Below are 122,391 nucleotides of genomic sequence, written 5' to 3'. Positions count from 1 at the left end.
GACAGTCGATAACTGCTAGTAATGTTCTCGGCTTCTCTGCCTATGTGCCTTGCAACATTATGTATCTGGCCCTGGCTTTGTTAATCCACTGTCTTGCACAGTGAGGAAAAAGTTAATTGTCTGTCTTAAAGGAAGATCTGAGTCAGATTTTAAGCTGTAAGTCTTTACCTGTTTGAGGTGAAGGGAAGATAGTGGCTTTTTCAGTGTCCTTCTGGCACACCCTGGGTCAAGCCCACATAAGGAACAGCCATGGAGACCCTGACATACGTGTTTTACTTCAAGGAGAAAAAAATTAATAACAGTAATTTGTAATTAGCAAGGCTGAGCTGATAACACCTGGCAGTAGCCTTTATTTTTGACTGAATACTGTATGTTCACATTGACTTTCTGCTAGAGGTGAATGACATGAACTTGATAGAAGCTGCATGTAAGCTTGGCCCAAATGTGCTAAAATAGCAGAGCCTATTGTTTCCTCTACAAAGGCTTTTTTTTGCAGGCTTCGATCCATATATTGGGAGTTCTTGCAGGGTCTTGTTTCTTCTCTATCGGCTGGTAGTAACCTGGTGGATGCTTGGGGGCATGCCCCCCTCCCTAAGCTTTATCTGCCAGCTGGAAGGACTTGGTAAGTGCTCAGACCTTGAGCCCCTTGAGAGGTGGTTCTGTCTGTGGAAAGGTACGAGGCTGTAAGGTGTCTGCAGCAGGTGGGGTGCTGCAGCCTGGGGGTTGTGGTTTTTCCAGATGGATCAAGGTGACAAGGTCAGAAGGGAATGAACAAAACAGTCCTTGCCAAATAGTGGTTAAACTGGAAATAAACTTTACAGCTTCCCAAAGTAGTGTCATATACTGTTGTATGATGGGACATGCTAACAAAAATTGGAATTTCTAGTTTGAAAAGCTCAAGCATTTAATGTGTGTTTACACCAGTATCGTTAAACATAATGATTCCCTGTGCAAGCCTTCTGCTAGGAGACTGTATCTGTGAAACCTCAGGTGTTAAAGGAAAAATACAGGTGAAACTGCTTGGTGGCAGTTTCTGAATGCTGCCAAGTTCATGCCAAAGTTCACCAAAGTACGGTCTGAGGAGGGAGGCAGAGCGTTCTGTATGGCTTCTGCCTCCAGGATAGATGGATCATTCCTCATCTCAAGTAAGTAGTGACTGTCCTCTCCAGTGGTACGGTTCCTTCGGTTATCTCTTGTCACGTGGAAGGCTGAAAGCGAGCGGGGTGCCAAAGATAAACTCCATGACACCCTTAGGTGCGCGGAGGCACAGCCATGCAGTTTGCAAGGGGGAGGTGAGAGCAATGGGGAGGGCTGACTTTGGAGAAGGCGCTTACCAGAGTGTGGGGCTGGGGGGGTGCGAGGAGGGAAGTCCTGCACCAGGAGGCCCACTGAGGAGGTGCGGGGCTGCGTAAGGAAGGCAGGCAGACCAAAAAGGCCATATCTTCTGGTTGCAGAAGGATACATGTGGGAGTAGAGCCTTTAAGGCAATGGAGGCGTGTTTGCATGTAATGCCAAAAAAATGACAAGAAGCTTCCGTAGGATTAGAGGAGGAATAACCAGGGATTTTATCTTTGCTTAGTGCATGTCCACTGCAGCTATAGCTATAGTTTTGTAGGTTTTTGCATGCAAAGTGATTAGCTTCAGCAAAAGACAGTTTTATTCATTTTCGGTTAAATTTCTTTTTCAGCACAGGATAGATCTACTTAGAAATATCCTGTATTGCTCAACTCCTATGACAAAAGAGGTCTGTTGGTCTGTTAGATTGGGAAAACTCTTGGATTAAAAACCCCAGCAACCAGCTCTTCAGGGGATACGCTTCCACACAGCCTGGGCTGAGGGGGCCTTTGCAGCCCTTTCCCGGGGGAGGAAAAACGCAGCTACTGTAAAACCACCCCAGCGCGGCTGCCAAAAGCTGCTGGCGTAGCATCGGTGAGCGGAGGGGTGGCCCGGTACCAGCCGCTGGAGTGCCGGCTTGGCCCGGGGAGCTGCCGGGAGCCGCGGGTGCCCGGGGGGCTGTGCTTGCCTCCACCTCAGGGCCCGGCGCTGGTGCCTTCGTCTCTCCTCGTTTTCATGGAAACTCGAAGCTTCACGTTACTTTCTTGCCTTCTGCTTTAAAACTGTCTTTTTTTAGTTCAGTGGTCATTGTGGGTAGGAAGAGCACAGACTGAGAACACAAGTCTGCTTTCCTTATGAAACTGAGAGAAGTTACTTTCTTGCAAGGAGGAGCCACCTTTTTTTTTCTAGTCCACCATGAGGAGAATTATCACTTTATTTAATCCTCCCATTTTTAAGTGATGTGGAGCATTTCACTGGCATTAAGTATTATCCCTGTTCTGTGATCCCACAGTAAGTCTCTTGCTTCCTTGTGATCATAACTTTTTCATGGGAAGACTGCTTTCCCAAGGAGAAAACATGCAACTTACTCTGGGTTGTGGGGGAGGAAGGTTAAGTCTTTGTTTTCTTTTTTGAGAGGAGCCGCATTAGGTATGTCAGCCCTCCCTAATGTTAGCAAACCAGTTTGCTTCTGAAGAGATCATTAACTGAGCCTTCTGCTTTGCTTGGACTTGCAGGGTAATCTGCGTGGCTGTAGTATGGCTTAGAGTTTCTTCACACGTGGGATCCTTGGGCCGTAAAGCCCTGCTGGGGTTTTCCATCGGCTGAGGGTTTGGCAGCCCTTGGCTGTGCCCCGCTCCCTTTGCAGGGCCGCCCCCGAGCCCCCCAGGAGCGCCGAGGCGTGGCAGGCCGCGGCCGCGGGCGGCTGGGTTCGCTCCGGCTTGGGGCTGCGCAGCGCGTGAGTTCCGAGCAAAACAAGCCGAGGCCGTAGGTTTCTCTTCTAATGCTGCGGATCTGGACGCCTGTAAAAGCTGGAGACTGACCCAGGAAAGTGAGTCTCAGGCAGAGTATTATTAAACACTGGGTGACTTGACTGTAGGCTAGAAGCAGTGTGTGACTTCTTTCCATCACTAAACCCTCCTGGCTTTTGAACTGAAGTGAGATGAGATTGCAAAAGGCTTTTTTTTTTTTTAATTGATGCTGTAGTAGTGAGTGCAGGTGGAGCAGCAACCCTCCTCTCTGCCAGTCCCCCTCTTTCACCTCTCCCTTCCCCTGGGGTGCTGCTGTGGCACAATAAATTGAAATAACACTGTTGTGACATACTGTGTACTACCAAGGTTCTTCAGCATAGGTTCTTCAGCATAACTTAAAATTATTTTGTCAGCGTAGCCCTGACAAGGGAAGTGGCAGGTATGTGCAGGCTTTGTTCTTGCGGAGCACTTTGTGAGTCAGCCTGTGCCTATGCACCCGTGACACCAGCAAAGCGCCTTTTGCATGGGTCTGGAAACCTCTGCTTGGGTTTGGCTCTTTCTGCATTGTGTATCACTTCATCTTTTTCCCAGCTAAAACCCTGCAGCTCCTCTTTGAGGCAGGCTTGGGAGTCAGGTGCCTGCCATACAAGAAATGCTGGTTTTTCTGGCCTAGCTGGCCTCTCCATTTTCTTCACTGATACCTGAGCCCTTCAGCACTGCAGCTGGGATCCTTTCTGCTGCGAAGCTAGAAGGGATGTACCTTCCCTTAAACCCTTGCTTAGCTCCATCCTCTTTGTCCTCTGTGAACCTTCAAAGCTCTCCCTGTTTTCTTGGCAGAGCAAGCCTAGGAGGCTGGAGAGGACAGCGATGGGTGGCAAAGCTGTGCCTGGCTTTGGAGATGTGCGCTCCCATAGGGGGGAGGAAGGGCTTTCGGGCTCCCCGTGGGGAGAATGTGGGGCTGGGGGAGCTGGGCTTGGTGTCGAAGGAGTATACCCACGGGTGCTTTCTGTGGGAATGTCTTCCCTCTTCTCACTGAAGACTGACATTAGTAAACACTTTCCAGTATCTTGGAGGTGAATCAAGAATGTTGTTCCTTTCTAGAAGGAACTTCTTATCAGAGATAAGGCTTTTTTTTTCCTTTTCATGCATGCTTTGCCTAACCAGAGCTCCCAACTTTCTAAGCTTATTGCTTACTCTTAAGTTTAAATTTTTAATGTCTGCTGCAATGTGTGGTATTTCTGTCCTCATCTTACTTTTGTAGAGCTTTTTTGTTAGTTAAATTGTCTTCAAAGGAGAGAAGGAAGAGCTGAGAAGCACACTCTCTCCAGCTCTCTGGTTTGTCCTAGTTTTTGGGGGTTTTTTTTGCATGCAAGATGACCCTAGGTTTTTCTTTTTAAAGGAGGGAGAATTCAGTGTGTTCAAAGCAAACTTAGCATATGCAATTTGCAAACTTACCAGCATGCAATTCCCTCTTTCTTGCAAGACTGTTCTGATGCCTTCTACCAGATGCTTCATCCAGAAGCTAACTTACACACACAATGACTTGCTGCAAATGGACACTGATGTTAAGAGGAACCTGGAGACACACAGGCAGGGGTAATAACAAAATAAAACTAAATATTATCTAAAACTTGACTGCATTGTTCCAGATCAGCACACAGCAATGTTGCTATTTCAGCAGCCTGTATTTTCCTCTTCCTGTCAGTGCAGTAACTTACTGGACTGATGTTATCCTGTTTAGAAAAAGTGCTCTTTCTTGCAAAACTCTGTACTGTGGTACACTGACCTCTTAGCAGTCTGTTTAATATGCTAGAACTTTCAGATGGCCTTACAAGGTGCTTTTTCTTGTGGTACACTTGTCCTTCAATGTGAAGGTGTAAGATCACTAAGCCACACAATGCCATTGCAGTCACCCAGAATAGAACAGTGGGTGGAGGGGTCAGTGGAAATACTGATGCTTGGCACTTCAGTAAGCCTTGGGTATTTTCAGAAAAGAACAAGTATGGCATTGTTCTCATATGGCATTGTAGCTTAATATGTAAACTCATCTGTTGACGAGATGCCTCATGTCAGGAACTAAGTTTGTTCTTGTTTTGGTATCCCCATCCTTTTATGCTGTTTGTCACCGCCTTTTTAAATAACAGAGCTGCATCCTGTGTTTATCTCACTAACCGTGAGTCTATTAATTGGTATTATTTAACCAGGCTTACTTCTTCTTACAGCTTGCAGGGACAGCAGTTCTTGCAATTGGACTATGGCTTCGGTTTGATTCGCAGACCAAAAGCATCTTTGAACTGGAATCCAACAACACTACTTTTTACACAGGTAAGCTAGGAGATGGCTGGGGGTGATAGATCATGCTTCTGCACCCTCTTTCCCTGACTGCTTAGAAACCTTCCTCTTCCTCAAAGACTAAAGACAAAACTGCCTCTGTGGGGCAGAGAGCAGCTTCCCCTGGCTGGTGTGGGGCCAGCCTCCGTTGTGAGCTCCTGTGCAGACAGCAGCAGTGTCATGCCAGCAGTTTCTTGGCTTTTTATACTTTTTGTACATCATTTTGTCTTTTTCCCAGCTTAAACCCTGCAGTTCCTCTTTGGGCGCTGTTGGGTAAGCGTCTTGTAATCCCAGGGGCTCCTGGTAGACACAGAGGATGTCTCTTCCCGATGTTTCTCACAATATGAGTCAGCAAAGTTTCACTCTAAATAAGTAGTTGTTGATGTCATCTGTGACTAATTTTTTTGTTCCAAAGTGATTACCCAAAACCACAGCTCTATCCCCTCATCTCTCCGAAGGGGCGTATGTACTATTGTCTAACCCTTATAGCCCTATGTAGGCTAACTTATACTCTGTACTGGAAAGGTTGCACAAATATCTTGGTCTACATGAGCAACTATTACAGGCAACGTAGATCAATGCAGCTTTAGGCCAGGTGGAAGTTATTTCTCAATATAGTCTTTTTTGTAAGATTACCAATTAGGGGACGAAACGACATGTTTTCAGTTTGTTATTCTAATGTTGTAGGAGTTCTGAACTGAACAGGATTTTTATCCTAACTAAGATTTTGATCTCTGCAGTCACTTTCAGGCTTGGGCAGAGGAACATATGCTTCTGTCATCTGTAGGTGCTCAAACTCTTTTTGAAACCAGGTAGCTGAGTTTGAAGACCTCTGACAACTGGGAACAAAGCAAATTCAAATATGCACTTCTCTTACCTACATGTCTGTCATCTTTCATCTGGACAATCCTTATACCTACATTTCACATCACTGTAGCACCTGGATTTGCTGTCTCCTGTATGACATTGCTTGTTAGCTATCCCCAGCGTGTGGTTGGCCTTTCTCTTGCCAAGGACAGCAGCTCTTCTGCTGAGCTACTCGATCTGTCACAACACCCAAAATGGCCTCTAAAGGGTCAGTAAAGACTGTGTAAGGCACACGGGGAGGTGCAACTTAGGTTGCAGCCTTGTAATACCAGTGTAGCCTGTGCCTACAGGGACTACTGTTGGGAATGATGAGTTAGGCTTGTTAGAGACCATAGTTGGGTCTGTGACTTCAGGAAGAGGCCCAGGCATACAGACAGCTTATCTGTGAGAAAGTTTGTATTTCACCCTTGATATGCTGGCATGGGTAGCAAACTGGGTGGTTCTTGCAGCTGCCAGGAAGATTTCCAGATGCTTTTAACTGGACCTTGGAAAGGGAACGGAAATCTAAACTTGGCCATTGAGCTGAATATTTAACGAAGTCTTATTTTGGTTAGTCTAAAACAACTCTTCAGCCCCCTAAACATAAAAGTTTCATGATGTGATACTTAAGCTACTGTCTGAATGCAGCCAGTGAAACCTACTTGAAATCTCTGTAGGTTAAACTGAGTTTTAAAAAGAAATTTAATAGGAATTCCTGTGTAACATGTTTCTGGGAGTAGTAACTGACTGTAGTTTCCAATAGGAAATTGAAAGAATCTGTCAGCTTGCACCTAGTAACAAGCAAGTTACTTCAGAAGCTTTCTATACTACTGAAATAAGAGGATCTGATGAACTTTTTTTTCAAAATGGAAAAACTTTAATCTGGGGTAAAAATCTTGGTGCCAGCACTTCCTGTTGATAAGAAATGTCATGCTTAATCACTTACATATGCTTAATCATGTAGATATTTTGGCAGCTAATCTTACTGGTTTGCATCTAGACAATATCATTTGCAAATGCTTATATATGGCTGACTTTAAATAGTATTGATTGGGCTTCTGAAGGCCAGAACTGTATTTTTGTATCTATTGATAGAAATGTCATACTAATTTGAAATGCTTTGTACTGATTCTTTGTCTCATGTTTCACCACCCTGATAATATTTTCTTGCTACCCTTTGGGAGTTCTTTACTTGCTACATCTTGCTGCTCTCAGCAGCTAGTAGCAGCTGTAATGCTTAAGCTGGCAGTTCTCAAGCTTAGGAGAAGAGGATTAGGCATAAATGGGGTTTCTTAGCCCAGAAATATTTGCCCTCTATGTTCCAACACTTTCTACCGAAATTCTGGGCAGAATGGTCTACAGGCTCAGCCACTTGATACAGTTTGAAGAAGTATCTGCTTCTGCAAAAGCAGAAAATGCTGAGTTTCTTGTAGTTAGAGAGGCTGTCAAGTTAGGCAGCTGAAGTATAGACTTGTACCACCATGACTAGTAGAATAATTCAGTGTTTCTTGATGGAAGAGCGGTGTAGGAAAGCATTTAAAGCCGTATGACAGGTTATTATGATGCCTTTTAATACCCATTCTCCTAGAGGTAGCAGGCTTCAAGGATTCTTAGATGTTGATAAATCAGCAGCTCCAGCTGTCTAACTGCAACAGACTCTTCATCTGTTGATAACTCTGGCTCTGAGCCAGTTTTAAAATGTGTCCTACAGTTTGTCTTAGATGGCTTATCTTGCCTGTTTTCTAAAACTTGTAGAACTGCAGTAGTGGTAAACATTGTTATAAGTTGAAATTTTTATTTATCAATACATTTCCCCACAAGTTTTTAGAGGGGTTTGCTTGCACAGCGCTCTTTTTCTTTGAAACACCTCAGTAAAGAATCTTAAACCTTGGCAAAAAGCTATACATGCTATTTGTAGAGCAGCTAACTTCATACCTTGCTGCTGAGGTCTCAACTAGCCTATTACATGTGTCTTGTTTTTTCCTCCCTAGGAGTTTACATTCTTATTGGAGCTGGTGCACTTATGATGCTGGTTGGTTTCTTGGGATGTTGTGGTGCATTGCAGGAATCTCAATGTATGCTTGGCCTGGTAAGTGTTCAGAGTAGTGTTAAAGCTTTAGCAGCATGATGAGAAAGGAAGAAAAATGGTACTGTGCAGTTAAAGGGCAGCAGATGTGGATTGTTTTGGCTCCACAATTTTTAAACTCATTTAACACATCATGTAGCTTCCATTTCTGGCCCTGAATCCAAATGTCATGTTCTGTGTGAATACAGGATGACTCCAGGAGTTAGTGACATATTCAGATACTAAAGTATTGAGGCTGGGAGCATGTGTGAACACAGAACTAAAATGTTGATAAGAGTAATGCTATTTATTAAACAGTTTGTCCTGAACTGAAGACTGTGCAGTCTTTAATCTTTGAGACCAGAACTGTGTGGTATTTGATCCTTGAAACAACAAGCCTCTACTGTTCTTAACCACAGGATGAGCTCTTCTACTTATCAACTGCTCTGCAAGCCAATTATTGGAGAGCAACCTCATTGTTTTCAAACTCAAGGGGCCAGTAGAGCTTACTTGGATTCATGCACATCTGTACACTTGTGGAACTACTCATCTAAATAACCATAAGACTTAGTTAATAAGGCTACTACTATAGCTGGTAAAAGAACAATTCCCCTTCTGTGTTATGGAAGAAGTTAATTTAATGTATTTCTTGCAAAATGATGCCTCTAGCCCTTTGTTGTAATTCTGAACATCTCTCTAAAGTGCCTTTAAATGGCAGTGGTGCTTTGGACCTGGTAGTCAAACACAGAGATGACATTTATTTCTATTTTACGTGATACACAGCAGAGAAGTGACCATTAGCTCTCTAGGAGCTGGTGGCAAGCTAGGTATTAAGTAATGACTTCTAAAGCAATAGGAGTGACAAACAAGAAAAAAGAATTGCTGTCAGCTGTTGTGGTGTGCCTGAGTGACCTGAGCAACTTCAAAGTCTGAGTTAACAGATGGTAGGTTTTAATTAACACTGATCAAAAAGGAGGACTTCTGCTTGGAAAACACTGCCAGGCTTTCTGACACTCCTGGGAAGAAGTGCTGACCCAGTGCAGTGTGTTCTTTCTTAGTCTTACCAGTGTTTCAGAACTCCAACTGGAATCTGGTTGAGTGACAGTTACCACAAGGCTGGATGCTGGGTACTGGACAAGCTTGTGGTATATATGTGTGATGCTTTTTTGTGGTGCTATGGTCTTAATTAATGATGTGGTCTGTCTTTTCTAGTTCTTCCTCTTCCTTTTCGTAATTTTTGCCCTTGAAATTGCTGCTGCAATCTGGGGATTTGCAAATAAAGAAAAGGTAGGTTGCTCTTAAAAACTGGCAGGGTGGTGGGATGCTGGAACGAACAGGTTGCCCAGTGAAGCTGTGGATGTCCCATCATAGGAAATGTTCAAAGTCTGGTTGGATGGGGCTTTGAGCAACCTGGTCTAGTTGAGATATCCCTGCCCATGGCATGAGGGTTGAACTAGATGATCTTTAAAGGTCCCTTCCCACACAAACCACTCTGTGAGTCTGGCTACGCTCACAGCAGGCTAGCAGTCTGCCAAAATCTTTACCAGTACTAGTCAAATCCTGATTACCCAGGGAATTTGCAGGAGAGGAAGATGATGCATTCTAGGAAAACAATACCAGAAATTAAGCTCTAATATTTAAAAATGAGACTGTAGCAGAGAGGTCAGAATCCAAGATGCTGTTGCATGCTAGAGGTGCCCTGCAAGCAGTACCTGGCTGAGCTGTGGAGCAAAGCAGGCCATCAGTGAAGCTTTACCATTTCTGGATATGAGCTGGGTCAGCTACAGGCTGAATGTTTCTGCATCTAAAACATGACTAATCTGGCCTGTCCCCTCACAAGTAGTCAGGATTCTGTCTTGTTTCAAAATAAGGTGCTTGGTGACCAGGGTTGCTTTTCTACTTGTATTATACAACAGGGGAATATAGCAACTTCTGAGGTACAGAAATGAATAGGGAATAGTTTTGTAACTGGTGGGCAAAGACTTGATTCTCTTACTCCTAGAAGCTCAGAGCTTTGGCAGGGAAACTGAATCTTATCTGTTTAGGTGTGGCTTTTAAGGTGAGTGTATCAGTTAGCATTTTTTACCCAGAACAGGTGAGCCTGTCCACCCTCTTTCTACATATCAGAAGGAAGGGTATTGTATCTTACAGAATTATTGCCTGACTGACTGTATGGAAAACAAGTTTTCCATATAGTAAAAGAGGAATACACCACAACTCTCTGCTATCCTGTAGGTTATTGAAGAGTTAAAGGACTTCTACATGGAAACATATGGAAAGAGATCTCAAGCAGCTGCCAGAGAGACCCTGAAGGCATTTCAGTTAGCTGTAAGTATGTGGTTATACTTAAACTAGACAGTAATGCAGCTTGTTCACTGTTCTGCATCTCATCTAGTCCCTTGTACAAGTCTAGTACCTTACTAACTAGAAGAAACCAAAGTAGTATTAGTAACAAACTGCAGAGAAGATCTTTCTGTATAGTATCACTGAATTCAGTATGCTTTTTCTAACTCTGAAGTGCATAGAACTAGTTCTTGTTTTCCTAAAGAAACTCGGAAGCAAGCTGGGAAAGCTGGGAAACTCTAGATCTGTGGTATTGATCTTGAGGCACCATAGTATGCATGCCTGCATGTCTGTGAGGAGTTCATCTTTGTGTCTGTAAGGAGTACAAGCTATTACCAAAATTAATGTGTGTATATACTTAATGAGATCTAGCTCTTCCTTTCAGAATCTTGTCTTTTAATGCAATAAAGGCTTTTTAAAATTGTGTATATAGCAGTCACATTGTCAGGACTTCTAAGCAAACTTGCATAAGGTCTGTAATAAAACCTAATGTAATCTATTCCTCCTTTTTACCAAATACTGAGCAAAAATAAGGATTATTTAACCTGGTTTTCTTTTCCTGTTTTGTCTTGTAGCTAGACTGCTGTGGTCTTACAGGCGTTCTTGAGCAGCAATTCATGGACACCTGTCCGAAGAAGACCATGCTCGAGTCACTTTCTACAGTGGTAAAGCATGACTTAATTCACCAACAGCTCTGCCCAATGAGTAGAATGAGGAACATGTTTCTGAATAAACCCTTCCAGTCCATGGGAAGCTCCCATGTTACGCTTACTTAGCAACCTATCTCTATAATCAGTCTGGTTGTGGAAAATCAACATACTGTTACTGTGGAAAGAACAAGCAGGGTCAGCAGGAAATCTGAACTTGCACAGGAAATGTGCAGTCTCTGTGTCACTAGACTCACTGGTTTGTTGGACAGTAAAGCCTAAACTTCACCTAAAAAAATATGCTAGAGAGCTCTGTTCTCCTGGCTGCTCCTGTTGCCAGAGTGCCTTCCTGGTGCTGTGTGGGAGCTGTCACCTCCCCTCGTGGTTAGGGAGAAGTAGAGCAGGAGGTGGGAGCAGCTCTGAAGTTTTAGCAAGGTAAAGGAGAGGGGTGTAATGCATTGGTGGCCTGTTTGAGTATGTCACTGTGAAGCCAATTCTCTGAATAGGATTCCCCTGTTGAAATATTGCTGAGAGGCATCTTGTATAGTTCTTAACTACCCCTTTTCCTCTTACAACTGTCCTGTCTTGCTTCATGCCCCAAGACAGCTTGTATGAGTCTTCCCATAGAAAATAAGGTTCTTATGATGCAGGAATTCAATTAGTAACTTGATTTTTTCATGTTATTTGTGCTCTTACTTTCACTAGAGATAATTTTTGTGCCTTCAAATATCTGACCACGTGAGATTTCAATCTGTATTTAGATTGTATCTTTAGTCATGCCCATACAATCTGCTACGAGTTAGACTATGTGTGAGTAGCTGAGACAGCAAGGAGGTTTTCTTGTTTGCTTTTATTCTGCGAAGTGTGTTCTAGCTTCATCTGTTGACTTCATCTTGTGATGTGTTTATGGCCTAGTCCCAACTGTGGAAAAACAGTAGATAGACTGTAAGATTAAAGGGATGTAATGCTGTGGCTAATCTGTGTGCCTCTAAGAAGCAGTGCTGTACTGATATTCTGATTTAACTGATTAATTCTTGCCAGTATTCCCTTTAGTCTTTGATTCAGTCTTTCCTTCTGGACTGGATAAGGAACAACTAAAGGAAAAGTAGTTTTCAGCAGCTCACTGTAGTCTGCTGCTGGGATGACAGGAGTTGGGATGAGACTTTGACCAGCTACCTGTCTCAAAGATTTTTACCTCTGTAAAAGTTCCTTGTCCTTTCTCTTAGCTACCATGTGACTTTGAGGAAAGGACTGTACTTAAATTTTTCTTGAGTTGCAGTGGTAATTCATTGTCCTGGGAGCTTCACACTGGCACCTCTATAGCCTAGCATGTATGCATGTGGCTCAGGAGATCCTGCCATTCCCATGCACCATGTGTTCCTAAGGTGTCTGCAAAATTACAATAGCAGCTGGAAATATTAAGATGGGCTTTAAATCTATTTTGAGAAGGGCTGAGCAATATAGTAACTTAAATGCTGATGCCATTAGTAACAAGCCAAGTCTGGTACAACTACTGTTAGTCCTGATCTACCTGATCAACTGCAGGTGTTGAGAAGGGGATGCTGCTGTAGCCAAGATGCAATTAAGAGGTTTAGATACTTGAAGAGTATATTTAAACTTCTCCACCAACTTTTGTGTTGGAACATCCCTGGCTCTCTTTGGAGATGTGAAAATAAAGGCCTGTTCAAAGCAGCTTTCACAAGATGAGTCTTCATCTCTAGTGCAAGCAGACTTGGTCAGAGGTGTAGCATCAATTGGCAGACTTGAGCTCAAACAAGCAAGCAGAAACAAACCTTTTGTATGTATGAAATGCTAATGAACAGTTGGTTTCTTTTCAGTCATGCCCTGCTGCCATTGATGATGTCTTCAATTCAAAATTGAATGTGATTGGAGCAGTTGGCCTTGGCATTGCTGTAATAATGGTGAGTTTCCAGGTTATTTAGAAGGTAGCTTTATGGCCAAAGGATAGTTACAGAAGTCTGAACAGTGCCTGTCATGTCAGTCTACAGTCTTATTCCACTAACAAGTACTAGCAGGATCAGGGTGTGTGCTGTGGGGCCCTGAGGCAGTACAGAGGGTGGGGTGTCTTGGATGCCCGTGCTTCTGCTTTGGAATAAGATCTGCCTCCTTGTAGCTTTAGCAGGGGTGAAGCTCTATCAGTAGTGTGTGTATATATATATATATGGCAAAGATGTATTGGTCATGTTGCCAGCCCGTTTCTTAATTCTAATACCTTTTGGCAATCCTTGCTTTTGTTTCCTTTATAACAACTAAAAACTCTGCTAGAGAACTGAAATAACTGCTAGTAAGAAAACTTGCACTTTCTTGTTTGATTTCTGTAGAGGAAAGTATGCAGATGAGCTGGGATGATCAAAGATTTCTTAGGAGATACGGCAGCGGCTTATAGTTGACCTATTTTGAAGTATTGAGTGCAGTGGGGATTCATGAGAATGGACTGAAGTTTGGGGGTGGTGGGGAGGGGCAGGGACATGAACTGCAGAATAAAGTGTTAATGTGGCCTGTGAGCTGGTAAGAGCAGCCCTGCTTGTCCCCATGTTGATAGAAGAATGTGCTTTGGTCCCCTGATTTCTAACGTACTTGCTTCCTTTACAGATTTTCGGCATGATATTCAGTATGGTTCTCTGCTGTGCTATCCGCAAAAACAGAGAAATGGTTTAAGAGCTCAAAACCCAAGACTGCTGCACTATAAAATCTTTGTCATTAACTTTAGCGTTCTGAAAGCATTTCTAAAAAGTTATATATTTGTTACCTTTTTAATGCTTTATTTGGTACTGATGTAGGTTTGCTTTTCATGTTGTAGGTTAATGATAAAAGTATATCTGACTCAAGACAAATATTGTACATAAAATATCTGACTTTCTTGAAACTTAAGTAATTTGGATGTAATTTATGTTGGAGACAATTTGATACTTAATAAAGAGTAAGATGTATTGTATGTTTGTGGGGGAGAAGAGATTTTACTGGGCTTATTAATCATACTATTTTATGCATAGCGTCAAGTTGAACTTGTATAACATGTTAAATTACTAGGGCATTAGTATAAAGCAGGAAATAACCTCTCTGCCAATGCCATATTTGAAGGTAATTCCAAGGAATGGAAAAAACTGTCAGAGCACATTAGGGAAGATAGCGTCATTCCTCCTTTCCTCAGTGCACGTGAACGAAAGCAGTTCTTAATTTTATTCCTAAAATGTTGCTGCTGTAACACTTCTACTCTCATCTTCATACAGGGTGGCAAAGGATGACTGTCATACTGATGATATGCAGGTGGTGGTCCTTGGATTCAACCAGGATGGGCTCTACCCTGGAGCCAGCTGGGCCTTCTTATATCAGCCTGTCTGCTGACATAACTCTGTCCCCTGGCATCTGACATGGCTTTGGTCCCTTGACAAGGCGAATTCCCATAGTGTATGCTCAGGATTTTTCTTTGTGGCTGTCTTTGTACTTTGTGCTTTGTTTCTCCAAAGCCAGCAATCTCAAGGGCTTACGACATGTGCCAAATCTCAGGTTTCCAAGTGGAAAAAAGAAAAGTTGCATGAGAAGTTACTATATAGCTCTGCAGTTGGTGCTTGCAGCAGCAGCTAGAGCTGTGGCTATCCTGTTTCAGTTTAAAAATGGATGTGGGAGGGATCACAGAGATCAGTGTAGAACCCTTAACCTAAAAAAAAATTACCAATTTATCCTGTACTTCTAGTCTAAATGGCTTTTGAAGTGTTTTTCTCTAAAACTTTTTGTTGGGCCTGGCTATGGACTTGGATCCTTAACAGCAAGTTGATGTCTATATTGTGTTGTCTGTATCTGGTGTTCTTCTACTGTAGTATCTCAGCTGTGTTCCTAGCAGCTTCTGGTCTTTGTCGTCTAGGTACTACAAATGTCTCTTAGTCCTTGCTTGTTCCCACCTTTCTCTTATAAGGAGGTTGGTACTTACAGTGAGAAATATGCAGACTTTTGAGGGTCAGACTCTAGCTGTAGCTCTGGGCTGATGCATGAATGTATTTCCTACCTTTGTGTTACGTGTTGTCACTTATCTAAGGGGTTATGCAAACCGCACAGCTCTCCTCTCTAACACATTGCACTATTCTGTGTTAATGAGGCCTTCTTAAAAAAGACTGGATTTCAAAAAAGTCAAATGGTCATCATGCTTTTGTGTTCCTTAGACTGGAATGACTCAAGAAAGGACTTGATCTAATTTTCTTCCTTGGGTATATGAGACACCCTGGAGGGAAAAATCTAATCTTATATGGGAATTTAAGACTTACCATGTCCCTGAGCTCTTGCAAAACTGAGAAGTAGCATTTTTTGTCAGCTGTGCAACTCTGGGCATGAAACTGAACCTGGCACCTGAAAGAGCTGGGGTGAATTGCTGTGAACTGTAATGAAAGTTTAGTGCTGACTTACCTGCCCTTGGTTTTATTGCTTTATGTTGGCGCATGTGTTCAGGTTGCCAACATCCAACATGGCTGTAGTTTGACACTAGCGGTGTTTGTTAACACCCAAGAAAATGCTTGGTTGGGTTGTAACTAGGGTGATGAGGCTCAGCACCTCAGCTCATGAGATGGGTTTGGGTGATGACTACAGAGGAAGCTCTGAAACTGGCATCCAGGTCAACTGAATACGTGGAAGACTGAAGTTTATACCTTCCATTGTTGCTGTCTTCTACAGAAGCTGGATGGGGGTTAGTCTTTACACTGCTGCTGCCTTAACCACAATGTTTACTGCAACACTTCATGCCTCTGCCTTCCCCCTGTATTTTAAGTCCTACAACCCAATCTTTGGCCCTTCTTTTTGAACATCCTATGTGTGTAGGTTGGTGTCTTCCGAGTAATCAATAGATGGGTAAGTCTTTTTACCAGAGAAGAAAGAGCTGCTGTTTATTACTTGAATATTACTTACCTTTTAGCAAGAAAAATATGAACTACAAATGTAAAACCTGGTTGCAGTCATCCGAAGATCTGCAAACTAGCCTGGAATACACACTTCTCAGTAAAGAATATTGATGAATTGCAGGATGAGAGGTTTTACAAGTAGCAGCTATGACCAAATTTCCTGAAGAATTTGGTGCTATGCAATGGCAGCCCTAGAAGTCTGTGTTTGTAGCACTGACTGTCCAAGCAAGGAGCGAGTTCCCATCTTTAAGTTTGGTCAGGATTGTCTTGAGGAAGGTGGAGCAGAATGCAATTTGTGAAGTAATATGTAGAGGCTCAGGTGTGCAAAAGGGATAATAGGTTTTTCTGGGAAGCAGGAATGGGGGGAATTACAATACTGAAGGGGAAACACTGTCCTTGGGACAATGTCAGAGTGATGTGTAATGCTTGTGAAGGGAGGGAGAGTGAAGTGAGTTGGGACACAGCAAAAATCCCTGTTAGGAAGAGGTCTGTCCTGGTTCAGTGGTTCAGTGGGTCAGCAGAGAACCAAGGACTAATGCTTAGAAAAAAATTAGTTGGAAAATATCATCCTAGAAGGGAGATATAATGTCTGTGGGGAGGAGTAGATAGGATGAAGGAAAAATACAAAAGTAAAATACTTCTTTCCTATGCCATCCTAGCTTCAGTAAACAGAAAGGTGTGACCATGTTAAGACCTTAAAGCCAAACTGGAATGTGAGAAACCACTCCAGAAAGGAAAAGGGCTTGAGCAGCTCTATTTCTAAACAGATTTCTTCATTAAACACAGGAACTGCTCATCCTCTGCACTAGACTAGCTTAATGTAGCAATGTTTTGTGGCTGAACATGATGCTCTATGTTGTACATCTGTGGGACCTGCTTGTGGATAGCAAAGAGCTGTAGGAGCAGAGCAGTCCTGGTCTAGATAGTTGCATTGGGATAGTAGAGATAACTGGTAATGGGATTAAGTCCTATGTTAGGCACTAACATAAAATTCTGCCTGTGATGCTGTTAAATGGATAATGTGCAAAGACTGTATGAGCTGATGCAACGCAGGTGGCAGAGCATGGGTTGCTGCTGGGTTTTGGCTTATGTGGGTGGGGAAATACTGATGGGCTCTGCGCAGTATTGCTCTGAGGCTGCTGCCAGCCATGCCCTGTGTCTGCTGCTGTGAGGAAAACAAGGGAAGATAAAGCCAAACCGCTGAAGGATGTGGCTATTTATATGTTGTAAGCGAGCCAAGGACAGTGGGGGAAAAATAATCCAGTGCATACAGAATATGGGAGTTTGTACCAGGTAATAGCATATCTGCTGTTGCAAGATTAAGAAAATAAATGTTTGACTAAGGGCAAGGACTATACGAAGTCCTGAGGAAGGCTGGATTTGGCAATCTGCGAGGTAATTATACCAGAAGAAAGATTTTTTTTAGACTTACTTTAGCAAATCAGAGCTAACTTACCTTGAGAATGGAGATAGTCTCAAGCTAGCTGTGTGGTCATCAAGTGTCAGAAGGTGTACCAAGGCAGGGAGAGCCTGGTTTTCCACAGGGACAGGGTTTATTGCTGGAAAATAGCTTCCTCTACAGTGGAGCTAGGAAAGTCTTCTATGGTATAGTGTATTGTCATATAACAGGAATCCTAGCACACCAGCACTGTAATTGTGTACAAGGAAAAAATGACAGCTGGTCCATGAAATGTGGAAAGGGTGTGGGATGTGGGAAGAAGCTGGCAATAGTGGAAGGAAAGGTGTGAGCCTAACATGTTTGGGGGTGGGGAATAAATCCTATTCTCTCAGACACATTAAAAATTTAAACTCATCATACTACCTTCTGACTATGTTTCAGCAGTTAATAGGCTTACTCATAAAGGGTGTAGAGCAGATGTATTTCCAGAAGGGGAGGATGTAATTACCTGCAGGGTAACTTGGAAAAGAGCTCCTAAAGGAACTGCTCCAGTACATAGAGAAGCCTGGATTTATTTTGACAGGTTATCCCAGTCAGGACTATACTTCACCCCATCCACTCCTTGGGAGAAAAGAATATGAAGTGTTTGCAGACAGTTTTTAGGAACCACCTGTATGTCTCCACTATTCTTGTTTTTCAGCTGAATATGAGAGTCCATCAAATTTTGCAGGAGCTGGGCTCAAATATTGCTCTGGCAGAGTTTAAAAAAAAAAATAAGTGGGGACTAAAATCCCAGTGATAAATGTGAGTCATGCTGTTTCCATGGGGGATGTGCTGTGAAGTTCAAGTTGAGCCCTGCCCTGTTTTCTTACAAGCTCTGAATGCTGGTGCTGGCAAGCCTCCAGCTGTAGGCAGTGATAGGAGCAATGCAGAGGCTCTTTCTAAGTACTGCAGCACCTTGGGTGGTTTTGTGGGGTTTTTTTTTCCCTCCAGTTTTCTTTATTTTTCACTTGTCAGCCTACTGCTGGCAGGAGGCTGATAACATGGAGGCAGGCGAGGGTCTGAGCACCCTCGTGCTGCGAAGCAGCGTGAAGAGCCAAGCGTCTCGCAGTGGAGTCAGCAAGTTCCCGTGCTGCCCCTGTGGGGCCGGGCTCCATGAGGGACAGACGCTCTGTGGGGCCGGGGGATGCCGCCCCTGGGTGAGAGTTGCGGCTTGGATGAAGGAACCCGAGCACAAGCGCTGGCTCAGTGCAGCCCAAGCTGGGTTTTGTTGTGTTTCTATGTTTAGAGGGTGGTTTATGGCCATGGCCACTGTGTAATTACCATGATTATAAAAGAGCCACCTCTTCAGTTTCTGCCTGTTGGCAGCTCTGAGGAAATGACCTAATTTGAACTGCCAGCACTGAGGACCTTGAACCCTATCAAAAGTCACTTTTAAATGAACCTAGAAACATCTAGACAGTTGCCAGACTTTGCTGGCAATCATAAAAACAGGTTAGTGAGATTTTTCCACTGCTGGACACAGGCTTCCACATGTGTGGCTCCTACAAAATGAATCCACAAGGCAGCCATTCATGGCATGTTGAATGCTTCTCTTCTCTAGCTGCCTATTTGATGTTCAATAGATATTCAGGCTGTGGCTGAGAAGTGACCTTTTATCCCTCCTTAATGCTGGTGTTTCATCCCTAACTTGCCACGCACTGGACTACTGCCCTTCTGCTCTGTCTGGCCAGTGAAATCCCTCCCTCTGAAACACGAAGGTGGCAGGTCCTGCGGGACAAAAGGAGTTTGTGTCTGAAGGTGCTGCTCCGTGGCTCTGCACGAGGAGCAAGAGGGTGGAGGAGAGCCGGGGCAGTCGCACTGCAGGATAAGTTTTTCAGCTTCGCGCCGGTGCAGCCTGGTGCAAGCTGCACCTTTGGCTTACGCTGGCACTGCTGCCGCTTGTGGAAAGAGGGGGGGAGTGCTCGGCAGCCCTTTCCAAACCCACAGTCTCATCTCAGCCTGAGGTTTGTAATTAAAAGAACATCTTTAAATATCCTTGATCCTCCTCTCTTGCTGGGATTTCTTGGTCCCGCTCCTGGCCTGAGTGCACGGTTATCCTCGCAGCGGAGATGCAGGGCAGAGTGAGGTCCCAGGACGGAGGCAGGGCACCCCAAAATTTCAAATTGCATCCCACCATCAGCAATGCAGCAGGGGCAGAGGAGAGATGGGGACAGTGTTCAGCAAGTCATGATTCACGACTTGGTCTACTCGCAGGCTATTCAGGGCAGAGTGTAAATGCAGATGTGTTAAGAGCGGCAGTGGGTGTTCAATAAAGTTACTGTGTTCCCTCTTCTTCTCCGGGACTAGCCCCTCCTTTGCAGTTCTCTGTGACTTTATTCTGTGTGAGAGTGAAGACAGAAATCTTTATTTACTGTTCAGGATGCCGGCGGGGTCCCTCTCTGTTTTCAGACGGAGCCCGGTCCCACAAAGCCAGGCAGCCGCCTTGCGTTCTTGATTGCTCCGCGGTGCTGTGGCTGTCTTCGCCCGGCCTGTGCAGAGGGAGGGGAGAGAAGTCCATGTTAGTCGCTACCATGTGCCTTTCATTGACTGGCTTTGCAAATTCGCAAAAAAAAAAAAGGCAAATTTGCAAAAATGTTTGTATCACAAGGGTGAGCAGGGACCTACCTCCTGTTTCACCAGACAAGGTGAAAAACCCAGCTGCCCTTCCGTGTCCAGTCACACTTACCGCAGCCATTGTTGTACCTCTTTTAGATGAGGCACTACTTTATTTACAGTGTGAGTTCTCGGGGCAGCTTCTCTTCCCCCTTTACAGTACCAAGAGACAGCCCCCCCAGGAGCTTCTGCTCTTACAGGGTGGCTGCGTTGTAGCATGGGAACACCGCGATTTGTAGACCCTCAACCATTAACATCACCAAACCGCCAACTAAAGAAAATTATTTTCGCTACATTTTTACTTCTACTTTCCTTCTTTTTACAGTTTTCCTAGAAGCCATGTAAGCATTCAGCTTTCACACGTGTCAGAGAAAGGGACTTTTTCCCCTCTCTCACATAGTCTGTGGCTGCAGCCTTTGTCCTCCACGCTGAGCTGAAGGTTTTTGCATGGTGTGCACACACCAGAAATGCTCTTGAAAAGAAACCAGTGTGGCAAATACGGTGTAAGTAGATGGAAGAGGGAAGACTGAGTCAAGTCCTACCCTCCTGATCATGCTTTAATGGCAAGTGTGTGAGGGGAATGATTGAGGCCTTTCCTTGTAGAAGCAGAAAGGGTGACACACTGCATGCTTTACTTTTTAGACCAAAGGCTGTAAAAATCTCTGTGATATGAGGACAGTAAAGCTTAAAGAGAATTAGGATCATAGAATCACAGACTAGTTCAATTTGGAAGGGACCTCCGGTGGTCCAACCTCCTGTTCAAAGCAGGGTCAGCTGTGAGGTCAGACTGGGTTACTCAGGGCTTCACTTAACCTGATCTTGAAAACCTCCAGAGATGGAAACTCTGCAGTCTCTTAGGGTAACCTGGTCCACTGCTTGGCTGGTGTCCTGATGAGAAAGCTTTTTCTCTGGAGTTTGAACTTCTTTTGTTTCAACCTATGCCTTTGTCTTGCCATGCACCACGGTGAGGAGCCTAGCTCTGTCTTTTTGGTCATCTCACAGATACTGGAAGGCTGCCATTAGCTTCCCACCAAAGTTTCCTCCAGGTCTATCAAGCCCTGTAACCCCAGCATCTTCTCACAGGTCACTTGCTCCATTCAGCCTGCTGACCATCTTGGTTGTCCTCCACTAAGCTCACTCCAGTTTGTCACTGCCTTTCTGATATAAAGGGGGGGGCAAAACTGGACACGATGTTTTGGATGCAGTCCAACAAGTGCTGAGAAGCTGGAGGTAATCAACTCCCTTGATCCACTGGCCCTAGGATGCTGTTGGCCTTCATCATTGCTGGGGTACACTCCCTGCTCATATTCAGCTTGCTGTCCAGACAGCCCCCACCCCAGCTCCCCCAAGGGCCTTTCAGTAGAGCTGCTCCCCAGCCTGGCAGTCCCCAACCTGTACTGTTGCCATGGGGTTATTTCTTCCCAGATGCAGGACTTTTTGCAATAACCTGTGTTGAATTTCATAAGGTCTGTGTTGGCCCGTTCCTCCAGCCTGTCTAGCCCTCTGGATGACAGCCCTGCTCTCAGCATATTGATCAGTCCCCCCACAAATGTGAGGAGAGTGCACTCCATTACCTCCTTGAGATTATTGAAGAAGATGTTAAACAGGACAGTTCCCTGCAGACACTTTCAGTGCCCCACTTATTGTTGGCCTCCTTTAAAATGAATGTCCCTTTTTGCACACCTGGAAACTTGTCCTGGTTTGTTTTTCTGGTGGGCTACCTGTAAGTCCATTTCTGACAGAAGCAAGTACACTAAATGTAGGGAAAATGCCTCACCACCATTTTGGGAAAATCTTCAAGACTTATCTTCCACATGGGGCAGTTGCCTGAAAAAAGTCATCACAGCCATGGCTTTTGTTTTGCTGCTTTACAGGAAGAGTCTATGCCCTTTGGCTCTCCATTTGAAGACGCTGACCCGTTAGGAGCCAAGGTTAGAAGAACTATACCGATGAAAAACAATATGCAGTTTCTTTGGTACTTTATGGATTTGTGAAGGACAGTGTGTCCATGCTCAAGGATGTTATCATGGAAAAAGAAAGAAAACTGAAGGTGGAAATGGGGCAGAAAGCTGAGCAACCAGTAAACATGCCTCTTGGCAAGTTGTTCTTGTCAAGGACTGCTAATTTCACACGCCAAGGTCCACTAGAAAGAGTAAGCTTCTCCTCATGGTGACGGCCAGCTTGGCTCCACCCTTGACTTGGCACTGCAATGAGTAAAAGCTGATTTTTGCTGCCATCAATTCCCTTTCCTGAGCCTGTCGGCATATCTTGCAAGCTGCTTCCTCTGCTTCTGCAGCCATGTGGACGCAAGTGCCCACATCCTTTCCCAGAACAGCGAGCCCCTTGCTTACTGCTGACGGCATCTCGTTACACCACAAGAGGTGCTCTCCTCCCTCTGACTTGCTGGCAAAGGTCCCATCTTACTCCCAGGGAAGATTTATATTTAGGAGTTTAGTTTTCCCTTCTGTAAGCGTTTTGTTTTACAATGCGTGTCACATTTATCTGTAAAATTAGCCCTGCAGCTGGCACTAGCTATTCCTCCATGCTTTTCGTGATCGGACCCTGTTTATCAGCACCTTATCGTTGCCAGAGTTCAAGTGTCTGGGCTAAAACTTTCTGTGCTGCCTGCCTCAAGCTGAATGGGGTTTTTGTACGTACTGAAGTATCAGCAAATGGAGTTCAGTTATTGCCAACAATGAGCTTAGAGGAAAAACTGTTGTTCTGCCAATGTTTTAAAGAAACATATATCTAGCAACTGTTTAACTGAAGTACAGCCTGTGTTTTGGAGGCAGTGCCTGAGTTGTGGACAGCTTCTGCTTTTTGTTAGAAATGTGCCTATGGCTTTTTAGAAAGGAGAAGAGCACCAAAGTGTAAGCCTCTGGGAGAGACCTTCATCTGTATAGTCCTGCTAGACCTGGAGCTGAAGCCACCAAAGGACTCGGGCACCTAAGCATGTGCCTAGGACTAACAGTGCAAAGCTCAAAAGCTTCGCCTACACTTCGCCCCACATGCATCTAAAACCTGTAGATAGTCATCAGGCTTTTCCTGGGAACAAGAGCTGTGCCTTAATGCAAACCAAATTTTCTCAGCCTGGTCAGAGCTGTGTTGGGTGGCTCTCGCCTCGGGCTGCCCCAGGAGGAGATGGCCTCACCTGCCTCCCTGGGAAGGTCTCTTCTGTGTGGGAAGGCCTCTCCTAGGCGCTTACGGACGTCTGTGGTGCACCTGGAGGATGGCACACGGTGTAAATGCTCCAGAGGCAATTTTTCTCAAGGACACAGCAGGAGGAAGGGCCCTTTCATACAACAGACTCCCCTGGGAGCCCGGGGAATGCAAGCCACCATCATCCATGCCCCTCGCTCTAGATGAGTGCCCAAACTACTTCTCCGTGTTCCATCGGTTGCGCGCTGGGTGGAGGGAACCAGCCTTTCTCAGCCCTCTGGAGGTTCAGGTTCGCCCAGGCCCATGGCACACCTCTGCCATCCCCTTCGTGCCGGGGGAACACACGCTCTTCTGGAGGGAAACCCTGATGAGCTAAAACCTGAAAGCATCAGACCTGGCACAGCCCAACTGTAGGCTGCCACAAAGGTTACTGAAACACGTCCTGAGGTACCGGTCTTGCAGACGTGCCTGCGAACAGCCCTCTGCTCAGATTTGCTGCCTCTGGCAGAACAACACCCTGCGAATTTGCTGGTTTCATTCAGATTCACCTGGTCTTTTCCCCCGCCACCCCCAGGCTTTGCCATGAAACGTAAACAGAATGTACCTAGCGAGACTTAAAGCAAGGCTTGTCCTTAGGAGGAGTGTGGGAACACAAGGCTGCAAGTGAAGGAAACTCAAAAGGCAATCCTAGTCCGTGGTTAACCTGCCTTAACCTCCCCCAGCGCTCCCAGCCTCTCCTGGGTGGGAGTCACCCGGTGCCCAGGCATTGCCCTAACCCGGGGTGCCTCGTTCTGGGGTCCTTCGGAGCTAGGGCCACCAAGGGAGACGGGCTTCTTGGACCCTTACAGGTATCCCAAGTGCCCAACTATTCATCTCAAGAGGAGCATCTGCTGTGTAAAACCTACTGATCTGGTTTTGGCTGCCCTGGTAGGCAGCCTGGAAGTTTTATCTCTGGTCAGCCCTCTCGGTTAACTGCTTCATGTTAATTCTTTCAGCCTGATACTAAATACTCCACGGCAGACTTCACACAGCCCTGTTGTAAAACTCGCTGTCTTGGGTGTGTTGCCAAGTTCCTGTAGAACCTGCACATGACACAACAGCGCAATGTGCCGGATGATGCAGAAACATCTTGCAGCTACGAGAGCAGGTTTTCTCATGCCCACGCCTTCATTGCTGTTCTGGTGTTGCAAACATGCCGGGCAGCTTGATGCTCAGCGAGACGCATGACTTTGCAGCTCGGTGGTTGTGGCACTTCCTGGAGCTGGGAGAAGAGAGACGAGCAGTTCTAAGAGCATTCATGCATTTTACACAATCCCTTCTTTTATACAGAAATATTAAGCACAGCTAGGCATCTGCATCCCCAGGATAGTACAGGGAGGGTTATGCTCCTCCCTTTGGGACCTTTTGGATTTTCCTTGTTTTGTTTCAGCAGAAAAATGAAAAATCCCAGAGTAGCCAGTGGCCTCTTCCCTCGTGCCAGTCCTCACGTCTGCCCGGCAATGACGGAGCTGGAGGCGCTTCTCCAAAATCCTGTGGGAGGGCCCCAGCCACTCTAACCCTAAGCGGATGAGTAGGGGCTGAGGGCACCCCATGCTCCTTCCACTCCCCTTTCTGGCATCGTTTTAAAATAAAGCAATAAGCCATTCCCCCCTGTTTGCTGGAAGCTTCCCTCAGGTGTCCGGTGCTGCAGCCTGGAGCAGGATGGCGGTGGTGCGGAGAACAAGGCCAGACTTCCATCAGGGGAAATGAAGCCGAGGAGCGGGGCTGGGAAAGCAAGGGAAGGGAGAAAAGAGTAGGGATGGAGGAAAGGGTCAGCACTGGAAACAGTGGGGCTGGCAAATGCAGAGAATAGGTATAAGGATAAAGATGAGCGAGAACAATTGTGGGGAGTGACGGGAATAGGTGATATCTGGGAGAAAATGTAATGGCCTGGGGATACAGGACATCAGACTAAAAGGTACAAAGGGCTATTCTAGCTTGAAACACTGGTACTACAAAAGGGTCTATCAATCAGCTGTCTCAAGCTCAAATGATGAAATCAAAGACTCCAACCTTCTGACGATTATGATGTGGCAGTATGGCGCCGCACCGTGAACTGTAGCTTTTCCCATTTATTTAACAAAGCAAACAAAAAACCCCAAAAACCAAACAACCAAAAGCAGAGAATAAATGACATTAAGACTGCAATCTTGGGTGATGCTAGTATGAAGAGCATGGAGGAAACCTCTCATTCATGTACGCACGCATTGCGATATAGATCTGCAAGATCTTTGCTTCCCTTTTGGCAAGAGATCGAAGGTGCTAATGAACAAATCAAGGAACTCAAGGAAGAGAAAGAACGATCTTGTGATGAAATAACATTGATGTTGTCCTGCTTCAGGCCCAAAGTGGTATGGGGCAAGTCACACAGCTGGGCTCTTCTTGTATTCTTTACTTTCTGCATTTACTAGGTAAAGCACTTCTAGTTTTGCTGGGGTGCTGGGCCCACATGGCAACAGCTGAAGTCTGTAAGAGCCATGGACTACGACACGTTGCACCTCCTGAAGAATTATGTCTCTGTTATCTCAGTCCACGGCCAGTACCTATGTCTGAACTTAAATATTTTTGTGCCTGAGCTCCCAAGCTGCAAAGCGAGGATGTAGAAGAGAATTGTAATCGTGCCTCCTCTTTCCTGCAGGGTGTTAGGCGAAGATTTTCATGTTTGTGGGACACTGACAAACAATACTCTTGAGCATCATCAAAATGCCACATGGAAATTATTAACTACTCAGTGAGGAATTAAGTTTATGTGAAGTAAATATGGCCTGAGGCACACACTGGCTGAAAAAAACTAAAATAAATCCAAATTACTACCTACATACTCACTGGCTGAGACAGAGGGTCTGAGCTAAAAATAGTCTCTAATTACAAGATCACATATGCATAGGTACAAAACAGGCTGAATAAAAGTCGCACCTTCATAGCAGCATTTCCTAATTTTTGAATGCTCAGCTTTATTAACCGAAATAATTTTCTGCATTTTTTTGAGGTGAAACATTTACGCTCCTTAAATGCTGTTATATCCTCTAGAAACTGACTGTGCAAGACCCTGTTACTGCTGCCTGTCACTGGCTGCACATCTGCTACACTCTGTGTAAAGTCGCTTGAGTTGAGTTGTGTTTTCCGCCTGCCAGCTTGGTTTCAAGCAGGATATTTCTCATTTTGTACCCAATTGCCAGGAAAAAAGTCCTAGAGAATTCCACGCGTGCCTGTGCACCCTCTCCAGATAGCAGCTCCTTTTTATGTTAGTGAAACTATGTTGTGGCTAATTTTGTGTAAAGACCTTTGAGGGCAAAAGGTCCTCCTGAACCAGGAACTTAATTTAGCTGATGTATGTGTGGGCTCAGAGCGCCTCGCTCACTTTCCCCTGGCTAGGTTGGGTTTTGCAGATCCAGTAAGTTAAACAGAAACAATTCTTATTTTAGTATTTTATTCCGCAGCATCACATTTATAGAGTTGATTTTCAGAGCAGAACAGGGAGTTCCCTTTCCTCCTCCTCCTTTTTTGGGGTTTTTGTTTGTTTGTTTGTTTTGGGGGTTTTTTGTTTGTTTGTTTGTTTTGGGTTTTTTTTTTCCCCTCTGCTTGCAGTCCCTCAGCCTGAGCAGGACGGAGGGAGGGCATTGGTCTAGACCGTGTCCACCACACTTATTTACCACGAGCTTTGCCCGCGGGCGGAGTCTTGCCCACGAACCCGCTCAGGCTCCAGAGCAAACGCTCCTAAAACCAGCGTTCGCTAAAGCCAAGCCTGCTGAATGGGCCATCGCCAAAAACCGCAAAAGGATGCTTTAAATCCCCGTCGGATTTGGCGACCTCTCTCCTCCTGGTTTTCGCAGATGTGACCACTTTCCTCCCAAAATGCCAGCGGTACTGCTTGAGACCCTCCTCTTTAAAACAGCCGCGCGTCCTCTAGCCGCGGAACTGTGTTGCGGTGCCTGCCGGCTGCCTGCCCCGTCCACCCGAGGGGGTTTCTCATCGCACTCCCAACTTCCAGCCGCGCTGACCGAGCCGCTCTTGCCACGGGTCGCAGCGGGGCGTGCCCGCGCAGCCTGACACGACCCCGGGGGGTCCCGCCAGGCTTCCCCCCTGCCCACGCAGCCTCCTGCCACGTGTGGATCAGGCAGCGCTGTCTCCCCTCCCGCTGCCTCTTTCGTGTCTCGTCCCACTTCACCCCCTCTTTCCCACCTTTATTCGTCCGCTTTGTAGTCACAGGAGAGAGAAATCCATATTCCTGCAAGCCTTACTCACTCGTGCCCCCACGCAGGGGCTCTCCGGCGGGAGCAGCTCGGCACCAGCGGGCAAGCCTCCCCTATAGGGCGGCGGGGAGATGGGGATTCCCTTTCCATTTCCTCCTATTGTGTAGGTAGAGGTCAAAACAGTGTTTTAAATCGGTGGAATGACTCAGTAAAAGCACCTCTGGCAGGATGGGGAGCCGGGGGGGGGGGTGGGAGAAAAAAAAAGGGGGAAAAGGCAATGACTTTTGCTTGGTGACACGTTGGCGGCTATTCAGGCGTCGGTACACAAAAGGCTTTTCTTCCTGAGCCAGTAACTAAATGAATCAGCGGAGGGCATGCCTCCAGATGCGCCGGGCAGCGTTTCTCCAGAGACCCGTCTCGCCCCTGCTCCGCGGGCGGGGAGGGGGGCCCGTATTCCTCTGCCGCTGCAGGAACATGACACAAACAGGAAGGTGCTTTCCAAAATGGAAGGATGCTGTAAAAATAAACCATGACTTTTCTGCAGGGAACAGCGGACAGAAATTATGGGAAATAATATCTTACGGGACAGCCTTTGTTGCTGCGATCGGAGCGAGTGTAAACAACCCCGCCAGCAAAACAACAGGCGGCCGCCGCGCGTGGGACGGCGGGTAGCGGCGGCCTGCAGCGTCGCCGCGCCCCAGCTCGCACGCGCGCAGCCCCGCGCCGCCGCCGCCGCCGCCGGCGCGAGCTGCCGGCTGCCCCAGAGCACTTCCGCTGCGCTGGGCTCCCCCGGGCGGCCCCGGTGGGTGGAGCCGCGGGCCTGGGGGCGCAGCTCCCCGTGAGGGCCCCGGCAGCACCCCGGGGACGTGCTCCAGCCAGCCCACCAGCCCAACGGTGCGGCACACAGCCCGGACTCGGGGTGGGGTCCGCCGCTCAGTAAGGGTCTCCGAGTGACCGTTATTTCGGTTCCTTCTTCCCCAACAGAGGCTCAGATTAAGCCGCTGGCTTACGAGAAGGGCTCCCGTGGCACGGGTAGGGTTTCAGGCAGACGGAAGCGCTCCTCAGCGAAACGCGAAGGTGGGCTCAGCGGAGGGGTGTGTAACACCTCCGCGTGCTGATCCCCGCGTGAAAATCCCAAAGAGAGATTAAAAGCGGTGGCTGGCAGCCTCCTGCCCACTGCTTGCCCTTCTGCCAGCGCAGGCTGCCGCGGGGCCGCCGGGTATCCCGAAGCTCACGGGTCACTCAGGGAACGAAAGCTGCAGGGGCACGGTGGGAGGAGGTGCCAGGCAGCAGCGGCGCCGGCAGCAGGGATGTTGCATGGACACAAACACATTTCACAGAATCACAGAATCATTAAGGTTGGAAAAGACATTTAAGATCATCAAGTCCAACCATCAACCCAACACCACCATGCCCAATAAACCATGTCCTGAAGTGCCACGTCTACACACCTCCAGTGATGGTGACTCCACCACCTCCCTGGGCAGCCTGTTCCAAAGCTTGACCACTCTCTCAGTAAAGACATTTTTCTTAATATCCAACCTAAACCTCCCCTGGTGCAACTTGAGGCCATTTCCTCTCGTCCTGTCGCTGGTTACTTGGGAGAAGAGACCAAAACCCACCTCACCACAACCCCCTTTCAGGTAGTTGCAGAGAGCGATAAGGTCTCCCCTCAGCCTCCTCCAGAGTGAACAACCCCAGTTGCCTCAGCCGCTCCTCATAAGACTTGTGCTCCAGAACAGCCCTCACCAGCTTCGTTGTCCTTCTCTGGACACACTCCAGCACCTCAACGTCCATCTTGTAGTGAGGGCCCCAAAACTGAACACAGTATTTGAGGTGCAGCCTCACCAGTGCCAAGTACAGGGGCACAATCACTCCCCAACTCCTGCTGGCCACACGATTTCTGATACAGGCCAGGACGCTGTTGGCCTTCTTGGCCACCTGGGCACACTGCTGGCTCATGTTCAGCTGGCTGTCAGCCAGCACCCCCAGGTCCTTTTCTGCCAGGCAGCTCTCCAGCCACTGCTCCCCAAGCCTGTAGCATTGCATGGGGTTGTTGTGACCCAAGTGCAGGACTCAGCACTTGGCCATGTTAAACCATACAATTGACTTTGGCCCATCGATCCAGCCTGTCCAGATCCCTCTGCAGAGCCTTCCTGCCCTCAGATCAACACTCCCACCCAACTTGGTGCCGTCTGCAAACTTACTGAGGGAGCACTTGATCCCCTCATCCAGGTCAGCTGGAGTTGTTCGTGTGCGCAGGATTCCCATCATTGCCTGCACACAGTCATACAACGTGCCTTTTCACATCTATTTCTCCTCCTCCTCTTTCTTATAATTTTCTCCCCTTGTTGCTCTCTTTTTTCTCTGACCTTCTCCCACCAACGTTTCTGCACTGCTCAGAGATTACAGAAGCTCAAAACAAGAGGCTCTCGCCACCCTCAATCACCACACATCATGATATTTTGATTTTGCGGCATCTTCTGGAGCCACACAAGGTTTCGAGGAAGAGCCTGGGCAGACATGGAGGGTGCCGAGCCTTTGCCGAGTCCCCCGGCAGGCAGGTGTGACCCCAGGCGTGAACACCCAGGGCTGTCCAGCCCGCTGAGCTGTGTGAGGACACAACCTGCTGCCTCTTCGCTGACGTGCCTCGCGCTTGGCGTGCCCAGAGGAAGGCAGGGGAAAAGAAAAAAATAAAAGAAAATAAAAATTAAAAATTAATATAAATTAAGTTTAAAAATTAAAGAAAATAAAAAATAAACCTCCAGCTTCCCCAGGAGGCTGGGTTGAGGAGAAGCAGCCGTGTGATTTCCCTGTTAAAGGTAAGGAGCAAACACCCTTCCCATAGAAGAAAGGGATACCAGTTCCCCTCCCAAAAGCTACACGAAGGCTTCTGCCTCAGCTCTGCCCTTGCAGCCCAGAGCACTGGAGGAGCTGGGGTCCCTCTCTGTCGCAGGACCAGAAGGTGAGGTGGACCCAAGAGGTACACTTTACAGGTAAGACGGGCTGCAGCTTCCTCTCTTGCTCACATTTTGTTCAAAATTCCTGAAAAGCAACCAAAGGAGGAACTTCACCCCCTTGTTCTAGATGCTGTGAAAAATATATAGTAAGCACAGAGGGCACAAGAAGTGTCCCAAGAGGGTGGCATATATGCCTGTATAGAACTGGAACCTCTAAGCTCCTGGCTATTTACAGCTGCCTTGCTGTAAAACTACTTCTCCGCAGTTCATTTCTCCAGCTCCTTCGCGGGCTGCTATCACAACCCTGGTCTCTGTGAAGCTGTTGGCTTCATGTTCAAGATTCACCAACCCTTGTCTGATGGGATCATGCAGATGTGGGCATGTGGGACACACAAGAAGACTAAGCAATGCGTCCCCGAGTCCCTCAGTGTTGGTTCTGATGACTTAACGCTGTGCATCTTATGCTGTGCAGTCTCATCTGGCAGATTTATTATCAGTTCTGAAGGTATGATTATCATGAAGCTAAATGAGGTATCACAGGTGTTTCCGTGCTTGTCAGCATTTAGCTATGAAGATGCATGGCACTATCAGCTAATGGATTTGTTTCTGGTGGGTTTTTTTTTGTTTTTTTTTTTTTTTTAATTTATTGTTCCTATGCTTAGCACAGCTATGTGAAGAAAAATCAATATTTACCATTCAGCAATAGATTATTTTCTCATGCTATTTGTAGCAATCTTTACAATAAGCAATGCAAAAAATACCTTGGGAATTTCAACTGCTAAACTGAGTAAATGCTGATACTTCCTAATGTATCCTGCTTTACAGAAACTAAGAAGCCTGTAAGAAAAGATTTCCCCTTTTGACTAAATCAGAAGAGTTAGTTCATGAGGTTTTATGTGCTCTCACCACATAAAACAGGACTTGTTTGTAGAAAATAATGTCTACTTGCTGGCTAAGGCACATAGGAAAAGGTTAATATACCAAATTTACCTGTTTATACATGAGCTATTTAGAAGGAGCAGAAGGTTAACGATTTGATTATGTTAAGATATGCGATATAGCGGATTGATAGGCGTAGGTGAGTGTGCGGGTGTGTGTACTGTTCAGGTGAACAGCCACGCTTCAGGTAACAGACAAAACCTTACAGTCGCTTTCCTTCTGTGGAAACGTGCTTGCGACAATATCCTCGCTCTCGTTTCCAGTCTTACAACAATGGTACTGAATTAGCCCAATACAAATACACACATCCACAATCTCCTTTTCCACCTTGTAAAACCTCTTCACTAATTAGGGAAAAAAACACAGTAATACTTGATTACACACACGACTATATCCATTTGCACCAAGTCTGGCTTGCTTCAAAATCCTGACGACTTGGCTTGGCACTTCCAGTTAAAATTACAATACGAAGGCAAAACAATTCCTCACTTTGAAAGAGGAGATGGCACAGTCGGAAAGCCACGGCATTTTGGATTTTGATCCTGCCACCCTACAAAGTGAGTCTTCTTGAGACTTACCATGCAAAATAAATCAAATAATACCTAATTAAAGCACACAGGGGCCTAAACCTACAGTGTCCGTGCAACTTGTACCTGATTTTACTAACAGTAAGTTGCAGCAGGGAAAATAGTGCAAGGAGACTGAGGAGCGGTGAGACTCCAAGATATCGGTGCAGTGTGTCTCGCAGGTCTAACAGACGGGCTCACAGAAATACCCAGGACTCGTCGCCTTGGTGGGCGGCCTGGCACATGGTCAAGGGCTTGTCGCTGCTTCTGCCAGTGGCAGCACTGGGCAGAAAAAAAAGTCTGCGGAGTAGTTTGACCTTGGTCTTGCTCCAGCGAAGTCCCTGGAACCACAGAAGGGGTGAATCTGGCCCTCGGTGCACTCTCAAGTACCCACCCTTTCCTCCAGCTGTTAACAGATACGAAAGACATCTCAATTAAAAACTTCAGAGCCCAACTGAACCTGGCAAATTTAAGGTACGAACACGGAAATGAATCAAACTGTTCCACTCAAACCATTCCTGGAGAAGCCTACTTTTTATCTAAAAGCTTGAACACGAAAGATTTTTTTCATTTCAAAAATTTGACTGTGCTTATTCAATCCCAAGCTTTTGGAGATTGTTATCACATAGTACTTGGTGATCCTGAATGTCCAAATGACATTTTTATGAGAAAGGCCACGGGCGGAATATGCCAGCTGCCTGCACGACTGCACCACCAAACAACATCCAAAAGGCCTATTTCTGAAAATAAAAGTTTCTCAAAAAACACCCTACATTCTTTTTTTTCTTAACTGTAAGAGAAGGAGCAGGGAGGGGCAGACAAGCTGGCATTCTGTTGTTGGTTTTGTCCTTTTGATCTCCTGGAAGGGTTGGTTTTGGAACCAGGCAAGATTCATAGCCAGCCCCAGCTAAAAAGAATTCTGCCGCCGTCACCACTACCAGTTTTCAGAGCGCACTTGTAATCGCAATGAAAACTCCTTTTCACACCTCTTGGAAATATTGGTTTAGGCTGTTCAGCTGTGGATGAGTGAAACAAGTGTGAACTAATGCACATTCCCCACCCGTTCTCAGCCTGTTACAGACAGCAATAAACTTTTGCTCTAGGAAATGAAAATTCCAGAATCTGTCCATACAAATCTGTAGATTCGGGATATAAATCTGTCTCCAGCTGTACCGCTTAGTCTTCAGCGGTCCTCAACCACTGCCAGACATAAAACAGTGTTAAGAGACACAGGAGAAAGAAAAAGGAGAGGAGCAGCAGCGTTCAGCTCCCGCCAGACACTCTATGAACAGACTATGGATGAGTTGAAACAAAAGACCTGACAAGGCTTAACTTCACGAGGTACAAGAGGGGCACCCAGATCACTGTAAATATAAAAATTACTCGGGCCTTGCCTGCGTCCAAAAGACCGTGGAAAGACTCAGGGTTAAACACAGGAAGTAGCAAAAGAAATGCACCTCCAGCTTCCTGCAAGGCAGTGGCCTTTCCTCACAAGGACAGGGCCAGAGCCTGACGTACAGTTCAGCCACTCGTGTTATATGTCCCACATCTACAGGGGGTTAAAGCTCAGCTGGGAACCGCGGTTCCGGGGGACCGCAGCCATTTGTTCACATACCAGAGTAAACAACCTCTTCACTCGAGTCCTCTGCTGCTGACAACTGCTTTCAGAGATGTATTTTATCTGTTTCCCAGGCCGACAGTCCCAGGTGGAGGAGGAGCCGAGGCTATCAAGGCAAGATCGCTTGCTCTACTAAACTACTGCTAACGCTGCAGCGTTGTATTCCCACAGTAAGGTTTGAGGAATGCGAGAGAAAAGCCACAGTTATGAAACATCCTATCAATCAAACTGCAACACATCGCAGCAGGGGGCAGATGTGAATGCAAGGCATACCCATGTAAACCATGCACAGTTCCTGTTAACCGAAAGACAGTAGAGAGCTTAAATCCTTTTGAAATAACTGAGCCACCTCAGCAATAAACTGTTGGGTTTAGTCCCAAAGGTGATGACCAAGTATCTCAAGAAAGTGGTACCCACCAAATATTTCTTATCAACTAATTTGTAAAAAATTTTGAACAACACAATCCTCAGGCATTCAAACCCACCTGCAATTCAGAGAGGATGCTAAACCAATTAATAACTGACAGGGATCTGGTTACACTGCTGGCATTTATAGTTACAGTTCTGCTGCCACTTGTTACAGTTTTATACCGAAATTAAAAAAACCCCACAAACCCAAAACGTAATTCAAGGCTAGCAAACACCAAAGCAATGGTGGACTTCCCATGACACTCCTTGGACTATCTGGAGTCCCTAAAATTAGGTGCAGTTGCGGGAGTTTCTCCCCCCATTTTGCATATGCCCTATTCTTCCTGGGCTCTCCTCCCATGTGTTCCAGGATACCAGCCATGCCCTCCAATCCTTGCATGGTCTGGAATTTCCACCTACCCATGGGACTCTGGTGGCTGCATCAGCTCTTTCCTGTCTGTGAGCTCCTCAAGATTATAATTCATTAAGAAGAATAAAGTCAGGAGATTTGCAAAAAACACAGACCAGAAGCTTTTATTGATTGAAATTTCCCTGCTTCTTTCCTCAGCAGGAAAATCATCACAGCAACAAGAAAAAAAGTGTGACACAAAAAAAGAAACAAAAAAGTGCTTCTGTTGCAAATATTATTGTTCTTGTCTCTTTTTGTCTCTTCTTATTTTGCAGAGTTTAAAATGGTAATGTTTCCTCATTGTTTTTTCCTCAGAGTGCAGCATCAGTCATTAGTTTCTTCTTTAATATCTGAAGAAAAAACAGATTCATAAGAAAATGTGATCTTACATCGCACAGAATAACGTGAATTTTTTCAAATGTTTTATATGTCAAAATTAGACACACACCCCCTCAAACAATATTTAAGGCATGGGACACCTTTCAACAAATCTAGAGTAAGGTAATTTTGTTTCCAGAATAAAAGTCTGAAAATGGAAATCCAAACAGGAAGCTCTCCCTTCCCCTTCCCTTCTTCTTGTTCAAGAAGTTCTGCCTTGAAGAGAGGTGTATATGCCTCTGGAAATCTTAGAAATAATCAGTCCTGTGTAGCCATTCAGCTCATAACAGATGACATCTGACAGAGGACAGAACTTTGCCATCTCATTTTATTGACCTATAAGTCCTCATTTCTCAAAACAGCTTAATTTAAGAACTACATATAGGATAATGGGACCCGTCTTGGACAGCAACCCAGAAAAAAAAAAATTCCAGTCCCATTCATTGCACAGCTTTGATCCTGCATTCAGAGGAGCTACTGCTGTCTTGGAACTCTTTCCTTATAGTCTGCTTCTCAAAAAAAAAAATCAGCTGGCCTTTCAGTTACCAACAATAGTCTCTCCTTTCTTGCTGCTACTCTCTACTTCCTCTCTTTGAGCAAGCGATGTCAACTCTGGCTCTGTTTGGTGGTTCTGGTATGAACTCTGGTCTGGTGGTGTGACTCCCTTCTGTTTTTCAGTATGTGGCATGGATCCCAGTGTTGTTCCATTGGGCGCTTGAAGAAAATACGGAGAAGAGGGCAGGCAAGGCGTCTGAGTGTAGGAAATCTGCTCTGTGAAGTACTGTCCTCCTGCTGTGCTAGAAAATGGCATTTGTGAGCGCAACTGATTCGAGAATGGAGCTCCCTGCATGTAGAAATCATTCCAGTGGACAGCCTGATAGGCAGTGATGCCTGCTGAGGAAAAAGCAAGAAAAATAGGACAGAATAATGAAAATGGGGAAAGGAGGATTAAAACCACGTATATATAAAAATGCGTATGTTGTGCTCTTAAGAGAGCATGCTCGGTGCAAATACAGTATTACAGTTATGCCTTAATAGTTACTGCAATAGAGCAGATATCACACACATCCAAAGGTTAACTTTGTTGTTTACATTGCAGTGTATTTATCCAGAACGTAGTTATTAGGAAGAAAAAGTTAAGAAGTTCATAGCATTGTTATAATCTAAAAAACATGATGTCACTTCAGCACAGATCCTGAGTGTATGTAATGATATTAGACACCACCGCACCACCCCTTTTTTTTTTCCCCCTCCACTCCCGTTTTCCAGGTTAGCTCTGCAAAGCATAAGCTGGATATTTAATCTTCACTTTCATTTATTAAAGCTGCAATCCAGGAAGCAGGAATGTTTTTTAATTAGTATCTATAATTCAACTAAACTGCTCGCTTGCTTACATGCTGAAGTAAGAATTATGGGTGTGTCTACACTGACAGATTAGTTCCCTCCCCATTGCACTTCTGGAAGCCCAGGCCCTGGTCGTCCAGACTGTGTAACAGCCATAGGATCCCTTCCTTGAATGGAAGTATGGAATAAGAGACCATCAACGCTGCCTCTGTTCCTTCAACAATCCTCCAACTTTACCAGTCCTAACAAGGCCTGCACCTTTACACAGCCCTTTTTGCTCGCGTGACATGCCCCAAGGCACAGCAACACACACTTCTGGCATCATGCTATAAAAACATTAATTTGGTGTGCTGGGCCACAGCCTTCTCATTACTTATGGCACTTCAAACTGAAAAACCACATAAAATAATAATTATGCCTTACAATCAGAGAAGAGAACCAGGCCAAGTGTGCTAGATAGCACGGGTGCTGCCAACTTGTTTTAGAGAATGTTAGCCATGAACAGTGTGGACATGAGCCAGCTTGCACGCATCAGCCCGTAAGTCGGACTTCTCTCCCTGACAAGGTCCACAGAAACGGTAAAAAACAGGAGCAGCGTCACTGGTCTGAAAACTCTATTCTCTTATGTGATAAGAGCAGAGATGTATTTTTTAGACTGTGAGATTAATTTAACAAACCTGACAGTCCAAAGATATAAACTGCAGCAGTTTATCTTTTGGTTGTATTCGGGCTTGAACAACTTCAAAATATAAATCCCTGACACAAAACAAGACCACCAACAATGCCATTTTTAGCTAGCTACTTTTTAGAAAAGTATGCTTAAGTACTTTAATCTAAGGTGGTGATGTAAATTCATGTCAGAAGAAGAAAAAGAAAGAAGCTATATCCATACTCGGTTGGCCGCCCGTCTCAAACTCTCTTCTTTTGCACTGCCCTAAGGTATGTTAACATTCTTTCAAAATGGTTTCTGCAGAAGCCCAGCAGAGTTAGAAGCCCATTTTTCTTGCTGTCTCCAACTATCCCATTTGCTCTGGCACCTTTTTCCCTTTGCACCCTTGACCCCCACCCACATGTACCGAAGGCATGTTGGTTTGCACAACAGTACGCTCCTGAGAAAGAAAAGTTAGCTCTCCATTCCAGACAAAACCGTTGCACTACCCGACATATTCACAAGGTAGCATTCTGACACGCAGCCTACGGTAGTTACTTTTGATTCAAATTAATGGGGCACTCAGCACTTTTTAAAAAAAGCATATGAGGAAATTAAAAAAAAAGAGGGACAGCATATATATATTTGTGCATGTATATGCACATTCCTTCTGTCACCGTTATCAGTAAAAGCACCGCTCATCCTGAATGTTTCAGCATATTGCTTTGTTTCTCCAGAGGAGCAGGATGCCAAAAGATTTCAGAAATTTACCCGAGTTTCCACTCGGCTGCTGTAACAAGAGCTGTGCCCCCATGTGGTTTTGTATGTAGCCTTGTGTGGCTCCTGCTGCCCCATAGGTTACGGCTCCACTGTTACCAGGTAAGGGGAGGAAAGCTGTATGGGACTCAGTGGGTGGTGTAGGAGTGAGGCGGACACTGGAGAGCACGCTGCTGGCCAGGTGACCTGGCAGATGGTGTAACTGGGAGAGCTGGTGCTGCTGGGGATATTGCGGAAGCTGGTACATTCCACCCTGGCTGCTGTACTGACAGTACGTGGTCTCTAGGTTGCCCGCTGACTCCGGCTGCTCAGGGTAGTTGCAGGAAACTGGTGAACTCAAACTGCAGAGAGCAAGGAGAGAGGCAATTCAGGGATTAGAGACCACAGCTACAGCAACCTGTACAACAAACAGTTGTTACATCTTCCCCTTGACAGCCACTCGAACCTTGATCTGACTCCAACTATTCCTCCCAAACGCCAGGCACAGGACAAAAGCAACAGAAACCACTTGAGCCAAGTGCTTTCACAGCAGTTTTCTCAAACAATGCGCACTTAGTGGGGATTACATTTCCTTCAGTTCTTCCCACTCTCCAAAGCACACTCACTCTCTCAAGGGTTCCTTTTCCACTGTGCTTCTGAACCCCACTTTCACTTGACAGGCATGCAATTCTGAAAGCACTTGGTATCACTTTCCTGATAGCAGGTGCCCTGTCCTACTACACACATTACACACTTTTTCATACTCCATTTAAAGGACATTCTCACTCCCACGTCTAACTTCTCACTTATGCCCCCACCTATTTCCTTGTCCCATATCCCACCTCCACCCTCCCAAGGCTTCTCCTAGGGTTCACTTTTTCTATCTCCCTCAAAGACAGTCTCATCTGTTCCTACCCTGGATTCTGGATGCCGTAAGTGAAGGCCTCCCTGGAGCCATTTTCCTGACTGGACAAGCTGCATTCACTGTTGGGAGTGTCCAGCATCAAGGGAACAATATGACTCTGGGGGTTGAAGGACAGACTGAGAGGTAGGCTGACCCTGCGGATGGGTGGAGGGCTGGGAAGAGTAGGGAAGCACTCCGTTCTGCTGGAACTGAAGTTGAGCTGTGGTAACGCCTTTGTCTGAACTGCTTCACAAGATGCCACCATTCCTGCTACTGAAGAGACTGTGAAGAAAAAGAGAGACTGTCCTAGCATGCTGTCATACCAAAAATGAAAAGGAGCAAGCAGAGGGAATGAAAAGAGTGGCAGAGCAAAAAAGCAAGATGCTGGTGAAAGACTGGAGGTTAACTGATGGGAATAAAAGTAAACAAGTACCAGCATTGCTGCTGGGAAGCAAAAGGGAGTAGTAGCAAGCTCTCTGGAACAGAGGATGATGTTTATTGGTTAAATAACATTACCTTCATGATTTCAGTCTCTGCATACTGGATTTATTCGGCTCTCAAGAAGACAGCAAAATGAAGCAAAGTACTTCCTGGAAACAAGCCAGGAACAGTCCCCCAGCCATCTTCCACCTCTACTGTCCTCTGGGAAGAGTATGCTGCACAGATTACCCTTTTGAAAAATTTAACTGTGGTTTCAAAGAAACAAAAACGTGCCTTTAGAGATCCACTGTCTAGTCCATTTTTTAACCAAATTTTCACTCCTCGTTTGGCCTCTGATGAGTAATGCCAAAATAAAAATTAAAAATGCAGAGATGTCAGCTGTAGGGCCTTGGGAAAAAGAAGCTGGGAGATGGAAAAGGAAACCAACACCATTTGGTGGCTAGAATCTTGTTTGGTGACCTGTCTCCTCAGTCACTGATGGTAAATGAGAGAGGAACAGTTTCCTACAGAACAGCCTCTGTGGAAAGAGGACAATAGGAAATTAAAAGGTCAGAATCATGTATGCTGGCGATCCAGAGTAACAATTGTACACAGAAGTTCAAGAAGCTTGCACATGGTGTGAGAGAACAAGATTATCTTATTATGCCAAATAGCAAATTATTTCTCTCTTGAGAAGTGTAACCGTTGGGTGTGCATGACACAATCTGACATGATTTTTCAAGTCTAGCTAGGCTAAACCAGCACAAGGATGAGGCAGGTATGAGAAAATATCACTGACTGTTCAGGTAAAGTTGGTCTGCTCCCACACACTGTAAAGCATTCAGGGAAAGCTAGTAGCCCAGATAGTTTACAGCTGTACTTCACCCTTGCAGGCACAGAGAGTAACATCAAATGCACTCCACCAGGTGTGAATCAAAGGCCTTAAAAACAAAACCTAAACATAAAGCTGCCACAGCAAGCAGGAGCAACCTTTAGAGAATTTTGGAGTGCATGCCCAGAGAGCTGATAAGGAGATTCCACCTCAACACCTTGCAGCACCGTTTCTCAGATTCCCCAGTGTGCTGTGCAATTGTGTCTATCTTATTGCATCTTCCCACATCAATTTTTTGTCAACTCTCTGCAACTATGGAGAGAGGGAGTCATGATGTTTCAAAGAAAACTTGACTAGCTCTGATTTTGGGGTCATTTAGAAAACTACAGCAATATCTAGGATGGCATCTCTAAAGCATTCACATGCTCAGGCAATTCTCAGTGGTTTATTTTTTTTTCTATTTGAATGTAGTATTTCTCTATGTCAGGCAGCATCTATGATGTACCTGTCACATTCCTGGTTTTTGACACAGCACAGATCTAGTCCCACACAACAAAGCACTAGTCAAGATAACATTTAGTTTCCTCGCAAGTCAAAATGGCTTAGCCAGAAATGAAGCTGAAGATCTCTTATGATTTTTTTTTAAACTTTCATTTGCACTGGTTCTCCTAACCATTCTGTCTCAGACTACAGCAGTTCACACAAACATTATGAAACAGCAGCCATGTGGGGCACAACTTACCTAAAAAACAGTCTATATCCAGATAAAGCTTCAGTTCAATAATGACAGTAGGATTAGCTATTCTGCAGATGGCCTTAGTCTTGCTCAGGATGAATACAAGTAGTCTTAACAACATAGCCCAGGAAATCACTTCTAAACTCACTTTCACACCTACTAAGTTCTGTTTTCTGGAATATTTGCAACACTTAGTACAGGTAATCTTTGCAGATCATGGCAATAGGACCCACCAGCAATGAGATCATGAAGACAGCGTACTTGGCCTCCAAAGAGCTGGTTCAGCCTTTTCTAAAGTTTCCCCTTCTCAGTCCTTTCAAAGGAAGACAATGAGGGTGGTAAAACACTGGCACAGGTTGCCCAGGGAGGTGGTAGAAGCCTCATTCCTGGAAACATTCAAGGTCAGGTTGGACGGAGCTCTGAGCAACCTGATCTGGTTGAAGATGTCCCTGCTCATTGCAGGGGGTTTGGACTAGATGACCTTTAAAGGTCCCTTCCACCCCAAACCATTCTATGATTCTATGACACTGAATTTGTATCTTCTGAATAAAGTTACAAATGCAGTAAGAATAAGCAATTCCCAGAGAAGTAATATCTGCTAAACCTGACACTATATTTACAGAAGATTCCAGCATCTAGTTCAATGATGAATTCTGATCGCTGGCTTGAGATAATACTTACAATTTTGTTGCTCTTCCTGACATTGATGTAGAGAGATAGATAACCTCAGAGGGCTTTCCAGCGAACATGGGAATGTAACAGTAGGACTTTTGTTTATCACTTCTGTTATTTCTGGCCCAGTCTCAGTCCATGAGACAACCTTGGGAATTTCTGGAGAGCAATTTAATAATTCGCAGCTTCAGATCTCTGAACCAGTCCCGGCACTACACCTGTCTTAACTCAAGAATGGCTATTCTAAGTCATCAGCTACACGGCTGTCTTCCCCCTGCTATAGCTGCTTCCTCAACATCCTAGCAGAATTAAGACACTCATTCTTCAATGCAAATAGCTTCCAATGAATGGGGCAGAGTTCTAAATGAACAAAAATGGATGTGTGTGTTTCTGTTGGGATGACTGTGAGTTCAGTCTTTCACCAGTCTTGAAGGAGACCGAGGCCTATTCTAGAGAGGTGTCTGTAAACTTACAAGAGGGCATGGCTTCAACTGTGGTTTCAGCTGTGAAAACATGGTTTCAGCTGCTTTCACTGTTGTTAACAGACCAGATCACGTGCACAAGACTGCTACCTGAGCGGCACCTATCTGCATCGGAGCCCTTCCTCTTGACATCAGCCATACATGCCTTTCTTAGTCAAGCACTTACTATGTTGACTCCAGAAGGCCTTGGCATGAGATGCCTGCAATGATTCAGGCAATAACTATGTAGCTGCTTGTAGACTGTTTGGGAGGCTGGAGACCATGATTATAACTGTTTAACAAGCCCAGTGTTGGGCACAATGCAGCTGATGTTGTTTACAGGCTGGGCAACCAGTGTAACCTCAGATGGTCTACTTGCTAGGGCTGCTTTCTCAAGCATTAAATCAAGAGTTCAGCAAAAGGCTCTATTACCATGAGTCTCTATGTCATACGCTGGCCAATCCAGTTTCTTTTAATGAAACATGCCTGTCTAATTGCAACATTTACTGGAACATTAAGGGCTATCACGAAGCTTTTTGCAGATACATCCTCTTCTTGAAACTATGAGAAAACACATCTCTCTTGTAAATGACATTTTGAAAGTACACAAAATATTCATCAAACTTAGAAGCAACAGCATTCTTCATTTAATGGACTGAAGATCAGTAAACCAACTTCAGCCTAACTGCTTTGCTTTGAAAAGTGTGTAAGTCTGATCCTCTTTTGGATTTTCAGCTGGCCAGAACCTACCACTTGTTTAAGAGGTATGACTCTTGCTTGCCATGTCAGCTACACATCATCAGCTTTAAAGTAATTTGTTCAAAAGCCAGAATCCTGTAAATGTAATCATTAGAACTTGTCACGTATTTACCATTCTTTGACAGATCATGTCTAATCTCATCCAACTGCTCCCAAGACTTCCATTACAATCCCATCTCTGCCATTGAATAATCATCTTGCTATTTGCATAAGAGATACCAACATAGGCTGGGCTCCTGACAAGTGTCTTCAAGACAGCCACATGAAACAAAGTATTTCCTGCAAAAGCACCAGTGGGGCAGGAAAAATCTCCTCCCGCAAGCCAGAGGCATAGAAAGTTACTTTTTATAAAGGGTCAACTCTGAAGAAGACATAAGCCCATGTTTTACATCAATGAACCACAGATATATATGCGTAAGAAATCTCAGACAAACAACAACAACTTCAAATAACTGCAAATGTCAAAAAAACCCTCCATTAATTTCAAGCAAGCTAGCTGTCTGGCAAACGTAGTAAGAAAACTATTCTTAAATCAAAGCAAGCTCAGGATGGAATTTTTGAAGCACAAAAGGCTCCTACGGGAAGTGGTGTGGCAGAAGCTGTAACTGCCAGCAAGGTAGAGTACAAATACAACTTGCAGGCATTTTTAATCAGCTTGTTTGGAGAGCTGTACAAAATGGTAGGGCATAACCCCCCCCCCCCCCCCAAACGAACAGACAGCCAGAACTACTGGCTAGAGCAAGTAAAAATAATGGCCAAGGCGGCACTGACCAGTCTCCAGAGGTGTCAGGTAACAGATCATATTGTTCTCACACCGGTAAAGTCATTTGCTTGTCCTGCTGAAAGTTGTTAAACACACGGCTACCAAGGAAATCACCTGCATAGCCACTCCATTAGGCCAGGCGTCTCTGGGTACAACTGCACCACTGCACACAGGTCACAGATTATTTTGCTGAAACCTGCCATGAGCTGTTTCCACGAGGGCCACTTTTACTAAGCAGTTGGTTTTGCTTTGTATATTGATGACTTTTTTATTCATTTGTTCCTTCCTTTCTTTTGCTTCTGTTACTTTGGATTTTATCCTATACGAGTTTTATCTCCTTAATTTTCCAAGATATTCTAATAAAGAAAACAGGTGGACCCTGGATGGCCCTCTTTGTTAACAATCTTTTTTCCTGAACAAGGAGGCTGAATGAATTCAAAAGTTACATTGCCTTTCATTTTTCTTCTGTTTCATTTTCTGCTTTCATTCTTAAAGAGAAAAGTCTGCCAATGCAACACTAGACAACAAAAAAAAGGCAAGTTTCATTCCCCATGATGGTGTTATCCTGCATTTAGTAAGGCAAAACTGCGACTGAAACTTTTCCTGTGATTGTGCCATGCAGATCACTCTTCTATGAGGACTCTCTATACCTAGTAACAGCCTTTTCCCTCAGAGGGGCACTAACTTAGGTCTCTGCCCAGGCACTGATTTTCCCATGACTTGTAGGAACGTAATTTTTTCAGACTTCCCCCTTCCATCAAATTTTATTAGAGTTAAACAAATTTGGAGGGCAGGGTGGGTTTCATGAACAAAGAGAGTGTGTGGCTCATTATGCAGACCATATTCCTCCCTTCCCTCAGGAAACCAGGTTAAAAACCAATCATCAAATACCACAGTTTGTGTGCATTAGCAAAGCATGCCTCTTTTTCTGCAAAGCAATTTAGAAAAGCGACTTTTTTTCCAAACAGATCTGTATCGGGAAAGTATTTGCCCACCTTAGATGGCACAAATAGATTTCATTACTTCTTGCCCAGCATGATTTAAAGAGAACAAGGGGAAGCTTGTTCCCTCACATAGATGTAGCAGAATGAAGTACATTCTCATCTTCACACATACTTAACACTGAAGATACAGGGGTTTCAGACAAGCGAAGGAAGCATGTGTTTCATAAAATGCAGGCACAGTAAACGCAATAGGTGGCAGTCAGCAGCAAGTTCAAAGGACTCAAGAAGTAAAAACCCAACTATCTTTATCACTCATTTTCTCACATACCCAGTCCATTCTCCGGGACATTCACTTGCCCTTTTTCTTCCTTACACCTTGTACAAAGAAATCAGATGGGACATTTCTTTCCTATCAGAAAGATTACTTGTGTTTTACACGTGGAGAATTGCACCCCAGTGTGCAGATTCCCCAAAAAGAAATTGTTCAACACACACAGATGACAAGATCACATCCCTGAATGAAACTTTATTTCTCTAACAAATATATTCTCTCTTGACTAAATAGCATGCCTGCAGATGTACTTTAGGAACCAGGAAAGTTCTGAATACAAGTGTAAAAATATGAGGATGTTTGGTTTGTTTCTTTTAAATGAATTATTTTGCAAAATCTTGGTCTTTATCTAATTAAATACAGGACTCAACAGACTGCTCCACTTCATCATTCTACGAAGCAGTGACTTCCTCAAACACTTTGACTATTCTGCTGCAAGAAGTAGTGGAAAATCTGGAACTAATTGAATTACAGTCATATTGGTTGAACAGCTCATAGAATTGACTGAAGTAGTCCTTGTCTTGAGTCTATGACAGACATTTAAATTACAGAAGTGCTAAATTACGGTATCAAGAAAGTATCTCAATTAAGTACTTTTAGAATACATAACTATTTATTAATAGTCTAAGCTTATTGAAACAATAGCATAGTTGCTTTCTACAGTGCCAAAATACTTTTAAGGTATCAGCATTATTAAAAATACATTAAAATCTTTGGATCATTATCAGAAAATGACTTGCATGGAACCGCCCTTAATACTGATAACCCTGTATATTTAGAATACAATAGGGGACAGAAATGATGGCACAGAAATTAAATTCAAAAGAATGAAATACACTGGGAAGCAGGAAAATACAACAGTACCACCTGTCAGCACATCTATTGCTTGGGATATCCATCCCTAAGGAGGTGGTGAAGTCCTCATCACTTTGGAAATACTTTCAAGTCATGCCAACTTGGAAACATAAACATATCTAGAAAATGCTTTAGGGAACATTCCTGTCTCTAGGGAATGCTCTGATACTCCACACATGAATACACAGTTGAACAAATCGTCTCTTTTTGGTTGTCATCAATCTTTAAAGTCTAAATGCAGTTCAGGTAGAAAACTGGTCCAACAGCACACCCCACTGACTTTCAACAACACTGCAACAGCAATTAAATTAGGCTGTATACTTAAGAACTCAACTACCCTCACTCCCTCAAGCTCTTGCAAAAAATGGAAAATTGCACTGGCTGGAGAAGTCACACCCTTTGGAGATGTAACAGTATGGAGTACCTGAGGGAGGCTTACACAATGCACTTTCCTCACACAGCTCACTTGACTACAGGTTGCAGCCAGAACATTATAGCCTAAACCAGAATATGGGATGTGTGTATCTGCCATGAAGAGCATAATAACCAGAATAATACTTTCATCATCATTCAGAGAAGCAGTACCAGTGTCAAACAGCTTTTTACAGAAGAATGCCCCAATCATGTATCTTTATGAAGTCATATTCAGCATTCCTTGTTGGCTTGTGCTAGGACTTGAATAAGGACTGCAAATTTGGCTCTAGCGTTAGCACAGAGGCACCACCATGCTGGTACATAGCTGGTAGATACTCGATTAGCAGAGAGCTCTTAAACCTGGTGTCACTTTTTGGACTGATGGTGTAAGGTTCTCACACGACCTTCCCTAACACATTTGGGAACCTACCAGCTAAAGTTGAAATGCAAAATATTTGTGCTGATAGGGGTCTCACCTGAGGAGGAGGGAAGTGGTGCAGGATGTCCACTGAGCAGGCTGGAGTAGTTCCCAGCTGTAGTGTCTACACTCAGCATGGCAGACTGGTCATGAGCAATGTCAGGCAATGGAGGCATGGGCAGAAGAGGTGCCCTGGAGGTATACACAAAGGGTATAAGCATGGACCAGAGGACAAGACATTATGACAAAGTATACACTCTTCTAACCATCCTACAATGGCCAAATCCTAGATCACTTGCAGGTGGAAAGGGAAAGTGCTGGCTTACTTATGAGCACAAAGGAACAGTGCAAGGGATGCGCTTTCAAACAGTATTTGGGGAAGCAGCCCCAGGTCACTAGTGTGTAAAGGACAGGCAGCAGGGACAGTGCAATGAAATCAGTCAGGTGGTCTCCAATCTTTCACTTAAGTTTTCTCTTTTCATTCTGTTTTCTTCACAGGAAGACTCTCGCTCCAGACTGCCATAAATACCTCCCTGTGGAGACTTAATTTCTTCCCTCACCGACTCACTCACTCCCCCTTGAAAGACCATCTATTGTCTTACATAATCCCTTCCCCCACCCCCCAATAAATGTCCCTTGCTCACCTATGAAAGGTGCCAGCTTGTATTTCTTCGAAGTAGCCCATGGCTTTGTAAGACTGATTTAAGCAAGCAGCATTTCCATGGCCAAGTGAAAATCCATGGAAATGGAAAGCAATGGTGGGAGAAGGACTAGAATAAAAGAATTACCAAGTGCACAAAAAGCACCAACGCATTCACAGAAATTAAAAATAAAGGGGCAATTCCACAGACCTTTCTATCTCATCCCTTGCTCTCTACATGACTTCAGCCAGAGCAATTTCAACAGTTTTACTTCAAACTAGTGCTACAGGTTAATGAAAAGCACTTTTAAGTGGGTCCACTACAATTTGCCCAGAAATCTGTGAGGCTGGAGAATACCGAGGACACGCTACCAAGGTCCAACTCAGTGGTCAGCTCTCAGTAGCTTAAATATAAAGAGGAAATGGCAAAGGAAAAGATTTAATGCATTAGGTATCTATTGTGGAGAAATAAGAAAACAGAGTAAGTCCCTCACCCATAACAATCTGACCCAAAGGGGACTGACAGAGCTGATGATGTTGGATATTTTTTGTTGCCTTTCACACTCAACTTCTCTGATTTCCGCCACTTTGCCCTGCGATTCTGAAACCAGACCTGATAAATGGAAAGAAAGGATGCATTCAGAGAGGAAACCATCTGCACATGGGGACACAGGCAATGTATCAGCAATGAATCAGCAATGACTGCCTCCACACATCACCAGGTGAGGCCAGAAGTCTTGCTTCCAGAGAATCTGCAAGGTTCATTGCAAACAGAAAGAGAAAAATAACAACAGAAAGATACCCTCAAATGCCAGTTTTCCTTGTTGCCCATGATCCTGCAGAGAAAAGAGATTAACTCCAATCTCCTTAGCCTCTTTCACCTACCCATTATGTGTCTCATCTCAGGAAATGGGAAGAGATGGAATACGCAACCGCACTCCACTGCCATTTTGGGTAGAGTACTTGGTTGTGCAGTGTCCATCCCTGTAAGCACTCTTCCTTCTCTTGTCACCAGTGGCCGGTGCAGTCTCTATCCCATTACTCATGAGCTCCTCCCTCCTTCCTACCCAAGCTCCTCCACTCTGCCCCAGTCCCTCTCCATCAATTTTCTGCACAGAGCCTACAGTTAGCACTGTTACCGACACAGGCGTTACCATGATACGCTGTGGCGTTACACCAACTATAGCCGCGATCTCCCTCCTCTTCTCGTTGTCAGGGTAGTGGTCTTCCTGGAACATCTTCTCCAACTCCTCTAGCTGCTCTAGAAATGATGCATTGTTCAAAGAGAAAGAGATGGGGCGTATGTGATAAGAAAACAACAAAAAAAAACAAACCAAAAGAAACAAGACAGGGAAAAAACAAAACAGAACATTTTTTACTATACTTAGAAATACATAAACAACAGAAAAGATTTTTTTTTTTTAAGTAAACCACAAAAATAAACAAAAATCTTCTTCCACAGTAAAACAAAGACCATCACTAGCAATGCTTCAAACATGAGGCACTCAGCAACCGCTATTTGAAGAAGTTTTCACACATCTAATAGTGTAGAACGCATTGCAATACCAGTTAGAGCTGTTCAGCACCTCCACACTGTGCCTTCAGTATGTTGAAGGAAACATCAGCACCACTGGCACTACAAGTGTCACTGTCCACCAGTGGATTCCCCGATATCTACCTGCACTATAGAAGGTGCGTGACTTCTTCTTGACTGGTGGTAGAAATTCTGGATTCTCAAGTAACTCTATTTTTCCCTTGGTCCCATCATTGCTACTTCCATATTCCAGAACTGAAGACACCTTGTAGGATTGCTCAGCTGCAGCATTGGCTGAAGTGCATTTGGATGATCGGCGAGTAGCTGGGCCACACACATCCTGCCTGCAGAGGCCTTCAGGGATTCCACTAGATGCTTTCTCAGCGCACATTCCACTTTTGTCATTACTTTTTTTCTTCTTTGTCTCCTTTCCAATCCCATCAGAGTAATAGCTCTCACACTGTTCATGTGACCCTGACTGACCTGTGGGCTCCTGTGCCAATTCAACCACAGCAAGTGGGGGCACAGCCTTCATGTCACTGAGGAAATTTGACATCTGCCCACCCACTGAGGCAAGGTCGAGCTGGCCGTCAAGGGCCGCTGAGTCTTGGCGAGTTGACCCAGTTGCCTGCAGGGTGCAATATCTTCCATCTTTCTCCACATTCTTTACAGAACTGATCCTATCTTCTATTCCCAGGGTATCCTCAACTTCTTCCTTTATACCTGTGCTTTGGAACGCAGATAGCACACTGCTCCCTGTACCATGCCCAGCAACAGCATCAGCATCTACCACAAAGTACTCAGTATTCAGCAATGTGTCCTCCCTCTGGTCCTTGTACTCTAGAAAGAGAAGACAAAAAACACCACACCCCTCACCCCACATGCACATTGTCTAAGCCAGATGTGCCCAGATGGCATGAGAAAAAGGGTATGCCTGAAAAGGAAGTTGCAGTTATGGGAGAAGGAAAACACTACACAACAGTAAAAAGAATTAGGGAGTTCAAAATAAAGACTGTCACCTGGACAGAGTGCTGCTGGGAAAGCAAGAGCAAAGAATGTGATATGGTCAATATGGAGATACTCAAACATCTGAGCTGAGAAAACCCCCATTTTGAGAGTGAAGATGCTTGCAAAAAACAACCAACTGTAAACTACAGGAAGGATTAATTCCAGGCAGAGAGAATAAAGGAAAGGTTGTATATTACAAATACAGTAGTGGGAAAACAGCACTGGGGATAACAAAAGTCCTTGGAATAAGGAACAGAACAAAAATCAGTGACTTATCAAGACACTAAGTGTCACCTTATTAAAACGAGCAAAAGAAAAATACAAGCAAAATTTTGGTCTACTGTGTCAGCAGTGATTATCTGACAAATGATACCACTTTTTGATTTATAGAGGTTTCTGTTTCTATCATACTCAAGCTGACCAAGCAAAAAACCCCAATCGATTGTACAAACTTGTAGCAAATGCCTTAAATTAGTTTTCTGCAGCTTCAGCCACAACACTTACAGATAACAGACTTACAAGATAGGTAATGAAATAGCTGGCTGACGGCAAAAATAAGTGAAGTCTGACCAAGTTTAACAAAAAGCACAAACTGCATTACACTAAGAGAGACTAAATAGTGGAAGACAGGTCAGAAAGAACACAGCAAGAGAAATAATTAAAATAGGCAACAGAATAATAAAGAAGCATTATACTTTCCCTGTTGAGATATACATTTAACCAAGAAAAGCTGCCGATTGTCTTAAAATGTGAGTCTGTGATTTCTGATACTTAAAAAAAAAAAAGGAAAAAAAAAGGTGACTATTTCTTAAGAATAGAAAGTAGAATAATAAAACCAAAACCATTTATCTGTCTGCATCTGGAAAGAGGAAAGTTTGAGCAGACCACTGGCAGCATTTCAGTTGCATATGCCTACAGAGAAATGTGGTTAATTGGGCAGGGGGAAGATCTAACATAATTTCATTTCGCTCTGTCCTAATTTTGATATATATTAGTGCAACGCCAAAATAAACAACTTGCTTTCGGCCTCAATGTTTCTTTCTTTAAGCAATTGTTAATCAAAAAGGAACCCCACAATACCAGTCAGATGGGAGAATCTTCATGGAAGTATGAGGGGATGCCAGGCTGCTTCCAAGACTGCCTAATTTGTCTTTTTACAGGATTAAGAGAACCACATTAGCTGCGGGGAAGAGACAGAAGCAGGAAACTATGCAACTGTAATGATTTGATCTTGTTAAGCAGCAACAGTTTCCACTGCTGTTAAATGAGATGAAATATCCTGATGCGGAGGGTCAAGAACTGAGCGAGGCAGAAGCTGGCTATGTTCTATATAATTCCTTTTTCCACCATCTTCCTTGCTGCCTATGAGCTGGTCTCACTCATTATGTGAAAAAGCTACTATTTTCATGTGTCGCCCATCCTGTCACTCACCTCAAATCAGGAATAGCATCTTCAGCTTAGTGCTTTGATTTGAGAAGGCTTTTTACTTATTTTTACTTTCATGCAAACACCAGTATATGCTTACACCACAAAATACATTTCAAAGTCTTATGCACATATCTTGTATCTGCAGCAGAGAATGAGACTGACACCTGGGAGTTTTAAATCATCTACAGGAATATTCCTCCAATAAAAAGTAGATTGCTGTCTCTATTTCTAAAACATAGGCCTGACAACAGCTTGGGATTGCCAAAGAAAAGACCTGAAATGAAAATAAAGTTTGGAGAGAAAGATAGATCCTCATAGTTACAACCAAGGAGTTGCCAACCCAGTCCTTTCTCCCATCACTCATATGACAAAAGATTAGACTGCACATCACTTTGTCCCACTTTTAGATAAACATACCCTTAAACAGAAGGGATTTTAGCTGACTGGGAACATCATACATGTCTGGAATGCCTGAGCTGCTGAAGGTGCACAAGCAAGAAACAAAAGTCTTCCTTTCCTTCTCAACAACCACCTCCTTAGATGTTTCTTGGAACAAGGTAACCACTTGCGCAGTGACAGCAAGACTTCTAAGGTTGCTTTGAGCATTTGGTACAGAGCAACCTGAATACAGGCACAGGGAGAAACATCGGCTCCGCAGGCCCACCCAGGCAAGCTCGGGCAAGGAGGAGGAAAGCTGGACAGCAGGTGAAGGTGGCAAGTGCCAGCTGCCTAGAAACCCAGAGGCAGCGGGACCCGCTCAGTGCGATACGAGGGGAAGACCACCTGCCCCCAACGCTCGCGCTCACTTGCCAGGTGACACGAGGGCCACGCAGACACCGGGCCGACCAGCAGCCCATTACCCCAAACCTCTCAAGGCACCCCGGGCAAAATGGCGGCTCCCCCCTTTCCCCCCAGGGCCAGGGCACCGCAGGACCACCTGCCCAAGGTGACGAGGGGAGCCAGGGGCTAATGGCTGCCTTCCTTCACCGCCACAGCCCGCACGGCGGACCCGCCGCACAGACAACAGCCTGGAGGAAGCAACAGGGTCGTTATCCTCCACCGGGGCTGCTCATTAGGCTCATTGCCGGGCGCCTCCCCGCCCCGGTCATTAATGAGAGCCGGCGTCCCGGCCCCGCGGTCCGGCCCTTACCCAGCCCTTCGGGCTCCCGCTCTTCCTCCGCGCCCGCCCCGTCCATGCCGGCTCGGCGGAGGCGCGTCCGGCCCAGCCCGGTTAATGCCCCGCCCGGCAGCGAACCCCGCGCGGACCGCGGCCGCCGGCCGGCTCATCAAGGCCACCTGGGCCGCCAGCGACCCTCGGGGGGGCAGCGGGGCCGAGGCTACCTGACCCACCTACCTCAGCCGCCCGGGCAGACGGGCTCCCCGCCAGCCGCTCCCGCAGGTAACGGGGCCGCCGCCCCGGGAGCCCCACGGCGGCGGCGGGGGGCTCGCGCTGCCCGCCCCCTCAGGCGCCCGGGCCGGGGGGGGAGCCATCTTTCGCCGGGCGGGAAGGCGCTTTTCCTCCCCTCGCACGGCGGGTGTGGGGGGACAGAGAGTCGGTCTCCCAGGAGGGGGGAATCTGGCCCCTGCAGGTAGGGGACAGAAATGTTTTTGGCACATCTAGGGCACCATCAAGACCGTAGTTCTTGAGCTCGCCTGAGGAGCGGGCTTAAATATTTACCGCTAATAGCACGCCTCGGAAACCCAGGTGATACGAAATTGGGTTTGTGTAGTATGAATGAGATGAACCTCACTATCTTTCCTTGTGGGCTAGCGGGAAGATGGATTCATTTTTTTATGGGCTCTGGCTGCAGTTGTTTAGTGGTGCTTCTGATCCTCCGTAAACTAGTGGTGTCAAGAAATAAATGGCGTTTCTTGGCTTTTAGGTGCTGTAATTTTGCATCCTTTCTATACTTACAATTCTTAGAAAAAAACAAGGCTCCTAACGCAGCGGTACCAGGCAATTAGACCCCTCACAGCTGTTGTTATCTGCTCAGGTAACGGTTAAAACAGCATTGTGCACTTGCAGGTGACAACACGCGATGAAGGGCAGGAGCAAACCAAGCCTGGCTTTTCCGACTTCTTTCTTCTCGCCTGCGGTTGATGGAGAGACCTGTGCCACAGCTTAAGTCGCGGCGGTTTTGGAAATCAAGTCCTCCGCTCTTGCGTCCTCCAACCCACTGAGTAAAATGCAGCTGGCTCTAAATGTGACTTGCCCGTCGTCTAACAGCGAAGACAGTGCTCGCTTGAAAAATGTGATTTGATTAATTGCGTGCTGCTGCACCAAAACAGAACATCCTTCGTCCTCGTTTTGGTTATTGGCTCGGTGTCCCATTGCTGGTATGGCACCATGCTCCTGCGGTGCATTTCCCCATACGCCTGGTCTTTGTTTCAAGGTTTGCTCAGGCATCGAAGGTCCTGCTTCTGCAGATGCGTTCACCTGAGAGTAGTTTTATTATGTTAAATGAGTGTAACCTGAAACATGTGTGCCAGCATTTTGGAGACAGTATAATTAGTATGACATTGCACCTGGTTCAGTGACCAATTGCAAGACACGCTGGCTGGAATGTTATTGCTGCTAAAATGGCATTTAACTTGTTAGGAGGATTTGGCTGACAAAACACAACTCTGATCTTCAAGGGGATGGGACATTTTCAATATTAGATAAAAGCTCAGAGACAAAAATCACTAACTTCTTTAGAGGTTCCTGTTTCTGAGCAAGGCTGTGTTTCTTTACTGAACTCTGGTCCTAATGTCAGCTTTTTCTAGTATTGTGAAAGGGAGTAAGAACTGTGGAGAATGCTTTCATTTCTTTTCCTTTAGGAGGGACCAACATCAGACTCCAGGGCTGTGCCCCCCCCCCTTTTTTTTTAAAGCCACATATATTTATATATATTTTTAAATAAAAAACATGACAGCAGTCATAACAGTACACTTTTAGACCTAAATGAAGAATTTCTCAGATTCTGAACAGAAGTTGTAAAAACCTATTTCATGCTTTTATTTCATTGCTATTCATATCACAAAAAGAAATGAGTGCAATTGTCGTCTACACGTTGTTTTTAATATTTTTTTTCAGTATAGAGACACTGAGTCTCTTTTGTTGAGATACGCTATGTTATCTGTCTCCAAAGGCTGCTGTGGAAGATGATGGTTTCTTCATGCTTCAATTTACAGACAGCTGTTTAAGATACACTGGCATCTCCTACAGTGTTTGATCTTTGGGGATCTTACTAGAAATGTATAGGGAGTTGGCTGACAAACTACACACTTCTGTTTCTGTTTAATACTGGTTTTCTGGGAAATCAGGATACCTCCATTAAATAATGTAGGGAGAGATCCTGATTCATAAGACTGTAATAGGAGGCAGCAGATACTCTGTACAAACCAAGGAGATCAGTTTTGGATTAATCAAGTTCGAAAGGATTAATCAGTTTGAAAAAGGGTGAAGCAATTCAGTGCAGATTTGTTTATGGATTTTGGTGGCAGGATGGTGCTGGGGCTAAAAATGTAACCAAATAGTGAGAAGTCGAGGCCTATCTGAAATGTAAGAAATCAAAGTAAACCAGTGTAATAAGCAATTATTCTTAGAAGCAGAAGGTGACCTTTAAATGTTCCTAAACATACAAAAACCTGGCAACAGGAAATAGAGGCTGTAGCTATGACAGAAAGAAGTTAACCTTTGATCCAACTCATTAAACACTATAGAAGTGCTGTCAGTGACAGCGGCCTTGAAGTTTCCGATCTCAACAAGAATTTTAACAAGAACATACGAAATTTAACATAGAAACCACCTTGGGAGACTAGTGAACAATATGCCTGCTTGTTTTTGAGAGTGGAAGTTGAAAGCGTGAAGAATTCTTGACTTTTAACATACTTAACAAGATGACTTCTGATTTAGAATGGCATTATCTGTGGCCTGACTCCTCATGACACAAGTAGCAAAGGTGAAGCTGTGTGATAAGGGTATGCCTCAGTCTGCCTGCCTGAGGACCTTACATGGGCACATACTGAATCGCTCCCACAGCAGTGTTCTACATCCCAGTTGAGACAGTGGTGATCCTGACAACTTACATATTGCATAAATTCATGACAGCCTGGGACAAGCAGGTATTTTGGATCTCTGAACATTCATGAGTCTTGTTGAGGACTACAACTCTTCTTATATCACTTATTTTAGTTTGAGGTAAGGCTTTGCTTTTGTTCTTCACTAGGGACCAGCTTCAGTTCTTCTAGGGGGAAAAAAACTGGAGGCAGATTGTAGCCTAGACCATACATTAAAAGACAATTGAATAATTGCATCCTGTCTTACTGGTATAGTGGACTGGAGTCCCATCTTCTGTAGGTCATCCTTTTACCTTACCTTGATATACTGATGACGTACACCACCATGGAAACTGCAGCAACAGTCACTTCAGCATTGGTGATAACGCTCTGAAGAATCTTAGGGTATGGCTGGTAAAGCAAGCTTTCTTCACTGCCTCTGCTAAGTATAGCTATTTGTACTTAATATTCACTTAGAGAGGAGAGTTATATGGAAAAAAAATGAAAAAACTGAATATATACTCAGTAAATATCGAATTGCTTTGAGAAGGAAAGAACAAGGAAAGCAGTAAGTTGTTTATTTTAACTGGAGAAGTGCATGAGTTTATTAGGACTAAAAGCAACTTTTTTTTTATCCAGCTAAAATTATCGATATAAATAGGCTGTAATAAGCTATACTAGATACAACGTAAATGGGAATTAGAGGCAGAATGTTACAGAGACAGAAAGCTGGAGATATGACGATAACTAATTCTTCAAATACATTAAATGCAAGAAGGCTACACATTGCTTTCTTTGGTGTATTCATTCTTATACTCGATCTTGCATTGACTGAACTGAACGCAAACACTTTAACACAGAAACAGTATTTTACAGTTGAAGGCATGTCCTCAAATAGACAAAGGTTCTGCATAAAAGCAGGACTGCATGTAAACTGGACTTAAAACCAGGGAGTTCTAAAAAAGAACAAAGTCCCTGGTACATATTTTGACTTTATCTACAGTGGCTAAATATCTCAGTGTTTTCTGTAAGTGTGCAAAATGGTGCATGCAATACCACATCAGCTATCAGATTAAGAGCAGCAGGAAAGTGCCACTTCATTGCATATGCCTAGTGATGGTTATTTTGTACAGGGCATGTACCAACACATAATAAAAATCGTTGTCAAAAGTCACTGTTCTACTTTGAGTGGGGAGTAAAAAAGAGTAATTTCAGATGGCTTACTGGGACACATATTCAGAAGGGAGGTGACCATTGTGAAACAGATTCTTCAGCTTGATATCTCTTAAGGTGGGGGAAATCATCGCAATGGCTTCTGAAAACTTCACTTAACTCAAGTGGATTTTCTAAGTCTGTCAAGGACTCTTAACAGTATGCTGAGACTGAGTTAGGTTCAGGTACAATGAAATACTTGCCTGTCTAAAAAACAGTAGATTTGCACGATCAAATAGATAAATTGTTCTAAATGGAAATTACACCATCACAATATCAAGAGGATATTCAAATAGAAAACTCTCCTGAACTATATTGTGCTTTGCACTTAGCACCTCCTTCTCAGGAACTCAAAACTCTTAGTATGCTAACACTAGTGAATTTAGCCTCACAACATCCAGTGAGGTAGGTAAGTTTACCCCCATTTCACAGATGGGAAAACTGAGGCAGAATTCTGAAGTGACTTGCCTAAGGTCCTGCAACTTGTCAGAGGCAAAACCAGGAACGTATTTTCAGAAGTCCAGATCCCAGACCTCTGTCTGATTAAAGTCCCTCCCTACTACCACAATGCAAGCAATACATGCAACTTTTTTTTCCTCCTGCTGCTGCTGTAGTCCTGGTGACACAGAGGAAGTGAATTATTTTTCCTGATTGAATTCCTGCTTTCTTTGGCAAAAAGCACCTGGTTCTGTCAAAGTGCTGTATTATGCTCTTTGCAGAGGCATTTCTTCTGAGGCACAACAGAAAAAAAGATGGTTTCCCCATGGCAGGGAGACTGTACACGGGTCCACACAAAGTCTTATTTCTTGCAGAAGACCTGTTGCTTGGCATTCTTCACACGTTGTTCCTCTTTCAGGTTCTTCTGCCGCGCATGTTTGCTGGAGATGAGTTCCACATGTTCTGAGGGGAACCAGCCTCTCTCCCGGTCTGAAAGTTTTACTCCTTCCATCCATCCTATGGGTGTGGGGAAAAGCAGAACATGAGGCAAAGTAGTCAAATGTTTTTTCATTCTTCTTCCCAAAAAGCCCCCTCCAACAAGGCCCTAAAATCAAAGAAAAAGATCCCCTTTTACCTTCCAAATAAAGTGTCTTAATGAAGTGTCTTCACCCTCTCAATCCAACAATCAGGAATGAGAGGGTCCTTCTGAAGCTTGATTGTGTTATTAACATTTTACACTACTAAAATTAACTTCCTACCCATAATTTCTGCTTTTTGTTCTTTCTGCTCACCATCATTGCTGTACTGCATAACCATGATGATATCTGCTTTCTCCAAAGCCAGCTCATCATTTTCCCGAGCCTTGTAAGTCTTTATGCATTGAACTTGTGGTGCATCTAAACAGGAGGAAAGATCAAAATGGTATACTAGAAAGCAACCGTAAACCTCTATGCATCATCCCCAGAGGAGGTAGGGGATAGGGGACTGCCCAAACGCTAAAGAGCAAAGAACTGGAAGGAAGACTGCATGTCTTCTACCTAAGAAGAGGAGTAAAAATAGGTAAAATAACTGGCAGAACCTGGCACTGACGGAAAGCCCATGAGTGTCACCTTTATTTACAAAAAGGCAAATAGTCTGCCTTGGAATCATTCTGGGATCTTCCACCTCACAGTGACTCCAATTCCTCTGAGCCAGCCCACCCCAATTGCTGCAGTAGCAGAGCAGCCTCACCAGGGCATTCCAGGAGGTCCAGTTCTCCTCGCGGAGGAGCCAAAGCAGAGATCCACCTGAGCTTCTCACTGCTGGAAAACATCACCAGATAGGTGTCAGGATTCAGTGCGAGGGATAGCAGTCTGATGATGAGAAGTGGGGGGGGGGGGGGGCGGTGTACAGGTTTGCACACAGGAATCAGGAGGGGTCAGGGAGGGGGTATTTAAGGTAAGCAGATAAAATGGAAGCGGAGAAAGGGGATGGGAAAAGGCAAACACTCCCATTTTTTGAGGCTGACGGTAGGACATAATGTGGTAGTATTGTACAAGCAGCTATGTTGAGAGAGAGGAGCAAGGTGGTACATTAGGGGCTTGTCATGGCAAGAGGATGTTTTTCAAGTCCTCTGCTCAGCAGCTGCATTTGAGCAGCTGAGGGACAACCATCACGCTCCTAAGAGCTGTCTGGCTGTGGTAATGGGATATACTGAGGGTAACCTTGAGCTCTTACTGTGTCTCTGTACGAAACAAAAACTCCACTCTCTTTCCCTGGTAATTCTGAAGTAGAAAGAGACGGAAAACATTTTTGTTTGTTCCATGCAGTTTCATCTCGCACTTCTCCCCACGCACATCTGAGAAAGCAGCATGATCAAACACAACAAAACGTCCACCCCTGCAAGTAAAGAGGAGGAACAAAACAAGTTGTGAGATTTAAGGTGATGAGGGTTACAAAGTGAGTCCATGTCATTTTCTGATGTCAGGAAAGCAAAAAGCTTTTAATGAGTCTTCATCTTCTTCAGGCACCCTAAGCTTTGTTCTTGCTAGAAGTCTTAGAAGGCCAGAGAAGAGGGAGGGGACTTAATGAAAAGGATAGAAATACTAAGCTCTGTCCTGTCAGAATTTTCTTTGATAGCTTACAGCTTAAAAACAAAACCACACATCCTCTCCCAAAATCCCAACACAGCCACCAACCAACAACTCTCTTACTTTCTTGACAAACCAGTGATTTGCACATTCACTAATCTTCATACAGTCCTCTAGGAAGAAATTATTTACCAAGTAAAACTAAAATAAACAGTTCTTATTAAAGTGTTTCACATTATAGAGATGGAGAGGCAGAGTAGAAGTGTTGCACTAGGGACCAGAATATATCTTGTTGTATTATCCTATGTTGTAATTAAGAGTTGGGAATATCAGATTCCACATACTTGCACGATACTCACATAACAGAGTTAGGAGAGTGACTTGACAAATGCTGCCACTTGCTGGCAGGCAGAGGGAAAGGACTCTTTCACCAAAGCACAGACCCAGAAAGAGACAGGTATTTTAGAAGGGGCAGCAAGAATTGTGTTGAAGCACTCACTCCTTCGGCCGAGACAGGAGCAAACAGTCATTAAAAAGATGTAGGTAGATGGGACGGGTGGTGACTTTCCATTTTGGACTCAAGGTGTTGAAGTCCAGTGCTGTCAACTCACCACACTTCACAAGTCGCCTGGACTGTGAGATGAGTGGGAATATCTGCAAGACAGAAATGAACATTCATGTCAAGTGTGTACAAGGAAATAGGTATGCTTGAGTTTTGAATTTGCATTTTTGCCTTTCCCTAGAGGAAGTGCGCTTTCATCTCTCCAGCTGGACAGGAGTAAGTCATGGTAGGAACCTTCAGCCAAAGGCTGACACCAACAATTGGGCAAGAGAAGCACTGATGAAGAGCTGACCTGTGTATGATATTCTGGTTCAACAGTTCAGTGTATACTGGAGAGGACAACAAAAGTAAACACAAGTGACCTTGTAAGGAAAGAGATAAAAGACATTAAGGATAGGGAATGGATGAGCTCACCTTGCACTCAAATTCAATCTTCTGGCTGAGGTAGATCAGCTCTTCAGTGCTCTTCATGCGCTGGACATTTTCATTGCAATCCTTGATGAGCTGCGGAGGAAAACAGACGATGAGTGACATGGGATCAGAACTGCCTGGTGGGATCAGTATTATTCCCAGGAGCCCCTGAAGAGTCAGTGTAAGCAATAATTCCTTGGGCATCTTCCTGCAAATAAAAGTATTTTTCCAGATGAGCATATTGAGCTTCTCCATACCTACAGTGATCATCCTTCTTTCTTAAGAAAAGTATTCTTTAGAAGAAGTCTCTGTCATAAGTATAGTTTTAAACTTAGGGATACTGAGAAGGATACTAGAGACATCTCTTCTTTCAGGTGAGAGAGGTTGAATTGCTGGTCATTTGGAAGTAGATTTTATTAGATGCTCCATTGTAAACACAGGAGGCTGATTAGATAAAACATCAGCCCATTTTTCCACAACCCAGAGCTTGTTGCTAGTGACTGTGAGGACAGGACACAATGAAACAGAAGTACTTCAGCCTGTGAACTGCCTATGTAGCTGCCTGAGGTGATACAGGGCAGCTGCATTAACAGCGTCACAGAGATAACACTGGCTTGAACACAGCTGGAGTCTAAGGATTTCAGTGTATGACATCTTGCTCACCCATCTCAGACTGCAGTGTTTTGGGAGCTGTGCAGCAGGCAGGCGCAGTCCTAAGAGTTTCAAGGAGGCCTGTATCATGTTGAACTGGTCTTTAGGTGGAGATTAGGGGAGGGACTGTAAGAAAGGGAGTGACACTCCAAGATCAAACAATCACTAGACAGAACAGAAGCTAGCCAAGAACAAGTCTAGCTTACGCTTGCTGCTGTACAAATTCCAGATAACAAGTTGTTCCAGAAGACTTTAAATCTTCCCTCTGTATTAAATAGGATAGAGGAAGCAATGCAACAGAGTAGTGTCCTGCCCTGCTTTGTTGTTTTTTTAAGCAATATTTTCTCGTGGGAGCTGGGATAGTAGTTGATCACTAATTAGGGACAAAAGTAAGGAACACAAAGAGGGAATGGTAGTTAGGAGACTGGAAAGAGAGAGTCCTGAAAAAAGTAGTTCGGTACCATTGGTGCAGGTTCAGTTGCATCCCAGCTGGCTCCTACTTTAGTGTTTTCTGCTCACAGCTACCACTGCACATACAGGAGAACCACATGAACACACTCATTTGTTACTGGTGAGGATCAATAAAAAGGACAGGGTCACTTAGGTGCCCTGGAGCTGTTGTGATGCAACATGGCTGTGGAGAATCACAGAACATCCTGAGTTGGAAGGGACCCACAGGGACCACTGAGTTCAACTCTTGACTCCACACAGGACAAACTAGAAGTTAAACCATATATCTAAGAGTATTGTTCAAACACTTCTTGATCACTGTCAGGCTTGGGGCCATCCTGGGGAGCTTGTTCCAGCGCTCGACCATTCTCTCAATGAAGAGCTTTTTTCCTAATACGCAATCTGAACTTCTGCTGATGCAGCTTTAAGCTTGAATCCAGAGAGGAGAGATCAGCACCTCCCGCTCTGCTCCCCCTCATGAGGAAACTGTAGACAGCAATGAGGTCACCCCTCAGTCTCCTCTTCTCTAAGCTGAGCAAACCTAGCATCCTCAGCCACTCCTCGGAAGTCATACCCTTTCACCATCTTTGTTGCCCTCCTTTGGACACATTCTAATATTTTTATATCCTTATGCTGCGAAGCCCAAAACTCCACACAGTACTCCAGGTGAGGCCACACCAATGCTAAGTATAGTGGGACAATCACTTCTTTTGACTGGTTAGCTATGCTGTGCTTAAGGCATCCCAGAATGCAGTCGGCCCTTTTGGCCGCCAGGGCACATAGTTGACTCATATTGAGCATACCATCAACCAAAACTCCCAGATTCCTTTCAGCAGAGCTGCAGAACGGCTTGACAGCCTTACCTTTTCAAGTGCATCGTACGCCTGTGTTGCTTGCACTTCCTCCTCAGAACCCGGTCGAGTTCTCTTCAGGATATTCTGCATGAGAGATGTTTTTCATAATGCAAACAGGGAAAGCTGGACATATGTATCTGGGAGGGGTAGAAGAAACAAGGAGACAGCAAGATGCCAGCCTCAAGGGAAACTAAAACAGTGGTAGGTGATGAGATGTGGAAATAACAAGGCTAGAAATTTGAGATGCAGAGTGTCACTAATAAGCAGCATTGAACAGGGCATCCTGGAAATCTAAATCGTGTTAACTATCATGTACAAGTTACATGGCATAGGAAGCAACCACTAATCCAAGCACAGCCTTATACATAGAATTGTGCTTTGCCTGATACTCCTTTTCTCCTGTTCAAAAAAGTCTCAAATAATAATAATAATAAAAAAATAATTTCACAGAAAGAGCTAAAAATTAATTCATTAGCAACTGGCTAGTTCCCTGTCTAGAAGTCCCCTATTAGTCAACGTTGCAGGCAGGGTAGAGACAGGCTGCCTTGTAGAGGGCAGCCAAGAAACCCTTACTTCATTTTCCTAGCAGGAAGCCAAAAAGGTTCAATAAAATGTAAATCAACATGTTCCGAGAAGACTCCATGAATTATTTATTGAAGCAGTGTTGCAACAAAGTCTTAACTGGTATACAAACTGCATTGCCTCACAGAGACTATCATATCCAATTCCTGGTGCTGGTCTAACGCACAGCAGGCATTTACATGATGACAAATGGGTTTGTTTTCGCAAAGGCATACTCACAATATACGCAACAGTGGCTTCAGAGCCAAACTTATCACAGATACAACATGAAGGGCTGTATGCAGTCCTTCCACTCAGTGCTTGGAGCTAGCATGTATTTATATGACTTTCAGAGCTGAAGAAGGGTCAGCTTGAGGGAAACTATAGGAAAGCAGAGAATCACTACAGTTACCTGTAGGAGGAGTTTGAGTCGAGTGATGCGCTGGAAAGGGAGGATGAGGAAGGATTTAAGTGAGAGGCGCTGGCATACTGGGTCACTTTCCAGTCTCTCCAGGACTTGCTGGAACCCTGCATTTCCATTTCTGTGGGAACGGTAAAGAAAGAAGACATCCAGGCATCAGAGCAAATAAAGTCTTCCTAGTATCAGATTTCAGTGAGTGTTGAAGTACTCCAGTTCCAACAGTCAGGTTTTGTCCCTGAGGCAAGATATCTCAAGAAACTGCATCACTCACCTAAGGAAGAGCAAGTATGGGTTTCTAACAGCTATAGAAGGTCAGTACAACTGTTTTTATAATATCTTTCCACTTTCTGCCACAGCCCTCTGGAATAAAAGCCAGAAGTAACGTCTACATTTCAATTGCCCCCTATCAGTAGGGCATCTTTCACAGAGACAGTGGTGGTTTGTATTCTCACCTTACACGGAACGGTCCAGCTCCAGGGGCTGTATTCAGGGCCTGGAAACAGCTAGTTCCCCTCTCTTGCTACTTCTGAAAGGAGCTGCCTTCCTCACTGATGTCTCTCTTACCCTCTTAGACACAGCCACTGCCATCCAGATTTCCATGTTGGGCAGTAGCAGATAATGGGCCCATGGTAGCAGTGGCCACCAGAATAGCCAATTCCATGTCCTTGAAGAGATGGGGAAGAACGTTGTAGGCCCAGTAGATGTTGCCCTAGACAATATCCTGGAGATCTTTTCTGTATGAAACTGAGCCTTCCCTGAAGGGAATCAATCAACTGCAAGACTAGATCTTTCCCAGTCAGCAGCACCTAGAGACAGTGCCTGAATAGCCTGTTGGGAACAATGTCTTCTCCTGGGATCACTGTAGCTTCACTGGAATTGGGTTGTTACGAAGGAAAGCAGTGCAGATGTGGCAAGGAAGCCTTGCTCAGGACTGGGCCTGTGCCCAGACAATGCTTGGTTGTGCCCCTGGGTACAGAAAAGGAGAGCAAGAGATGTTCCACTCCACCACCCAGAGCAAGTGTTGTTTTCTGGCCCCAGCATTTTTTAAAGTCTCCTGGTGGCCAGTTTAAGCTTACTGACGGCAGACATATTTTTATTAATTACAGAATCACAGAATGGTTGAGGTTGGATGTTTCACTTGAAAATATCACTTTCTGGTTCTTAGTAGTCTGAAAACCACAGACTGAAAACCACTATCCAGGACAGTCATTTTTGCTCTCTTCAGTAGAGAGTAGATAGAGACAATAGTCTGCAACAGAATCAGATATTAATTAGTCTTTCCCTTTCCAATGCTATGGGAGAGGAGCCTGCAGTAGCTGTTCTGCTGTCCCAAATGCCACTGAATTGAAGAAGGTTCCTGCCTATTCTTCTGGGGGTGTAGTGTGAGCGCTGGCCAAAAGCCTGTACCTACTGCATTCCCCATTGTTTGAAAGAATGAATATTCGAGGTGCAGCAAGGAAGTAAGGCAGGGAAGAAGGGTGCAACAAATGAAAAAACTTACAGCAACCGCTGGAAGGTTTGCTCTTGATACGTCTGGTTTGTTACATATGGTAGATACACCCTGCGGAACTCAGGGGCATGTTTCAGAGCCACATCGCACACGTGGAAGGTGAACATGTCCTCCTCAAATTTCTCCTCCAAGTCAAAGAGGAAACTGCAGCGCATGGTTGTGACACCATAAAAGGAGAGGGAAATATCGGTGTTTGTTAGCGAAGCAGGAACATCTCCAGTCCTCTAAAATCCTGACAGCTCACTTATAAGCACAAGACAGCTCTTTACTTCTAGAGAAAGAATAATGCCTGTACAATGACAATCTAGGCCTACATATCAGCAAGGAAGAAGCAGAGGTGAAAGACCTCTGATCTTGAGAGGGCGTACTTCTAAAGGCATGGTCAGGAAACAACTGAAAATTAAGACATCACCATAATAATCCCACTAGCAGAAATGGAAAAGGTAGCAGCAAACCTTACTAGCTTAGCAATATATGTAGGCAAGCCTTGCAGGAGAAAAAGCAGAACAGAATCCTACAACATACAGGATTCCTTGCATGTGGGGTCATGTCTACATTTTATGACTTACGCTCAATTGATTGATATTAGGTTCTGTCAAGCGATGGCTGTAACATACCTTTTTTTTTTTCCCCCCTTTTTTTTCTTTTTTCTTTTTTTTTTTTTTTTTGTCAGGGCTTATGCAGCTGCTTCTTTTGTCTTGTATTTGGCAGCAGCTGCATTTGCTTTGGGCTGAGGTCTAGTTAGTCAACGTTAGTTGTAGTTGAAGCCAACAGGGCATGGCTACAGTAGCATTTTGAACATTTTGATCTGCTCTGTGCACAACTGCGCCATAATACCTGGGACTTAACACCAAGATTTGCATTGTCCTGTCACTTAAAAAGACTAATGTTCCTTTCAGGGCAGCGTTGGTATGCAGTCACAAAGTGCTATGTGTGGGTAATCTACCTTGAAGGTCAGTGAACATGCAGAACAGGAGTGAGAGATGGTATTGATGGAAATGATGGGCTGTGTCTGTGCTTCATGGCACATGTTAGACCCGGGAGTAAAGGGCCTTATCTCACCTGGCACTGACATCGCGTACATCATGAAGGCGGGAGAAAAGCCACTGACGCTCTTGGTTGGTGAGCATTGCCTGGAGCTCTGCTGATCGTTGGAAGTGATCCACTGCCACATTTAAACTGCGTAGGTATGAAGCCTCGGACATTATCAACTCAAACTTTGCCTTGAGAGGTGAAAGAAGGGAGCACAGCATCAGTAGACTACGCAAGTCTGAGGAATCTTACGGAGAAGAGAAAGGAGCAAAGCAAGAGAATCTCCCAGAACGTTAAGTAGTGTGTAATTACAGAAGAGAGGCTTTAAGAATGAAGGGCAAGCATGCCATTAGATATAGTTTGTCTGTCTTTAGAAGACAAACTTGTGGTATGACTTAAAAGAAAAATAGCTACCTGCTCTCATTTTACTTCTTATTCCCCTCAACTCCACTTTCACTAGGTTCCCTGTTTTACATGCTCATGCTCACATAAATATTCCAGCATCCACATCACCCACGTTTTTCTCCTTCATGTTTCCCATGCTGTTGTTTTCAGCTCTTCTCTGGATCTTCCCACCCACTTCTCAGTTCCTCTCATCTTCCTTACTCAGTTTCTCGATGAACCTTTTTGCTGAACCCATACGTCTTCCTGTTTCCTCTCAGTGCTGCAGCTCACAAAGGTCAGTTTGGGAAACTCACACGCTACCACAGGAACTGTGGTTTTATTAGCATCTCTCATCAGCTTATGCATAGGAGAACGCTGGAAATCTATTTTAATATTCTCTTTTGCATTGAACGTGCTCAAAATTCCTTGTTTTCCTCTCATTACAATTTCCCCATGTCTGTTTTCATGAAGTTACTGATGTGGTCCAGAGCCAGTCCTTCACTGCTCCTTTTCTCTACAATTCTTAACTTCAACACTGTACTACTTCACAAGCACTGGTACCTCATCCCCTACTGCTTACATGGGTAGATATGACCTCTGCATTCAATCACCTGCATTCCCACATCAGGTTTTTTTGCTCTCCACTTTAATCACCCTTCTGCGGACTCTTTCTTGACTACAGACCACCCATCTACCTTGTTACATCTGTTCATTACCTCTTGCAGCTTCTGCTCATCACGGGACATATTGAGCAGCATTCTGCTGCCCCGTATCATGGGGATGTCCTGCCAGAGGGACGCATTAGACGAGACTGACAGACGTTGCAAATATGAGTCCTGGGGAGACAGCACTTTCCTCCGTAGCCTTGGGGAGCTTGGGAAACTTGACTCTATATCCTCTGCGAAAGAATCCACTCTCTTCTGGCTTTGAATGGCCTTGTTCAGAACCACATCACTGTACTCCTGATACAGCAGTCTTGCTGTGAAGAGAAGCATATACACTTATACTTTCTACAGCAGCTACTCACTCTCTGCTTCAATATGGAGAAAATTCTTGTCTCAGATTAGGGTAACTGAATACATTAGACCACATGCACCTGCTGTAAGCAAAGCTCATCAGCTGCCTGAGCATACTGCAGGACTTTGGTTTCACTGCCTCCACTGACCACCACTCTGTAATGCCCCTTCCTTGCTACCATGTGGTAGGAGCCAGTCTCCTTCATGCTCACTGCAAGTGTGAGAGATGATGGAGAAGAGGGGTCTGCCACAGCACTTCAGGCAGAAGGTACTTACAGGAGTTGATCAGTTTGGAGTGCCGGCGTTTGAAGTTCTCCATTGCATCTGCAGGTTTCTTCTCTCTGTCAGGGAATAGGGATTTGGAAACAAAGAGCGAATGAAGAGCACAGTGCCAGAGACGACTTATCCAAATCTTAGTAACAGATCTAGCCAGCAAGGACCTCTCTTTCCAACGAGCTCAAGCTCCACATGCTTTACTTAACAAAGTTTGGCTTGATGGAAACACTGTCCTAAAAGGACAAAGGGTTGCAATGGCATCCTCTCCCAAAGGGCATAGACTGGAACATAGGCGTAAGTCATTTTATTACAGTTTTCTAGTCCTTATCGTCATCTTTGGTTCTTCTAGGAACAACGGAGAGCATCAGGTGTCTGTACTACACAGGAATGGGGGCAAATTCTAAGGGGCCTTTGAGAGACTTACCGCAATATAACTGTTTCTGAACTGACCGGTAGTTCCCTGTGTGCCTTGTGAGCTTCTTCCTCTGAAGGAACAGAAGGGGTTTCTGCATGTAAGACAATTAAAAAGTAAGCACATAAGTCAGACTTCAGAGTCGAGCTACAATCCTAATGATACACAAATACCACTTAACTATACCCCACCTAAGTGGTGTGGTGGTCTTGGGTTGGAGTACAGGTGCCCTGCTGATCTTTACTTCTGGGTCAGAAACTTTCTGGTTTTAATAATCCTTGACATTACTTACACTTCACATATGTTACTGAGTCATATTTGCTTTTCATACCAAGAATAAGGCCAACACATTCAAAGATGACAGTAACTCTAAAGCTTCCATCTCCAGTTGCCCAAGCGACGACATGGCCTGTGGGCTGTATTTGATGCTGCCTTTCCCCTTTCAACAACTTGGGCCAGGCACTGCAGGATTAGTGGACGCAAAGTCACCAGTCATATCTGGAAGTCTTTCATGGACACCGAGCCCCAAAAACTCTCAGTGACTTCTGGAGCAGAAATGCTGGACATGTAAAAAAGTCACTCCTGCAAAGAGTCTTGGAAGGGATGCAGCCTGAGAATAAGTGCCGTTACCCAATTTTCATGCTGATATCCTATGTGAGCATTCACAAACTGCTGTTTGAGTCAGCTTCTGTTTATGTAAAATGGAGAAAGTGCATATTTTTCTTTTGTTTTGTGAGCTGTATTAATCTAATTAAATAGGGTGTATATATAAACGGAGTGTGTGTGTGTGTATATATATATATATGGTGGATATATAAAATTCATTGGAAGCAGGAGGAGGAAGTGAGCCCAAAGACTGAGCTGCAAGTATGGGTCAGGGGAAAGACAATACTGTTGCCTTGAATATTTTAAAATTTGGAACCAAGAATTTACAGGTCAAATACATGAACAAATCTTGATTCAAGTGCTGCCAAACCATTTACACCCCTCAACACTCCCCTCCTTTTCCTCTGTGCCAAAAATCCAGCATGTTGTGGAGCTTGGAAAATAAACTAAGTAAGAGCTGAGAAGAAGCAAGTATGTTTAAAGGTCATGCGAGATATAATAAAGAACAGACACGTATCTTGACAGTAAGTACTGTCTGAATGAACTGCATTACAGAAGATGCATGAATTACATCAGTGATTTGGCTTCTATGTAATTTGGGACCTTGGACTTGACAAATTTGCATTCTTATCTGTAATCTCAAATCCTATGTTCTCAAGATCATCTCTTTCAGAAGGTCAAATTGGGACCTAAAGGTGTCAGCTGCAAAATAAAAGGGAGGTAGAAAATAAACAAGGAACTAAAACATGCCATAACATATATGGGCTACTGAGGGGGTGTGCATGTGTTTTCCTTACTGCCTGGAAGGAATGTAAGGATACTTGCTGCTCCAAGTGCAGCAAAATGCAACGGCCATGTGATGGCAGCAGAGATGAAGAGCAGAAGCTCTGAACTGCGCCCCACCAGGAAAACTCATTCCTGCAGGTAGGCCAAAATAGCCCATGTTACTGAGCGAGGGCAACAGACCATTAAACATGGAGAAAGGACAAGAAGAGAAACGGGATGCGAAGTCGAGGGGTGAGGGATCTGTGAAGTGAAATAAGCTCTCTGTTGCAGGTCTTAGTGTGAAATGAGGGGACTGAGCCCGAGAGTGCAGCCCTACTCAGAGAACAAGCAGGATGCACAGGTTACAGGGCAGCAGAGAGGAGCTAAGGGAGAGCTGGGGCAGGGAGCTTGGGGCAGGACAGCAATGGGACTACAGGGCTGGAGTGAGGAGTATTACCAGAAAAGCACAAGAGCAATGACAAGCTCTCATGCCTCTTTATCATGTTGCCTATTTAATTTAATCCTACACTTTTGATATATGCAATAAATCTGGGGGGGAATGGAAGAGATTACTCACCCTGCAAGATGTCTGATGGTACTGACGTCCTCTTCAGGCCCTGCCGGTGCCAGTCCTTGCTTTTTACTCGGCGTTTAATTGGGTTTTCTTGATTGGCTGCCAGCTCCTGTGCAACTACCCTGATCGTTTTTTTGTCTGGCCAACTTGATGATTTTTCTAAGGGTGAATGTCTAGGCATTTCCTCCTTTGGCTGAGCTACCAAGTGGTCTTGTCCTCCTTCCAGCCTTTGCTTGACCCTCCTCTCATCTTCTGTTTTCTCTGTGATTGCCAGTGGGGCTTGGATGTTCTTTGTGTCCACACCAAAGATGCCTGCCTGTTGCTCCCATTGCAGCTGCCCTGAGACCTCCTCTTCTTGGCAGGTCATTCTGGTGGTTGGTGGTGATGGAGGGCTGAGCTGGAGGAAGTGGATTGGATTGGTGAATGCTAACATTGGAAGTGGCTGTGCAGAGTCTCTGCTCTTGGAGTCTGTGGATCTTATCAGGCCTTCCAGTGAGGGCCAAGAAGGCTGGTCAGGTGAGGATTTTCCACATTGGAGATCCATGTGTTGATCCGCTTTTTCAGGGCTGGTGTCAGAGCAGCTAGCCAATGCCTCATTTCCAACAGCAGAAAAGCTTTTGGCCAATAAACTGACCCCTGAGTCATCAGAAGTCTCTGTATCATGGGTACCTGAGTCACAGAGATCCCACTCTCTAATTACTGGAACAAGGTCATCTTTCTCTGCTACATCTTCTCCATCAGAAGCAGAGGCCACAGTGTTAGAATCAGACACAGAGGCAGCAGTCCGGAGAGGATGGCTTATAGTAGGCTGAATGGCTAGTAACTTATTATTATCCATACCACAGCTGAGATGTGGCCTGGGGTAGGGTAGAGGAGCCAGCGGCTGGTAACTTTCAAGGGCTGGAGGTTGAGCAAGGTGATTTGCATTAAGTGCGGGGACCTGAGCTTGACTGGGGCTTTGGACATGGGGAGGAAGATGAGGAAGCTGTTTGGCATCAGGCTCAGACACCAGAGGTAGGCTTGAGTGGGACACAGGGGACAGAGGTTGTTCTTGCTGGTTCACAGCAAGGACCATATCTTCTTCAGAAGGCCAAATTAGGGTGCTCAGGACACTGGAGATTCTGGATCCAGGTTCTTTTTGGTTTAAGCTGCAGTCAGACTGATCAAGTAAAGGCATCTGTTGTGCTTCATGCTTCACATTTGCTCCCGTTTCTTCTCCTTGGATAATGGCACTTTTTTCTGGGGTAGGTTGTTGAATTGCCTCTGGGTGGTTCAGGGGAGTGGAAGTCCTGCCTGGTGTTTGGGGTGGTTCCAGAGGCCCTGCAATGATAGCCACAGTCCTCCTATCCTCAGGAAGGCTCCCGTCAAGAGGAAGGCGGCTCATGTACATTACAGAGAAAGAAGACGGGCCACTAAGGTCTTCATGAAATCCTTCCTCAGAAGTAAGGAGTTCATGGGAAGGGTTGGCCTCCCCAGGATCAGTACTTACAATAGCAGTTTCCCCTGATGTTGGGTCCCGCACTTGTACAGAAGCAGCTTGGTTGGCCGGCTTCTCTACAGAATCTAGCAGTTCATTCAGCTTGGCGCCAGGACAGTCCTCATCAGTCAGAGAGGCTGTTCCACTACCACCCTCTTGCTGTGGTCCAGACATTGAAGCCACAGAGGCGAGCTCTGAGGGTAAAGCTGGAATGAAGTCCTGAAGATCAGTTTTTCCCAAATTTTCTGTAACACAATAAGGATTTATGGGATTAGGTGGCTCCAAGTTCTTGGTACCAGAGGAAGGGTATGCTGGAACAGAAGTCTCCGGGTTCTCTACTCTAGAAGGTACTGCCACCCCTCCACAGAGTGGTGCACCTCTTTTATCAAACTTCTGGACAGCCTTTCCATGCCCATCACTATGCTCATCCTCCCTGCCCAGTCTTGTCCTGTCATCCCAGTCAACTTCTCCAATATCCTGACCACCGATGGAAAAGCGGCCAGAGTCTTCTAGGTCTTCTGCCTGGTCAGAGATATGGCATGTGTGTGGAGGCACCAATGGAGTTTCATCCACTGGGTTCAGGTTATTTGAGGACAGAGGGCTGACAGTGGGTGTCCAACATCCAGAACCTGCTTCTGTGACATGAGCTTTCAGCAGTACATCCTCACCAGGATGCTGACCCTCAGAGACATGTTCCCCAGGAGGAAATGCTGATCCTGTTTGCTCAGCCAAAAAAACATTCTCCAAACCACAGAAATCCACATTATGCCTGGGAACAGAAGATCTCTCTGACCCGAAAGCTGATGATAGAGTCTCCAGTTTGAGCTTTTCCCTCTGCAGTTGATGTTCCTGCTCATTTTGTTCCTTGTTTTTCTGATCTTTGGGCTCCAATGATTTTCTTTCTGGCAGATTCTGCACTTTGCACTCTTTTTTCTCCTCTTCCTGCTGAAGTTCAGACACTGCCTCCTCTTGTGCTGGTTTCTTATGCTGTGAAGTATTCGCTTCATCAATATTTTTAGCAGTATCCTTTACTTGGGAGGCACTCTCGGCTGGAGAGGCAGGTCTGCCTTCTGTTTTTCTGTGATCATCTTCAAGATGAAGGCATTTGGAAGTGGGTGAGTTTTCTTTATGAACCGTTACTGTCCCCTGGTCTTTGGCCATACTGCTAGTCCTTGTTTCACCAGCTGAGATGTTTCCTTCTGCTTGTAGCGAACTTATTTGGCTGTCATCTATTAAGGTGGAAGACAACTGATGGGAAGAGGAAGACCCTCTATTCTCTTCCAAATGTTGGAGTGCTCTTATGCTTTCCTTAGCATCTTCAGATGTGTAAGCCATGTCCTCCACTGATTCCTCTGAGGTAAGCTGCTCATCAGTTGCTAGTGCCATTTTGCTGCTTTGCTTCTGCTCTGCACCAGCATCAACCTCCTGCAAAGAATCCACGGAGACCTTATTCAGAAACGGCTCAGCCTTATAATGTCCCTCTGAAATGGTTTTACACACCAAGAAGCACTTAGGTGTCTCTCTCTGAGAGGAAATGGCATCAGCCAAAGGAGATTTTGGATGCTGGGCTTGAGGGTCTGAGCCATGGAAAGCCAGTTCTGCCTGGCACTGAGGAAACTCAGTGCTGAGGTCCACAGCCTGAAGGATGGCGTTGCCAGGGGCTGGCCCATCCTGGACTGTGCTGAGAGAAGAATAGTCCTGGTTGCTTTCCCGGTCAACCAGCTCTACTTGCTTAAGCTTCAGAGAACAATGCAGTCCACCCTCTTCTAAAAGCATTTCTCCTTCCCATTCTGAGAGTCCCTTTTGAGGCTCTGCATCACCTTGCTCTTGTTCCAGTCCTGCTGGCACTTTTTGCACAGGGTTAGAGGGTCTGCCCAGCATCTCTGCTGCTTCCCCTGGAGCAGAAAGGCAGTCTTTGGGAGTGCTGAGCTCTGCTCCCTTTGCAGAGTCAGGCGGGCTGGTGCTCATTTTGGCTGATGTGTGAGGGGCATGATGTTCTCTTTCGACTGATGCAGAATCCCAGGCTTCCCCAGTGGCACTGCTGGCTTCTGGGGGAGCAGTACCTCCCTCAGTGGTTTCTTCAGACTCCATCAGTGACACATCCTGTTAAAGAAAAATGCATTTTTCTGTTACTACTACAGAATGATACGGTGGATCTAATTGGCTTAAGAGACTTTTAAAAACAGGTACTAATGCAGCTGAGAAAACAAAATAAAACAAAACCAAAAATACGTACTTGGTGATAAGAGTTGGGAAACAAATACCAAGACTGACCGTAGGCAAACACCCAATGTAAGCTTGCAGTATGAGAATAATGACAAAATAAAACTACTAGTGTCTTTTCAGTTTTACATGCAAATCCAGAAAGTTACTTTAGTCAAAGGGCAGAGATGCTGATCTCTCTGTAACAGCAACTGCAACTTATGAAAAGTGTTGGCCATGGCTAGCTACCTCAAACCCAAATGGGGATACCAGAGAACAAGAAAATAAAATCTCCATTAATTTTTTGTGGGGCATGGTGGACAAATACTCATGACCTCTTCTAGCGGCTAGCTGAGTCTTAGAGATCTCTTTGATTTCAACAGGGAAAGGCCTGTACTTTAGAGCTAATGGCTCTCTACAGATCTCTGTGTATGCATGTGCAATACAGGGCCTTATTGCAACTGATCACAGGAATTGATTAACAAGAAATAGGAATGTAAGAATTTGATTAACAGATAACTAGGACATGACACAAGACACGAGATATTTGAAGGCTGTAAACCACGTGGGTTGGGAGGAGCACCTCTGGTGTGTGTGGACGTATCTACAGACTACAAAGAAACTGTATCATCATTTAGACTACCCTTTTAGTTTTAAAAAAAAAAAAAAATCATCTCAGGATTGTTGGACAGTTTCCCAAAGGATATAATGGAATTTCCCATCCATTACTGCATTTGAAGTTCAGACATGACAAAGCACTAGGGAATGTATATTTGGGAAATGTCTGTGAAAAGGATGATAGAATCTGATTCACTGTTTTTATCTTTCTGGCTTCTACCTATCCCACGAGCCACAATCCCTACCTTGTAAGACATGAGAAAGAGACAAACCTTAGTGGCTCCCCTCCCTTTTCTTCTGCTTTTGGGACACTTTCTCTAGTGTTCCAGTCTGTCTTCTCTATTCCTTATCCCCTGCTTATCAGAAACAGCTCATAAATTGCTGCTTTCGGCTGCTTCACATACACTGGGTACCCTTGCAGTCATACCAGAGCTTGTAATTTGGCCTTGAAGGATCTGCTGCAACGTGCAGCCACAGTCAGACTTCTCCCTGAAGAAAACTTCAGCATTCTACTGCTTCATCCTATCTTACAGCTATCGAACTTTCCTGACATGAATTCATAGTCCTGCATCTTTTGGTCAGAGAAACCATTCCACATTTCTTCAGGTAAAAGCCCGCTAGCTGTCTAGCGGCACAAAAGCCCCAAGGTCCAGCTCTGGAGAGTTCACAGAGCTTGGACAAAAATTATTTTTCTTGCTCAAAACAGACAACCAAATCTATACACTTTTTCCTTTCTCTAGCATTCCTAATTTCCTTACAAATTTAAGAACAGCATTTTTTGCAGAGTGTCAACCATTGTTGGGGGTGTGTGCATGTGTAATAATTTCAACTTGGGAGGCTCACAAACAGAGAAAGGAAAGCCTCTCCATGGAAGTAGAAATCTGAGATTAGTGGTGATTTCCTGGTGCTGGAGTGGCTCTACAGTCACAAGTTATTTTTTCTGAGCCCAAACAGAAAACAAAAGTAATGAGGGCATGACTACATCTGGACTAATTGTCCCAGTTAAATCTATGGCCAGGGCACGCCTGACCTGAAAGCTGGGTTAGCTTATATTTTCCCTTATGTCAAGTGAAACAGAACACCTGCTCTGAAAGCAATGCACCCATGCTCTGGAGTTAGAACTGAAGCGTTATATACACCTTAATCATGGGGATTTTCAGCATCTTACAGCTTTTTAAAAAAGGGAAAAAATTTAGTTAACTAATCGAGTTAACTCATCAGTTAACTTTGTTCCTGAATATATTTCTCATGTAATCTTTAATTTTTGTTTATATTAACAATATAATCTTTCTTACAGAACCAGGCCAAAACCATGATTATTCAGCAGTTTGGATTCCCCCCCAAAGTAGTGAGTAGTTGTAAATAGTTATAATTTCAACTAAAAGTATGTTTCAAAGAGATACGCCCACTCAGAAGGTTCCCACAGGGCTTCTGCCATGTCTTACTGCTGTCAGTTAATAGCCAGCTACTTAGGTGCTGCCTAAACCGTCTTTTGGAACTGTTGCACACATGAAGGTACAGGACTGTCAGGAAGAAGCTCCAGCACAGAAACAAGCAAGCTTGGCAGAGCACAGAAAGTAGCAGGGTCATAAACTTATAAGCAGCCACCTTGTCCAAGGCAGGATCAACTATACTTATGTTGACCCTGACAGGTATGTCTATCCCTCCTTTAACAAAGGTTACATGATCACATCGGACCACTCTTGTGCTACACTGCTCTTAGCTCTTCCTGCTACTTAACTTGAGTCTCCCCTGCTACATGACTAGAAAAGTACTGCTTATCACACCTAATACAGTTAGTTTTCAATAACAGGCTCCCTGGGAACAGAGAGACTCTCTAGGGAGATGGGTGGTCTTGTGCACAAGCTGATGGGTAGGAAAGGTTTACTGCTAATCAAGACAGGATGGCCTATAAAGGTCTGAATAGCGAGATCCTCAAGCCCACAGTCTGAGGGGAAGAAGAACTCTTGCTCAGCGTGCTGTTAACAGATGTACACAACAGTGAATTTCTTCTTATATTAAGCTCAGAGACCCAGTTTCCACTTCCCTGGCTATGTTGCAAGGGATTTGGACAGGTGAAAGGACAAGTTTAAAGCTGCATCTGGAGCAGTTCCATAATGCTAGTGGGAGACAGGGTAGAGGGAGGTGCACAGCAGATCAACACTGGAAGCTGCCAAGTGAGATTTGTCTCATCGTATTACTGCCAGGTGTTTTGCACACCTCAGGGAAAGCAAGAAAGACGCTTTGGGAAGTGAAGCGGGAGAAGGGACAGCCAAACTTTCTGCAGAGACAGTGGGGAAGAACTTAATGCATCTAGTCAGGGAAACAGTTAAGCTCGTGCTTGAAGGCTGGTTCACGGTAGTGAAAGATGCAGATGTCTCTGCAATAAGGATTTCACAGAGATGAGAGAGAAAATAATAAAACAAGACTGACCATACCTGTAGCCTTCACATACGGAGGAGCTACACACAAAAGCCCAGTAGTGACTGGAAGAGATTGCCTGTGTTATGTTCCCACTACAGGTCAGCTTGGTGCTCCACCAGAGAAGGGCCCAGGAGACTCCCAGGACCTGGGCGAGTGAAACCAAACTTTCAATTAGCATTTGCAGTCAGGCCGATAACATGACAGACAAGCATACAGTAGCTTATCTGGCAGCTGCCAGCTTCTAGCAGGCTACACAAACTCTCCCAGAAACCTCACCATTACCACTGTTGGGGCTTACTAGTCTTTTCACACCTGTCTGGATCAGATGTTGAGCGTGCCATCTCTCCGTCTGCTCTAAAAGTACTTCTCAAGCCAGATGGTCTGATGGCCCCTGTTTAGATAAAGCTAGCCGTATGCTTCTCCCAGGTGGGCCTGAAAATCCAGGACTTCAGCCCACGTACACGCAGCAGCACAAAGCGGCTACTGCCTAACTCGTAGGTGACTCGGGGTGCACAAACTCACTGCAAGCTGGAACCATGGGAGGCTGCAGCTGGCTGCAAGCCAGCATGAAAACAAAGGGGCAATGCTTGGCTGTACTGCAGCAGGGAGCACAAAATTTGAGAGGGAAAGGGCAAGGAAGATGGCCAGCTAAGCAAAATGGGACAGCAGTGAAAGCAGTAGTGGACAAAGCAATTCCTGCGATGAAGCACGCATCCATCCACAGCTTTCCCAGGTTACAAAAGGCAACGTGAATGTCATACTTCCTTCCAGCGTGGGTTAATTCACCGGGATGGAGATGACAAACGCTTCTGGTTTTAAATAGAAAGTACCTCACCTTCCCTCCCCCTCCTCCTCCAACAAAGAAGAAAGGAGAAATAACAAGTGCTATCAAGCACAGACAAGCCTTTCAGCTAGCCAGGAAACAAGACAACACAGAATTAAGTGGAGCCCCGAGATCCTCCCCCTCCAAAACCGGGGAGAGACCTATCTTTCAGCCTGCCACCTTCCGCCTCCCCACGGGTGCCGCCACTCCCCTGGCCCTGCCGCCGGCAGCAGGGCGGCCCACAGGCCCGGGCCGCTGCGAATGGAGAAAGCCCTGCGAGGACTGGAGCTGCGCCAGCAGCCAGAGACACTCTGCGGGGTGCTGGGCTGCCGGTGGGTGCAGCGGGGGCTGTCACCCCATCTCCCCTCCTTTTCACCGACCCAGCACCTGGCCATGAGAGGAAAAAGCCATTCACAACCACCTGTCAGCGGCGTGGACAAGGACACCGATTTTCTTACTAAAACAAAGGCTTTCCCAAGCAACCCATGGCTCAGGCATATCCTCGCTGGTGTGGCCACAGCTTGGTGTGGAAATGCCAAAGCCAGCTTTACGTACTGCAGCTTAGGCACGGGAGAGCTCCACGTAGGCTGAAATACCCACCCGAGGGGCAACATGGCTGCCCCAAGCCCCTTCCTGCTGTTTCAGCTCAGCTTGATCATCTCTGTCACACAGTTCAGGTACGCTTGAAAAGGAGTTGGGTCAGTGGGGGCTAGCTCAGAGCCTGCCTTTCTCCAACCAAAATCCAGAGCTCATCGTGCAGGAGAATTGCCCCCAGCATTACCATCTCTCCCGGGAGGCCACACTTGCTTTCAGCTCAGTGAGACACTCAGGAAAGGGGTCGGAGTGCAACTGCTCTAGGACAAAGCCTGCCCTACTGCCAAGTCCCATTTTTATTTTGATACAGCTACTGATGCCATGCTTAGGCCTGCTTTCTCAGCTGGATGCCCCCCTCCACATGAGAAAGGCCCACTGCACGTACTCCTCTGCAAAGAAACAGTTACCGACCTTCACGCACCACCCGTGGGCTGCTCTATCACTGCACAGACCATCAAGAGCCGTGAAGGAGGGAGGTCAAAACTCTTGAGCTCAGGAAGAGATTACACAGGGCACTAGAGATAAGAATGAAGGAGGGAAATAACGTTACGCAGAGACAGCTTGGAGGGTATGGAGAACAGACGGAGCTTGCTGAAGGAAAGAACATACAGAATAAGAAAAGCAATCTAAACAGATATGTGCCAAAATAACACAGAGTCTACTGCTGTGCTAAATGGTCTATATGTTGTTAGTGTTCTGGGAACGAGGAGTCACCTTAGGTGTTTTGGGCAAGGAAAAAACCAGAAACCCAAACCTGTCAATAGTGCCTGATCTCCTGGGAGCTGCATCTGAGCTGCTACTGGATCTTGGGGAAAAGTGTGAGACCTCCCAGTCACAGCAGTGCAGTTTGCCCAAGTTTTAACACTCCCAGTAGCATCTCACTAGCTTTCACTCATGGTAGGCACACTCAAGATATAACAAACCTATTAATTATTTAATGATTCACTAACTGAGGAAAAAAAAAAGGATAGCTTTCCTACATTTCTTTCCATTTAAGTGGATTATAATACTTAACGCTAACTTTAAAAAAGAAAAAAAAGCCAAAGAAACATTTTGGGTAGAAAAAAATTTCACCTTGGAAGTTGTGACTGAACATTTGCCAAACAGCAAGTGTAGACCATGGCTTGGATTGTACATTGCACATCCCAGAGACGCTATAAAAATCATTCAGTCTTAAGACAAAATGGGGCCACCTGTACATCAAAAAACCTGGTTCACTTTAAGCAGAGATTAAGTTTTATATTCATAAAAGCACTGGATAAGCCTTGATATTCTGCAGTCTTCTAGTATGGGGACAAACAAGGATGGTGTGTAGTTCTTACTGCTGTAGCTTAGTAGAAAGACTATTGACACTACTGGGCAGACAAAGGAAGAGTTCCCACGGTGAAAGCAATGTGCAACATTGCTGCAAGTTGCTTTATGCAGGTCTCTACAAACTTTGGGGATGGAGAGATGACTGACAGAAACATTTGGGGCACAAAAGGAGGCAAAGACTTCCGAGAGGTAAGCCATGATGTGCAGTCTCGGCTGCTAGCATCATGCTATATACATTCCTAGAGAGCAGATTTGCTATAAACCAGAGGAGTTCTCAGTTTCTCTTTAAAGAGAGTGATTCAGGACCTGGATGGGAGAGATTCTCCAGTTAACAGCAGAAATTTCGTAGTCTCTTACTATGCTACAGAAGCATAAGCCAGAATCCCACGCTGCTGTTTTTGAGCCTCAGATTAAAGAATGCTAATGTTTGCACCAAAGCATCTTGACAGATGCAAATGCCATTAAAACATCAAAGGGCTTGGAAACACACTTGAAAGCTTGGCCTTGCCCAGACTGCACAGTGGAACCATTGCTGAGCACAGTTGTTGTCACGTTACCTGTACCAGTCTCAAGCACAGTTAAGCTACGGACAGATAAGGATGAACAATATTCAGCAAACTGAACTGGGACAAACTGTCCTCCCCTGCAGAAAGGCCCTCGGAAGTTATCGTGTCTGATGTTCTTGGCAAACACATAATATAACCTCTTTCACAGCCGGCTCAAGTTCCACTTTGAAAACTGTAAGACAGAAGATACAAAGTTGGAACATTTTAGCAATACAGGATGACTGATAAGCTATGCAGCAAAATATAAGCAGCCATGCATATACTGGCAAAACGCCGCTTTCGTATCAATAGGTAAAGTATATCCTACACAACCAAAGCAATTCCTAAAATACCAACAAAACTGCACTTGTATGTCAGACCACGCTAACAACTTCTACCAGCACACCTTCATCAGCCATTACAGCTATACCTACAGCAGAAACCTGTACTTTGTATCTGGTTTCAATAGTTAGTACCATCAACTGGAGCTAAGAATAAAAAATGGTTGATGTCAACATACCATGAGATAGCAACAACAAAAATATAAAAAGCTTGAACTCATTTGTCTTCATTTTGTGCTTTCAGTATACATGTTTTCAGCCTTAGCTCCCCAGAGCATTTCAATTACCTTATGACTCCAATAATGAGATTTATAAAAAAACATGAAAGAAGTGTTACCACGAGACTTGTATCATAATCCATGGCAATATAGTAACAGAGGTGTAGCTTTGCACCGAAAACTGCAGCTGCAGGGGAAAAAAAAAAAAAGTGCATTCAAAAGGGATGTAGGGATGTGTGTGAGGAAAACAGGTTTTGGTACAACCCTCCCCTAACCCAGCTTTTCAGGGGATGAACCGTTTCTTTCTTGGAAATTTAATTGGTGTAGTTAGATCGAAGAAGCTAACAAGCACAATGAGACATGTTTGCTATTGGGAGCAAGAAGTATTAGATATAAATAAAATGTTATAAGAAATGTAAATGTGGGAAAGCACCAGCGAGGACCCCTTCCCTCTCCGCGTGGAAAAATAGCTTCACACACCCAAAGCCACAGGAATTGTGTGGGTGCTGAATAGGAAGGTACTAATGCAAACACATGGAAAACTTGTTGTTACTCACAGTATAACGCCTGCGTGGCCAACTGGCATAGATTTATTGTGCACATCACAATATTTTCTGTTTTTCATATAGTCCCACTTCCTAGAACCATGTGGTTATGTGAGATTTTTGGCTTACAATTAAGAAAAATTAATGTCTGGCCTTTAATGGGTGTGGAAAAGGCCTGACAAACAAAGTATGGCTCAAAAATTAGATCTTATTGTCTGGGTGTATCTTAATTTTTTTAAAGTGAAAATGTTAAGCCTTAACTTGTGACTAATGAAAGCAAGGGCAACTCTCCCTTCCCCCTCTACCTGATTACTGTTTTTCAGCAGTTGGGACTGATGACACTAAACTTGTTTGTGAAGTATTTAGACCTGATCCAGTGAGCTACCAGGAGCAGAGAAATATGCTGTGGTATAACTGGGTTAGCAAAGGTCAATAATCAAACTCATCAGGCCCAATTTCGGTATTTGCAGATATTCAGCAAAGTTCATCTGTTTATGGTCCACTCCTAAAGAGATGTAGAGCTCCTTCAACTCCTACTGCTGCTGCTGACTGTACAAACCACCCAACACCACCTGCAATCAGGTTCTAAACAATTTTCATTAAGACTTTACGCAGCGCCCTGAAATCCAGAACAGATTAAGGAAACACGCATCCAGATTGCTGCAGTCTTCTCCAATGTGCCAGCACGCACGTGACCATACATGAGCCAGCTCAGGGAGTTATCTAGCCAAAAAAACCACCCAGAAGCAGAATGATGTGAGCAGCCATAAAAGTGTGACACAGGAGAAAAAAACAACAAGAGTAAAAATGACAGCTCCCTGCAGCAGCTGTACGTGAAGATGTACAAGCCATAGCAGCAACTGCAAGGAGTGGATAGGAACAAGAGGCTAGGCTACGGGCCAGTGAGCGTGAAAGCAGAAACCTGGACTTAGACCTAAGTTATGGCAAAAAACCACACCTAGGACCTACAAGCAAGTCCCTGACGCTCCAGCGTAGGTGTCTTGCCGCGTGTGACTGCCAAGCGCTTCAAACACAGAAACAAGTGCACCCACACCAGCCCACACAGAATAGAAGCAGCAGAGCAGGGAAATTTCGCATTTTCAGTACTGGCCCTCTGCTAGTAACGTTTGCTGCCCTTCCAGGTTAGAAGTAGGGACTACAGGAAGCGGGATATTCTAATCGGATTTACAGCCATTTCTAAAGGAGCCATTATTTGAGAGTTTAACATTTCCTTGCCTCTTTATTGCCACTGCCTCTACTGTTCCCGTCAACCCAAAATGCAGCTTTCTCTCCTCAGCAAAGGACTCTGTGTAAAAGGACATTGCATGGCAGACAGATCAACTTGAAGGAGCCAGCCTCTGTCAGCAACTCTGAAGACAAGCAATGACAAGAAGGAGATGCTAGGGAACGCCCTGGAAACCTCCTCAAACCCTCTGCAAAGTCTAGCATGGAAATACTCCAAATGGAAGGGGAGGGGATGGCATTTTTGTGACCTCGTCTTTCAGAATGAGCGGTGAAAAGTTGTGTTAATCAGGGTTTTAAATGGTGTAACTGATATACATCAATCTTATGAAATGGTTTTTATAACTAGCTTCACCAATTACCACTACCTTATTTCAAAGTTTATAGTAGTAATTACAGCTCATAGATGTTGTAGTTAAGATTTAGCACTAGTTCCTAATACTGTAATTAACACAGCATATTATAAAAAATTAAAAGAAATAAAAAAAAAAAAAGAGCTGAGCCTTACAGGTACGACCTTAAAAGAAATTAAGAAATAGCACAGCCAGATCAACAATATTGATATTGTCTATTTCAGCAATATGGCCCCTTTTTTGTTAATGGGCAAAAATTATGCCCACACACTTTCATGTGCAGTACAGTCTGTCTTAATTTAAAGTGTAGATTTTATACCAGTTTAGAAATATAACTAGCATTTCTATGATGTACTAATTACAATATTTTTCCCATTTTAATAATTAAATTAGTTTCAACAAATAAGGAACAATTGCAGGTATTTTAATCCTTCCTCCCTCCATTTTCATTTTTCTTCATATGAATGAGGGGACAGTCTGCTTCCCACCACCACCCTTCAAGATTTCCAAAAATAGTACTCCTTGATGGCTCCATGGCTCTTCAGATATTAGCTGAACAATTAGAATCCCGAGATTGCCCTTTGGCTGTCTTTGAAGACATCGACTCTGACTCCTAAGTGGCCTACGGCTTCCTTTTCCTCAACCCTGTGGCATGTAAAACTACCTCTGTCTTTCCCCTCCCAGGCCCCACCCTACCAGATGGAGATGCAGAGGAGTAAAATAAGGTCTGTGCGCCTTAAATTCACGCCAAGCTCGTGACTTCGGTGTGCAAGTGAGAAGTTAGAACACGAGACAGTTTAACCCCTAACCATGACTAATAATGTAATATAGACAATACAACTTCCTTTATCTCTTTTATGACACGATCACAAAATAATGCCAGCTCCAGCTGAGGAATGCAAAGTCCTTGGTACACTTGCATCCATCAACCTACGCAAGTGTGCATGCTATAGTCTAAATGAAGTTGTGCATACTTTAGCATAAATCAAGAACTTCCCTTGGGAAGCTATAGGCACCGGTTAAATGAAATCTAAGACTCGGCTCACTGTCTTTCCCATTACCTACAACATGCTTTGATCAGTGGGGCATAAACAAACACATAAACATCCCATCTCTCCCAAGTTCAATGAGATACAGCAGAGTTCCTTCAGTTCAGCCTCATAGGTGCCTCTCAGTCCTAACTTCTGACACTGCCCATCAAACTCATCTAAACAAGTTTATCAGACTTGGCACATAGCAAAATGCTTTGCTGTGCTTAAAAAAACAACTCATGACAGGCAACAGCAATGAGTTCAATCTGGTACGATAGTTGTAGTTTGGGAAAGCTAAAAACAACAGAGGTGCTTGACGGAGAAGGATTGGGAGGGTACGGGGGGCGGGGGGGGGAGGGGGCAGGGGTGTCAGTGGACCATGCCCAAGAGGTAGGGAAGAGTCAGAGCTCTCTTTATTAGAATCTTCTTCCTTTAGGTGTTTACACCCTCCTGTACAGAAAAACAGGTCTTCAGTCTCTTCACCAGATTGATGCACTTCAGGAACCTGGCGTTCAGCACAAACATTTGCTGACTGTTGCTGAACCCAGCACCTCGCCTCTGCTGCGTGTGACGGCCAGCTGGTCAGCACACTAGAGGACAGGCAGGGAGGCACAAAGCCAGCGACTTTTGTAAGTCCCCAGCGCAGCGGGACAGAAGAACTGCAAGTGAGGCAGAGAGCCAAGGACAAGACAAGTGAGGTCCCACCCTGGCAGCAGGCTGAGCGAGAGGCCGAGGCGGTGGTCCTTGCCAAGGGGCAGCAAAGAGGAAGGGTCTAACAACCCAAGTCCAGCTACTGTTTTATGAGCAATGGCTCTGCCTTTGCTTGGTGGCAGATCTGGCAGCGCTGACAGCTGTATCTGGTTAAGACTCACTGCCGCGAGGCTGTTGAAGTGAAGAACAGCAACACACATCATGATGTGACAAATCTAGTCTGTCACCTTTGGCAGCGCTTTACACAGGAGGTATGACACAGACGACGGTAGACTGGGTCCCAAGAAGCAATGGCATTAAAGAAAGTGCAATTACAGCTATACCCACAGCAGGAGATATCAGCATTACTGCTTTTGTTGCACACTTGGGAAACACCCTGCATGCCAAACTTTTGGCTATTCCTGCTCTACTAGCATTTACCCTAACACAAGGTGATAAAGATGCACCCATAGGACTGCGGTTTCAAGTCTTGCCTCTGCTAACAGCTACAGCTTACAAAAAGTTGAACATAGTTGCGGTCACCTAGAAATTTCAAGCTAGTGGGTCCACAAAGGACAACTCTGATCATCAATATCACAATACAGGCTAAAACAGAAACATGCACATTAGGATAGTAGGAGTTCTCCCTCCTTCAATTCCCCACTACAGTCATTCATTACAGGAAGGATCTACAAAAAGCTTAGATTCTAAGCAGGTTTCTTTTTTTCCCCAAGGCAACGAAGTGCCTTCATCCCCAGACTACATCCAGCAGAATCATCAGTTCCTAATTCTGGCAGTTTCCAGCAGTTTCTGCCCATCTGAGGGTCATCTGTGCAACTGAGGTAATACTAACCCCTCCTACCTTACAAGACATGCTCTGAGGATTAGTCAGGGAGTGGCTGCTCAGTGCACTGAATATGCAAAGCCCTGTTATAAACTCTGTATCTGATTGCAACTATAAGCAAAGTCTTACTTAAGCAATCCCTCACCAACAAAAATATATTGACTGACCATGCTGTTCCTTCCTTCTGTGTCTTTTGCCTCCAAGCTCTTCAAGATACAAAATATGTTACTAAGATATCTTCCTTGTGTGCTGCAGAGATTCTTAGTACAAACAACAGATACATTTTTCCCACAAAGTAGTGTCCATAATTAGTTGTTCCAGCTCATTTTGGATCAGTATTACTCTGGTATCATACTTGTGGTACTGCAGGGAACTCACTCCCCAGTCAATGTGTCCACATTCAGGTGAGACTCTTTCTGCAATTCCATCAATTTTATGAGCTTGGGACATACATCATCGGATATTTCTTGCTACCTCTAGGCACCAAACTCTCTTTCTACCAAACCGTTCTTTAAAACCAAGTTGGTGTTTTTGCACACGCTTACCTCAACACTTCCGTATTTGGCTCCTGCATCTGTTAGTGCATGATTTTATTTTTTTTTCTTTAAATGCACTTTGTTTACTCTTTTCCACAGCCACAACCAAACTTTGTACAATGCTGTCTTTTAAATTAACTTATCAAAGGAAATATGCCTGTAAAACATAATGCATTTCAGCGCAGATTTGCTTTCATATTGCCTTGCTGAACTCGAGATTTCTGTTCATGCCAGTTTCCATTGCACATGCAATCCAGCAGATCTCATCTTGCTCTTGTTCTGTTCTTTTTTAAAGTCATTTTGCTATGACTATCAGAGTCAATTACTTTTTCCTCTTTTACACTTGGATTCCTATTTTCTTGCCTTTCATATCACTATTATTACACACTCAGCAGCTGAATAGGTAAAAATGATGCTGCGTACAGAACAAAGGAAAAATGGCTCTGTGTCTGATAACACCCACTGGGCAACTCCGCTGTTACGATTCTTCTATACACGCAGCCACAATTTTAGTCTGTTTTTTATGGCCCTGAATCTCCCTTGCGACTGGTCAGAGCACACACTACAATGACATAACTGGCACGCCTGGCCTTGCTCTTCCAGGATAAGGCACATTTCATTGCCCCAGCATACATTCAAATTGCTCATCTTCCTTTCTCTGCAGCTCTCTGAAAAGAAACAGTTCGCTTAACTCATTGTGCAGGGGCAGGAAGATAAGGTGGACTGCACAAGCAATGTCAGAAGGCTACCTTCCCAGACGGCACAGGACTCGGACTGAAATGAGCAGCGCTGGCCCTGTGCCTACAGGAACACCCTATAGCTTCCCTTTCAATTCCCACCATGCTCACTAAGAGAACATCCCCTCTTCCCAGTGGTGGCCAGGGATGAGGAAGAGAGCAACAGTGCAGTAAGCTATCTTCCATCCTTCAACACAGCACCACATGGTGTTAAGAAGTTACTGGTAAACCCATCTCTCTCAACCACTTGCACTTTTAGGAAGACATGCCATGACCCATAATTTGCCATAAAAATAGGGGTACTCCCACTTCTCTTCACCCGTCTCCCCACAGCATCTTCTCTCTGCCCTGAAGCTTGTCACAGCGTAGAGTCTTGACAGGGTTGTGTGCTGTTGTGTGCCTTCTCAGTGCTACCCACACCATCCATCCTGAGCCTCTTCTTGCCTATACACAAAACATGCCTTTACAGGACAAAACGCCTTTCCTGGGGAGGGGTAGAGAAGGGAGAGAGAAGTGTTATCATTCTAAAAACACCTGTAAGATCCATCATCTATATTGTACTCAGACTCAAGCCTGAAATATCTCCATGTGCAAAGTGAGTAACAGAAAGAGAGAGATGCAGAGAAGCAACAATCAATGGGAAGAGTTATTTGAGCCATTCGCAATATCAACAATTAGGACAGAATCCTCACCATTCTAATTACTGCACAGTGAGACACTATGCCTGTCCTACAGGGCTGGTAGTATACTCAGAACATCTCTTGTCCTATAAATCCAGCAACAGAAGGGAAACAGATACACACCATACCTTCTCAACTTCACTATTATGCAACCTGACAATCCTCCCCTGTAAAGACAGTGATCTCAGAGTAGTTCAGAAAGGAGATCGACTCAAACACTGCGGCTAGATTACATTTCATAGGTCTAGAGTTACCCTTGGACACCTGCATTATGGAATACCTACAGTAAAATTTCTGCATCTAAACAGAAGCTCAGGCTTAACCCATGCCAAAAGGATTTTGCCTAGAGACCAGACCCACTGAAGACACATCTATAGCATCAGAGCTTTTCTAGGCACCAGCATGGTTATGGCATCCTTCTTTCTCCTATGAAATGAAGCATACCAGCAAAGCTATACTCTTACTGGTGTACTCTTACAAAGTTTCCACTAGCATCCACTCACGGGACAGGAATCTAATAAAGATGTAAGGGCCCAGTTAAGATTTATCCTATTCAAAGAATATTTGCAGGCACTTTCAATCGTTACACCTGTAAAGTTTTGTGAGTATAAAGCATGCATACCATAAAGCTTACATATAATTCATTTTTGTAGCTGTTCAGCAACACTGTGGGCAAAACATCTTCTTGCCACTCTTCCTCCCACTAGTTAGGTACATGCCAGTTTAACGCCGATTGGGGCATCTATTTCTATCATTAAGTGAATATGCAAGCGTAGCCATTGCAGCCACCTTGTGGCAGCTGCAAACAACGACCACGTCCAACAGGTTACAGCTCTCCTTGTAACCCAGGCTCATGCCATGCGCCACATGTCCCCGGATTATCTCCGGGCCTCTGCGATTTGAATGAATCGTGCCCTGACATGACCAGGATCCTAATCCCCTCCCCTCTAGAGAGATGTATTTTGAATCCTCCAACTCTATCATTGGATTCGTCAATGAAGCAGCAGCCATACCTCACCTCTCCTCCTCCAGCCACACCCTGTGCAAGGCTGGGTCTGCTCACCAGTGTATGACTCTGTTCTGCCCAGGGGTGGCACACGCAGGGGACCACCAATCTTGTGGATCCCACTGGGCACCACCTCAGCCTCACCCAGGTAAGGGTTTGGGAACTTTTGTGTATTATCAGTGGCAGGAACTTCCAGTGCTGAATGCACTCAAAGCACCAGCAAGGCCGGGGCAGCAGACCTCACGCACTGAGCACCTGCGTGCAGCTAGATGTTCACTTTGAGACTACTAAGAGGTAGTCTGACATCTGAATGTCACACGCTTCTATGTGACTTACTGCAAATAGGATACGTTCACAGGAAGCTAATTTATGGCCAGCTCTGCTTTACTACAGTATTCTCTGAGCAGCAGGTTCATGCTCTTCCTCCCACTTCAGTTCACTTCTTGTATATTATGCAATTACAGTTTCTATAGCCACTCCTCCTCAACCTCTTCTAGCATCAGAACACCCTCTATTTTGTATCCATTTACTTATGTGTATCTATTTACATATGTACATTTGTACACGTCATGGTAATCATCTCCCCCCTCTTCGATATTTTTCCCACTATCAAAACCAATAGCCTTCCCCCTGACCTTGCAATGAACTTGTACTAAAGTCATGGGAATGTCTTCTTTGACTTCATCTACCTGTAGTCCAACTCCCAAACTGTGAGCTCAAAATGAGTCTCCACCACAGCCTCAGTTCCACATCCCCTGCAGTGTTCAGCATTGCACTTGAAGGAACGGCATTTAAAACAATAGATGGGGAATGGCATTTGTCCCAGCAAACTAATTCCACTAGAAGAGCAAGAAAGCTGGAGTCACTTGTTAATAGAGGAGACAAGATTAATGAAACTTTCCCAAAAGGGTACCCCAGCTGGCTCAGGCACTGAAAACCACCGAGAACCTCACATCTAGAACGCACAAATACATTAGCTTGCAACTTTTCTGCACTGATGAACCTTTGATAGGTATCAGTACGTCACAGCCAAGGCACAAACCTCCTTCTTTGTATGCTGCATATTCTTTCCCACGCTGAGTCTAACTCTAGCACACACTTCTTGACCGTAGACATAAATGTGGCCAACCTAAACTCAGTCTTCCCAAGTCATGCAACTGAGTTAACCTGGGATACTGAGCAAATCAGGGCAGCTATTCTCACACATCTGCTGCAAAGAGAAGGTGAAAAAATGCATTGGCTTCCATTAAGATTTATGGCAAGGTGTGCGCATGACAATTCCTGTATCTCAAGCCTTAGTTTCACAGGCTCTTCAACTTGCCAAAAGGAATCCCACCCTCTGCCCTCCGTAATCCCACCCCCACACTGCCCTTTCTCTTCTGGCGGAATAAGCGTGTGTGTGGTCTCACAACGAACCAGAACAGGGAACTGACGTGAGTGACAACAGGTAGGCACGATGGCTTCTTTCAACAACAGTGCCAGCTGAGAGGATTTGTGCAACCACAACCTGTTTATCCAAGTGCAGAAATGTAGGAACTAAACGTACAATTCCCTCTTGCCCCTAATCCAGCACAGGTATGGGATGCTGTTGAAAAAGGTAGTCCCTCTGCATGTTTGTCATGCCCAGTGGCATGCTACCCTTCTGCATCAGACCTACCACCATCTGGCCACAGGGCAGGCTGATCCAACTTCCAGATCCAAAACCAGTCATCTTTCTTTGTTTAGGGAAAGGGCTTAATTTTCTGTTGGAGCAGTGACTGAACTGCAGTGACTGAACTGATTTGAAGCCGCTTGGTCACTAGACCCGGTCCAAGGGAAGCAGCAGAAACTTGCATTCAGGACTCGAGGAGAAGTGGATCATTCCTTCAGCAGTAGCCTGTACTTACGCTGGATTAAACATCACGTGAAGCCGTACTCCAAGCAAGACAAGTTATTCCATTACATTTTTCTGAAAGCCTTGTCTGCACACAGACTCCACAGCCAGGTGCACTTAGCTGCTGCTTTAAATCACGCCAGTCACCCTATGACTACAGCTCCACAATTGCCTCTTCCCAGAAGCAAGGGGTTAGCATGGATAACAGCTGTAAGCTTGCGGTACAATAGGCCATCTTTTTGCTGGAATGTGTCATCCTGGCAGCAACAGGCTCTGTAATCTGGCATGAAAATTTGTAGCAAGACTTTGTGGTTAGGAACCAGGCTGGACAGATTGAGATAAGAAATTAGCGAGTGTAATCAGTTGTTGGAATAATTTACCTGGGGAACCAGTGCAGTCTATCACTTCGTATCTCGAAATCAAGACTGGGTGCTTTTCTAATAGAATTTTGGATTCGATGCAGCGATAACCAGCTGGGAATGTAAATATCTGCCAGGGGTCAGAATAAGACATCTGTCCCCAAATGCCTGACACCAGGAACACCAACTGTATGATCACCTCAGAGAAGAGGAAAACAATTTCTCTCTGTACAGCCCAAGTGTCGAAACAATAGAGCACAACTACACTTGCACTGAAGACGCTTCCAAGTACTTCATTAAAAGATACAACAGGGCTTCAGTGAGAAGCTGCAAAGCTGAAAGGAATTACGAAACTTACCAAGCACGACTACTGAAATAAGCTAGCTATGTATCATCTAGCTAAACAGTAACTAAGCAGCCAACATCAAACTGGAAAGATACCAGAAGACAGAAAGCATAGTAACATTTAGAATCAAACACTCTTGGGAAAAAATGTGATTCCAATTATGACTTTGAAATCCCTTGCAGGGGTTTGTTTCTTAAATTTTGCCTGAAATAACAATGGAGAGTGAACATAATTTACATGAATACAAACTAATTAAATATAACATCCCACTCTAAACCAGACTCCAAAGTAGAGTGCATTAAAAAAAAACCAACAAACTATAGCAAAATTTGGCACTTCCTCTAGAAAGCACTTGAAACAAGTGAACCATAAGAAAGGATAAGACTTAATAGAACAAGAGTAAGAACATCTATTTAAAGACAACAGGATGAAGTAAAAAAAAAAAAAAAAAAAAAGAGTCCCAGGGAACAGACTCTTACCGGCAAAATCTATCAGGATGTAAAAGAGGTTCCTAGAGGAAGTACTTGTGTCTCACTATTTCAGACAGCAGGAACCGCGGCCTTCAGCAAGAGCACCAACCTCAAGCCTAGTCGCCTGTGTCACTAGCGATTAGATCATATAACCCCACTCACAGATTTATCAAGATGGCTAGGTTACTACTGTACAGACAGTACAGTGCAAATGCTACCCTCAATCACAAGCTGGCAAAACGACGTTATACACGGCAGCCAGCTGAGCTGCTCCAAATATTAACAATAACTGAGAATTAAGAAGAATTCAGATTTTGTACAACTTCAAGTCTCATTTACAGATGCCTCCTCCTCATCCAATTCAGTCGCAGTTCTGAAATCTGGGTCACCCATACATTATTCCTCCAAAGCAAGCCACCTCCCTCCTGTGCAACCCTTTAAAAGGACTCTGCCTTTATCCAAACCATCTCCAACAAGCCATTTAGGTTACAAGAAACTCCAAAACACGAGAGGATCAGGTCACAAAACTTCAACAACATGTTACAGATGTGGCTTGGTCAGAAAGGAACATGCATGCAGCTCAAGGAGAAGCCAACAGCATTCACATCCAGCAGCTCCTTGGCAAAGCCTGCAACAAGTCAACACAGACGCGTTGAGCTCAGATCTTCTTCCCTGACCGTGTATTCCCTACCAGGTTTGATCCAGGTCTTATCAAACCTCTGGGAATAGATGAAGCCTCAAGCGCAAGGGCAACATGGGTGCAAGGGGGAGGCTGGGAGCTCAAAAACTCCCCCCAGCAGGTTGGTTGGGGAGCTGAGGTTGCCATCAGAGCTGCTGCAGTGGCTGGGACTCCGGGAAGGAGACGGGACAGGAGCAGCAGGCAGGTATCTCGCCTTTCGGTCCTCTGCCTTCCCTCCGACAGGCCATAAAAGTCACGAGGCACCAGCCAGCAGAGCAAGGAGGAAAACAACAAGGTGTCCAGAGTTCAAGCACAGCCCCAAGACTCCCGAGCCCCGGCCACGGGCGGCCCAACTGGAGCTGAAAACCCAGCGAACACCGTGGGATCTCGCTCCTGCGTGGGAGGCACCATTTCTGCGGGAAGAGGCTCCGGCTGCTGGCAGCTGAGCCTGGGACCGGGCCTGGGCTCCGGGCCCTACCTGCTGCTGGCAGCGGGAGGAGGAGCGGGGGACGGGCGCTGCTGGCAGGGCGCGGAGCCGCGCCGTCCCGCGCAGGCCGCCGCGGAGGCTGCGGCCCCCCGGGGCCTGCCCGGGGCCGGCGGAGAGGCGCCCCCTGCACCGCCCCCTCTGGAAGCAACCCCACACACACGCACCGGGAGCAGCTCCCCGGGTCTCCGGGCCCCGACGGCGGCCCTCCCCGCGCACCCACACCTGTGCGCCGCGGGCCCGACCCCGCCGAGGAGCGCAGCAGGCCCGCCTCGGGAGGGGCGAGCGCTCCCTGCCCCGGAGATCCCTCCTCCCCGTCCCCCTCCGGTCCTAAAATGGTGGAGCCCTCTCTTCCCTTCTCCTCCCCCCCCCGCCTCGCTCCCCGAGCCTGCCTGCCGCCACGGCCCCGGGGGGCAGCCGCCCCTCCGGCCCAGCAAGGGGTTCGCGGGGATCCCGGCGCCAGGCCCGCGCCTCACCCCGCCTCTCCCGGGAACACGGCAACGCCGCTCCCTCCGGGCCGGGCCGCGCCGCGCCGCCCCCGCCGGCCGCCCTTACCTGCGCCGGCCTCACATCGCCGGGCCGGGGCCAGCGCTGCCCCCCCCGGCGCCGCTGCCTGCGCGGCCCCCCGCCCTCGGCAGCCGGCCGCCGTCTCCCCGCCGCCCGCGGGGCCGCAGGTATGTCATGAGTGCCGAAGCTCCCAGGTGAGCCGGGCACACCTACAGGAAGGCAGGCGGGCCGCCCTGATTGGCGTGCGGGGCGAGCCCGGCCGGCGGCGGGCCGCGCTCCGACGGCGCGGGGCAGGGCAGGGCGCAGCCGCCGCCGCGTCCCGCGCTGGCCCGTCAGCCCCGGCTCCCGGCCGGTCCCTCCGAGCGCAAAGGTATTTTGCCTTTTTTTTTTTTTTTTTTTTTTTAAATTGCAACGGGGGCAATAACTGCGTCTCCCGCGGGTTTGGGCGGGGGGGGGAAAGGCGCTTAGCGCTTGGTTGCTTTGCCTCCAGGGCAAAAGCAGAGCGGGTACACCTGAGCCACTGATCCCCGGAGCGGCTCAGGAACCAGAGGAGCTTTTTATTATTCGTTTTCATTTTTCTTCTTCACCCGAATCTCTTGTTTTCCCGCTCTTTAAGGTCACTGCTTAACTTCGCGGGCGTGAACCCTGCTGCTTTCCCTTTCCTTCCAACAGGCAGCCGGGGGTTTTAAGGAAAAGCGCCGGGTGTCGGGAGAGTGGTCTTGGCTACACGTGGCCGGGCTTTGCCTCTGCAGCAGCAGACCTCAGAGCTCTCCAGATTATGTTCGAGATCGTCAAATAAATGCAAATGAATTAAGCACCTGGATTCGGAAGAAATTGAGTGGAGTGTGGGTAGAAAAACTCTGTAGGTTGTACTAAAAATCTGAATCCACAGCTGCCGTTCTCAAGCGTCCTGCCTCTCCTAGGTACACAGGTAAATATCCTGAGGAGCCCTGCCTGCATCAAAGCTTCCTCTGGTTGCTGTGCTCAGCTGTGGACTCAAAGGGGACAGCATACCCATTCTCAGTAGAGGAAATTCTGTTCCTGTCTGCTAGTTTGGCTGTAGCAATAGGGGCAGATAGTCTGTAGGGAGACTTCCCCCTTGCAGGAGAGTGGAACAGAGCTTGGCAGAGAAAAAGTGGAAATAAAGGGAAAGAAGAAAAGGTGAGGATGTCTAGATACAAGACAATGTGTTTGGGTATAGCAGGGCAAAGGAAAACCCTGACACAGATGATTATTTTGAACATAAAAGAAGGGGCATATTCAGAAATTTGTGGGTTTTCATTCAACGGCAAAATAAACTGAGTAGGTTGCTTGGTTCTCCACTCCCCCAGTTTTATTATTTGTGGCATAGATGCTTGGATTTACTTCAAGAAGTATAGGATTTATGTGAGAATGCATTTTACTGCAGTATAGATCTTTTCTTACGAAGAATACAAGGTGAGCAAAGAATTAATGCTAGACAGGTGACTGAGGAAGAAATTACCTATATTTTCTGTCTCCTCAAATTGATATTCAGCGCTATGTCTTTGCTGTCTTTTTTTCCTAATCATTTCATGAGGCTTGCAGGTGTGTATCATCCAGGATGTGCTCCAAAAAGTTCAGCAAAAGAGAAGGGTTGTCCCAACCACCGGAGAAATCCTGTGCACCACACCCAGGCAATCCTCAACCCTCCCTTCCCTGTGTGACCTATGCAGGGTCTCCCAGGTAGGAAAACTTCCCCCAGAAGCAGCACACTGAAAGCTCTACCCAGTCAGCAACAAAATCATACTTGTGCTTGCTACTGCTTTCTGATTCAATTAATACTTTCATTCATTTGTGTGGATGAATTATTTCACCATAGTGGATGAGCTTCTGCAGTTGAGATTCCTATTCCACATCGCTGCGTTTACAGTCAATGGAGAGGAAAGTGATGCTTCAAATTCCCATAAGCTAAGAGACGGGGAAAATCAACTCTGGATCATGTCTCTCTTGGGTTGGTGCTCAGACCTCTGGGACATTACATAAATAGGCGATGCCTCTTCCTACTGCATTTTGTAAGTTCTTAGTAGCTGGCAGCAGGCTGGGGTTGGACATCCTGACTGGAAAACAGCACCTCTATCATGCAGAAAATGACAACTTACTGTCTAAGGAGGACCTAACCTTTACCCCTCTCCTTGGAACCTCCAGCAGCTGCAGAGGCAGATTTCTATTTGCTTTTGTGAATCCTATCCTGAGGTATCTTTCTTTCCCTGCCCATTGCACAGAGAGTTTGAGTGCCTAATTTTTCTTCTTGGGTTACCTACGGCAAAGGAAGTGCCTGAAGTCAAGATGTGCAGCTCTCAGTATCACAATGTCTATATCCTTCTGTGGGCCAAGCTCTCCTTCCCTAACTCGGTGGGAACTGGACTCCTAACTTGTGTGTGGACCCATGCAAAATTACTGCCATGCCATTAAGGTATGTCTTCTGCCAGTGGCATGGAGGGAAGATCAATGAAGAATAGGTGTGCTATAGAATCGCTGAGGCTGGCCAGTACTTCTGGAGAACATCTAGCCCACCCTCTGACTCAGAGCAGGGATCAGCTGGAGCAGGCTACCCAGGACCATGTCCAGTTAGGTTTTTAATATCTCCACGGATGGAGATGCCACAATCTCCCTGGGCTACCTGGGCCAGTTTAATCACCTTCATGGTAAAAGAAAGGGTTTTCTTATGTTTAGAACATCTGTGTGCAGTGTGAGCAGGAGAGGTCCTGCCCCATGCCAGGAGTACTTCCCCTTCTCCTTTAGGAAGGTGAGATACAGTGAGTCAATGTTTTTTGGCCAGTAGATCCCGCAGCGTGAGAGTCCTCTCCCAGCAGGATGAAAGTCAAGAGGCAGCATTAGTGGGAAGCAGGACAGAGAGCAGCACAGACATGTCCCAAGTGGATTGGGCTGCATCATCTCATCTCAAACCCACCAAATGCTGGGCTGCACCAGAGTACTCAATGTGTCCCTTTCCCCCTCCAAGGAAACACTCATACTCCAAAGAGGCCCAGCAGCGCCAAGAGCAGGGTCCTCCTGTACCCTGATGTGCCCCTGCTTCCTGCAGCTCCCTGTACTACCTGAGCACGCTGCGACCTTGGTAGGCTGAGAGGCAGTTTGGACACTAGCCCCCCACTCACACTTTCTTTTTCTGTGTAGGCATCCTCCTTGTGAACATCGCATCCAGCAAGAGTCCTCTGTCCTCACCACTCCATAGCAGACATTATTCTGAGTTTAACTTCTACTATATGCAGAGCACATGGTTGTAAATCTAAAAAGCCAGGTAGACAGCAGGATGGAACCTGGCAGTTTTAGTAACTTAGGCTGCTGACATGTTAGAAGTACTGCAGGGGGTCTAAGAGCCTTCATAATTTTAACTAAAACCATCTGGTGAGCCCTCCCTCCGTGGAAAACCAAGCAACTTCCCTGGGTGTGTTTAGCAGCTATACCTTCCTCCAAGTAGATGCAAGAAGAACCCTCGTAAGAATGGAAAGAAACAGAACACAGCTTGGAAACTGAACCAAAATAAGTTTATACAAGCAGCAAGTAACACCCATCCCCAGTGAGTCAGGTCCTGGCTCTTTTTCCTTCATTTCCTCCAAGGCTTGCTGTGAATATCCAGCGGTAACCGTCCTTCTGAAATTCAGTCGTCTCTTTTCCTGCCCCTTATTTATAGCTTGCTATCAGCAGTTAGCAGAGACCCAGCATCACTGTGGATGAAAAGCTGGACATGAGCCGGCGATGTGTGCTCGCAGCCCAGAAAGCCAAACCGTATCCTGGGCTGCATCCAAAGCAGCGTGGCCAGCAGGTCAAGGGAGGGGTTTCTGCCCCTCTACTCCGCTCTGGTGAGACCCACCTGGCGTCCTGCATCCAGCTCTGGAGCCCTCAGCACAGGAAAGACATGGACCTGTTGGAGCGGGTCCAGAGGAGGCCACGAAAATTTTCAGAGGGATGGAACACCTCTGCTGTGAGGACAGGCTGAGAGAGTTGGGGTTGTTCAGCCTGGAGAAGAGAAGGCTGCGGGGAGACCTCATTGCAGCCTTCCAGTACTTAAAGGGGGCTTCTAAGAAGGATGGGAACAGTCTTTTTAGCAGGACCTGTAGCGATAGGACAAGGGGTAATGGTTTTAAACTAAAAGAGGGCTAGTTTAGACTAGATCTAAGGAAGAACTTTTTCACAATGAGGGTGGTAAAACACTAGCACAGATTGCCCAGAGAGGTGGTCGATGCCCCATCCTTGGCAATGATTGAGATCAGGTTGGACAGGGCTCTGCGCAACCTGATCTCATTGAAGATGTCCCTGCTCACTGCAGGGGGTTGGACTAGATGACCTTTAAAGGCCCCTTCCAACCCAAACCATTCTATGATTCTATGATCCAGCACTGCATTTCCACAGGCCCCCCTCCAGCACACCAAGAGAGGTGCAGACTCTCCCAGACCTCAGCTCAGCTTTGGTACGGCAGGTCCCATGCTCATGTTGGGTTTTTAGGTGCTAGCGCCTTGTTGAACTACAGCAGATGCTGGAGTAAAAGAGGAAAAATTGTCAGATTTGCACAGTTCACTCACGTTTTTTGGTTTTGTCTTGAATACAGCCTTATTATTGACAGGAGTTTGGGCCTGTCTTCATCTGAGAATCTGCTTCAGTGTCAGTCGTGGATGCAGTTACAATGGTGAACTCCTACTATTGTCTAGCAGAGCCGTCACTTATCCCAGGAGTTCAAGAGACTATGGACTTCATATAGACAAGTACTGATTTCTGGGATCTTTTCTGAAATTTGCTCCAGCATATGTCCAGGAATAAGTGACCATGACAGAAAGGATTAGGAAAAGACAGAACTGGGAAAGTCCTTCAGGTTATATGGCTAGAGATCCTTTCCTATGCGAAACTAGTTATAAAACCACATTGCTGACATGATCTGAGTTAATAACAAAGCCCTGAGCAAATAACCTGTATCATCAAAGAGCATGTACATCCTGAAAAGAGCAGTCACAGACTGAAATGGGCTTCCCCTATTTCATTCTCACGTGCTTTCTGTCTGGGGAATCCCAACTAGCCTGCAGCCAACAAGTGACCTAGACACAACGCTGCGTTCGCTCTTACAGAATAAAACCAGGAGCAAAATAATCCACTTAAATTATGTATCTTTATAATCCTTATCCAACCTCATCCATTTTTTTAATACAAAAAGCAGTAAGGACTCTTTGTCCAAATGGATACCTACATATGTGCCTTGGAGTGATAGTTTTATGTCATGATGAACTATGTACCAGTTATTATGAAGGTCTACATTGGCAGTATGGATTAAGAATGAATGGCCCATTTAGTGTGTTGTACAAATTTATTCAAAAATAATTGTAGTGCTCTTGCCTGACATGCAAACTGGGCTGTTGTCCTAAATGGGTTGCTTGCTAAACCCTACTTTCTTACAGGTGCTGCCAGAAAAATTTTAAAAAATGGACAAGACTTCAGACTGTCAGTCAGAGACAAAGGCTGCTGTTAGAGGCACGAGGGTAAGGGCTTGTCTAGAGAGTCCCTGCCTGTCAGCTACATAAGGTGGCAAAAGCGTATTTTTATTTGCATACATCCGTTTAGCCTGACATTGCCCAACAATTTACTTGATTATAAGCTACTGCCTGTTTTAAAAGGCAAGAAAGTTGTTCTTACTTTGTGGACGTGGGCCTGGAGGAGGCTGCTGGGCTTTCCCAGTTATAGTCACAGCTGCAGCTCTTTCACTGCAAGCTGGACTGGTGTCAAGGAACACGACTACTTATGCCAGGTCTACAGAAAGGTGTGGGCTTCACATGTATAAATGCTTGTTTCCTTGACCTTTCCTGATTTTGGGTGAATTGGAGGTAGGAATGCCCAGTCTCTAACAGCAAAAGCAGGCAAAATAGCCTCAGATGTAATTTTTTTGCTGAGGGTGCAAATATTGTCAATTTTGAGCAGAAAGCAAGACAAACTACAGTGAATGGCTCATAGCATTAGGTACAAACCAAAGAAAGAAGAAGAAAAAAAATCCCCACAACGTATCTCCTACACAGGATTTTATCTGATTAGCTACAGCAAAACACAATCCGAAACTTCACATTATTTCCTTGTATACTGTTTTAAAAGACAGAAGGGAATAGCTTAAAGCTTAGTCCAATCCAATTAAACATCCTTTTATTCAAGATTAATAAAATATGGATTTCTTGCACAAGTAAGAAGCTCCTTTGAATAAATATTGGGGGAAAAAAGGAGTTATAACTAAATGGGGTATATTCTCTGAAGTGGTTACCCATCCTTTCACAAGACATACTGTGGTCAAAGCGACCTGTTTGCTGCTCACCAGTAGTATTTGGCAACTCAGTGACTGCCTTTTCAGTGAAACAGTAGTAAGCTTTTACATTTTTAGGAAGATTTTCCTCAGCCAAAATTGCAAAAATTACATTTCATATACCTAATGCAATATGACATCACACTCTTTCCTGTTGAATATTATGGCTTTCCAAGCTCTATTCCCACCTGATTAATATATGGAGATCTATTTGGAAGTGTCCCTGCAGCTAATAACATAAGCTTGAGATATACTTTTTTCCCAAAACACAAAACTTGAACTAGTGTAGGGAAAAGATGGTTTATGACCAAGAACAGCAATGACAGCATTCACTGAGTAAGTCTATTGCAGTAATTTCTGTCCTGTTGACCACACACATCAGGAGGTCCATGGGCTACCTGAAGAGGATCCACGGAAGGTAACTAAGAAATACAAGGCAATATCTGTAAACAAGGATCCTAAAAACAAGAACAGATTAAAAAAAACAGTGCTACATATTATTGAAATGCCTCCAAAAGGACAAAAACACATTATGGAGAAAAAACATTTGTATTGGGGAATGAGCAGACAAGGAGAAAGATAGGAAAGCTTTTAATGGGATTTGCCTCTACTTCATCATCAAAAGCGTTAATTCCTGGTAATCCAGAATATGCAACATTGGTCTCACTCTCCAGACATACCGCAAACAAATTTTGAAAAATTTTAGTGAAAGCTGGTTACACAAAGACTTCTAAACAGCTGTTCTTTTACACCAATTGACACAGGTAATTTCTAGCTCAGTCACAATTTTAAGGAAATCTTTGGGCTTACGCTTTCTCCCCACTGAGATGCTACATGCAAAGGACACTCCAGTTATTCCTTGTTCCTGGCAGGTGCCTCTCACACACCGAAATCCTCCGTTGCAACTCCGAGGGAGGCTTTAGGAGGCAGCTCTCGGTTTCCTGCAGCGCTCTCAATTTCTCTGCTTGTGATTCTGAATGCTGCACGAGGAATGCAAAAAGCTATTTTTTCCCCCAAATCCTTTGGTGATATCAGGTACACGTGGCCTTCAAAGATACCTGAGAACAGCTGAGAATATTGTGGGCTGTCGCACAGGGGAGCAGCAGCTTCCTGAGGATATTGCAAAGCCTGGTCCAGGCAGTGAGGCTGCCGCAATGCAGCAGTCTGACTGGGATCCAGTTCTTAAGAGCCCTGTCTTGAGTGTTGCCTCCCCTGAATAGGAGACTAATTTGCCAACAGCTTTGCTCTTACGTGCTCTTTTTCTTCTGGGGCTCCATCCAGACCTCAGGCTATGTGGCTGTAATTCATAGCCTCGATACTTTAAAGGCATCGTTTCTCCTCTTTACTCCTGCAGTAATCTTGATCCTATGGACATTTAAGAATCAAATTCCCCCTGCAGACTGGTGGGGTGGAGGGCCTGTGCACTTGGCCTCTTGGGATGGAGGAAGTCAGTGGAGATCAGCATGAGCAAACAGGCACACGGGGACTGGCCAGCGCGGTGTCCAGCTGCCCTTCCTGCTCGGTGGCAGCGGAGGGGCAGGAAGGGCAGCTGCACCGAAGGTAACTGCTTGAATTAGACACAGCTAAATCCTTGTGTAAACCTGAATCAGAGTCCTAATGCTATGTCTTGGTGCAGGAAATTGTTTCCCAGCCCACTCCATGCATGCCTCTCTCTCTTTCACAAACATATGCAGCTAATCCATGCTGGATTGGAGTCTCTAACAGCCTTGCCCTTTACCATCACACACTGATGTTTCCTCTCCTTTCTTAGGAGTGAGAAAAGGCCTAAACAGAGGATCAGTGGCAATGGCTATTTTCTCCTTTTCCCCCAGCATCCTGAGACGCCCAGGAGAAGGCTACTGGAACTCTTAAAATGCTTCCACTCCATTTGCCAAGGCAAGAACTTAAACAGAGTCTTCCTCTGTACTTTTCTTATATATGTGGGTGCTTGGGGCAATAACTTGTTAGGTGTGTGTATGACACTCAAAGCTCTCTGTAGAAAAGAAACTGACAACAAATAAATCAATTTGCTACCAGAAAAACTAGGACACATCATTCCTCCTTTCTGCTCTCTTCACATTCAGGTAGGTCGGTTATCCTGTGGTCATTTCTTCAGGCCTTCTGCTTAACTATGAGCTCTAGAAATAAATTAGTGTAAGGGAAAGGTGGAATACAAAGTCACAACACTGCAGACAATCTTATTCTAATCTAGAGCTGCTCAAACAGTGCACTAGACCTCAGCAAAATTGAGCATGGAGAGTAAAATTGAAAGAAGCAGCATGCTGCCTTCGAAGGGCTTGCCAAGTAGTCTTCTGGTCCAGCCTGAAAGGGAGGATCTTGCTTGTGTAGGAGCTTGATACAGAAAGCACTGCGCATGCACGTGTGCACCCAAGCACCCATGCAGGCACCTGCAGCACCTTGGCATGTGCAGCACAGTTGGGAGGATGACATTCGGAAGCCTTCCCCTGTGCTCGAAACAGCAGTGCTGCCTCTGCCCCAACCCCATCCTGTCCGTCCCTGCTCACTCGGAAACCACTGTGCTAGGAAGCTACTTCTTCCTAGCTGAGATCCTCATACGATAATGTCCACCTAAGTGTTGTTGCTTGTGGTATAGGTCAGTAGTAATGACTCAGACCAGCCCTTCACTTTCCTTCCTCTTGTTGGCTAGACACAAAATCCAGCCCACAAACAAATTAATCTGTCCCATGCATCAATCAAGATGATTCCCTGTTAATTAACAAATTGCACACAAAAGTCCCTGGCTTGTATTAAGAGACTCTTGAATGACTGTGAAATCAAGCACTTAAAAGTTCAGAAATTCAGAATTCTCCCTGCAACCTGGATGCAGGGTTTGGGGGTTTTGTTTTGGCTTTTTTGGTGGATGTAATTACGCATAATAGCGCAACTTTTAATGAGGTGAACACAGTAATTTTTCCTCGGCTTCGTTTTTGCAGAGGAGGACAAACAAAGCTGAAATGTGCCTTCCTCCCCGTTCAGCGTCCTTGCACGGGAGGAGTCCTTGAGGCGGAGCTCTCCAGCCTCTATATGCAATGACGTAGTGCCCCCTGTTGGGAAGCTGTTCCTGACGCTCTCGCTCTCTCCTGGCTGCCTCCCGCTGAGGTAGCATTCACACAAACACCATACTGTTATACGCGCTCCTGTATATCGGTGAAGTCTGTACATCGTCACACCAGCAGGTTTAAAATTCAAATTACCTTCTCCTCGCTCAGATATTTTTTGTTAGGTTCAGGCAAGCAGTTGCACTGGATTTCTGCAAAGGCTTTCTGTGAGAGTGTTCCAAGATCTACTATTTTATTATAGTTTCAGCTTTTTAAAAATAAAATATGTGATTTTAGCCACAGAAGGAAACGAGAGCCCCTCATTCAGCTCAACACACACGAGTTAAGCTGCCTCACATCAGCAGGGAGATGTGTGGGGCTGCAGACCGGCTGCTTACTTTGGGGCTGTGGATGGTGGAGATCAGCTTTAGCCCAAAGTCCTCAGTCTTTGCCTGGACAGAGGGGGGTTGTTGGGCACAGGAATAAAAACTTAGTGCCTGGGATACCCTTTTCGGTAGTACAGTAGTTATTTCTCCCATTCCTGACAGCAACAGGAGAAACCCCTCTCCTCTCGACTTTGCCTGATCCCCCTTCTTCCCCTGCCCTGCAGAAGCAGGGCCAAGGTTGGCCCTTTATCTCCCACCCCATCCTGCCATCCTCAACATCCAGTCTTAACTATACATCAATGAACCCTCACCCTACTCCAAAACTTGCAATGATATTCATGCTATGGTTCTCCAAAACACCTGCACTGTGTTGACCCAGGATAACATAACTTGGCAGGGTCTACCTGGTGAGTACAGCCCTGGTCACAGACATCTTCTGTGGGACCAAACCCTTACTGTAACCCAACTCACAGCTAGTTTCTGATCCTTAATATCAGTGACCTTGTTAGGCCTTGAAAATGCATGTTCTCTTCTGGCCCATGGTAGCACAAGACCAAAACCCAGCTAGGCCACCCATGGTGGCTTTCCTGAAGGCCCTAAAGTTAACATGAATCCTATAATGGCCCACACATTTAATAATAGAAAAGTGAACACATGTTCCTGTAATCACATCCACAATGCTGGCCCATTTTATACCAGGAGAGGATTCCCCATGCCCTCACTCCCCTCAGCCATGGAAAGTGAAACCTGTCCCATATGACAGGTTGTAAAGATGGATGTGAGCTTGCAGAGAAATATGACCATCCACACAGGAGTGGGGAAGTATTGTTTGTCTGGAGCTATGATGCTGTTGTTGGAAGGGCAGACTGAAGCAGGATTGTTTCATATATGCAAAGGCATATATTTCATGAAGTAAGCTTTTGTCCTTAACACACAAAAGGGCCTTTTTATGATTCACACTGTGAGATATTTTTAGTTTTCTTTGCATTTAACAAAGAACGGCACAAGAATAATACTGCAAGTAAACACAAAAGCAGAATGACCCTATAAAGAGAGTGTTTTTTCTACCTTAGGAAAAAAACTTGGTACATTACATTGCAGGCTTAGATTGTAAACTGGCTGAGGTAGGGAGCACATCCTTGTCCTGTGCTCACAGTGCATTTGTCATAGTTAGAGTCTCTTCTGTCTTGTCTGAAATTTTCACATCTCATGGGCCAGGTGAGTTGCAGTTGCCAAAGCGTCTGAGAGAATAAAGAAAGAAAGACCAAACAGTTGTTTAAAGGTTAGCTGGTCACAACTGTAAGTTGGTGGATATGAGATTGAGATGTTTGGCTTCTGTCAAGGGGCAGAAGATGAGGGAAACAAACTCCGTAAGGTCTTGCGTAGTCTAGGATCTCAGGTACTTACAGGCTACAGCTAACAATGACTAACAAAGTGCCAATAATGATTCATAATACCTCAAGAATATGTTGTACTATGCTTTCTCAGAACAGAAGGATAAAGTTACCTTCTTTCTGTTTTGGGCAGGTGCTCCAGATGCCCAAGTTAACTGCCAACCCAGCACCCAGATAGCTCTCTTAACACCTTGAAGATGCTGTTTGCTTGCTGTCCTGCTGACTCCACTAACCCTGCTCCTTTTTTTACCTCTTCTCTTTCTCTCTCACCACTTCAAGGTCTTCTCTTCCCTGGACCTCCTCCTCTCTCATTAGTGATTCTCACAAAAACAACATGACCTCCCAGGGCCTGTCATCTTAGTAGCGTACTCACATCCAACTGCTGTTACCCCACTGCACTGGAACATTGTCAGATTGTTCCCTGTAGTGTTTGGGGTTGTGCCTCATATTGCCTGCAAGACTCCCAACAGTGGCTTGGATATCTTCGCCTTTATCCCATCTCTGGTGCAGGAGTGAATGCCTTCCCTGCAGGACTCACAGTGACCATGCTCCATTCAGGTGTTGATTTCTTGCTGAGGTGGTTCATTGATGCTGCGTGAGGGCTGAACCCTGGCTCCAGCTCTTCCCACAAGGAGCACACAGATCAGGCTTCTCTCCAAGGTGAACCAGCTGATGATGAGTCAGGTCAAAATTCCCATCAAAACCCTTTCCTCAGTCACTGCAACTAAGGGGATTCTCTCCCATCTGGGGTCTCTGCTGGTGAATGTAAAGGTCAAAGTGTGTTCATTTTCACATGAATTTTTAGATGATGGGTCTCCTTCTTTTCAGCTGGGGCAACATCATCATCAGCTGGAATAGAGGGGGAAAAAACCTCATCAGGTATGATTATTCCCTCAAACACCACATGAAGAACAGCATTTATGAGAGTGAAAGCCATGAATCGATTCTTCAGATGAAGGGTTCTTGGGAGCTTGCAGCCTGGAATTCATGGGTTCTCATCTTCCATCATCCACCAGATCTCTTATAGCCTTCATCATTATATCTCTGTTTTATATAGTGCCTCTCACCAACAGGTACATGCCACAGTTATACAAGTGGAGGGAACTGAGATGGGGAAGACGGTGGTGGGTGAAGAGACTTGCACAAAGCAGTCCATCAGTTTTGGGGAACAACTGCAGAGGCACCTGAATGGCTCCCCACAGAGTCAGATCAGACCCAGCAAGGCTTATAAGCTGTGGCTCAGCATTGTCACTGCTGACCCTGTGCTGATCTTGAGGGTGGAGCCTTGCAGTACAACCTGCACCACACTCCCCAAAATTTCCATCTTCCAGAGGACCTTTTATCCTGTGTACTCAACAGATGTGGGCTACCTGTTTTCATGTAGCACTGTGCCTGAGCTCAAAGCTATGTGAATATCAAAGCACTGATGAAACAAGTATCTCACCAAATTGCTATGAGCCAGAGTCACTAAGCTTTACCAAGCCTGTTTAGACATTCCAGTGTCACTGCAGCATATTTCCCAGCAGAGGAAATGGTTTGGCAGTGTCAGGGTAGTTTACATTTCTCTGCACAGGATGGACTGAGGAACACCTCCTCGTATTGTCCAGGGACTGCCAGCAAGCTGCCAAGTCAATGCATAGCCCTAACCAGCTGTGCCATTAGCATTAGCTAGTTGGCTGGCCAAGCGTATTGGAGTTATTGGTAGTGGGACCATTTGGTAGTGAAAGGCCAGACTGAACTCAGCGTCTGATTAGATGATTAACATTAGGCACCCATGCAGCATCTCAAGAAAACCTTCCTAACTCTGTGTCCTTTAGGTAATGGAGTTAAGATGTCCTGACGGACTTAATATCCCCTAATGGACTGGGAAGGTCTGCATGCCTCAGTATACTCTATATGTTGGGAGTATTCTGCTCTATGGTGGATCCCAAAAGAACCATACGATCTGTTTTTTTTCCAGTGCCGGGGTATCCTATGGCCCCATAACCTCAGGCGGTGGGGAGATGACTGTATAATCTTGCTGTGAGATTGGTCCAGCCCACAAGCATTTCAATAAGAATAGAAGTGCCCCAAAGAACACAGAAGTGGCCAGTGCTTCTCTGCGGAACACAGCCCTGGGAGCAGGAGATAACAGAGGAGAAAGGCTGGTAGCAGGAAGGAGGTGTGATGAGGTAACTCGTGTGACAGAAATAGTGCTAAAGAATCTTGCCAGCATTTATCTGCTCAAGAACTGCAAGGCAATTTCTTTGAGAGGAAAGATCAAAGTTTGCTATCCCAATGATATTTTGAATTTAAATGCTTGCATCTATAGTAGTAAAACTAGGATTTGTAAAATTTATATCCAAATACTAAACTTTATTACCCACACATTTAACGACTCACAGGATATGTATGGATTTTTAAAATTTTATTTTTGAAAAGGTTAGATGGAGTTTTACTTTCCAAAGGCCGAGAAATAACATGGCAGTCCATCCCCTGCTCAGTAGCACCATGGTGTTTGGTTAACTTCTTACAACTTCCGGTGAAGTGGGTTTCACAATTTCACAATAGGTCATCTATTCCAGCACCGCCTCACTCAGAGAAAGTTTTTGCAACATCTAGCCTTTTTCTTTTTTCTTTTCTTCTTTTCTTTCCTGAAAAATAAGCTAATTAGATCTTATCTTTGTCCTTCCAGCACTGTAATCGCTGCCTCTCTTAATAACCTCTCATGCATTGCAACTGTGTTGTCATGTCCTGCCCTACCTCCAGCCTTCTCCTCTGGACTCAACAAACCCAGTTCCCCCACTTCTCCTCAGAGACTGCTTTCCAAACCTCCCACCGCTGCAGATGTGCTCCCGTGCCCATGCGCCCCGCCTGGACCAGCCAGGCTGCTTGCTCGTCCCCTGCGCAGTTTCAATGGTGGCTTCTCGCTTCTCTCCGGCCGCGTGCTGCTGCCCCGCAGCCCCCAGCCCGGGCACCCCCTTCCCCGGCGGCTCGCCCGCGGTGGGGGTTGGCTGGGATGCTTGCCGGGGCCAAGCGAGGGTGCTGCGTGGGCGCGGGGGGCCCTGCCGGGCCAGGTGCTGGGAGCACGGGTGCCAGGCCCCCAGGCCCAGCCGAGCGCAGGAACCGGCATGTGCAGTTCACTCCTCTTACCTCCCAGCCCTGCCAGGAAACTGGCATCCTTGCTTTCTGGGGTTTTTCTGAATTCCCAGGTTCAGGAATATCACCAACTCTCTCCTCAGATGCTCTCAAATCATAGGATCACAGAACGGTTTGGGCCAGGAGGGACCTTCAAAGATCATCTAGTCCACCCTCCCTGCCACAGGCAGGGACATCTATCACTAGATCAGGTTGCTCAAAGTCCCGTCCAACCTGACCTTCAATGCTTCCAATGACAGGACATCCACAACTTCTCTGTGCAACCGGTTCCAGTGTCTCACCACCCTCATGGCAAAAAATTTATTCCTTATATGCAATGTAAACCTACCCTCTTTCAGTTTAACACAGTTGCCCCTTCCCCTGTCACTACAGGCCCTGGAAAAAAGTGTTTCTCCATCTTTTTATAAGCCCCCTCTATATATTGAAAGGCCACAATATGGTGACCTTCTCTTCTCCAGGCTGAACAAACCCAACTCTCTCAGCCTGTCCTCATAGGAGAAGTTAATTTCTGATTAATTTCTGGTAATCTTATTTGGAAATTCTCTTAGGAGGCCGAGGTCCCCACATTCTATGGGATGCGAACAACCCTAGAGAGGAAGGGCTACCAGGTGTAAGTCCTCTCCATCATTTTAGGAGCACCAGCTTCGATGCTCAGTTGGAGTTATCTTGTCCCACATTTGGCTCTTGACAGTCCTTGTATCAGCTACTTCAGTGGACAGCGGTGGAAATCCTGGTCACGTGCAGTGTTACAGAACCAAATGCTTACAGTCTAAAGACCCCAAACAGTATACAGTTAGGTCATTATTACCAATATTCCCATTAATACCTTTATTAGAAAAGTGGTACATTCTGCTGTTGGTTATTTCAGCATGAAGAAAAGCTTACTATTGCTCCCTCTTCCCAGCAGCCCTTTCCCCCAAAATCATCCTTATGTCCCTCCCACATTCCCAAAAGATTCAGTGTCCTTACATCAAATATTTTGACCTGCTGCCTGGACAAGATATACATAAACTGCCAAACAACATGGCTATGGGCCAGTCTCGCCCTGCCGATGCCCCCATTGGGGTGCCAGTAAGAACTCTCTGCTGTACCCAGCCGCTGATCTCTGGCTGCAGGAGCATGCTCATCTTTGGTTCCTCTATGTGCATGTTAAATTTTATTAAAATGAGCCAGCTGGTTCCTAAGTGACTTACGGGGGACTGACGGTGTGATAAAGAAAGCCTTATTTCCTCAAGAAACTACAGAAAAAACATCCATGTGCCTGTCAAAAAGTCATCATTAAATTGATCCCCAAATCTGAAAATACATCTTCTAATAAAGATCAAATAGAGTTTTTGAATTGTCTTCTGATTTTGAGACATCTCTCTCATTCTGAATATATATAAGTGGAAAGAAGATTTAGGATGAGCAGACTGACCCTGTATTCACAGGGAAGAGGGGGTAGGAAAACACTTTTTAATTCTCTTTTCCCACTTCACCCCAAACCTCTTGGTTCTTGAGGGGAGGGGTGGGACAGAAGAGCTCTGCCCGCTTGCTGCAGCCGCTCAGGTAGAATGCTTTTCTTGAGAAAGCTGGAAAAGGGCAGGCAAGCAACCAAAGGCACCAGGCAGAGCTTCTGCTCCCCTTCTGTCAAGGGCCTGCTTCTGCAGGGTAGCTCCTGCAGAAATGGGGGTGCTCTTGAGGCAGGCAATCTGGGTGAAGAGTAGGGCTGGTGCTTGTCTGCCTGCATCTCAATAGCTGCAATATGGGCGTCTCCACCTGAGTTACGCTCCAGGCTCCCTTCACAGTCACTGGAGAGAAATGGACACCATTAGGTGGTGCTTCATCTGACCTGTTTTAGATGTCTACCTCAGGAGTAGGTGAATCATGCCCTAGAAATGATTCTGGAATATTTGAATAAGGGGCTTTTCTTGATTTTTTTTTTTGATGACTTATTCTCAGTTTGTTATACGCAAGATTTCTTGCTTTTGAGTAATATTTTTTAATTATTTTCTTTTTTCATACAGAGTTCATCTTTGCTCAAGATGAGGATGTGCTGATAAGACATCTTTCTCTGAGAGCTGGGGATTTAAAAAAATCAGCAGTTTCATTTCTGTGATTTTGTAGTTTGTCTTCTGGAATAGAATATGATGAATGTGGAATAGAAATGATGAAGTGTTAAGACCAAAGAAGACAGAAGCCCAGAGGGGAAAAAGATGAGCAAGTCAGAATCTGAAACAACATAGTCAGGAAACACAGATGATGTGGTTTCTGTAAAAAGCTTGTTTGTTCAGTTAGAGGGGAAGGGAATTTGTGTATGCATAGCTGCAGTTTAATTAACTGTAGGAATCACTGTGTATATACAAAAAGGCAGATTAATTTCTTGGATAGACTAACCAATATCTTATTATTATATTGTCTATTATACAATATAGGGATATACTATTATAGATTTTTTGTGTGTGTGTGTGCGTGTGTGTACTGTTGTAGACTCCAAATCTATGTGCATAAGGTGGCAGAGGAGCTTGATAGAGAAGGGTCTGTCTATGGAAACTGAAAAGTGACGGAATAAGTAATTTTTTTGTTACATCCAATGATCCAACTACGTCTGCAGTTTTTAAAGCTGCATTTCTAATGCTTCAGTATAGCTAAGAAACACCTGAAGATGGGACCTAGCTTCAGAAATGGTCCCCTAATGTAAAGATACCTGTCTGTAAAAGTTAAGGTTTTTTTTTTCAGTTGCCTAAATTTTCCCTCTAGACCCCTTCTGCACTAGGGCAGCATCTGCAACAGGAGATCAACAGCTGCTGTATTTTGAAATAAGTATGTAGGGATGCTGTGCTATTGCTCCTGCCCCTCTGAAGGTGTCAAGGGTGTTGCTTTTTGTGTTGCTTTCTCTGTCGTCTTGCGTTTTCTTGCTTCTTGCTTATTCAGTCAGCATAGGATCACGCAAGGAGCAATGTGGGAAGTGGTTTAAATTGGTGGTCCATAGACCTGAGCTCTAATTCATGTTCCTATGTAAATATGGTTGTCTCCCAACCATAGGCCAGGTTTAGAGGTTCTTCACCACAGACATTTTATTCTCTCTATTGTATTTGCTTTCCCTCCCGTTGAGCCCTTGTCAAGAGCTACTAACGAGCTGCATTCATTGTTCCTTTTCATGTGTTTGTATGAAAGCTGTATTTTAAAGTGTATGTTGTAAAAAATGTGGTTGTATAAGATGTGTTTATAAACTTTACTTATGAAAAGGGTTATAGACTGAGGTATAAAAGACATTTCACTGGGCAGAAGACAGAACTTCATTTACAATGGATAAATGCATTGTTGTTACTCAAACTAAGCAGCATGCAAGCTATTCATGGAATGGCATTCATCTTTAATAAATATTTTACATAATACATGCAAGTTATTCATGGAATGGCATTCATTTTTAATAAATGTTTTATGTGATGCTGACCACTTGAGACTCTCAGGAATTAAAGATTTGCATGGCCTCTCATATTCTTTTCCTTGCTTTTGATCTCAGTGCTACAAAAGTAGTTGTAAGGTTTTTTTCAGTTCCAGACCCCCTGAATAGTTCCAGTATATTGGTAGATTGCTGTATAGTACATGCAAGACTATTAATAGATCTTTGCTTTTCTTTGTAACCTTTCACAGATTCTTCAGTACTAGTTTTTACCATCCCAAAAGTCAAAGGCTTATAAATTGAAAGTTTGTGGTGTATTTGTGATGACTTCTATTTTTGTGGGTATGGGATGCTGTTTTAAAACATAATATAAATGGGGGTGCTTTTCTTCTTGCAGTTACTGATGGCAAATCATCCTGGTCCCTTCACTAGTTCAAAGATTAATCTTTGAGAAAAGCAAAGTGTACAAAGCCTGGTTTATGAAGCTGTGGGGCCATTTATCAGCTGCGTTGACACATATCCTTTGCTGGAGGTAGGTGTGAGGCATAGCAAGCTTTGGTCAGGAGGAGCAGATGATGTTTTGCATACTGAGTCATGGTATTTAATACGCTTTCTACAATTACTTACAGTGAAATTCATTGTAAGCATGAATCAGGTCATTGGTATTTAATCTGAACTAGAGTTGTGAAACTTCAAATGACTATGCAGGAGATAGGCTGCTGTAATGACGTGTATTGTCCAGGGCTATGTAGCACTTCTAGGCAAAACATGTCTTTGTGGTTATGCCTTTTCTTATATTTCATCTTGCTTATGTAGAAAACCCATATGTGTAATAATTTGAAAAATGTAAAGGCTTTAAAAATTTCTTAAATAAAATTATTTATTTATAAATAAATGTCTCAATGTAAATATCATATTTGACTATAATACATATTACTATAAATATAAATGTATAAATGTGTAATTAGAAAACAATGTAATAGTCCATTCTCAAATGTTTTACCTCTGTAAGAGGAAAGAGTATTCTGAACTGGGTTTTGTGGTAGCTGATTTTACAGTAGTATTATGTGCAACATTTTTGCTTTATACTGCACAGCAAGGGCAGGAACACTTTCTTCTATTTTTAATATTGTGTCTTAAAAGATATGGACAATTCACAGTGGTTTCTCTTGTATTTTCCTTAGTTGACTGTACCTAATGCAGTCAAGTCATGAAAGATGTGTATTATGGTGGCCTGAGACTTTTGCAGCATGAAGTGGATTATCAGTATTTAAACTCTGACCTCTTGGTTTGACAAAAATCTTTTTAGATCAGGTGTTACCCACAAGGATAATAACATGTAACATGCAAAACTGAGCTTTCACTCCTTCTACTATCAACTTTATAATTACAATGTTTTTTAAATATTTGTAATTACAATGTTTTTTAAATATTTGTTCTTAAGGGTTTCTTGCTTTCAGAAGAAGTCTACATGCCGTTTGTTTGCCAAGAAAAATGTGAGATTTACAGCTGTAAAGGACGTTTACCATCAAGGGCATTTTTTTCCTGTTTCATTTTTTTATTATTTCGTTTAGGCAGCATTGCTTTATCTAAATCTTGTACATGATTTATTAGTGAATGTTAACTATTCAATAATCCTAGCAGAGAAAGTATTGGCAGAGGAATTTGTACTCGGTTCTTCAACTCAGAATATAGTATTATAAAGAGTTCACATTGGGTCCCTTTTAAATTAAATTACTTATTATCCTGTAGAGCTTCCTAGCCACTTTTCTTCCCTTTCTATTTAATTTTTTTGAGTTGTTTTGGTTTTTTTACCCCTTGCTGCTTGTCAACCTTGGATGCAATTCTGAGATCAAAAAAGCCAGTATTTGCACAGCTTTTTCATTCCCTGGGACAAGCTTTAAATATACAAGTGGTGGCTTTGTCCACAGTTTCAGAGATTGGACTTTGCTGCTGCAGTCATGATCATAATAAATGAAGGAAAACAGACCCAAATGCACCATGCAAACTAAGATGGTTTATGGCTGGACTTGATGGTCTTAAAGGTCTTTTCTAACCTAAACGATTCCATGATTCTATCATTCTATGATTCTATGACTTGTTGGGTTTTTGGGGGTTTTTTTGGGGGTGGTGGTGGGAGGTTTTCCCCCTTGGTTTTAAAATATCAAATTGTCCCCACTCCAGTTCTGCTATTTACATTATCTGTTGAAATTGGAGTGCTAATCTAAACTTGGCAGAATCTTAAATTTCCTCTGCCAGATGATGTTCCAGTTTTTGACCTGTGCAATACTGGAAAAGGCCACACGAGGGATATTGCAGCAAGATCGATGAGACACTTCATCAGAAAGGTGTGTGGTACTGATGGCTGACACTGGGTCTGAAAGAGTCTAGGCAAAAGTCCATATGCAACTCTAGGTAACCCGTTAGACTTTAATGTTCTTATACGAGGGCTTAATTAGGTCCCCTGTAATAATTCCAGAACACTCACAAAAAGCTAGAGAATGACCCCATGTAGTCATGAGAAGCCACAAAATACCTGTGTGAGTCAAAAAACCTTACCCAAGGAAGGGAAAGCTCTTCATCTACAAGTAATTTCTAAACGACTTCACATGAATGTGTGAAATCACTCATTTGGCCTTGGCGATCTCTGAGAAGTCACAGGTCTCTGCAGTTTCTCTTAGACTAAGAAAATAGGTGCTGCAGCTGATGGAACCCAGCTCTAGCTGATGGGACCCCATCTAGCTGATGGGTCTCTGCTAGAAGATGACAGGATGTTGGAAAAGATGGCAAAGTTTTAAAATTTTATTTTAAATTGATAGGATAAATCAAGAGTTAAAACAAAATGGGTTTTTATTAGACTTAGTGCATTACCTGAGAAAACATGCAGGATTCAGCCAGCCTGCTTTCTTCTGCAGGTAAACTTGAACCGGTGGACCCTCCTCTGTGGCTTTAACAGCACCTGAACATTTCCGGCCCTCCATGGAGGTGAATAAATGTAGTCAATTTCTTTCCTTTGGCGTGATAGTCATTCTGGGATGGTTTACCTTTGTCAGTCAGTCAACTTGGCTTCTTGAGGACCATTTTTCTCCTCTTTCTTTTCAGTATTTGACAGGGGCTATGGCTCCATGTTACAAATTCTTCTGTGGTTTAAGAGGTTCCCTTTTCCAATTTCATTCCTTTCCTCACATCTCCCTGACATGTACCACAGCTGAATGCCCTCTTAGCTACAGACACTCAGTGGCTGGTGTAACTGTGCTGTTGTACATAGTTCCCTGTTGAACAAAGTGGGAGAAAAAGGGGATGCTAATGTGCTGTTTGTTGCTCAGAGGTAGGAAGGATTGGTTGGGGTTAGGTAAGGACAAAAAGATTGCTTCCAGAGTGATTGCACCATAGAGTTCCACCTTCATAAACACCAACATATGAAACAAAAAGATGCCTCCTGTTTTCCCTTTCAATCCCATTTTATGCTTGCTAAATCCACAATAAATTACCTAAACAACAGGCGATCATTTTGGATGCCCTTGGCTTTGGTGCCTGCAATCAACCCAGCCCCCAAACAACTGCCATGTCATTTTCTGCTTTGTCTTTGCTCTGGTTTTCCCCATCTATCTGTAGTCAATCTTCTAGCATGACATTTCCCCTCTGGTTCTGCCCAACCAAGCCTTGCAGCAGCCAGTCCCCAGGCAAACAGTATTCCTGCACTCTCAGCTACTCTTGTGCTTGCTGCAAGTCCACTCTCCCAAGAGACAGTCTGCATTTCTACAGAGATAACATGCCAATATTCCTCATAATTTTCTCATTATCTTCCTGAGAAACTTTTTTCTTGACAGCAGATGAAATAATGGATTTTTGCATATCCTTTCTTCTGCAGTCTTAAAAGTAAGTGCTGTGGGAGTTCAGGTGTTTTGCTGAACCATCATTGCTGTGGCATTCCTTCTTTGGCTGACATCTCTACATATTATTTTGAGTGGAATATAGGCAGAAGTCGCTACTGTTGCATGAAATGGTGGTGAAACACTGGCACAGGTTGCCCAGAGAGGTGGTAGATGCCCCATCCCTGGAAATATTCCAGGCCAGGTTGGATGGGGCTCTGAGCAACCTGATCTAGTTGAAGATGTCCCTGCTCATTGCAGGGGGGTTGGTCCTTTAAAGATTCCTTCAACCTAAAGATGACCTTTAAAGATTCCTTCAACCCAAACCATTCTATGATTCTATAAACTCTTTCTGTACTTGTGCCTTTGGGTGGAGCAAAGTCTTCATTGAACAATATCCCCATCATTCCTTGCTCACAGCAGCAATTGCTCAGGCACCCTATATGAGGAGCATGTCATATACCCCTGTAAGTTATTTTAATTAATGAAGCAGATTTCCATCTTTAAATTATGCTTCAGAATTACTGTCTTTTGGTATTGGTCAGTATTTAGCATGTATCTCAGGCATGTTATTTGACCAGTATATAATGTGTCAGCAAAAGCTGGCTAACTGGAATTTAAGCACTTTTATTTGTGTATTTTGATACAATATCATTAAACAGTATAGAATTAGCATCTTTGTCCACAGAGTCCAGCTCTGGACACATGCTTAGGTTTGGGCAGCTCGTTATTTTCCCCTCAACATTTAGCAGTGGATCTTCCCTCCTTTTTTCTTTCAGTCTCTGCCTCTAAGACCACAGAGGTCTTTGTCATCTTCATGAGCTTTCTAGGAAGGCCATGAATAGAAACACATGGTCTGTCGCATATGCTCTGTCTGACGTGTTTTCACTTGAGTCGCTCCTTCACCCGAGGTGCCTGTGCTGCAATACTGTACTCCAAGCCAAGCGACAGATGCTTTAATCCAGATCGCATGGCAAACTGTCTCAAACGGAAGCTAACATTCATGTTTAGAAACCAGGCACAGTATTGCTAAAGGAAGAAGTAAAGTAATTTCATTTTCTGGTTTGGGCTGAGGTCTCACCTTTATTTTGGCTCTTATTATGCTTGATTTTTAATTAGATTTGTAGATAGGTCGTGCTATTGAAAAAAAACAGTATTAAATTAAGCTTCTTGTATTTGTAAGACATTTATCCTAAACTGTGCTTTTCCCTGGAAAATTACCAGCACAGCAATCCTTCCCATCACTCTCTTTCCTCTTTCTATTTTCCACGCCCCTGGGAGACCCATCCTGCCACAGCTCTGGCTGCTCTCCCCTGTGGTCTCCTTAGCCAAGCCTGTGCAAGAGGAAGAACTTCCTTCTCTTGCTTCGGATGGTTCCTTGCCGGGCAGACATGGATTCTGCTGTCTCTGTCTGGTGCCTGCTCTGCGGCTGGGACAGAAGGCTGCAGGGGACAGACGCCCAGACATGGGACCTTCCTTTCCCTAATTAAGTCCCCACTTCTAGGTGCCAGAGGTTGTACCAGCTCTCTGGTTTTAACCTGCTACTCTGAACACAAAAAGGTGCTTTTCCCACACAAGGCAAGATAACTCCAGAGTAACGGTCCCCATAAACACAGGAGGAAATCCGCCTGACATCCCCATCCCTTCCCTCGTGCTGTCTGTTCAGAGCACGCCACTGGGGAAGGACAAAAGGAAGTAGGAGAGAGCATCCCAGCAGCAAAAGGCTCAGGGAAGAAGATGACGAAAAACAAAATCTATGCATGTTGCATCAAACCACTTGTGCCGAGAAAACAAACTTTTGGGTCAGGACAACAGCACGTGAGACAAAGCCAAGCTGCCACAACTTGGTAAGGACTTTTCTTTGTTTACCCAATCTGCAAGTTGGTACTAGATGGAGGAAGGGAGCAGGAAGAGAGGCTGAGACAGTCATGGTTACCCTGAGCTGCAGGGTATGAACATGAAAACACCTCTGTTTTGCAGAGCAGAGAAGGTGCCATTTGGGGTTTTTTGTGCTGCAATACTTAGAGCATTTCAAAGCAAGCCGCATGTTGTTTTAAAATGCCATCAGATCATCTCTACAGCATTTTCTAAACACATTTTGCACACTTCTTAGTAACTGCTCATGGCTGGTGTCCAGACCAACTACTAAGATGGCAAACTTTGATCTCTGCAGGACTTGATATTTAAGCACACAGGCTGGCAAAACCTCAAGCAGGTAAACAAGCTATGAGGAACCCTTGCTGCTGTACATACCAGCAGACTTGCTTAAGCTCCCTCCTTGATTCACTGAGAAAGGTCCAGCTAAGCCAGGCACAATGCCTTTTTGTTTCTGTGGCACAGACTTGTGAAGTTCCCTAGGCCTTGTTTCTTGCATAAGGAGTAAGACAGGTGCCTGCAGTGAAGTTTAAATAATTGCTGCTGGGCATTTAAAGCAATCATTCATGATTGTGATTTCCCATTTGGTACCAGTGATGATTAAACTTGTCTAAGCCTCCCATGCCCTTCCCTCAAATATTTTCTGCCTGTCATACTGACACAGCTGTTTATGTGTTTGTACAGTGGATTGGATCAAGAAGTGATCCGGCTAAAAATAACCAAGGGTAGAGTAGGGAACTATTACTCTTCAGCCACCGAAACTTTCCGATCTGCGTCATGATGCAGTTGCACACAGAGCTGCACTGGCACAGTGAGCAGAGCATGGGAGAAAATGACCACGAGGACACACAGAGGAGGGGATGAGGGACGCTCGTGCTGCTTTTGAAGGAAAAGCAGGTGGAACCATAGCTTCAGTGGGATGAGCGGGGTAGTACAAACCTGGCAGGTCCACTCCTCAAAGCTACTTAGCAAAAGATGAGCGCGATTCCAGCTGTTTAATGTACATTTGGAAAAGAAAAGATTCATAAGCTGGTCCTCCTTTGGAAATATTCCTTGTGCACAAAAAAAGGTACATTTCTGTTTAATGCCTTTGTTCAGCTTTCTCTTAACTCACTGCTTCCCCTGCAGGGCTGTTGATCCCTGACGTGGATTGCATGGTGGCAATAACAACTTAAGGAACCGCTGAGCTCTTTTGGATGTTTGTTACCACCCACCTGAGACTGCAATTTTCCCTTACTTGTGCCAGCCCTGCTGTTTGTGGAGCTGTGATGAGCGCTGAATCAGGGAAGCAATCCAAGTTAAAAATAACCTAGCGGGTGGCTGGGGATGGCAAGAGCTTCGGCCATCCGATGTAATCTGCTGTCACAAATCAGCGAGAGCTGTTCGCAATTGCAGGAAGTCATGAAAGCCCAGCCTTGGAAATACCTATTTACTACAAGAAATATGAACTTTTCAGCCAGTTGAAGGAGCCTTGTGATTATGGAGGCAAGAGTTGTTTGCCCATGTTCATAAGGGACGAGAGACCAAACCTCACTGTGCACAGATGCCAGCACAAAAGGTCTTCACACAAGCTTTACTTTAGCAGTCCTTCTCGTAACGGTTTTGCAGCAAAAGCTAATGGCAGTGTATGCTATTCAGCTGATGTATGTTGTTTATTCTGTGGATAAGAGAGAAAGTTACCACGATTTTTAAGTGCCAGAAGGGTACTGTAGACATGGGGGCTGTGCTAGCACCGAGTAAGACAACAGAAGAGTATTCTTCACAGACATGGATCTAATAGCTTCATGGTACAGACTGAAGTACCAATTTGTGGATTTATTCCAGAAGAACACCGCTTCTTCTCAAGTCTAGAAAAACAATAGCACCGCTGTGATGCACCAGCACTAACCTACGTGATCACAGCAGCAGTGACATGATTTTCACCTACTCATAGGCTTGAAAGGGAGTATCTGTAATGATTCATTCTATCTTGTATTCCAAGACATACCTGGGTTTCTTCTGGCTTCTCTCTTCAGTTCATGGTTCACGCCTCCTGGGTTGAGTATTTTTAAATACCAGCCATTTCCTTTTTCTTCCCCTCCTACTTCTGACTTGGCACTTCACTACTTCCCTCCCCAGGAATGCCCCTGCTGGGAGCTGGCTGGCTTCAGCACTGATGGCAATAAAAGTAAAGCATCAAAAGCCTCAGAGCCTGAGGAATTTCAGAACCTTCTTAGGTTACATTTCTTGAGAAAGGAATTCACCCTTTCTTCACATGCATTAGTGGCTCCATACACACCGAGGTGGAAGACCTCAGTTGAAACCCACAATTACATTAACATTAGCAGCTACATCCCATATTAGCCAAATAAAAGCAAGTGCCTGAGGCTTAAGGCAGGACATGGCTGCCCTAAGGCAAACTCTGAATGCTTTCACACCAACCTCTGTGCTCAGAATAGGCCTGAGACATAACAACACTGTGACTATGCCAAGTAACTCCTTAGATTTCAAGGGTCCAGAACAAGTACCATCATATTTTGTCATCTTCTTTCACCTTTCTAAGAATATGAGGACTCACATTCAGAGATTTCAATTCTTTTCTCTCTAGACTCAAGGAAAAATGTTCTGTTCCGACCCCCTGCCCCATGCATTCTCATTGCTGCTTCCCATCTTGTGATAATTATTAAAAGATCTCTTTTTTTTTCCTCCATTAAGGCAGCTTGTGCTTCCTGTTTGACCCTAGGTTCACACAAAGGTTTGATCATATGTCCAATGAATTGGGAAGAAGTCTGCAATAAACTCGGTTTTTCCTGTTTTGCTTGGTATTTCTGCCTGCCTGAAGGCATAGAGAGAAATCAAAGGTCAGCTGTTAAAGAAATCAGGCAAGAAAAGAAAGCAGTTGACCAGCAAGGAGGCATCTTAAGCACAACAGACAGGTGCAGAGCTGTGGGAAGCAACTTCTCAGTCCCTATCCTAGAAATGAAAATCTTCTTCTAAGTCTGGGAAAAGGCAAATCAAATGACATAGGCCTGTCAAAAGCTCTGCCTTCTGTAGAGGCACACGCACATTATACGTGCTTTGGGGTAAGCAAGGAGAGACTGCCCTTTTGTGAGGGGAAACATTGACAGAACAGGGACAGACATAGAGAAGCCTACTCTGTGGTTCTGTGCTTAAAGATGGGAAAGTGCAAACACCTGAACCATAGCTAGGTAGAGTTCAGCAGTACTGTGGTGAAGGTCAGCTTGAGGTAGAGACATAGCAGGCAATGGCCCAAAGCAACATATGACCAGCAGCAGGACAATTGCAAGAGCTCTGGAAAGCAAAAGCAAAAGCAAAACGAGGCCAGAGACGAGGAAGTGATTACTTGGGATGTCTGAAGAATGGGAATCCTTCTCTCATGTAGCTGTCACCACCTCCAAATCACCTTGCCTTCCCAGCAGCTGCAGGAAGTCCAGCTCCCCAGCCTTTCTTCCAGCTGCTCATCCCATTTCAATCTCTTCTTCTTACCCTTTCCCTCACATGGAGGCCTGGTTCAACCATCCACCTTTGTGATGGTAAAATGCCTTGCGACACCTTTACTTTGGCTACGTTGCCCTTCATAATAATGCCATGCTATCATCCTTACCCTTATGCATGCCCAGGGCAGGGAGATAGTCTTGTGCAGATCAGTTGTGCTTGCGCTATTACCAGAGAAACCTTTCCAAGGAAGCCTTGTCAGGGGTCAGACCAGCTGTGTTTCCAAGCAGCTTACTTGGTCTGGCCTCCTGAGACTTGTTGAGAGTTCTGTGAGTAGCTTTGCTTTTTTGGAGGAAGGTTACTTCAGTCAATTCCTCGAGGCTGTGCAACCAAGGTTTGCTGTGGTGTGGTAGAGTTATTTTGAACTGCCTGTCCATATGGCTGTTCAGACAAGTCTCTTCCAAGCACCGCCAACCTTTATATCCAATAGAGCTGTGCTTTGCACAGTGAGTGCCAAAGGGAAGGAAACAAAGGAGTTTGCACATCTTTGCGCTCTCTGAATCCATTATGATGCTTGGACCTGGTATGGCCTGCTTTAATCGATGGGTGCTTTCACTTCCCATTGAAGGGCTACTGTCCTCTGACCATGCTGTCCCACCTATCCCGGCATGTCCCTCAGGCACAGAGTCAGCTATCTGCAGCTACAGATACCTCCATAGCAAGCCTCAAGAAGAAAGAGGAAAATTCTGCTTCCCCTAAGAAGTTTGCCCCCTGTGCTCTCCGGTTCCTAGGCTCTCACATCTGTTCACGTGAATGAGTGTCCCAAAGAGGTCAGGCCTGTGAGAAGAGAACCAGACAGTTGTCAAAGTCCATCAGGACTGCAAAAGCAGTGTTATCAACGTGGATTCATGCTTTTTCTACTAAGAAAGCCAGGAAGCACTTGAATGAGAAAAGGGAGACAACAGTTGAGAGGTGGATCAGCCTACTTGTGAGATACATCAGGTTTGGCATGGAAAGGCTAAGGGCCCTTCACAGCTTGGGACATGAGGGTACAAGCAGCAAAGCAGACTACTCCAGCAATGCCTCTTTTGGCCTCTGTTTGCTCCATCTCCTGAAATATCCTGTATTTTCCTTTTTTTCAGAGATGGGGGCTCCTGCTGTTGTGTCTTTGGATATTCAGGCCAGTGTTGCTGGAGTAAAGGGGAAACAGGGCCAGAAAGAAGAGTTTGCTGTGCACGCAGGGGCACTTTCGTTTGTTTAATATATCTAAAAAAATGCTTTAGAGATTACACATAAAATACTTTTTAAAATTTATTAAACACACCTCTTGTCCAAGATCAAAAGAAATTTGTTTTCCCAGTCATAAACAATGAAGCAAAGTGGAATGTAAAAGAAGCTGTATTTAAGTCATCACTATTACATATATTTTTTCAACAGGGAAATGCAAAACTGGATCTCATACAACCCAGGTGACAGAACTGGGAACATAATCTCCTCAGAGCAGTGGCAGCTCTGCTAGAACCAGGTTCATCTACCAGCAGGATGGTGCGTCACTGCAGAATAAGGTTCTGCCACTTTCTCTCATAAAGGAATGGGGAGCACTGTGTGCTATCCTCCAGCTTTTCAGATTCCTGCAGAAACGTTAGATGCAAATGAACAGCAATTCTAAGAATACCCCTCACCTCCAGATTCTTATTTGCATTGCACAGCAGCTATGCTAAGTAATCGTCATCCCTCTGTGAAGGATGACACATGTATTTCCAAATCTGGTCCTGCCAGGGGCCGAGAAACTGATGCTCAGGGGGTCACTCTGGGGAGAAAGAAAGAAAGAAAGATGGAATAACAAAGAACACTAGCGTGAAAGATTTTATTTCAGAGACACCATTCATCCATTTGTCTATCTCAGGTATATCTAAAGTGCCATAGTCTCACTGTAGTATCTAAGCACCATTAGCACAACAGGAATTTAAAGTATTCTACAGAGCTCCCTCAGCTGGCAGGAGGATCTGGGCACCAGCTGGTGACCATGGGTCTGGGATGGAGTGTCTAGGGATGGTCTGCTGGAATGGTGGCAGCTAATTACCTTTTGCTCTTTCCAGTAGTCTCCCACTACGATCCTGCGGGAGGAGATGGCTGGTAGAGAAGCCAGTGAGCTAGCTGCTACGAAAGTAAACCTTCTGGCTCTTGACTTTTTGCACATGCCCATACCTCTGTCTTCTGAATTTGGCTCGTGAATTTGTGGTGCCCACAAAGCGATTAAATCCCTGGAAGAAGAGGAACATAGCCTGTAACTTCTGCAACAGCAAAGGAAGGGTGGTGCCCAGATTCTCCTCTCCAGCTAGATGATCACAAACAGTAAAGGGCAGACAGGCCAGGGGAAGTGAATTATTTCAGCCAAATGACACTGAACAGGGAAAATTAACAGTGGCTGTAGAAAGGAACTCCAGAAATGTGCTTACACTGGTGAACAATCCAATCCCAGCCGCTAAGACTACTGCCCTGGCAATGTGCTGTGAACCCTAAGGCCACTTTGATTTGGCATACAGTTTTAAATAAGTTCATAAAGATCTTAGAAATAAATGCACGTCAATCCTTTTAATTTATAGAGCACTGTTAAGTATACACAGCACTTCACAAAGCATGTAAAAGGGAAAAGAAATGCTCTGAGGACTGCTGCGAAGGCATATTCGAGGGCAGCTGGCTTCTCAAACCAGAATCTTGATGTGAGGGTTTCCCTCCGAGTTGAGCTCTGCTATGTGCAGACCCGGGTTTGATTTCATTGATCTGCTACAGTGACTCGGTTCAGATTGCCAAAAGAAAAGCTGCATTCACAAGACGCCTTTCCCCAGCAAACAGGGCTTCTCAGCCAAAAAACAGTTTTAGTGCTGTAAGTTTCCTTTAGGAAACTTAAACTGGAATGGGACAGACCCACACAAATTGATCAGTTCTACAGCTGGACCGGAGCATAACCTTTGAATTCAGTTAAAAACAAGCCTATCAACTGAGAGCTGTAGTATCCCTTCTGAAAGTCTGCTAGCAAATGAAAATCTTGACGCTTCTGGAACCAACTAGATGTCCATTAGTCACGTTTCCAAACCACTTTCCAGAAGTGGACCAGAAATAAAGAAGTCATTGGTTTGAAGCTGTTCATTAAAAAAAAGCCACACAAAACAAACAAAACCCCCACAAAACTAAAAGCAAAAATGTGCATTTGCAAACGAAGGCTTTGGTTCCTGGGTAAACAAAGCCCACCCTATTTCTGAAAGCTCCTTCTACTTCCCTGAGCAGCTGCACATAAAGGTGCCTTGTTCCTCTAGGAGCTGCAAACAATTTCATACTCCCCCTACAGCTCCTTTTTATTAAACTATATTAAAATAACATTTTATTAGCAGTTGAATGTCAAGTGGCTTGGGGCTTGCAGAAAGGACCCCTGCCAGCCCCTGGAGAGTAGCAAGTTCTGTAGAGCAAGCCATTCACAAGCATTCCTGGCCAGCAGCTGCTCAAATCCATGGATCTTCTTTGCATCTTTATTTCCTTCATCTCTTCCCCACCACAGCTCCAGTCCTTTCAGTGGCTTCAGTTTGCATTCCCTTTTCCAGAGACCTACTGAACCCATGGAGCCAGTGGCAGGGTTAGTAAGGTACATTGCAAAACCAGAAATCTTTTCTAAGCTTCAGCAGTGCTGGATAAGCACACCAGTCGGTATCGTCACTAAAATGATCAGCAGCAAAACAGTCAAAAGTATAAACAATGTAAAGTGTTGCACTGCAATTCCTTGTAGTTAAAACCATGAGTGGGATACATCCCACAACTGCTG

At 45.0% G+C, this 122,391-nt stretch overlaps 3 protein-coding genes across 3 annotated transcripts in view; 1 reads left to right on the top strand and 2 right to left on the bottom strand.

The window, feature by feature from the left end:
- Positions 1–13,715, top strand: part of CD9 (CD9 molecule) — a gene marked incomplete at both ends in the record, with an annotated part of 20,155 nt that extends 6,440 nt beyond the window's left edge. Inside the window, 7 exons of the mRNA XM_082014061.1 lie at positions 5,027–5,129; positions 7,973–8,070; positions 9,259–9,333; positions 10,282–10,374; positions 10,965–11,054; positions 12,875–12,958; positions 13,650–13,715. Coding sequence (XP_081870187.1) covers positions 5,027–5,129; positions 7,973–8,070; positions 9,259–9,333; positions 10,282–10,374; positions 10,965–11,054; positions 12,875–12,958; positions 13,650–13,715 — 609 coding nt within the window. The remainder of the gene's footprint in view (positions 1–5,026; positions 5,130–7,972; positions 8,071–9,258; positions 9,334–10,281; positions 10,375–10,964; positions 11,055–12,874; positions 12,959–13,649) is intronic.
- Positions 13,716–34,737: 21,022 nt separating this feature from the next.
- NOBOX (NOBOX oogenesis homeobox) lies at positions 34,738–49,036 on the bottom strand. The gene is made up of 7 exons (XM_082000714.1): positions 48,243–49,036; positions 47,719–47,825; positions 47,059–47,177; positions 45,983–46,116; positions 38,331–38,601; positions 37,431–37,777; positions 34,738–35,560 (listed from the first exon to the last, which is right to left on the bottom strand). Exons 1-7 carry the CDS (start codon positions 48,985–48,987, stop codon positions 35,205–35,207), a joined length of 2,079 nt encoding a protein of 692 aa, XP_081856840.1. The 5' UTR covers positions 48,988–49,036; the 3' UTR covers positions 34,738–35,204.
- Positions 49,037–56,586: 7,550 nt separating this feature from the next.
- Positions 56,587–120,774, bottom strand: LOC309405733 (uncharacterized protein; the record flags this gene model as incomplete). Its single annotated transcript, XM_082000589.1, has 15 exons — positions 56,587–56,741; positions 57,017–57,121; positions 57,456–57,526; positions 57,942–58,103; positions 58,794–58,948; positions 59,271–59,360; positions 61,232–61,306; positions 62,196–62,325; positions 63,706–63,858; positions 64,777–64,937; positions 65,847–66,109; positions 66,423–66,487; positions 66,847–66,928; positions 68,783–72,359; positions 120,658–120,774. The coding sequence occupies 15 exons, from the start codon at positions 120,772–120,774 to the stop codon at positions 56,587–56,589; spliced, it is 5,361 nt and encodes a 1,786-aa protein (XP_081856715.1).
- Between the last annotated feature and the right edge of the window lie 1,617 nt (positions 120,775–122,391).

The sequence above is a fragment of the Phaethon aethereus genome (assembly GCF_964289735.1).
Source record: "Phaethon aethereus genome assembly, chromosome: 1".
Lineage (NCBI taxonomy): Eukaryota > Metazoa > Chordata > Aves > Phaethontiformes > Phaethontidae > Phaethon > Phaethon aethereus.
The sequence above is the reverse complement of the archived record's forward strand: the minus strand, read 5'-3'. Positions and strand labels throughout refer to the sequence as shown.

Bases quoted from the DNA above. Each gene is read 5' to 3' on its own strand.
- NOBOX (XM_082000714.1), bottom strand. From the start codon at position 48,987: ATGTGCATGTGGGGTGAGGGGTGTGGTGTTTTTTGTCTTCTCTTTCTA. The intron at 47,826-48,242 runs GTAGATATCGGG...CATCATTTCTAG, and splicing joins ACGCACCTTCTATAGTGCAG to AGCAGCTAGAGGAGTTGGAG. The intron at 46,117-47,058 runs GTGAGGGACTTA...GTATACCTCCAG, and splicing joins TTTGGGTCAGATTGTTATGG to GGCACCTCTTCTGCCCATGC.